The 144,179-nt window shown below is 38.2% G+C and overlaps 6 protein-coding genes across 8 annotated transcripts; 4 read left to right on the forward strand and 2 right to left on the reverse strand.

The window, feature by feature from the left end:
- Positions 1-16,956: 16,956 nt before the first annotated feature.
- On the forward strand, positions 16,957-37,449 carry top3b (DNA topoisomerase III beta). Its single transcript, XM_042489057.1, has 18 exons — positions 16,957-17,249; positions 23,157-23,288; positions 24,103-24,209; positions 24,319-24,393; positions 25,311-25,507; positions 26,069-26,225; positions 26,318-26,431; positions 27,353-27,443; positions 28,469-28,623; positions 28,784-28,889; positions 29,764-29,910; positions 29,988-30,161; positions 30,809-30,937; positions 31,218-31,367; positions 32,767-32,867; positions 35,166-35,367; positions 35,524-35,711; positions 37,033-37,449. Exons 1-18 carry the CDS (start codon positions 17,180-17,182, stop codon positions 37,312-37,314), a joined length of 2,577 nt encoding a protein of 858 aa, XP_042344991.1. The 5' UTR covers positions 16,957-17,179; the 3' UTR covers positions 37,315-37,449.
- On the reverse strand, positions 19,353-22,039 carry LOC121945054 (interleukin-17A-like). Its single transcript, XM_042489058.1, has 3 exons — positions 21,928-22,039; positions 20,626-20,801; positions 19,353-19,830 (listed from the first exon to the last, which is right to left on the reverse strand). The coding sequence occupies exons 1-3, from the start codon at positions 21,940-21,942 to the stop codon at positions 19,602-19,604; spliced, it is 420 nt and encodes a 139-aa protein (XP_042344992.1). The 5' UTR covers positions 21,943-22,039; the 3' UTR covers positions 19,353-19,601.
- Positions 37,450-38,136: 687 nt separating the features above from the next.
- ppm1f (protein phosphatase, Mg2+/Mn2+ dependent, 1F) lies at positions 38,137-49,837 on the forward strand. 2 transcript variants are annotated; one of them, XM_042488253.1, is made up of 8 exons: positions 38,137-38,214; positions 40,052-40,285; positions 43,898-44,028; positions 45,440-45,642; positions 45,775-45,963; positions 46,333-46,476; positions 46,820-46,913; positions 48,513-49,837. In XM_042488253.1, the coding sequence occupies exons 2-8, from the start codon at positions 40,122-40,124 to the stop codon at positions 48,902-48,904; spliced, it is 1,317 nt and encodes a 438-aa protein (XP_042344187.1). In that variant the 5' UTR covers positions 38,137-38,214; positions 40,052-40,121; the 3' UTR covers positions 48,905-49,837. The 2 variants fall into 2 exon arrangements, with proteins under 2 accessions (XP_042344187.1, XP_042344186.1); XM_042488252.1 differs by lacking the exon at positions 38,137-38,214 and adding an exon at positions 38,257-38,344.
- A 2,410-nt stretch (positions 49,838-52,247) lies between these two features.
- LOC121944908 (C-X-C motif chemokine 10-like) lies at positions 52,248-54,059 on the reverse strand. The gene is made up of 4 exons (XM_042488860.1): positions 53,941-54,059; positions 52,920-53,046; positions 52,743-52,823; positions 52,248-52,621 (listed from the first exon to the last, which is right to left on the reverse strand). The coding sequence occupies exons 1-4, from the start codon at positions 53,993-53,995 to the stop codon at positions 52,543-52,545; spliced, it is 342 nt and encodes a 113-aa protein (XP_042344794.1). The 5' UTR covers positions 53,996-54,059; the 3' UTR covers positions 52,248-52,542.
- Positions 54,060-62,652: 8,593 nt separating this feature from the next.
- On the forward strand, positions 62,653-64,461 carry LOC121944879 (C-X-C motif chemokine 10-like). Its single transcript, XM_042488822.1, has 4 exons — positions 62,653-62,771; positions 63,672-63,801; positions 63,902-63,979; positions 64,101-64,461. The coding sequence occupies exons 1-4, from the start codon at positions 62,717-62,719 to the stop codon at positions 64,177-64,179; spliced, it is 342 nt and encodes a 113-aa protein (XP_042344756.1). The 5' UTR covers positions 62,653-62,716; the 3' UTR covers positions 64,180-64,461.
- Positions 64,462-65,807: 1,346 nt separating this feature from the next.
- On the forward strand, positions 65,808-76,158 carry LOC121944543 (phosphatidylinositol 4-phosphate 5-kinase-like protein 1). Of its 2 annotated transcripts, XM_042488367.1 has the most exons (11): positions 65,808-65,827; positions 68,021-68,238; positions 71,092-71,288; positions 71,384-71,434; positions 71,612-71,766; positions 72,852-72,976; positions 73,098-73,132; positions 73,220-73,275; positions 73,364-73,476; positions 73,566-73,728; positions 75,216-76,158. In XM_042488367.1, the coding sequence occupies exons 3-11, from the start codon at positions 71,100-71,102 to the stop codon at positions 75,655-75,657; spliced, it is 1,329 nt and encodes a 442-aa protein (XP_042344301.1). In that variant the 5' UTR covers positions 65,808-65,827; positions 68,021-68,238; positions 71,092-71,099; the 3' UTR covers positions 75,658-76,158. The 2 variants fall into 2 exon arrangements, with proteins under 2 accessions (XP_042344301.1, XP_042344302.1); XM_042488368.1 differs by lacking the exon at positions 65,808-65,827 and having other exon boundaries at positions 67,913-68,238.
- Positions 76,159-144,179: the final 68,021 nt, after the last annotated feature.

A 144,179-nucleotide genomic window follows, 5' to 3' on the forward strand; every position in this document is an offset into this window, starting at 1 on the left:
TCGTTTTGTTATGGCTGTGCAGTGTGTGTGTGTTAGTGTGTGTGTGTGTAGCACAGCACAGGGCTCTTTTTTTTCGCTCTTCCAGTCGGCTTTTGAAAGCATAATTTGAGTGTGCAGGCTTGAAGAAGTCACGGTGTGGGTGGGAAAAATTGGGTAAGTTTCCTATTTGGGGCAGGTCGTAAGGGGGGGATGGGGCTCCTTGTGAGGAATGTGGAGGGCAGGGCCGCTCTGGGGGTTACTGCCTTTGCTCTCTCTCTCTCTGTGTGTGTGTGTGTGTGTGTGTGTGCACGCCTTGGAGCATTGGAGCCTGTAGCGTCATATTTAGCCACTGTTTTGCAAGCGACTGTGGAATTTGCTGTTTGTTGTGTGTCTTTAGGGTGAAAGTGTTGTAGTGAGGGTTGGAGCGGACAGTTTAACCTCCAGGAAGTGAGAGTGGACTGTCTTCTTTTTTTTTTTCCTTTTTTTGCAATAATGTATTTAGCTGCTGATTAAGGCTTACACCCAATCATGTAGCATGAAGATAGTGCTCTTTGTGGAAAAAAAAACAACAAAAAACAATAGAACTTCTGTCGAATTTTTCTGAAATAGAGCTGTGTTTTTGTACTACTGGTTTGTCTCATGATCAGTCAGTGGAGGTTCACATTTTTTATTTGAAGGATTAGATTAAACCCCCTTCTCCCTGTTTAATAATGGAAAAACAATCCATAAATCATAATAAACCGTGTTCAACTTCTACATAGACTAGGGAATTTAAATCCAAACATTACATGAATTAAGGCTTCTTGTGAATCAGTTTTTTTTTGTACATAGAAGGTCATAGTTTTCGCTTCTTTTTATTGAACGCTTACATTGGTAGTGCAGCCGTACTGTGGGCTCCATGCTGAAATAGCAGGCCCTGTTATTTCAACCACCGCTCCACATGTAAACAATCAAAGCCTGCATCAGGTGACTGGGGGATGTTATCAAATGGCTAAAAATGCTAAAAGTCTGGAGTGGATGGGATGGGAGTTTTGGATCAGCAGCGTGTAGAAGCTTGTCTCTGCCATTGTGCTGGCAGGCAAATTCCAGAGCAGACTGGGTCTATATGAAGTGTAGCCGATGGGGACGTTCCATGGAGGAGGGACTTAATGCTGCAGTTACAGCTCCCATTAACATGTCTCCTGAGTGATCGGCTGTAGCGACCCCATCATGCTCAGCAGTGTGTAGATCCAGGCTAAGTCCACCTGAACCGCATAGTGATCCTATTGCTCCAGAAGCCGTATATGAGAAACCTCGTGTTTGTGTAAATGCATCTGTACTGAGAAGTCAGTGTCACAGACCCTCTCGTATCCGTAGCTGTAGTGATGGCCACAAAGCTTTGCACAACATCCACATATATATTGCCTTTTCTAATAGAAATGGTGCTATATTCATGTCCTCCTCAAATATCACTAATGTAAAGAATTAACAAAGGTAGCACATGTTTGATAGGCCCAATTTGAAATTTTCAGTAAATGAAGGATAATTTGGTCATATGTTATTGTAAGGAATTTATAACTTAAGCATGATGTAAAATAGTGTGATTGCAGCTGATTTAAATTAGTGCTGAAACAACTAGGTAAATGCATTTCCTGCAGAAAATGCGTGTGAATGCTGAAAGCTGAACTGGATCTCAAAGCATAGCTGAAAATGCAGAAATATGGATTGTCTGAAAAATATAAAAACTCAAATTAGTACATTAGATATAGTATAGTATGTGTAGTATGAGATTTGTTCCCTTACACTTACATTGTAAACATTTGTTAAAAAAAGCTTAATATCCTCGAAAGTATAAAAGTTACAAAAAAAAATCAAAAATCCAAATGACAGCAGGGTTGTCCTCAAAGAGGGGAGCATTTTTTATGTCAGAAATAGTTCACAGCTGAACAATGTTCAGAAAAATAATTAAAAACAGAGCTAATATAGCAAGAATGTTTACGCTTTTGTCACAGAAAAGTATTGTCATACTTACTAGTATTTTTACAATCAATTAATTGTTCCAGTATTATTATTTTTAAAAATTTTCTGAGCATTTGTTTTTACAAACAATTAATTGATTAATCAGGAAAATAAGTGGTGGATTGATCAGTGACAAAAAATGTTCAGTCGCAGCTCTAATCTGTACACTATCTGGATGCAAGTGGCATAATGCTAAATATAAATACAGTGTGCACTATCCTGAGGCTGCCAGGGGCCTTACGTGGGCTTAAATCTATAACAGAGAATATTGTAAGTCTCACCTTCGGTACAGAATGTTGAGGTTGGTAAGTTGTCACAACTGTATTAGTTATTTAGTTTTGCACATCCATGATTACTCCATATAAATTCCATGAAGCAAGAGTCAATCCTGGTTACATAAAAAAAGGTAAAGTTTATGGTGTCAGGGGCTTAAGTGGTACATGTGCACAGAAACGTGTCATCGTATTGTTGGCTGAAGTGTTTATATTGCCATACTTATTTGCAAAAATTGTATTGTTTTCTAAATGAAGTGTATAGTGCTAGGATTTGATATAACGTTGCATTAAATTGGAGTTTATTATTGAATGGGTGTGTATGACAAATTAGAGTCACATTTCTAAAATTAGATTTTGTCAATCCTCTGTGACGCTAACTCGTAACGCAGGCCGTAAAGAGTCATTTTTCACCCCCGAAGTGAAATGTTTGTGTGGTTACGCAGCAGATCAAAGACATGTGCCGAGGCCCCTGACCATTCCTACCAGAGCAAAAAGGGGGAGGAAAAAAAGAAGAGTGGAATTTATCACATCTGTTGTCTCCTAAGTCTTGGTTTTAATGAGGGTCAGAGTGCAGCGTTTCTGCCACTGAAAATAATAGAGGCTCCTCAGAAGCTCTCTCTGTTTAATATGACCCAACTCTTTCCTCAGTCCTGATAAATGGAAACATGGGGCACCACAGACACTTAAAGATAATGTCCTGCAAAACAGAGACACATAGATGGTTAAATAAAACTATAGAACCAAAACTGTCTTAGTGAGTGCTACTAAATATGAAAAAAACATATATGATTTAAAATTTTAAGCATTTGCTCCTGAAACTCAAAGCCAGTGCTCTTATTGCAGTGAGCTATGCATATGGGGGCTGGGAAATTACTGAATGGCTTAACAGACCTGCTACAACTGTCAAAACTTTCAAACCTCCTCCAGTCTCATCTCACAGGAAATTGAACATTTTATGCATCCAGCAAAAACACAAAATAGATCTTTTCTTGCTATAGTAAATCAGGAACAAAACCAAAATCTACCCAAATAAATCACCCAACACACTCAACAAAAACTGAAAACATATGTGTGGCAGCATTTTTGATTAAATGAAAATATGAAAGCTGTAGGGTGGCCCATTTCAGTAAATTTCTGATGGATAATATTGCCCTTTGTAATTGGTGCTTGCATTTTTCAAACCTCTAAAAATTCTTAATTCCTAAAGCTGACCTGGAAGTCCAACAGTATTTGCTAAAAGTGATGATTTATTTATCAGGCTGCTTACTCCAACTCAGCTGATCACATGATGAGTCACATGTACACTCAGCCAATCAAAAACAAGGATTAACCACATATCTGTCATATTGATGATTTTAAAAAATCCTTATATATTCCCCAACTGTGTTATTCTGCAAAAATGTGGTTTTAATTGTTTTTTGAAGTTCATTATATTTGTATAAAATATTTACTATCCCCAATAATAATGTACGTGTAAAATAAGAACTGTCTATAGTTTTCTAGAGCATATCTCTATAATATGATAACAGATGAATTGAAAACTGGAAAAGGAAGGGTGTGTGGTGTGTATTCAGATAAAATGTAGTTCAGCGTAGCTCATGATGCTTTGTACAGTCCCTCTCAGAAGGAGCTCTCCTGTGTCTCTGTCCTGCAGCCATCACTCATCTACTCTCACCTGACGCAGGAGAGCTCTCTTTAAGCCTCAGAGCATTTTTAAGTAATAAAAACTGCTATAGATAATTACGTTTGCAAGTAGGAGTCAGGGAGATGGAATTTTGCTTTCAGCTTTCATTTCAGAAAAATTCAAAGTGAGTAGTAGGAGACGATTCTGTCAGAATACAGAGGTTGTTTATTGATATATATTTATACAGCCTTTCTGGATAGAGGATACAGCAGGTAGAGAAGAGCTGCAGCTAATGATTATTTTCCATTATTTTCTTGGTTAGTCAGTTAGTTGTTTGGTTTGTAAAATGTCAAGAAATGTTTTTAAAAAATGTGTTTTAGTGTTTCCTAAAGCCCAAAATGACCCCTTCAAACATCTAGTTTACTGGCCTAGAGGAAGAAAGAAACCAGAATAAATTCACATTTAAGAAGCTCGAATAAGACAATTTATACTTAAAAGAGATAGAGAAATAGATGGATTAATCGAATATCAAATTAGTTTGTAATTAATTTAATAGTTTACAACTAATGGATTAATTGTTGCAGTGCTAGTGAGGTGTAGTTTTGTGTTTCAGGGCGTTTCATTAGCTCCTAACCGCTGTTAAACGTGGGTATGAGTTGAATGACATTACTCTCACACTGTCGGTGTGAGACGGACAGTGACAACCACAGGTATGTATTACTGCCTCACCCCTCACCTTCATCCCTGTGGTCACACCTTGTTTTTGCCACTTGTCGTCTTGAGTCTGTCCCTCTTCATCAGTGGCATGCATTTCCAAAAAAACCCTCTCCCACTTTTTTCTGTTTTTTAGACAGTTGCAACTCTCAATTAGAGGGAAGTCAAAATGATATATATTTTGTCTCGTTTCTAAACTAACATATTGCTAAAAAAAATTAAGGCCGAATTCTAACAGTAATGTACCCTTTTTCTTAATTCAGTAAAACACTGTAAATTGTGATGCTTTTTTGCACTGTAAACCTCAAATTCTTCTTTATTGTATTGTAAAAAAACAAATGTAACAGTCATGCACTGTTGAAGTCATTTATGGTACTGACACGGTAAAATCATAGTAGGATGCTGACAGCTGTCAGTTGTTTACTGTGATTTTACATTTGAACATTTGTTACAGTGAGTGAGTTTGATTTGATATAATAAGGTGATATATCTCTTGATATATCTCTAATGATCTCTTCAAATGATTCCATTGGCTTGGTGTGTTACACTTTGGAAAATGTGGCATACTATTTAAGTGTCTAACCAACATCAGCATTAGATTGATGGCTCCTACAGAAGCACCATAGCAGCCAACGGTGAGTTGACCTCTCAACATTACGGCATCATAGCCACAGATCTAACTCCCTGTGTCACGATTGGAAAACGCTGGTGTCTCAGTCCTCTCCTGGTTGTTGTGGGTCTGCGGTTGTTTAACCCGTCCCTGTCCCTTCCCCTCTGCTAACCTGTGGCCTGACGCTGATGCTTCTCCCCGGTAAGACGGAGTCCGTCTCGTCTTCGTCCCCTTGCAGATGAGACCCTATCAATATTGCCTCTGCTTTCACGAGAGTTAACAGAGTAGTGCAATATTGCTTATAGGGTCTTGACTCTGAGGGATGGTCTTCGTCCTCTGGCGTGTTTAATGATGTCACACAGGCATTATTGTGCTCAGGCGGTGCTCCGGCTCCCTCCATGATATGATGTTCAGGTTCATGCTGCTGCTGGCTGCAGAGCTCACCGACGTTAAATATACTGTGTGATACAAGCTGTGTTCAACACTGATCTTTGCTATGAGTAGAGCTGTTTGAACTGTCTCAGGTTTAAGAGCTGTTTGTGTGCTTTACAGTGAAATGTTTAAGCTTTCACTCTCTCATTCAGCAAAGCAGCAGCATCTGTTGTGTCCTATTTAAGCCAGGCAGTGAGCAACTTGGTAGATGTTTCACAAATTTTAAGAAATTAGTGGCTTTAGAAAATGATCTTTAAAAAAACTGGTGAAAAAAAGGGAAAAGCCATCGAAGTATCACAATTACATATTTTAAATTATGATACAGAATTATTCTAAGTGTTCAAGCATTTTTCCAGCTCATTTTCTTATTGCTGTTTTTCAACTTTTTTATTTAAAAAAAAACAAAAACAAATTTCCAGGCCATTTTTAATTTTAACTGTTGGTTATTTCTTCTTATGTTGTTTATTGCCTTCTTTTTTGAAAAAAATCAAGATAATTTTCGGAAAGGGTTAATGTAAGAATGCCTACAAAAATACATCATGCTGGATATGAGGACAAATATATTTGATTATTTTTTTGTATGTGCATTTTCAAGAGGTTAATGGTTTAGTTCTGTTGATTTGTTCATTTGCGTTCTTGATGATGGCATGAAGAAAAATAGTTTAAATATACTCAAATCATACTTGAAACCACTGAGTGAACTCAGATTGTCACTTAAACTGTGCTAATGCTAGATTTCCTACAATACAACACATTTTAGAGTAACACTTAATTTGAACAGTCCACCTACAGATAGTTTAGAGTTATTTGTAACATTTCAGCAGCTTAGTAGTTGAGATTCAACAATTTAACTGTTTCACTTTGTCTGTTGATATTTATAGACAGTGTATGACAATTCACTACATATTCTCAGACTGATTTAGTTAAATTTGAACTATCCACTTAACCTGTGTTGCAACTGAGTGAACAGTTCAGGTTCAACTCATTTTTTTCTGACAATATGTGTGAATTGTCCCATATACTCTGAAGATTATCTTACACATCTACAGAATAGTTCAGTTGTTGAATCTCAACTAACAAGCTGTTGAAACATTACAAATAATCTATAAACTATCTGTAGGTGGAAATAATAAATAATAAAAAAAAGTGTAACCAAATGTACTTAAAGGATTGGTTCACCCAAAAAAATAATAATAATAATAATTTCTCCCTCACTTCAAACAGTATATGTTAGTGGGTGTGGACATCCATGGGTCGATGTTTCAGTTACACTTCTGCCTTTATCCCAGCAGTCTGAATACTGTGACGCTGTGTGAAAAACAACCATCACTTCCGAACAGACAGTGTATTTTATTTGCTGATATATGTGAAATTGGCAAACCTGTTTATTTCTGTTGCCATCTCAGCTATAACTGTAAAGACATATATGCTAGTTAAACACAGTGATCCGACATATCTGACATTTCTGCCGTGCTCCCGTAACATGTTCCGTCATGTACTGCCGTGGACATATATCAGCCACCTAAAAATTGATCTCAGTTTAAGCGTATACTATATATAAAGATTTTCTCACTTTACCCCACACAGTAACCATTTAGACCAGCAAATCCTGTTCAACATTATTCTTTTTGTCAGCGGAGTCTAGTGGCTTTGATATAATGTCCTGGTCAAAAGATCATCTGACATTATAATTTAGGCAGCTAAAAATGAACCAACCGAGGCAGCGCTTGGTCATTGCAGTTTGATTTTAATGAATGTGTGAAGGATTTTGATACTGGTAATGAACAGTGATTTGGTCTTTCCAAAGAAGGTGAATAGAATTAGGTGCTCACAAAATGACCTTTAAACTGTTTGACACCAGCACCTCTTTCCATTAGCAGTGTCTGTTTAACTTGATTGTAGCACATGCTGCAGACTCTTTATCGACACTATTTTTGAGTATAAAGTAGCTCTAATGTGAGCTGTATACACTGAGGACTGTCATCCAGAGGAGTAGGGATACTGTTTCTGAAAAAAAAAAAAAAAGTTTTTAAATGTCAATTTTCAGTCCTTGTAGTCCACTCAAATTTCAGAGACGGAAATTTCCAACCCTGGACAAATAAAAGCAAAGCTACCTGCGAAAACAATGTTTAATGTTCATTTGGGTGAACTGGCCCTTAAAGTACTGGGACAATAAATAAATCATAATGTAATGAATTGAATATTCAGCTTTATGTTTTCTTTAATATATGATTTAAAATGCTTTGATTGAAACTGAGACTAGCACCATGTATGACATGTAGCTGCTGTCACCAACACTCTGATATAACAGGTTAGAAAAGCTACAAACTGCCTTCTGATACTATCTTTTTCCAGTTTTGGAAGCAATGGTGTGTCAATATACTCTATACTATTTTACTGTTAATTACTTCTACAATGATGCATCTTTTTGACTGCCATCTAAAAATTGTTCAGTCCTCTCATGCTTGTTACCCAGAAATTTTTCAGCTCAGTCTGCTCTTACTGCAGTCATTACTCACACAAAAAACTGAATGTTTAAATTTAACATTATAACATTCATAACACCAAGTAGCCATAGAACAAAAACACAAATCCCCGTTATGTTCTGTTCATGTCAGAGTGCTGTTTCAGTTATTGTTTTCCTGAAAATTAGTCCACATGTAGGGCAGTGATTTGCACTATTGCAGTTTTCCTGAATTTACCAAACACAGAACTGAACAGAAACAGTGAAAAAAAAATCTTCATTGTGCAACATTTTTGCACTTTGTGGTGCGGGACAACAGCTCCAGAACGCTCTCTGCTTGACACTCTTTCCCTGTTGCACTACTGTGGGAGCTGCAGCAAGCAGTGCAATAATGAAAGGGCATCGGTCAGCTGGGCCAAGCCTCCTCCTCCTCCCTCACACCCCTCAACCTGCCCCACCCTTCCTCCGAGCCAGGCACCACAAACCCCTCACCCTTTTCTCTGCCTCTTATCCTCCTCCACCTTCCATCAGGATGAGTGCTTCAATAAAGACAGTGTTAAATAAAGAAGTGGTGTTTGTGTTTTATTCTGGCTGTGATGATATGGGATGTTGGGCTGGTGACCGTGAGAATGTGAAGCCCCCTTTAGGTCCGAAGCAGTAATCAGAGACCCCAGTGATAAATCTTTTGATCCCTGCCGAGGTTACAGTGGCAGTCAAAACATGAGGCTGACGAGAATGAGACAAGGAAATGAGTTACAAGCAAAGGGACACTTAAAATGTATGGATAAAAAAAAGAAAATGTGAACAAAAACAAAGCTGTAAGACCAATTTAAATATAGTCAGGTTTGCTTATAGAGCACATTTAAAGGCAACCAACATTGACCAAAGTACATTACAAAGAGATGAAATAAGTCAAAATGTAAAATCCGACAAGTTGATCTTACTTAAAATAATCTCTAAAACCGATGGCCTCAAAAAAGTAAAGTAAATATAACTATTAATATCAATTTGTGTTTCTTTTATATCTTATTGTTTACTTGAAAACAAGCTGTATTTACTTAATTTTGTGAAGCTGTTGCAAATAAAAAATGACAAGTGAAATGACTTTTTTCATTCTAAGTGTTAGCAACTTTAGTAAACCAAGTTAGTCTGACGAAACATGGTCATCACAAAGAGGACTTTGCCAGTGATGAAGCTAGGAGATCTGTGAGATCTGTTGTGTTAACATGTTTAATAAGATAAAAGAATAATTGACTTGTTTGCAACCAGCAGAATACAGATGTATAGCACAGTAAACTTGGTTTACTGAAGTTGCTAAAACTTAGATTGATTTAATTAAACTTGTCATTTTTAAGTTGCAACAACTTCACAAAGTTGAGTAAATATAACTAAATTTTAAGTCAACTTAACAACTAGGTATTAGGTCAACATGAATTAGGAATAATAGTTATATCTACTTACATGTTTCTGTGTCTTCGAGCTAGGATCATAAAAACACAGGAATGATTGAATAAAATCAGTCATTAAAAGAGAATGTAGAAATGAATAAAAGCACAATATCTTGAAAAAAATCATAACATGAAAACAGCATGGCATAATTATCTTGCCTTAAGGGACATTTAGCCAGATAGACTGTAAAAAATAAACTATTTGTCTGAACTTAAAAAAGTTAGTGTCAGGGCTGCCTTAAAAATTTAAGTTGACTGAATTTGAGAAGTCAAGTTGAGGTCACTATGTGACAATTCAACTCATCTCCTCAAATTCAGTGAACTTAAAAATGTAAGGTAGCCCAGACACTACCATTTTTAGTGAAAGCACAGACCTTTAGAGTTTTTGCTCTAGATATATGTCTCTGAGATGTGTTCCTCCACTTTAAACTAGTTTGTAGTTTCGATGATTCAGTTGCAACTTTTCTCTCTGGAGAAAGCCAGTGTCCCTGTTTTCATCACGATGATGCTGAAAATAATTCTAATGAAAAGTTTTGACAGTGTTCAGTGGATTAGCCCAAATGCTATGTTTCTGAGGTCATGAAAAACTGGTACTAGTCATGCAATTTCACAATTTTATTTTCCAGGTATGGAAAACTAATGGAATTAGAAAAAAACATGAAAATATTGGAAAAAGTAATGGAATGTTGTTGCGTGTAATAAAATGAATTGTTGTAGTACCCCTCTATGGAAAACCTTCCACATAAAGTATCAAACATAACCAACTATTAAAAAACTGGAAAAAAAGGTTGCGGTTTGGTTTTTAAATAATAATCATTGGAGTTAAGTATACCATGTAGTTCTGTTCATGTCATACATTGTATAAATTTATGGGTCCTTGAAAAAAACATGGAAAATGTTTTGAAATGTCCATGAAAATATGTGGGAGCCCTGAGAGTAATCTGAGTGGAGAGTCTTTAAATGTTCGACATTTGGGTCACCACTTACAATTTCGGTTAATCTCCACTGCATGCAAGTGGAAGCAGAAATTACAACGACACAAAATCAAAGCAGTTATCAGCTCAGTGACTTTGTTTTTGTTTAGGTGAAGTGAGTCTTCAAGGCAAAAATAAAGGTGTATAGAACACCTATAATAAAAATGTATAGAAAAACTTTCAAATCAAAACAGCCTGATATTGCCATTTCAGAGAGGTGTGTCTGTTGTCTTTTGAAAGGACGGAAAAATTATGTGTTACCTGTAACACCCAAAATATAATCCAAAAAGAAGCAGCAGAGCTGACTTCTTTTGCTACATCAGAGGCATGAAATGATCATTTCAACACTGTTGACTTTATGAGCAAACTAAAATGTTTCAGTGCAATGTTACAGCAAAAATCCTTTATTTGGTGGGTGTGTGGGGGGGGGGGGGGGGGGCACTGATAATAAGCCTATGAATAAGATCTATTTGTTTAGCATCTTCATAAGGCTGTCGACATCTTGATGGGAAATATCAGAGCCTCCATCCAAAGCAGGGCTGAGTATAAAACATCAAAACATTTTTTGGTATTAACAAAACCATGTCTGTAGCAGTAGAGAATAAAAAAAAGCCAGTCACCTTGAGTCAAATGTCTCACTGTTAGATGAGATAGATGGTGATTTAAATCTCCATTTTGCCCATTTTATTCTTATTTCCTGTTTAGCTGCATGTGTTTGCAAAATTTAGCATTTGACAATTTTTTTTTGTTACATGACAAAGAAACTTTTATATGCAAAAGAATCATGTTTATATTCCTTGAAGTAAGACAAAAAGTGTGTTTGATAGCAAATGAGACCAAAACATGTAATAAATAAATAAATAAATAAAAACATTGTCCCAGGTAGCATAAAATTGCATTAAACTGATGTTTTCCTTCCTGAAGCTCTCAGTGGCTATAAAGGCTTTTTAAGATCTAACTGATTTAAACACGATCTTAAATATGTTGGAAAACATAATTAATTCATAAATGATTTCATTTAAAACTACCGAAACCACCACGAGTCCATCCTAAATGTTCAATGTGAAAATCATTTTTAAAAAAGTGCTTAAAAGTGAATCACAGTAGATTATAATTCATTTTTGTTTCTGAATATACTTTTCTGTTCTTTATGACCCACCATTCTCCTTTATTTCTAGCTGCCATGTTTCATTTTTGGCCATCAAACATGAACTGAAGACTAAAGTGAACAGGTTCAGTGTGCAGCTGTAAAGGACTGTGAGCCTCAGTGAGCAGATTCAGTGGTTTGTTGTTACTTTACGTCTTCAGTCAGACGGTGAGACTGTGTGAAAAATAGACTTGGCGCTGTAAAAACATCAGAAACACAGGCAGCCTAATAGACCAACACAGCATTTCCTCCTCAGAGGTGGGTGGTCACATTTACATTTCCTCTGCTCTGCCTGCTGGGACTGAGGCAGCCGCCCCCACCCCCACCCCCAGGCTCCACCCCCACCCTCTACTACTAAATCCCCGTTAAAGGTCAGCAGCAGTGCACCTTTCACCACAGCAAAAAGGAGGGAAAAGTTCCTTTAGAGGGGGAAACGCACAGCAGTCAGTTAAAAGCAGAGATGATTTTTCGCTGCTTCTGAAGATGACTTTTTCCTCTATTACTCACATGACTTTCATTTTAGGTTGTAGGCTACTTTATGGATGTGATTAGATTAATGCAAATTTTTAAAAATGCAGCTTGAATGGAACTTTATGTTTGTATGTGACCAACGCCCTTTAAAACGTCTTGTTCTTAACTAAGAGCTGACAGTAACAGGGTTGAATTTGATCTCCCTGGCTTGAGAACATCTATGCTTTCAATTTTAATTTACACATTTTTTGGAGCATCACAAACATTTAACAACGGTCCCAATCAAAACTCAATAGTTTTAACTCTTAATGTCCACCTTATTGTTTGCATTTTTCACCTTGCAGCAAATACTTAATCTCTTTCATTTACCATTACATCTAAGAGTTTTAAATTAAGGGTTAGTTAGAATCCAAAGAGTTTTTTTTAGACAGTTCTCTCCTGATAATGAAACTGCATAAGCTTATTCACAAGAAAGAATATTGTCAGGTTTTCCTATGCTTAAGTAAGAGGCATCTGGATGAATAACATGTCATACATGCATATATATAAATTGCTTTTGATCTCATTAGGCTATCATGTAAGATAAAATATATTTTCCCTTTTTGCAGAACAAAGTGGGGTGAGTGCAAATAATTGTTGATAACAATAAGGTGCAACCCAATGTATATAAAATGCCAAAATTAGGTATGGAGCATAAAAATATACCCTTTACCCTATATAGAAGGGAATGTTCCCACAATACTGGCTAACGTTACCTATAAATTGTAATAATGTTTTAAAGAAAACATTAACATTAACATCTTAATTTTAATGTACAAAGAACCCTTGAAGGATGTTTATCATTTCAAATAATGTTCCTGTAAGACTAAATGCTGACTAAGATGTAATGTTAGAACTGCAACATTCTGAGGATGCTTTGGTGATGTTGAGAGGTTACAGTTCATAAATTGTTCTTTTATAAAACGTTGCCACAATGTTACATGAGAACAAAGAAAGAACGTTTCCAATGCAACATTTTTTTTAATGAAATGTTCCTCTAATGTGATTTAGAAAAAAAAAAACATTTGAGGTTTATAGAGAATGTTATCTTAACTTTAAGAAGAACATTCTTTGAACTAAAAGAAAAATTAAAACGTTACTGAAACATCGAACTGTACCATTCTCAGAACCATTTTAGAACCAAAAGTTGCCAGTTGGGTAAACATTGGATTTACGGAGTCATTTACCATTTTTGTCAAATATATGTAGGCTGTTTAACAGGGTGGAAGGTTAATTGGTGTTAATTTTGCATTAAATAACAATAAAAATAGAAACGAAAGATGATTTTTTTGTTAAAACATTAATTTCTGATCCGAAGACACAGCCAAAGCTCATCAGTTGTTTGTGACAGTGAAACGGACAGCCTAAATGTAGGTTTGCAGGGCACCTCTCGTGTCTGATGTGACGCAGAATCAAACACCACGCTGCCTGACACATCGTATCATGGTATTAAGCCCATGATCCGCATCCCTGCATGGGTATTGCAGCTCCTGTAAAGTAGAATTTCAATACAGACCCGCAGCGTGCAGATCCCCCCCATGACTCCCGCTGTCTCAGTATCCTTCAGTTCAGACACGCAGCTCGCAGAGGCAGCAGGAGGAGGAGATGCAGGAGACGCAGGATGCTGAGGAAAATGAAGCTGCTGCTACTGAGAGCAGAGATGATGGTGATGATGGTGAGAAACGTCCTCACCGCGACGCTGTCTGACATTTTTTATGCGATCTGTCGCCGCCTGCTGGACCAAACACAGAGCAGCACAGAGGTTATTCAGCCTCTGGAGCCTGGATCGACATCACTGCTGTACTCCTTTCACACACCTTTCACACGCGTTTAACCCTTAAACACCTGAGCAAAATGGTTCAAATACTTTGAAAAACATGATAAAAAGAGTAATGAGCAACTTGGTAAGAAATGTTCCACAAATTGCAAGAAATTAGTAGATTTAGACATTTTTTAAGACAGGGAGAAATGTCCAGAGGGGGAAATTAAATTGCTACTTTGTAATCACCATAATTACATAGTTTAAATTTTGTTACAGAAAACTATACTTTTAAGCATTTTTTCCAGGTCATTTCCTTTTGTTTGTTTGCTTTATTTGTTTTTTCTTTATGCTAATTTTCGGGTAATTTTCCTGTGCTTTTATTTTTTCATTATTAAGTTTTGCTGCTCTTTGCCCTCCTGTGTTTCTAAAAGAAAGATAGCCAATGTATCTGGTTTCACAGGGTTAATCACACTCAGTTTATCCTGTGGTTTAATTCAGTTCAATTTGATCTAAATTCAGCCTTCACTGGCACAGTTAATGATAGCTTTGATATAAAACAAATTTAAGTTTTGATCCCAAAGATAACGAAAGAGTTTGGGATCAAACTTTGAAAGCTTTGGGAGACTTGTAGAAAAAAATAGAAAGGTGTGTCTAGATTTTTTTTGTGTGGGGTGGCCCAATTCAGGCGCTGACTTATGCAGAAGGGGCATGAAGTAAGAGTGTATAGCTTTAACCCTTGATATTGCCCACACTTGGATCACTCTGTGCACAAAATGCGCTTTTTAAAATATAGCTTCAAAAAAATACTGCACATTAATATCATTTTTCCACTTTTATTGAATTACTGTTTTAACCCGCATTGACCCTAATCATAAATATCAAATTTTCATTAATTTCATAATTTTAACCCTTTAAATGACAGGTTTTTTTGCCATGATGCCACCATGTTTTAGATTAAACAAAAAAGAATTATTTTCAATATACAACATGCAAAGTAGATTTTTTTTAAAAATCAGAGCCTGGAATATGTCTGTGATTAGCAACAACATTGATTGTGACAGTGCACCTAATGGAAATAGCATGTATTTTCTCCATGTGCCACATATATTTTTTAAAAAAATGACATTAGGTGGAAAATAGTAAAAATTACAAATTCCAAGGCAAAAGCCCAGAATGACACAGAGAAACAGTGTATGTCTTTATGCTTTGATGGCTGTGGGATAAAAAAGGTCAATTTGAATGGGTTTCAATGGAGTGTATTTTGATCTTAACAGTCTGAATGTAACACTTTTGTTTCCACAGTGTATTTTAGACATATTGTAGGAGCTGAGTTAGAAATTCCGAGATTAAACAAAAATACAAAATCTTGCCAAAATGTATACATTTATAAATACACTATGTAGTATTATTCCTTTGTGTTGAAACTGGTCCTAAACACAACTTTAACAGAGTTTACAGTAACTTTAGTGGCAAAGACAAGCCTGCCCACACCCGTCAGCCTCACATAGGCTACATTTCTTTCCATTTATTCCGGCTCTCACCAGCTTGCCGTTGGTGACTGTTAATGATGAATCTCAGTCAACCATAGACTATATATAAACATTTATACAGTCTGTGGTCAGAACTGACTGCAAAACATCCCAGCTCAAGATCAGACATCATCCTGGTCAATTTCTCATGTATTTGCTGTCAGCTAAATAGAATCAAGTTTCTGGATGTTCAGAGGTTAAATACATCATTAAATGCCTTTATAAGTTATGAAAACAAAAGTAGAGGCTGAAAAGTAAATCTTCTGGTCTTTCTAAAAAAAAAAAGTTTGTTCAATGCTGGTGGAGTAAAAGAATGATGGAAGGAAGTTTGACTGTATAATTCCATGTCCTCTAGTGCCATCTTGTGGCCAAATTTAGGGACCGTCTGTAGTTACTCAGTACGACTTAAAAAGAAAACAGCTCAGTACATTAGGATTAATACATAAAATAAATAATTCAAAAAATGATATAAGAGTAATACAGTTATTATCATTATTATTCACATTGACATAATATGAATAAATACATGTAAATAAGGCAGGTCATCACATTCCTGTAGTCAGTGTAACAGTCCTCTACTAGATTTCTGTACACACATGGGCAGATGATGAGACAATGGGCCCCTGGGCACAGACAAAACAAAGGCCCCACCACCTCTTCTGCATGCTGTTGTGGTTGCTTTATGTTTCTTTGCAATTGTTTTATGTCTCTTAGAGGTCATTTTGTGCCTCTTGCTAGTTTCTTTGCATGCTTTTGTTGTTGTTTTCTGTCTCTTCAAAGTCAGTTTGTGTCTCTTTGCGGTATATTTGTGGCATATCGTGTCATTTAGTAGTACTTTTGTTGTCATTTTGTGTTTGAAGTCATCTCCTGGTTGTTTGGGGTATATTTGTTTTTATTTATGTGTGTGTGTGTGTGTGATTGTATATATATATATATATATGTGTGTATCCATATATATATATATATATATGTATCCATATATATGGAGGATTCAAGTAAAAATGTAAAAATGCAATACATGACTGATACAGACAACTAAACAGATGAGAAAATAAATAGGTAAATAAAAAAATACAAAGCAAGAAACCAAACCAAACAAAAATACAATAAACATACATAAACACATTACATTCAGACAGAGTATTCAGGGGAATTTGGAAAGTAGCATAATTTTCCAGACAAACCTAAGAAGAGCTTTCAATTCCAGGAGTAAAGGTACAAACTCAGGAGTTGATTTTGAGAATTTCTGTTTGTGAATGAAAAAATAAGCGTTTAAGATAAAACAGTTCAATAAATATTTAAGGGAACTGTGGTCTGGATTATCATATAATTACAGATAATATCCCGGAGGTACAGGCTCAGAGGCTGAGCTGAAGGGTTCAGAGCAGCGGTAACGTGATGGTCAGTCTATGGTTGGACTTGGGCTCCGTGGCGGCTGCCGTCATACGTCACACCCGGCACTTTTCGACACCGGAAGAAAATCATGTGTAAACTGTCATGGCTGCTGTCGTAGTTAGCATAGCTCGTTAGCCAGTGCTTTTAGCAACAATTATATTCTAAATTGTCATTTTGTCTTCGTCGTGCAGTGCTTGTTGCTAACAGTCGTTTATCAGGTGTGAGAGAACAGCAGTAACGTTGCGCTTTCATCGCATTTTACTGCTTGTGAACGGACTAACTGGAGGTTGCTAGTGGAGCTGTTAGCATTCATTCACAATGAGGACTGTGTTGATGGTAGCAGAGAAACCATCCTTGGCTCAGTCGATTGCCAAAATCCTCTCTAAAGGTGAGTAACAGTCTATTGCCATGGAATATATTTACTTTATAATTTTGTATGTAAGGACAGCCGCATGCTAATAGCAATACAGGAAAGTATTCCTTAATCATTTGGCTTTGTTGATGAATACAGTGCCATTATTGCTGTCTTTAACACTGGATGCTGTCTTACATGGCTTGGTAAAACAACTATTTGGTTTAATTAACCCTGTCACATTGATTGTTTCCCTGTGTGTAAGCGTACTCTGAATTATGACACTTAAAGATCCCATATTATGCTTATTTTCAGGCTCATTCTTTTATCATAGGTTTCTAATACAACATATTTTCATGCTTTAATATTCAGAAAACACAGTATATTACTTACACTGTCTGCCTAAATATACTTGTATCCACTCTCTGTCTGATACGCTCTGTTTAAAGGACTGTCTCTTTAAGCTCCACTCCCAAAAAGCCCAGTCCACTCTGATTGCTCAGTATTTCTGGGTTTTCCATATCTGCGCCAAGCTCCCAAGAACAGCGAGAGGCTTTGAACAAAGATACTCTGTAACAGTAGATACAGTACCTCATTACACGCTGCGCCAATGATACGATATGGTATTCACTTCCTGTCTCCTAAGTGGTAGTGGTCATCTCTTCCCCTCATACTCCCACCTCGTTTAGAAGTGTTAACTTTGTGTGGATGACTGAAATATGATTCAAAAGAAGACTACACTATATGCAGTACATGTTTGATGTTTGTTCCTCATTTTGCTGCTTGTTCTTATCTGCTAGCTTAATTTCTTTAAAAAAAACCCGTTAAAATCAACCAATGTCAGTTGTTGCCAAATCTTGTGAGAGTTTGCTGAGACATGTCCTGAACAAAGTTTATTGTCTCTTGATTTTTCCGTATGAAAAAATGCAATTTCGGAATGTTCAGGGTCCAATATTTACTTCAGTGACTATTGCACTAAGGTAATGATCATAATCTGTATTCTTGTTCACTTTTTTTACTGGAAGAAATAGACTCAGGGCCGTCACTAGTCTGTGAAACCTATGTGACACAGGTACAGGAAGTGAATCTATAGTTTGGCTGTCTTGCTTTATCAGCGGTCTCTGCTTTGAAGCAAATTTTACCTAGTGAAGTTAGCCGCTCGAGCACACTCGGCCACAGTTGGCTGTAGGTCTCTAGTGCTCATGCTTTATGGGCCCCATTATACAGAAGATGCGGGTGCGCTCATACAGAGGAAATAGAAAGTTTTTGCTTAATGTGCTACTGAGCAGCTTTCACAGGAATGAACAGGGGCCCACATCCCATTCATACATCCATGATCTGTGCTCTCTGCATCTCCGCACTGTTATTGCAGCCACACAAAAGACTAACGGCACTGTAGCAGCACTCTCTAACTTCATAGATAGATCTTTTCACTGGAATTGCACGGCAAGGCAACTGCTTGAGTTGTCCATGTTTACTTCCTGTCAGCTGTTGTCATTCACATACAGAGTAAAACATTCCAGCAGGATATGCAAGGGGACCCATTTAGCATGTTTATGTTTATATAAACTATATACTATATACGATACGCTACGCAGACTGTTTCTTGAAACATAGTTTGAAACAGTCTATATAGTATATTTGTGACATCACAAATTCATGGAAGTCCTAATGGCTCAAGTTGAGGCGTAGTTTATGATTTCAGACCATGTGCATTTCTTTGTGGATTGAGCTTTTTAATTTTTTTACTTTTGCAGTTTTTACCTACGTTATTATTGAAAAAGAAATACAATATAGGACCTTAACAAAAAACAGCGTGGAAGGTTTAGGGGGATTTAGCAGTGAGGGTTGCAGATTGTAACTAGCTGAGGATTCTCACGATTAGAATTTATTTTGTGTTGAGGTTTTCTTTTGTTGTTTTTGTTGTCTTTTTTAACTGTGAGCGGACCTTTCTGCAGAGGTCTCTTCTACTCAAAAGCAAACAGACTAGGTGATTAAACCGATTAAAACCTGTAAAATCCCCAAATAAGACAGTTTCACTTTACAAATCAGTTTTTCTCCCATGCTGTTTGGTTAACAGGCATGCATTGAATGCTGAGATTTTGAGTGTTTAATGGAAAACAATGACAGTGAGTGAAATGTTGTGTTTTATTTGTTATATTTGTTGTTTTAATGGCTAAATACACATCAGGCCAGGGACAGCGGTTGAATAGTAGCCTTTTGGCTAACACGGGCACATTTACAGTGATGTTGACTTAAGTGCATTGTCACTTAAAATGAATAAATAAATAAATAAATAAATAAATAAATGTATGTATGTCTCAGAAACCACCACTTTTAGCTCATGCACCATCTGATCTAAATGGACATTCGAGCAGTCAGCCCTGTTCAGGTGTGTCTGGAGATGGCACATATACAAGCTATAGTGATGAGCTCAAACTCCAGAGAGTAGCTGGCTGTGGGGAAGCAGCTGGGGTTTTTCCTGAGGACAGGCATCCTCAGGGACACGGGGATGCTCTCTAGACCAAAGGCAGTGTCCAGCCCCCTGCAGGAGTGGCTGGTGTGGCAGCTAGCCTCGTGGATGACCTGAGGCACCCGGTTCAAGTCGATGTTCTCTCTGGTGAGCGATCAGAGACAGGCTTTCAGTCAGTCATTGTAGTGTGTCAATATGGCAAGCAAGCAGTCACTATACAGCTGTGGCACTGTCCTTTACTAAAGTAGGGCCCTGTTTTATAATCTTTGTCAATTCTTCATTAAAACGACTAATTCAGTCATCCACTGTGTTGGATAATTCTGCACCGTGTGCCAAAAAATGTTCAGTCATACAAAGGGATCCCTTCAAAACGTATCTGTGTGTGAATATTAGTAGATATTTAGTAGATCAACAGAAAATTAATTGGCAACTTGATAGTCTAATAGTCGTTTTAGTAATTTTTTAAAAACAAAAAAGAAACAAAACATTTTCTGCCTCATGCTTCAGAAAAAAAGGCTGGAAAAAAGTTTCAAAAATACTCATTGCCAGAATGTAATTTTAACATATATTTAGTTTTGTCCATGCAACAATCCAAAACATAAGAAGAGCCAATTTCCAGTGATATGAAACAAGAGATATAGAACAGATTATGCCAAATGTCCACCTCTGAGGACCTTGGAGAACTAGTGAAAATAGTAAATTCTAAATTCCTGGTTTTCAAATATTAATATTTTAATTTCTTTTTTTTTCTGACTACAATTTGAAGTGATACAAAGAGTAAAGAATCAGCATTAAAACACATGTTAGAAGGTTAAACCAGTCCACGTTGGTGATTTTTAAGTATTCTGTTAAATTTGTCGCTTGGCTTTTTCAGAGATTAATCGAATAACCATTTCAGAACTTTAGTTGAGAATGTGTGATGCATATGTGTGTACTCACACGTAAGTCCAGGTTGCGATGCTGCGCTCGTTGATGCGGCTGGGCAGGTTGACCAGCTGGCTGTAGTAGTCCTGCAGGTTGTATGTGCAGAAGGACTCATCCACACACTGACTGCTGAGTGGCAAGGACAGACAGGAGTCGAGGGCCAGCAGGCACAGCAGAAAGACACGCACAAGCTGGATACAGAGAGGAAGCGGGGTTTTAATGTGCACTGATTTCTCTGTCTCAGTTACCTAAGGATGTCTTGTGTTTGTCTATTTGTCCTCACACAGAGCTGTCCAAATTTAAATATAGTAATAGGGCTGGGCAATATGGGCTGAAAATTGTTGTGGTACTTTAAGGCTATATCTCAATATTCAATATATATCTCAACATTTTCAAATCTCTTATTTTAATGATAATGACAAAATCAAACATTGCAATTCCCTCTCTGTTCATGTGACAATATATACATATATATTTTTTATCTTAACACTTGTTAGATAACAAATCCCTTGTCGGCCAAAATGGTGCATCTATCCAGGTGATTTTATGACCAAGAAGTGTGACAGTGTGCTAATAGACTTGTGTCTCTTTCAAGCTAAGTGAGCAATAGCTATAGGATGGAAAGATGTGAACAAACCAATTATAAAGCAATATATTAATTATATCTCAACATGTGTTGCTTTGGAAAAACTAACATATACTACAAAAGGAAAGATGGCAGTTTTTGAAAATAGAAAAGCTGGATTTTTTTTTTTTAGTTTTGTTTAGTTTTTGGCCTCCCTTTTTTTTATGGTATACTATATTTGCTGCCAAGACTAATTTTTTAGTTGTAACATCTGTTCTAATTGAAAAACCCCAACAAACTGTTGGATAGATTATCTGTAAAATCCCATGCTCCCACGACTTATTATCAAAGCCGTCATCAGTTCAAACTATAATTTTGGCCACTACTGCAAAAACAGGTTGAAATTCCATGTTTTGTACTAAAAAATGACTTGAATAACTTGATTTAAAAAAACAAACTCAGACTGCTGAAGGTTATTGTTAGCTTCTGCTAGACTTTACAATGCAACTCTGCACACAAGGACTGTGGAGTTTGTTCCCATGTCTTATTATCCTGCTACCATGTATCTCACTGCCAGTATGGATAGAAAGAACGAATACAGCTAGCCATATCTATTTCACTGTGCATATTGGTGTGTTAGTATTGTATGAAGGTAGACTTTGACGAGTTGATCCTTTAAAGACAGAACTAGTGTAAGTGTGACTATATGGTAGCTGCTACAAACACCATCATCATTAAGGCAGGTTTCTTACCTGGAGTTGTTCCATTGCTGAAGTTGATGACGGCAGACTGGCGTGATGGAGCGTCTGTTTCTTGTTGTGGTTGCTTTATTTTCTCGTTGTTTTTTTTGGTCTTCAATGTGTCCTTTGGAGACTTGGAGTTGATCTGTGACCTGACTCTGGACATGCCTCTATTTATATGTCCTGTTCTTGTCTGGATTGCTACCCTCCTCTCTTTGTGTGGGGGTCGTGTGTGTGGTAGTCAGGCGGGGGAAGACATGTTGGTGTGTGTCCATGTTCCGGTCATTAGCATTCAGCCTTGAGAGAATAATTTAATTCATAGATGACAGCGTGTAGCATTGAGTCGAGGTAACTAAGGCAGGAACATCATTCCCCACTCATGTACGTGAAAGGGGACACAGCTCGGAGGTCTCATAGCCTGCTTCACTCACCACCACTCCGACCTCAAGCTCCACGTCTTACGTCATTTTTTGGTCAAGTTTTTGAGTGCATTTTAAAAGTTCGACAAAATCAATCCACATTTTCTGAAGTATTAATCAATGCATCTTGTAGGAATGAATGTACAGTAAGAGATATTTGTTTGTATTCGAGATATTACCAGCCGATATGAGCCTTTCACAGACATATCGGAGCATATTGGCATCGGCGTATATTTTTTCCTATATGCATAGGAACATACAGTTCAGACGTGTATTTTATTTTTATATTCTTTTTTTTGAATGGTCAGTGAAGACTGATGCTGAGCACATACAGTATTGATATTTATTTTATTTTTATTTCTTTTTTTTTGTTTGTGTGTAATGTTAAATAAGTAAATTGTTAAATAAAAGTTGTTTGTTTAAGAAAACTTTTCTTAGTCATATCAGTGCTAAATCCGTGCACACTCCACATAGAAATGATCTTTTTTCATTCCAGTTCAAAAATTCACTATATTGGTCACCATATTGTTTATCGGTGAATTTTTCCACTATAAAATCGGTATTGGTATCTGTCTCAAAAATCGCATATCGTTCAGGCTCTAGTTTGTATAAAAGCAAATTGCATTTTAGTCAGAGGAAATTTAATTGTCTTGAATTGCTTTAAGAGAATAATATTTGCATTTGATAGAAGATAAGGGTGGCAGTTTTTTATAGTTATCATTTTTATTTTAATATAATGCCAAATATGTGGCCTTTAAACGGCTTCACCTTTGAATGACTGTTCTGAATGATTGCTACCCTCTCTGTTCTCTTTGGTCTTAGGAAACTGCACAAGTCGGAAGGGGCTCAATGGAGCATGCTCAGTGCACGACTACTCCGGCAGCTTCCAGGGCCAAACTGTACGATTCAAGATGACTTCTGTTTGTGGACATGTTATGAGTCTGGATTTCATTGGTGCGTATCGTCCATATTAGGTCCTGCTCACCCTGACTCACCTAACTTTCACCGGTGACATTTTCTTGCTGGGCTTAAGATGTAGTCGCATATTTTGTCTACTGCATTCACATACACACAGGAAGTAAAGAACAATAGAAAAATGCTGCATACTGCAGTTTAGTACAACATCTCAAATCACAGCTAACATACAGTTTTTTTTTAATTATTTTAGTCTTTCTTACAGAACAGTTGAATTTAGCCCTCTTCAACATCCAAACTCTCAATTTAAGGTTCTTATTATTTCTTACTAAAATAGTTTAACCTGAGCATATTAGCTTGAATTCTTTTTTTTTTTTTTTTTTTTAAAAACAAAGGAATAAAGCAATGAGCAATAATACCAGAAACTACCCCAAAATGAGCAAGAAATTAGTAAAAAAAAAAAGTAAATGTATCCCTAAAAATTAGCAATGAAAGAAGAAAGTTAGAAAATAAATAGAAAGTTATTTAATTCTGTAAAATGATTTTAAATATGTAATTATGATAATTATAAGTATATAATTATAATTATAATCATAAGTTTTTCATTGGTGGTCTCTGCACCCTAGACATTTTTCCTTAGCTTTTAAAAAAAAAACAAAAAAACCCCATCATTTTCTAAATGTACTAATTTCTTGCATTTGCCCTTTTTCTCATGTTTTTGAATAAAATTGCACCAATTTGCTCAGGGCTGTTTTATTTTTAAATACTTGAAAGGCATCTAAAAGCACTGCAAGAAAAGAGATGTCGCTCCAGGTTTCAAAGAGTTAAGAGCTTCGTCCCATTTTTCTTTCAGGGAAGTACAACAACTGGGACAAGGTGGACCCAGCAGAACTGTTCAGCAAAGCCCCAACAGAAAAAAAGGAGGCCAACCCCAAACTCAACATGGTCAAGTTCCTCCAGGCAAGTGATGTTGACCCTGTGATTGGTTTTCGCACGACATTGGTGGTCTCTGCATTGCCAGTGTGCCTTGTATCTTTGATGCTCACCCCAGTTTCTGATGTGCTGTCAGGTTGAAGCCAGAGGCTGTGACTATGTGGTTCTATGGTTGGACTGTGATAAAGAAGGCGAGAACATCTGTTTTGAGGTACGTAACGTCCCCTTTACATGTGCTATTAACATGAGATCTGCAGCTGGATTTGTTATTTGGATAATGGCATCCAATCCATTGGTCTTTATCCCTGGTATTCATAAAAATGTATTCTTGTTTTTGTGATGTGCCCTCATATCAGATCTTCATATTCAAATTTGAGTTTTGTGGGGTGGGGTTCTTAACAATGTGATCCTGCTATACAGATTGCATTTACATCTGCTGAGATCCAATCACAACGCAAGCTTGAAGACCTCCAAATGTTGTGTTTACAGCTTGTTGTTCCGCTAACCCAACAGGAAGCAAACTTCTCTTTTTAATCTTGTGTGACATTTTTACGGGTCCGTGAGCGCAGTGCAGGCAGAACTCTTCATGAGCTCTTTTTCCTCTCAGAACCACTTTGCGCAATTTGATTCAAAGGCTGGAAAATTGTTGAAATTTGTTGGTCTGGACATAACTCGCACAGGGATCATTTAAGTTTCAGTTTCAATGTGTCTGACATTCTGCTGCTCCACCTGTCCCCAGATTAGGCCCTGCGCTCCAACAGTTTGGTGCTATAAATAAACAAATGGTATATATTTTTCAACAGAGCTCCTAATGAATGGTCCAGCTCCAAAAATAGAAAATCTGGCAGCAGATGTTTTGATTATGGCAGGCTGCCAAATAAATGAATGTTTAGGAAAACCTGCAAAGAGAAGCTCGGATCACAACAAACACAGAGGGAGCATGACTGCATTCATGCTTAGGACGCCATTACTTGTATTTGCTGCTATATTAATGCTTTGATATTCAAATGCAGAACCTTTACGGTGACTAAGGTCTTAGATTGTATGGATAGCAGTAAATGTCTGAAAATGTAGTTATTTTTATTTTGATCTTTCTATGTTTCAGTCACTACTTCTCTTCCCTCCCAGGTACTGGATGCCATCCAGCCAGTGATGAACAAGGGAAATGGTCGGGAGCGGACCGTTTACCGTGCCAAATTCAGCTCCATCACTGACACTGACATCTGGAACGCCATGAATCGCCTGGGTGAGCCCAACCGCAATGAAGCTCTGTCAGTGGACGCACGACAGGAGCTGGATCTGCGCATCGGCTGTGCTTTCACCCGGTACGCTGCTCTCCACAGCCAGACATTGGCTCTACCACACAGTGCCACCTCGTACTTGATTTTCTGCAGATGTCTGTTTGTAACACCCACAATAAATGAATGCATCTATATAACTTGGATAACTCTTCAGATGTTGAACAGATCATCTGGAAGTTTTGAATCCACAATTCCTCTGTGAAATCATGGACTATCACCTCTCAGAAATCCTTCACATGTGGCCGCTCCCCCGTATAAAAGGCTTGCCTTTCTGTTATCGCTCGCATAACACCTATGTTGCCTTCGATTTGATATAATGATGGCTAGTGTGGTGACTGCAATAGAAATAAACCTGTTCATATTTTGAACATCCATCACCATGCTTCTTTGAATGTTATCGCCAGAGGAGGAGTCACAGAACATCACTCAATGGAAATGCAGTCATCTTACAATTGTGTTTTTTTGACATTTTGAAAATGGTGCTCAAGTTTTGCGCAAATCTGTAATGAAAACCCAGCTTGATCCAGCTTACCTTAGGTCATAATGAATGAAATCTAAGCCTGTCGTTTGTTGAAAAATTTTCAGGTTCCAGACTAAGTATTTCCAGGGTAAGTACGGCAACCTCGACTCCTCCTTGATCTCTTTCGGACCATGCCAGACCCCGACACTAGGCTTCTGTGTGGAGCGCCATGACAAGATCCAGTCCTTTAAACCAGAGACTTACTGGGTTCTCCAGGCAAAGGTAAATCCAATTTAAGTCCTGCTGACACAGAGGCAAGCATCGCTTCATATCCTGATATATATGTACTGAGAGACATGCTGTGTTTTGGTCAGGTGTTCAAAGGGAAGGACAGCCCACTGACGCTGGACTGGCACAGGGTGAGGGTCTTTGACAGGGAGGTGGGTCAGATGTTTGTCAACCTGGCCAAGACATCCAGGGAGGCCAAGGTAAGAGCAAATTCATTGTTTTATAATGATTTTATTTAATAGCAATGTGTCTGCAGCATGGTTGAACATATGGGAAATAGCTGGACTGATATAATGATAACAATATTTAAAATTTAGAAATTCCTGTAAATTTTTAAGATGTTGAAGCATTTAATGTTTGTCAGTGACCTAGGTAGGCCATGTCACATTTGAAATAATAATGTAAGTTCATGGCCACCAGCAGAAAGTGTAACCAGTACACAAGAGGCATTCACTGGAACATAAAGAAGCCTGCCTGATATATTTCCTCGATAAAAGAAACTGCTGTAGATTTGAGTTTGAGACGGGTTTGAGGTCTTAAAAAAAGTGTATCCATCAAATCTTTTGCCCAGCATAGAGCACTGACAAGTTCATTTTTACAGCTGAAGTAACAAATGTAACCTAATCAAAATAGACAATGACAATGATAAACAAATATGGGACAATATATCTTTGTGTCAAGTATCAATAACATTATTGGCTTCAAAAATCTAGTATTGGTAAGGCTATAATCCTGACTAAGGTTTAGGTCATGTTAATAGTATAGACTAGAATGTCTACATGGATTTAAATCAACTAGAGCCTGATTCACTCTGTGTATTCATATTTGCTTTGGGACAACTTCGATTTTGTTTTGCACTGCCTTGACCACGTGATACTCAGGTTTCATTTCTTAATGCATCTGAGCAAAAAAGTCTCTGGTCTGACTTTTCACCATCTCCACAGTTTTTATTTCTGTAATTAAGCAACTGGCAGCAAGTTAGATAATCTGCTTCCTGTTTACACTAGTATGTGCATGGTCCGTGAATGGACATTAAATATGCATTTTCAGGCATATTAGTATTGGCGGAGATGAATTCTGAAACCTCTTATATAGTGAATGTGATACATTTGTTAACACAGGTGGAGTCAGTGAGTAAGAAAGAGAAGGCGAAGCAGAGGCCCCAGGCCTTAAACACCGTGGAGATGCTGAGAGTGGCCAGCTCTGCTTTAGGTATGTTCACATCAACATGAGCAGCTTTTCATCATTCTTTATTCTCTAGGTAATGAAATCAATTAGAGTCAATATTTGGGATAAATCTGCTGTTTATTCACTTCTCATCAGCATTTTGTCTAAGAAATGTAATAAGAATAGTGAAACCTCCACCTCCTAGTTAATGAATTAACTTTTTTAATCACTTTAATCGCCGGCTTACATCCCTGTCTTTAAGACTCTGTACCAGGTTGACTTTTAAAGCTAGAGTGATGATACTGGTAGTGATGATAAGTCGTAGCCTGCATGTCCCAGTGTTGTGGTTATTCAGGAGATTACTGTTTTGTCATAGAGCTGAGGCTTAGATTGCCTCCAGTAACTGAAATTAATTCAGACAAGTAACCACTATCATGTTCACTTTCTGATGTTTATAACAAAACATTTTTTTTTGAAAATCAGCTCAGAATTAAGCAGGTTACAGTGGTGAAATCTGCATCATAGCAGATCTTGACCTCCCAAAATAGGGCGCAGATGCACATCAAACCATGAACTCTGTATCTAGGTTTTCATGTCTGTGGGTACCCATGAGTCTCCCCTTAACAGACTTGCCCACTTCATGCTAGTCTCATGCAGTTTTTGCTGACATTTGATTCAAGACAATTTGGAAATTATTGCTTTATCTTGTTAATATGCACTTCAAAACTGTTTTGTAATGTAAAATAATGGAATCGAAAACATCTGATTAAAAAATGTGATTAAATGCAATAACTAGCCTATAGAAATTATATAATAGAAATTCTGTAATTAATCGTGATTAAAAAAATTAGTTTGACAGCCCTAATTATGATATAAAAATTGGATGACTAGAATCTGAAAAGATTCAACTCAAATTCTGTAGGATAAAATCTAGTATGCAGTCCAGTATTCTGGCGGTCCAGCCTTCACCCTAATTCAGAATGAAACCCAGTAAGCTTCAGTTTAGTCCTCACAAAGCAAAAGAAGTGTAAGAAGAAGAGGATAAAATGTGACCCTCTCTGATGTCTCAGGCATGGGCCCGCAGCATACCATGCAGATCGCAGAGCGCCTGTACACACAGGGCTACATCAGCTACCCACGTACTGAGACCACCCACTACCCTGAGAACTTTGACCTGAAGGGAACACTGAAGCAGCAGACCAACAACCCCGTCTGGGCAGAGGAGGTGAGAACCATTGTAGGGCCAAAAATACACGAAAGGATGCATGCCCTTGATACATTTAAGGCCAGCACTGTACTGATACACAAACAGACTTTTTCTATTAATGCTCGGATATGGATACACATATATGTATGTTTTTAAAAATGTGTTGCTCCTCCATCAGGTGAAAGCTCTGCTTGCAGCTGGAATAAACCGACCCAGGAAAGGAACTGATGCTGGAGATCATCCACCGATCACTCCCATGCGTTCTGCCTCAGAAGGAGAACTGGGTGAGACATACAGCTCATTAGGCAATGGATAGTGAGGGCAAGATGTCAGCCATCAAAATAATTATTTTATCATAAATGATGATAAATGATGGACTGATGACAGACTAATAAGATTTTTTTTTTTTTTTTTTTTTTTTACTGTTTGGCCCTTTTTTTTTTTTTTTTTTTTTTTTTTTTTACATTGTATGTCCTCAAGTCCATCTCATTCTCTTGAATGCAAAATCTCAAGAACGCCTGGAAGGAATTTCTTCAATTTTGGTGCAAACGTCCAATAGGACTCAATGATAAACTGATTAGAATTTGATGGTGAAGATCAAGGTCACAGTGACTTTGCGTCCATCTCTCATTCTCATATATCTCATATCTCAAGAATTCCTAGGGGGAAGTTTTTCAGATTTGGCACAAATGTCCACATGGAGTCAATATGAAAATTATTCAAATCTGACATCTGTCTAACTCTCCCTCTCTACCACCACGCCCCCCCTCACTGTCTCTTTTCTCCTCGTTTTTACATGAATCTTATAAATGGCCTATATGAAGGATATCTGTTGTAGTGATGCTTTTTCAGGTGAAACCGCCAGGTGGTTATTCTAGTTTCTTGTTTATAGTTGAGCCGTAAATGACAGAGCATGTTTTTTCCATTGATTAGCAGAACACAATCCTTAGTCTAACTGATTAAAGTGATTTTTGTTTCAAAGGCTCGATTTACCATTCAAACTTGGCACCTCCCTCTTTGCTTGTACATACACTTCAAGCTACAGCAGTTCTGTTAAAACGTTTCACATACCTGTCTGACAGACAACAGCTCCATGTTGCTCTTCATCCTTCATATTCAGCCCCTTACCCTGGTTCTTCATCTTTTGCTGTTTCACAGGAAGCGACGGCTGGCGACTGTACGACTACATCACGCGTCATTTCATAGCCACTGTCAGTCAGGACTGCAAGTACCTACAGACCACCATAGACTTCAGCATTGGCACAGAGGCCTTCTCGTGTAGTGGCAAAACCCTGATATCACCAGGTAAAGCCGACTGGCCACACATTTAGCTCGCCAAGCAAGAATTCAGTTAAATCTGAAAATCCAAAATCTGTTTCCAGGTTACACAGATGTGATGCCGTGGCAGGGCATTCCTCTGGAGGAGGCCCTGCCAGTCTGTGAGCGTGGAGACTCTTTCACAGTGGACGAGATCAAGCTGGTAGAAAAGCAGACCGGCCCCCCGGACTACCTGACCGAGGCTGAGCTCATCACCCTCATGGAGAAACATGGCATCGGTAAACCTCCACACCTTAAGGATAACATAACAAACCTAAGCACTTCATGGTGAACATAAGAGCTGTTTATGTTATATCTGTTCACTCTGTACCATAGGGAAACACTTTTTGAGCGACGTGTCTCGGTGTGATCAGCCTCTAACGACCTACACTACATTTGCGTCGGAACCACTACAAGGCTCTAAAGCCGTGATCTGTGTGGTTTGGCTTGATAAAGCTCTGTAGTCTCATTTAGCCAAATTAGCAACTACCTTTTTTTAGACACATAAATGCTTCAAAATTCACGAGTTGGGTATCTACTGACATATTTTATGTCTTAGAACAAAACCTGAAATTCTTTTCAGCTTGTGTTAACAACAGACCTTTTTTAAGGCTCTTAACTAAATGTCCATTCAAAAAACCCATTGGCTTTGAGACAAGGGTACCGGAGGTGGTGAAATGCTAATGGTTTTCCAGGTTTGAGGGCTCATTTCTGGGTTTCTCTATTAGTACGAGTCAGTACTCACTGCTGGATCCTGGTCTTTATTAGGCACTACATTTTGAAGAGGACCTGCATGACAGCATTGATCTACTGAGTGCTGTTAATAATATAATATAATAATAATGAACAGTTTAATAGATGATGTCTCCTGACCGCCGACCTTCAGGTACTGATGCCAGCATCCCTGTCCACATCAACAACATCTGCCAGAGGAACTATGTGACTGTAGAGAATGGACGCAAGTTGAAGCCAACCAACCTAGGCATTGTCCTGGTACATGGCTACTACAAGACAGGTAATTTGCCTTCTATTATTTTACATCCTCTGACATGTACGTATATGAGATTTGAAGTTTTGCCAGTTTCTAGAACTTTGCTGAATCGTCTTTGGACACCATGTCTACTAATGCAGATAGTCCCATATAATCAACCCTTTAGGACATGGGACCAGACAGAATGGTCCACTTCATTAAAATGTAAGAGATACTATATCATCAGTGAGACGTGAAATTGTAAGTGGCTTTTATATGATGCTATGTAAATACCCATGATCGACTGTGTTTGTGTGCTTTGCAGATGCAGAGCTGGTGCTGCCCACCATACGTAGCGCTGTGGAGAAGCAGCTGAACCTTATCGCTCAGGGTAAAGCCAACTACCAACAAGTCCTGCAGCACACGCTGGATATCTTCAAGAGGAAGTTTCACTACTTTGTGGATTCCATCCCCAGTAAGTTCACAGCAGCCACTCGAAAAGGAACTCGGGTGTGGGCTCCTTTAAGGGACTGTATGCAAAAAAGGGCAACGTTCAGCATGTTTACATGATGATAGAAAAGGTCCAATTATTGTGTTAGTCTAACTAAACTGGGATTTTAAAATACAAGTAAACATGTTAGTCTGACTGAAATTGGACTAAATCAAATTTCTTGAAATCGGACTAACATACTCAATGCAATCGGAAGTCAAGCTTCATTGTAATGTTAACACCGCCTGGGCGTTCTGTTCATGCTCACTATCGCCACATCGGCTAGGAATAGAGACTGTGTGTTATTTGTGAGGGTGGAAGGGGTAATGCAAAAGTGGTCAGGCTTTTTTATTTTTTGTTATTTTTTGAATTAAGGATTGGGGAGGGACTTATGTTTTTAATTTTGGTTTAGGTGAGGGACATACAACTCCTCCGATAAATAAAGTATAGTCCCACAACACCGGCACGGAAGCTAAGTGATGCACTGCTGTGGACAGGGAAGCAGTAAAACATACTTTAGCCACCTAAAAAAATTATTATCAGTTTAAGTGTTCACTATATTTGAATATTTTCTCTTCTTTACACTACACAAAAACTGATGGAGGAAGCGATAGATCAGCAACTCTACCGTTCAGTGGAGTAAAATGACTGTTTTCCTCTATGGAGTCTGGTATTTTTGATATACCAGCTTCAAATCCCCATCGGTAAGGGCTGTCTTACAGCAAGGTAAAGTGGTAAAAATATTTTAAATATAGTGTACCCTTAAACTGATATTGGGGTTTTTTCGACAGCCTAAAACTAATCAATAAAGTTTGCTCAGCACCATTTCATTATATGTACATGATGATGATGGTTTTCTACCCCTAAGTTCTTGTAAATAATTAGTTATGATTGTGATTTGTTCTATATCATAGACTGTATAAATAATATGGGGCTGTAGCAACTCACTGAAATTGGGCATATCTCCACCTGTAGTGGTGGAGTCAGACATACTTCTGTCAATAAACTGATTCTCCCCTGGTGCTTGTATACTGGGACAAGGACAGTAGTCCAATTGAGCTATAACTGTAGTTAGACTTAACTGTGCCCGTAAACGTACTGATTGTGTAAATCCAAGTGGTGTTGGCTTTTTTAATATATAACAATGACTTAATTACCACTGAAATCAAAACTAAACACTTAATACAAGTTTAGATAACTGCACAGTCACTATAGGGGATTTAATTACCACAAGTAGAAGAACTTGGTTGCCACTCAACAAGAAGAGGAGGCAGGCCTCACCTGAACCCCTTATGAGCTAGACTGACTTTCAAATAAACATGTCACAGTTTGGTTCATTCCTACACAACTCCAGCTCACAGTATCTGTCTGTTGTGATTTACAGGTATGGATGAGTTGATGGAGGTCTCGTTTTCACCCATTGCTGCCACTGGGAAGCCACTGTCCCGCTGTGGAAAGTGTCATCGCTTCATGAAGTACATCCAGGTCAGCAGAAAAGTCAAAACTACTGTTATTATTTGAACAAAACGTGATTGTAAATGTGATTATCAGCAAGCAAGACCATAGAGGGTCTGTACATTTTGAAAGGGACAATGTTAGAGATTAAAAATGCATGTACCAGTCAGAACACAAGACACCTCTTTGAAGTTCTCTTGAAGACTGACAAGGCATAGTTGCTTTGTTAACTTATTATAAAGCATACATTACAGACAGAAACTAAATAAAACTCACCCACACCGTCTTGGTTACTCTTGTTAGTAATCTAGATAGTAAGACCACTGTTCCAACAATCACCAGTTCTAGTTTGGTCTAAATAAATCCTTGATTCACCAAGTCAGATACAAAAAAGTCATTATTCCACACAGTCTCTTTCTGCCTGCTGTCCGCTGGCTGTTTACAGTTTTATCTGTACAGATAAAATTGACTTGACTTTACATGTGTTGCATAGCCCGTCACCTCCTTATGGAGCTCTGTTCTTGTCTGTTGATCAGCTGAAAATGTGGGGTAAAAAGATGAGGGCTATCTTTAATATTTTGGATATAGATTAGGCTCACATACTGCTCTAAAGCCCGGTATACACTGTTGAGTTTTGGGCTGCCTCAGACGAGGGTTGACCATCATGACAGAAATGTGGCGATATCTTTGGTTGTGGCTCTAAAATGGTGATCCTGTGTCGCACAGTGAGAGAGGTTCAGAGATGGCTGATATCATGGTTATGCGATCAAAAACAACCCGGGATAAAATTCTGACGGTGTCAGAAATTTGGGATGACCATCTCACTGTCTGACTGCTACTAAGACCTACTAACCAACCAACAGAAATGCAGCAAGAAATGATGCACTGATCAGTGTGACTCTGCTAGTGTGTGCTAAATTCTAATAGATGCTAATAAATACTTAGAGCTCTAATTGCAAAATTTGCGTACTAAGTTGGCCTCTTTTCCTCAGGCATGACCTCGTTCACATTCTCCTTCTCCTCTTCACCTTAAGACTTTTTTTGACACACATAAATGCCACTATAGTGATTTATGCATGTAGGTCATAGCCCGCGATTCAGTTAGCTATGTCATCGTACAGTCTGCATACATCTAACTTGATGTCATACCCAAGTTTATTAGATGTATGTCGCAGAGGGTAGCTGCACTTAACTTATGAGATTGCTAAAATCTCACAGTCTACAGAAGGCTTAACAGGTTAAAAAGCAAGTTTTGGAATACAGCAATCTGCCAAGAAATTGATCAGTAACCTTGTTAACATCTTGCATATACATTGTCACAATCACATGCTTCTTTCATCCACCCTCAAACACTTTGTACAAGTTTTGCTATACGGTCTTGTTACAATAAAATTTTGGCATCATCAATGCACCAGTGATGTTCCTCTCTGGAGCACATGTCTGCCTGCTGAGCTCTGGCCTTCAAAAAATTCAGCTCAATAATAGAGCTTTAAATACTAAAAGCTGATGTGCTTCCTTTATTAGCATTTCCACCTGATGACTGAACCACTTTAAAAATCATGAATGAACCATGAGGCTGCAGATCTTTGAGTCGTCGTTTTTGTATTTGAAATATATGCGCAGTGGGTTATGTGTGACTGTTAAGTGGTGTACAAGGTAACCCTTATATGAAATCCTGTGGGATCTACGTCAGACGAGGGACTTGCGTGGTTAGATCGCTCCATGTGCACTGAGGACGGACATTCAGTGACTTTTGCAAAGTGTTATTTTTCAGTGTCATTGATGAAAGTTTGTATGAGGAATCAAACACCTGTAGCTTACATGTGAGCTCATGTCTTTTTTATGTCAGTGGTGACCTCTGACCTTCTCATGAAACTCACAGTGGTGAATGTGATTGCAGTCTTAAGTAATCGATAGAAAGGCACTGTGCTGAATGGTATCCAGTGGTTTCAAGGTAGCGGCAGCAGCATGAACATTTTATGTATTTGGATACAGTGGATGTATAGAGTATTAGACTGTATAATGTTTTTCTGTTCTGGTAGAACCATATTAAAACTGCTGCATATCACCCCCTCTCTCTCCCCCTTTCACTTATAATCTGTTCTATTGATCAAAGGCCAAAAGTCCAAAAAAAAAAACCCCAACCCAATCCAAGACCATAACTTCTGACTACAAGATGGACTACAAACATGCTAAATAGCAGCCTCCTTTTTCCTTTGATAAATGGACACAGAGGCAGTTCTGAGGCTGGTTCAGTAAAGGCATGAGGTTAGCCCTGTGGAAGTCAAAAGTCCTTCCATCCCATCTGATCCTGACGTGTATCTCCAGGCCAAACCCAGCAGGCTTCACTGCTCCCACTGTGACGAGACCTACAGTCTTCCCCAAAACGGAGCCATCAAGCTGTACAAGGAGCTCCGCTGTCCGCTGGATGACTTTGAGCTGGTGCTGTGGACCTCTGGGGCCCGGGGCAAGAGCTACCCGCTGTGTCCATACTGCTTTAGCAACCCGCCCTTCAGGGACATGAAGAAAGGTAGGACACAGCTCCTGTCCTGCTGAACTCTTGAGAGTTCTTATTTTTAAAGTCGCTTGATTAGCTTGAACTTGGGACTCTGACTGCAAACATGAAACCAGCCCTAAAAATAGGGAGTCAACATTCTGACCTGTTTTTTGTTTCTTCTTTTCCCAGGTATGGGATGCAATGAATGCACCCATCCATCCTGCCAGCACTCCCTCAACTCTTTGGGCATTGGACAGTGTGTGGAGTGTGATAGTGGGGTTTTGGTGCTTGATCCCACCTCTGGACCAAAATGGAGGATGGCCTGTAATAAATGCAACGTGGTGGTGCACTTCTTTGAACACGCACACAGAGTGCAGGTAAGAAAATGTCCAACATTTTGTCCTGTGCTAAGATAATATGGCACAATATCCAGGCTTGTCATGATAATTGTTATTGACTTATCACACAATATATGGCCTTGATCATTATGGTATTGCCCGGTGTGTTTACATGCATTTTTGTTTAAATAGGAATTTTCACCAACATTTTTGCCAACGTGCTTCCAGAATAAAAGCAGGGTTGTCCTGACCATTTTAAGACTCTGGCAGAGCCAAGCTTTGGGCTCCCTGTCCTTCCTCTTGGCCGTAGCAGAGAGTAAATTGTGAATATAAAATACGCCTAATTGAAACACATCAATTTTCTCTCATATATTGCAAAAAAGTTTTTACGCTCGCATGTTTTTGAAAACGACATATTTCACAAAACTGCAATGGAAACACTTCTTAGTCTTTTCTAGGTCACATGATGCTATGGCTATGTGCTTGTCAGTAGGAACTGGCTCCCTCATGATGCAGCAGGAGCTACAAGAGGTGTTATTGCATCACATGACTCTTCAAAAGTTGAGCAGATCATCCTGAAGTTTTGAAGCCACAATTCCTCTGTGAAATCGTGGACTATCACCTCCCAGAAATCCCTCACACATGGCCGCTCCTACATATAAGAGGCTTGCCTTTCCATTATGGCTCCATAATACGCCTACATCACCTTGGATCTGAAATAATGACGGCTAGTGTGGTGGCTGCAATAAAAACAAAGCTGCTACTGTTTTGAAAATCCATCACCATGCTTCTTGGAATGTTATCACCAGAGGAGGAGTCACAGAACATCACTCAGTGGAATCGCAGTCATCTCACAATTTAGTTTTATCAACATTTAGAAAGTATCGCTTAATCTTTGTGCAAATCTGTAATGGAAACCTGCCTTCAGGCGGGGAAATACAGTTTGGAGAGTTGGTGATCCACCGAGCTGGTCCATTTTCAGCAGGGGACGCATGTGGCTTATGCCGCCAAACAACCGTTGTGTCCTGGGCATCAGAAACGGACCAGTGCTTTTTTTTTGGGCTTGGGGTCTGTATTTTCTGTGATGATGACGAACAGGCCAGGTTTCAGGTTGTAATATTTTCGGCCCGTTGAGAACTCTTTTCCACATTCACAGTGCTAATAGGAACACTGACGTGATGCACAGTACTGTAAGCTGACCGATGAATGTCCTGTTGTACTTTAGCTGTTGCCTATACGCTCAGTAAAAGCTGGACTTCATAGTCACTCATTTTTTTTTCCTGAGTGTTTTATCGTTTCAGCTTTTACAGCCTCTTTTGATCCTATATGCATCCTCTCTGGTTCATCTTTCCTCACGTAGGTCGCTCAGGAGAGCTGCGATGCCTGCGATGCCTCTCTGGTCGCTGTGGACTTCAACAAGACTCGCACTCCACTTCCTGCCGGTGAGACCCAGCACACTGGATGTGTTTTCTGTGACCCGGTCTTCCAGGATCTGGTGGAGCTCAAACACGCCACCATGAGGCACGCCATGCACCGGGGCGGGGGTGCAAGACGAGGAGGACGGGGACGGGGCAGGGGACGCCGTGGCAATCCTAAAAAACCTAAAGACAAAATGGCTGCCTTGGCTGCTTACTTTGTATAGTGTCTGTGGATAGTGGGTCTGTTATTTTCTCGACACCAACTGTAGTATGAAGGTGTACTGTATATGTCAGTGAATGGACTTCACTTTTACGTGTGTATTTAATTACACTGAAGTAAAATATGGAATTGAAATGTCTTTGCTGTGTTTGTTCATTGTCACAAAAAGAGTTCATATAATGTTCATTTTGTCAATTTTAATCTGCTGCTTTCAGGGAAACATGATAGCAAATTGTCTAAATGGCAGTGCCACACTTTAGAAATGTCAATATTTTGAGCTTAGAATGTAAAAGGCATGCTGCTTAAGATGTAAACACAGGTGCAGTTAATATAGTAACATTAACTTGTATCATGTTATAGCATGACACAGTTGCTCAGTTTTTTCAAAGATACATGTATGTGTTATTGTGCATGTTTAGGAAGCATGTTAAATGTTTAGGTAGTTTGCAGGCTAACTTTTAACATGTTGACCCTTTAACACCTGGGTCGACATCAGTTTAGTTGTGCTGCAGTCAGACACCTCTCACAAGCATTGAAACTTGAGAAAATTAGTTTGATTTCTTTAAAAACGTGAGGGAAAAAAGCAATTTTTTTTTTTAAAGGTACCAACTATGGCTTTAATCACTGATTAAAAGAGCTTAAGCCAGTTCAAAGGCCTTTTTTGGTTTCCAAACATCTGTGTATGGCATTATCATCATTTTTATTTAATGTTTCAGGGGCCTATTTTATCTTGGCGTGTCCCTTTAAATCTACAGTGGAAGGAGGAGGGACGTGTGCAGCGTACAGGAAGGTGGTGTCCAATGGCGTGCTGACCCACACCGCAGATCTCATAACATTATTGATAGTGTACGCTGTGATTGTGCAATTACCAGCAGTCTTTTAGCCATCAGCTCTTCCAGCGCAGGTGTGTATGTGTGTGCTTTATCAATGAATCTTCTCTCTTTGTCTCGCCATAGGGCGTGTGTCTTTCTGCTGTCGGTCTGTCTGCAGGCCCACTATACTGTGGGACTGTTGCTGTTTTCAGTTAACTCAAGGTAAGGCGAAGAAGCTGCCCTGGGCTCGTAGGCAAGAGAACCATTGTTAACAGGTCCTGCATAATTTTATATAACCGACTGCATGCATACCAGTGAAAACACTGCAGCCAGAAAGATAACGGAACTTACAACACATAAATTCATGCGGGTTTTTTTTTTACGTGTTTTGTGAACGTAAAGTTCAAAATGACGCCAAACTTTTAAGTAGAGTAACGTTAGCGTAGGTTGCAGCTGTTAGCATTTGTAAGCTAGCTAACGTTGTGCCCGCAGCCTCGACAGCTCTGTGACAAGCCTCTCCCTGTGGTGTGGAAATGTTGTGGCACAATAGTTTGCAGAACAACTCCTACTTCGTTCTGTACATTTCTTTCACAAGAAATTTCTTTTCCGCAGTATTAACTCTTCACACGTAGACCTGCCGCCCAACATAACATAATGCTATCTTCGCGTAAGGTAACCGCTTCTAGTTTGAAGGATGATATAGATGCTCGCTGGCTATTGTGTTACTTAAAGGTGTGGAAGCCAATTTCTGCCGAGAATAGAAAAAATGATAAAAATTAATATGCTAGTCGATCAAATTTATGAGATAGACTTAAAAAAATAAAAATACACATACATTTTGACTTAGTCTCAAAAGCTTAAAATATATAAACTATTTGACCTACAAGTTAAAAAAAATAATTATGCTAATCAGGTTGATAGGCTTTTAGTTAAATGTATTAATGTGCTGCTATGACAGGTTAAAAAATACCAGTGTGGCTCAATAGTTTGCAGGACCCTTCATATGTTGTTCTTTTTATTTTCAAGAAATTTTGTTTCCACCTTATTAACTCTTCATATGTTAACCTGCTGCCCAACATTAACCAGTATTGTCTTAAAATAATGTAACTACCTAAAGTTTAAAAGATGATGGATACCCGTCAGCTATTGTGTCATTTAAATGTATGGAAGTCCATATCTGCTGAGAAAAGAAAACAAACAAACAAACATAGACAGAATCATAAATTTAAACATGCTAGTCAGTCAACAAAATAAAAAAAATAAATTGGGACTCATTAGTTTGACAGAACATTTGACGTAAAGTCAAAAGTTTAGATAGCATAAGTTACATCGGTAGATGTAGACTTACGTTTCCAAGTGTGCTGCTATGACAGGTTAAAACAATATAATAATTGTGATCATATAGTGAATGCTTCTTCCTCAGCTGACACCTGGACATTGTCAGACATTGATATTTGACTAAATTTAGGTTGCGACATCAGGTAACCAAATTTATATGTCAGAACAATGTCTGATGCCAACGTCAATTTGTTATAGAATTATGGCGACATTTGACGTTGATATTTTGTTGGTTTTAAATTGTGTTGATAAGTCATGAAAATCCAAAGTCTACCAAACATATAAGGCCAGCGTCATCTTGACATAGAATAACAACATCTGGTTGTAAGGTATGGAGAACAAAACCCAGCATTTGCAAAAAAAAACATTGTCAACATTGAAATTTGAAATATTGTCAACCATATTTGCATTCCAACCAAATTTTAATGTCAGTCAGATGTAAAAGTCCAACGTCTTTGTGACCCCTAACCTATGTCCGATGTTGTCTGGGACAGAGGTGGTACCAGCTAGGAATTAAAAGTTTCATCTGTGATGTTTATACCACACAGTGCCCAGAGTGAAATCTGAACCCTGCTTTCTCTGTCCTTTCAGTCTTCAGCTGTGACCTGTGAGAGCTGACCCCCTGTTCGTCTGACAGCTTACTGCAGCCAGAGTCAGCGGGATGGAGGGGGAAGACAGGTGCTTCCTTGGGAGGTTTGTGGAGGAGTTCCCGGCTGCTCTTTTGGAAGGCAGTCCACTGCCTGTCAGCCCTCTGAGCCGCAAAGTGTCAGTGGAGGAGCTGCATGGAGAGAGCCTGGAGCTGGGCCTGAGGCTGCTCGCTGCCAGGTACGACCGACCGGGAGGAAAGGGAACACAAGATGTTTTTTTTTTTTTTTTTTTAAATATTTGGTTGAATATTAAAGAGTTTGAATGTACCATACTCTAAATGTTCTTATTCCTACCGATTTAGGTCATTGCAATAATTATGGAATATCACTTGTGTCAATCTTACTTAATTGTAAAGAATAATTGTTACACATTATGTTATATCACATCATGAATTACCTTCATGGTGCTCTTCTCATTATGGCTCACACAGCTTCATAACATGTCGTGTAAAGTGAAATTAGTTAAAAAGTATGAAACAAATCAGTGTTTTTACATGCACGTCAGTTCATTTTTACCATAATGTGTGATATATATGTTAACTTTAACCCTTTGAAACCTATATTGACATGAGATTTCTTGATCCATGTCCAGACGCCTTTCAAGAACTTTGCAAGAAATGGCCCACAAATTGCAAGAAATTAGTAAAATGCAGCAAGAAAATTATGTTACATCATTATTCATTTAATGTCCATTTCCATGTGCAATTGGTGTAAATTTGTAAATTTTTTCAACTGAGTTTTAAGTCTTGTTCATACTATTTATATTGTACTTTTTGCTTTATTTATCTTTCACAAACCTTGCTTTGCTGCTGTAGTATTGCAAATTTCCCTGTTGTGGGACTAATAAGGGATTATCTTAATCCATCTTAAAAACTGTATGTGGAATAACAATGATTTAAACTTTAAAATGTCACAGAAAAGATATAATAAAACACATAAAATAAATTCATATATATTTTTCTATTTTCAGCACTTTTTAGTTTTTTGTTTATTACTTTTATTGCATTTTATATTTTTGTTTGCATATTTTCAGGTAATTTTCTTGTAACCTTTTTATGACTTTTTATGTTGCTCGTTGCCTTCTCACCATGTTTTTGAACAATATCAAACCAATTTGCTCAGGTTTCAAAGGGTTAATAAATACATTACTGAAATGCACAAAGAATAGCTCAACATGATGATAAGCTCACCTGCTCTGTGTTACATAAAATTATATTAGAATATATCTGATGGCCCGGCCCTACTCGTTGCTATTTTCACTATCCGCCCATCTTGTGCATGTGTGGCTGCATTCCTCAGATTCCTGACAGCTCTGCTCTTGCCCGGCTCATTCGCTCAGCACGGCTGGCTCTGCTGTCTGACTTCAGACTGCAGCGGTGGACAGAAAATTAGTTGCTGACACCCTGTATAAAAGTGAGACCAGAGCGTTCCAAACAAGAGAGCTGCAGCAGACACAACAAGAGAACTCCCCCCTCATATCATCCTCCCTTACTGTCACTAATCTGTTTTAACGATTTATGGTGTGTCAAATGTGTATTAACCTCTTAAACTCTGCTGGACCAATCACTGGCTCCTATGTTTGGGCTATGTGTTGCTCAAATCCATTGAAAATAATTGAAAATTCTATTGGATATTCATTTTCTGGTACAAAACATCTTGTTTACAATTTTGTAAAAACCCAAAGATACAAAGGCTACCCATTTACATCCAAACTGTCCTTCTTAACAAGTTATTTAGTCCCAAAATTTTATATTAACAAAATTGGTTTGTTGTAAAATCAACTGTAAAATAATTATATGTTTTGATAAATTTAACCTCTGAAACCATCGATTTTTCACAATAAATTTTAGGTTTTGTAATCATTTCAACAACATCTATGTGGACATCCAAATATTCCAGCTTTGGAAAGTTTGGGATCTCCAATAAAAGTTCACGTTTAAGAGTTTAAGAGGTAAATTTGACTTAACTCAGACAGGACAGGATTATTAGTCAAAGAGTCTCATTTATTCCTGTTTGTTTACAGGAAGTGGTGAAAGAGACGAGAAGAATTGAAACCTGAAAATATAGCGAGGGAGTGCCTAGTTTGTTTGTTTTTTTCCCTTTTGAGGCAAACAGTGATTTAATATCTTAATATCTTTAATATCTTACTCTGATAAACTTGCAGGACACTTAACATGATGTGACAGCATTAAATTGAGACTCTGACGCTTATCTCTGCCAGGCGTCGGCTGGGAGGGGATCGTGTGTTTGGTCATGTGTGTGAGAGTGTGTATCTGTCAATCTCACAAACTGCTCCACCAAACAAACTAAATCTTCTGAACAAGTCTGTTTATTGAGTAGTAATGTCATAAAATTGGCATTGTAAATCTTATCATTTTGTTTTTTGTCAGCAAAATTTGTGGTCAAAGTGAGTCACATGTCAAAATTTCCCCTAACCCTTCCCATACGACTGAAACCATATTTAGAGATTTACATGGTGGAAACACAATTTTAACTTCAAAAGATCACGTTAAAGACGACCTATTTCTTTAAAACTGCAACTTAACCCTTTGAAATCTGAGCAGTTTGGTCTTCTGTATGTGTGCATATTTAAAACTGTATAATCAAGGATTTGTAGTTGTTGCAGTGATTCACAAATGTTTAAAAACCTAAGGACTGTTTGATACTGTCTTTAATGGCTGAATTCTCACTCCTCTTAACCAGCTGGTAAGGGCTGTAATTTTTCTGGAAATCGGGTTGCCTAAAAAAAAAAAAAAAAAAAGCCTTAGCGTCTGTTGCGTGCTACATTTGGTCGTCATCATTGCTCAAAAAATGACGTCCATAAAAAAGTTTGGACTAACTTTCAACTGCAGCATCTGCAGATTCATTCCATACCTGATATGTTGTGATCCACAAAGGTTTGGCTATTGAATTAGTCCAAATTTTTGTTAACTGCAGGGAGGGAAACTATTACAAACCAGTATAGGCGGATATTTTATTAGTCCTGGAGTTTGGTCAGACACACATGCTGGAAAGTCATGTGAATATGTCTCACCCTTTTTGCTCTTATTAACTGCACAGTGCAAATGGTTTGAGGAAGTCTCCCCTTTCAGTTATTTTCTTTTAAAGCCAGATATGAGCAAACCTTCCAGCTCAACTGATCTAAAACATACTAATTAAAAACTGAGTGAGGCCTCTGTCTCTGAGTCATGGGCTGCTGTGTGCTGTGCTCTCTCAGAGGTATGCCCTGTCAGGAAGACTTCACATCCTGTCTGTACAAACCCCATTGTTCTGCCCACTTCCTGTTTCCTGAGCCCAGTCTCTTACAGAAGTGTAATCCTGCAGAAGGAGCTAGTGACAGATGACACAGTTAATCTCACCGTTTATTTAAAAGCTGCACTCAGTAAATGAGCACATATCGTGGTCCAAATTTGACCCGTTTGTGCTTGCTTCTGTATTTCTGTACTGAGGTGGATGGTGTGACACACTTGCAAAGTCTGATCAATGAATCAATGAATCAATCAGACTTTATTTATATAGCACTTATAAGCCCCCGCAGGCTGTTCCACATATGTGGACCATAGTAATAAAAAGATGCCTCACTGTGCGTTTCGGTTTTAACTTTTGGGACTGATGAGAGACAGTAATTATGCTTGTGTATTTTTGCTTATTCCTATTCCCTTTTTATGTATTTCTTTTAATGTCTTTTAAATCAGTGTTGTTATGATGTCTTGTTTGGGATTGCTGAATTTCCTCTCTGCACAACAAATGTACCTTAAAGAAACCTTGGTCCTTGTCTTTGTTGGTTCAGGGGTGCTCCTGCAGGCCTCAGTGCTCTCCTGTGCCAGGCAGCGCTTTCCCAACTGCTGCAGAACGACCTGTCACCTTTCCACAGCTCCCAGGAAGCTGAGGACAGCCAGGAAGAGGAGCAGCATGTAGTCTGTGAGTGTTTTACTTAATGCTCAGTTTGGAGGCTGTAGTCTGTGGTGCAGTTAAGTTATACTGCGTTATACTGAGATCTGTCTCTGATATTTAGACTGCCCTTATTGATAAAAATGGGAGCTTTATTGTTCCCCTCTTGCAAGTTGCCAACACAACGCTGTCATATTATCACCCTCGTAAGTTGATGTCGAACCAGTTACAAAACAGTCACCTATTTACACATCAAACAGACACAGCGAGGCTTCATCATTTATTTTGAGTCACCAGATCAAAAGAAGCCCAATATTCACTCTCTTTTAGCTCTGCTATAGGAGGAAATTATCTGTCTGTTTTACTTGTGGTAAATAAAAAGTATATTTATTTTGATATAGAGTCAGTCATTCTCTCCATATTGCACACTGTGTATTTAATGGCATCAAACTAACCCTGTGGGAAAAAGTGGGTTGGTCTCTAATTCATCCAAATTGGGAGAACGGCACATTCTGTGAAACAACGTGCGCACACTATTGATGACTTTTGATGAGCAAAAATGATTTGCCAAAACATGCTTTCTCCCTGGCAGAGTACCATCACCTCTATTTGTTGTTGGCAGTGAGATAATCAGGATTGTTTTTGTGTGTATGTGTGTGTGCGTGTGGTGGACTGTTATGCTGTCACTGGTTTTATAAAACCCAAAACCACAGTGAATCACTTAATTTTTGTTCTTGTAAACAAACAACGTGAGACAAAACAAAACCTAACATTTTGCTGCAATAACTACCTGAAAACTGACTGATTTCTGGTTGAAAACTTGGGTCTTATTTTGATACTTGGGTAGTATATTGGAACATGTTCCAGCAGGAATATGATCTGAAATCCGTGAGAAATAACAACATTGGTAACCAAGATAACATGTTTCCCGGGCATTAGCATGTAGCTACATCAGGTTACTTGTAGTCGACTGTGTGTAACATCACTTTGTCTTGTGAAAAATCACCAATAAAAACTTATGATCACAACTGGACATCTTTTCGCAGGAATATGATCTGAAATTAGATCTACGTTAGCATGTAGCTACATGTAGCAGTGAGGACTGCAAATTATAAACACTTGCAGTATTGTGCCTTGAGCAGTTGCCCAAATAAAGAAATTTGTCACAAGCTGAAATCAGCTTGTGACAAAGTAGAAAAAACTGCTGGAAACAGAATGGTCTGAAGCCTGAAGTGTGCTCACAGGGTTTACTTCTACATATGTGTACCTCATTATTACAAACTTTGGCCACATTTAATGTGAACATCCATCAATACATTGATAACAATATACATGATACAGAGCATCAGGTGAAATGTAATATTGCACTATATCAATAGCAAAAAGTAGTAATAACTAAAAGGTTTTCATTGATTTCTTGACGATTGTATCTTCCCGTCAGTGCTTCAGTCAGAGCCGGTCCAACGTCTCTTTCTCAACAAGCTGATAGAGGTGGCACTGGCGTGGCATCAGAACCTCCCCAAGCTCCGTCCCTCCCCCTCCCGGTTCCTCCGCTGCTCCATTCATGCCATCAAGAACACGAGGAGGAAGATGGAGGACAAACACGTGGTGCTGGCTGAGTTCAACCAGCTCTTTGGAATCCAGGTACGAGACGTTCACTGTAACAGCACTGCTGCTCACTGCTTTATGCTGGTGTTCCTGTCAAAACACCTTCAAATTAACAAGATGAAATGCTTTTTTTGGCATCTTTCTCTCTCTCTCTGTACCATGTTCCAGGACGGAGTGGATCGTGCCTACTACGCCGTGTTTGACGGCCATGGAGGGGTGGACGCTGCCACCTACGCTGCCGCTCACCTCCATGTTGCTCTGAGTAAACAGGAGATGCTGCTGAGTGACGCAGCCACAGCCTTTAAAAATGCCTTCAAGCACACTGATGATAGTTTCAAGAGCAAAGCCAAGCGAGAGGTACTGAGTTTTAAAATTACATTACAAACTTGATTTTACAAATGCTTTCAGATTGAACTTTATGTTATTCCATGTTTGAGACATTTTCCATCTTACTGTTTATTGTTGTGTCTGGCTTCAGCATCTGCAGTTCTCATTTTGAGTTTAGGTTCATTTAAACACAACTCTCACATTTTAAGACATGTGGCATCAAAAACTTGAATCACACCCAACCCACAAAGCTTCAAAATCAGCTCTGATAGGCCGGCTGCTGCTATTTGTTGCCATTTAGAACTGCGACCACTGGGGTTGTAATTATGGCTTCTGGGATCTGAGTGTTTTCTGCTTGTGTGTGTGTGTGTGTGTGTGTGTGTGTGTGTGTGTTGTTAGCGTCTGCGCAGTGGCACTACAGGCGTGACGGTGCTGATCCAGGGACAGGAGCTGACTGTGGCCTGGCTCGGAGACTCTCAAGCTATTTTGGTCAGAAAGGGACAAGCTGTTACTCTCATGGACCCCCATAAACCAGACAGAGAGGTGAATGTGCACACAGTCAATTCACAGGAATACAAGCAAATGTTTTTTTTCCAACATGCTGTATTTGAAACCGTTATTGTATCACATGGTTTCAGCTCAGTAACACCCCAAATTATGCTGGAGAGGAAGGGAAAATTAATTTTATGTCCTCCCAGGCTGTCTCTGCTTGCATAACAACCCCAGCTGAAATGTAGGGGTTTTCCAAAAACATGTTGCTGAATTAGACTGAGAAATGAGAAAAACATCCATCAGTTACCCTAACCCAATCAGAGAAATTAAAAATTTAGAAGGTGGTCAGATGGTGATGGCGGTCTCTTTTTTTTTCTTTTCCTTGACTGTCCAGGATGAGAAACAGAGAATTGAGGATCTTGGAGGCTGTATCACCTTCATGGGTTGCTGGCGCGTTAACGGCACTTATGCTGTGTCCAGAGCTATAGGTAAGTCCATCACAACCAGCAGCAGAGAAAAATGCATCTTTGTGGCATCCTTATTTTTATTCTGGGCTTAATAAAGTGAGCTCTTATACATTTGCCTATAATAACCTCAGCTACAGATTCAAAAGCCTTACATGTGAAACAGGCTTACATGTTTTTTCTTTTTATTGTAATTCTCTTCTATTCCTTTCTATCATAGGAGGTACAAAGGGAAAAAAAGATAAAGAAAAAATATAAAAATATCAAAAAAGTAGTATGAACAAATAAATAGGTGTTGGGGGGTAATTAAATAAATAAAAACAATACAATAAAATAAGGGTAGAAAATAAGTAGAGGGAAACAAAAAAAAAGTTGTGTAGATAAGGGCATTGGCTCAAAACATACACACATAGACAATCAGTGGCTACTAGTTTACACTACAGTGTGTTTCTGATATCTGTTCACACAAAGTCAGGTCTGATAAGTGAAACATACACTATAAATCTGTCCAGTTTTCAAAAAAGGTATCCTTCTGGGTTCAAATTGTATTTCATCTTTTCCATTGCATAAATACAGAATATTACATCAATCCATTCGTCAGCACTGGGTATTTCTTTTTTTAGCCATTTCTTAGTCCAAAAAGGAACCACAGAAACACACTTCCAAAAGAAATGGGGGTGATTTGCCTCTTTGTCTCTGTAGCATCAACAGTCTGTCTGATTTGAAGAAGATTTTTTTTCTGGGCAGGTACAGAAATAATGCATAACAGTCTTCCAACTAAATTCTCTCCGGGATGGCGAGCTTGTTGTTTTCCATTGTTGTAACGTTGTTTTTATAAGTATTTGTCATCATATTGTAACTACAAGTTATTATGAAATGTGTTTAAAGCAAATTAAATAATAAATCTTCTTAACATTTCTTTGTAATAAATAAAATAGACTGAAACTGATTTATGAAATAGATGTTTGTAGATATGTATGTTTTCGAGGAATAAACCTGAAATCCCCCTAACAGTTGCACTTAAATTTCCTGTAATGACAAATAAGTCAACATTAAAATAACTTAAATTAATTTTTCTAAAGATATGGACATCAAATTGAAATACCAAGCCAGCCAAAAATGGGATATTGGACTGTTATTTACTTCTCACATTTTCTCTGCAAACTCCTGGCTCCCTCTTGTGGATATTTAGTAAAACTACACTAATGTGTAGATGAAAGCTGGGACGCTACCTTCATATAACTATTGCCTAGATATCCCTCCCCGTTTGTTACCAGCCAGTTGCCATTGTGGCAAACAGATAAGGTCGCATTTCATCACCTACCAGCAGGAGCATTTCTTGGTCTAGTACGGTGCAATGCATTCTCGTATTTGTAGGTTTTACACCTCGGGCAGAACTGAATGTCACAGCACTTTTCTGCATTTTTCTCTGGTCATGTTGCATCAATTTGAAAAATAAATGCATCATTCTACTGCAGAGACGGTCTATTTTTATGTGAGGACCCTCTTTAAATCGGTTAAATCCTTCTTTATGAGCCTTCAGGTCTGGGTCTGAGTCAGTCTGAGGAGGTCATGCAGCATTTAGCTGAAGCTGCTAACCACAAGTCCACCTCCCTCTTCCAGGTGACTTTGACCAGAAGCCCTACGTGTCTGGAGACGCGGACTGCTCCACAACCCAGCTGTGTGGGGACGAGGACTACGTGCTGCTGGCCTGTGACGGCTTCTTTGATGCAGTCAAACCTTCAGAGGTCCCACAAATGGTCCTGGATGCCCTTCGGCAGTCTGGTGACCCAGAGGGCGGGGAAGACGCTCCTCTGGAACAGTCTGAGGAAGCTGTTGGACTGAGAGTGGCTCAACAGTTGGTAGGTGAAGCTAAGGCAGCGGGTTCTAGTGATAACATCACAGTGATGGTGGTGTTCCTGCGTCCACCGCAGCAGCTGCTGGATCAGGACTCCACCACAGGACCTGTACAAGCTACTCAGGACTCCACCTCCCAAGATGCACCACAGCAGTAAAGGAGGAGGTCTGGTGCCCAGACATCACTGTGCCAAGCTACTGCCTGACTCAGCATAACTCAGCTTTTTTTGTCTCCAGGAGCTGTCAGACATCCTGCAGACTGACAAACTTATTTGATGATAATGCCCGCGCCACACTGCCTGCGAGAACAGAGCTTCTGCATCGTCAAAGCTTTTTTTTTTTTTTTTAAAAAAAAGAACAATTGGCACCCATGTTAACAGGTTAGAGCGGCCACACTGTTGGCATGAGCAGCGCTGCTCAGCTGCAGCATATCTAGAGATTCAGGGTCTCATCTTTTTTTCCAGATGACATGCACAGTTTTTCTGCAAAAATAGAGTGAAAATGGTGATTTAATGGGACTTGTGGAAATGCAGTACTCACAGCAGCATGTAGCTCTGCAGCAGCGCCGCAGCAACAACGCTGCCTGTGTGAACACCAAAAGCATGGGAGCCGCAGCAGTTAACTGTGGTAATCCTCATGTGCTGCTCATGCATGCAGTGTGTCCCGGGTGTAACAGCAGGCTGCGGTCACGCTGTGTCACTGCTTTTGAGGAAAAGTGTTCATTTTAGATTCAGTAAGGTTTGTTGGATGATGCAGGGCCAGATGAGCCAGGTTCCCAGGGCAACAGTGAGCTGTGGGTCCTTAACATGTCTCCTGCTTCCAGCAACCAACCAGCATCTCATTAAACATTAACTTGTTTAAGTACATACACCATTTGAGCATTATATCAACTTTTTGTGTACATATGTGTGTGTGTATTCAAGTAATATCTCCCAGTAACTTCAACTGTGCCTTTACCAGTCATGACCGTGGACTGTATATATAGATGGACAACACATTTCCACTTTCCAGCACTGTGCAAAAATTTGGCCAAAATATCCTAGTTACAGCTACTGCCATCTTGTGCTGCTGCAACATGTTTTCATCCCAGCACGTCTCATGTTGCCGCTTTGCAGTCTGCATATTACGATCTGCTGTCTAGACGCCGCTACCATGATGTCAACACAAGCACATGGTGGGATTATGCTGCATACGGTAATGGTTAGGCAACAACAGCACATGGCAACCGACGCCGGGACGTCAACAAACGCACATGCTCTCGTAGACGAAAAAAGAAACATCATTTTAAACGGAAAGCAAACAGTGGACTCGCATGAAAGTTCGGGGTTTGTTGAACCCATCCACTGCCCCTTGCACTTCATTCGGATGCTTCGAATTTTGCAATCTTATGCCGAAAGTACTGTCAAAGCAGCAATATTTCACCAGTGCGGAATAAGAACGAGCTGGCTGATGAGGTCATTTGGAGCCAGAGTCTGCGCAGTAGCGATCTCCGCTGTATCGAGTTTCCCGCCCATAACCCCATTCAACCAATCACAAGCAGCGCTACTGAAGGGAAGCACACTGATTGGCACACACAGCTGGAAGTCATGACAACAAACACCCTTTTCATAGCATCAAATGACAAATTAAAAACACATTTATCAGAAAAAAAGGAACACTTGAACAAACAAGTTTATGACTTGTACTGCAGCCAGCCACCAGGGGGCAAGGGAGGTTTTGGCTTTACTTTGAGGGAGCAGTCACATCATGCATCTTCATATATAGTCTTTGGTCATGACTATGAATTGCCTCGGAAATTCCTCCTCTGTGCTGCAGTGGATACTTGAGCGATCTGTGAAGGAAACTGAATCCTTCTCGTAGCTAATTTCAATTTCTCTTAAAAAATGTCTTCAGAACTGATATCAGTTTGTTCTCTAATGCCAAGCAGTATAACTATTAAAAGTATTGTGCACTTTGCACCACGCAGGAAATGACTTTAATTAATTTAGTAAATTTTACAGGTGGCTTTGAGCTGTAATTTTGCCGGGATAGGGAAGTGATATAGTTTGTTTTGAATCTCTGGAATACAGGACCTGTTATTTCTGGGCTGAAATCACAGAGAGGCAACAGTATTGTGAGTGCTTTTGTTTTGACAAAGCTAACTGCATAAGCTTGGCATGCGGAGGTAAGGGAGCATTGATGTGGAACATGTTGCTTGATTTACTGGATCACAAACTTTAACAGTATTTCTGATATCTGTGTGTGTTTGTTTTTATGTCTTTGAAGGTATACTGTGGAGGAACTGTCTGTTACTGGTTATAAACACATGAGAACTTAACCCATCCTTTCTTCACTGCAGTATGTACACTGCAAGCTACTATTGTTGAAATGTTACATTTTGAATAATGCAAAAGTTGACACTTTAGCTACCTACACTGAATGCAGGCACCCACCTGTCCAACGGAAAAGAGGCCAACTCTGTGCTGCTTTTCATCCCCATCCGCTCCCTTAGAATCTACAAGTGGAGGTGACAGCTGTGATCCCATCCTCACCTGCGCTCTTATTGTTTTGGAGCTTCACACAGTGCCCAGAAAAACATCTCCACCACAGCAAAATAATGAAAGAATTAAATAATAAAGCAGCGATAAATACACCGCCACAGCCTTCTAGCTGGTAACAAGTGATGATCAAGAGGGATTCATTTTGTCTATACATTGCTTTTTAATAAAATCCTGCACAGTATACCTTTAACAGTTCTTAATCATGTCTTATTGAGAACATTAATACAGACCTTTCTGTTGTCATGATTTTAAGATGTAATATTCAGTGTTTGACAAGATGGTGTGCTGTTTTATATAATATTTAATATCAGCTGCTGATTAAAAGCAATGAGAATTTCAAAAAAGCAACAAGAATCTGTGTGTTACTATTTTAAATCAACATTAATAGACAAAAAAAAAATGTTTTTTTGCACTGGTTAAGTTTATGGAGTAAGTCTAGATAGATAACATCATAAAGTCTTACTTAAATTATGTGGGATTTTAAGTCTGACGGTGATAATGAGAAAGTTTGCTATGGTGGTTAGGCAAGCTTTAAAAGAATATTATTCATTTAAATTCATTTCTTCTTTCATTGAGTTATTTTTTTAACCAACATCAGTCCTAATCATAAATATCAAATATTAATTAAGTTTCAGAATTTTAACACTTAAATGCCAGTGTTTTGCCATGGCGCTGCTATGTTTTTAGTTTTTTTTTTGAATCGGTTTCAGTAGAGCATTTTTTTAAACCTTTTTCACCAGTTTGAATGTAACAATTTAATTTCCACAGTTTATTTTAGACTAATTAGAGGAGCTGAGCTGGAAATTCCAAGATTAAACAAAATACACAATCTTGCCAAAATGTATGCTATATGCATGAACACAGCTAAAATGATAAAAAAAAAAAAAAAAAAAGAACAATAAAAAGTGCATAAAATGCTCCAAACCGTTTCGTGGACAAACGAAACACAGAGCACAGAAAGTCCAATCAGCTGTTATTTATTTTCAGTATAAAAAAGAATTTACAGATAATTTATATACACATACATATATACAAAGCCTACATGAAGATAATTTAAATTCAGAGCACAGAAATAATTACTGGACATTGAGAACATTTGGATCATTTACATACAATTATTTACATGCCAGAGGCAAAGATAAAAAACAACTTCTTCTATTGTAGCAACGCTGTTTCAGTTCCTTTCTGTTGTCTTCAGTGCAGCAGTGGAGTCTTAAAGTTCGGTTACTGTGGAAGTCTCTTTGTGCTCCAAGTGTTCATTGACTTGAAGCCGCCATCATGGTCGTTGTTGTTGTTGTTGTTGTTGTCTTGCTGCCGGCTCCATTCTTCTCCTGCCTGAATCAAGACATGACACTGTTAGTAAAAAGCCACGGAGATCTCAAACATTCACTGCAGTGCTTTATATTGGAAACCTTGAACATGAACACTGTATTGTGTTTTTTTCAGCTGATCTTACTTGTCTTTGTTCTTCAGAATGAGTTGTCCAAATTGTGACTTTGGATTGACACATTTCTCCTTATCGGCTGTTGTTGTAATACTGTGAGAGCAGAGAGAGGCGTGTTAGAGAGAAGCTGAAGAAATGCACAAGAGGGACATGTTGGTGAAGGTGTCTTAATGTGGCTTAGTTACTCACATAATCTCTGTGTGTGGACAGAAGATACTCGGGGGGAGTACGAGCGGCTCTCCTTTGATCTGCCTTGAGTTGATCCTGCCCACAAAATCTTTGGAGCACTTGCACTTACTCGACGTGTCCTGTTGTCCTGTGGGAAGAAAAGACACAAACTTATTGACTGCTCATCATCTCTTATCTCTGTTGAGTTCATCACTACCCGCAACACCTTGCACCTTGCATCATTTGATCTATTATTAACATAAAAGTATTGATTATTCATTCGTTCATCATTAGTAACCGCATGTCCTAAACAGAGCGGCGGGGATGCTTGAGCCTGTCCTCGCTGACATTGGGAGAGAGGTGGTGTACACTCTCAACAGGTTGCCAGCATTTAAAATATTGATTAGTGTAGCTTTAAAGCATTAATCTATTTAATTCTATTCATTTAATTCTAATTCAGCTAAAAAACATTGTTAACCCTTTGTTGCCTGTTCAAATTGGTTTGATTTCCTTTAATAAAATGGGGAAAAGGCAACAAGCAGCTTAAAAAGACGTTAGACGTTGAGCAAAAAATTGACAAAACAGGTACAAGAAAATCACCTGAAAATAAGCCAAAAAAAGTTATATCTAAATATAAAATTAATGGAATTATAATTAAGTTTTCAAAGCATTGTTCCCTATTTCTTTGGATAATTTTCTAATAGGTCTCCCCTCTTTCTTTTTAAACTAAATTTTAAGGTAATTTTCTCGTCACCTTTTACTAATTTCTCTCAATTTGTTGGACATTTCTTGCCAAGTTGGTCACTGAAGTCGATCCAGGTTTCAAAGGGTTAACTGTAAACCAAAGTGTATATTTGTGTTGCAACAATACCATGCCGATCAAAAACAAAGCTGCATGTTTTTGTTGATTTTTTGGTTCACGTGTGCAAACTGCAGCATTTAGAGCTAAACTGTCCATATGACAGTGTAATAGAGAGGAAAGCTTATTAAGATGGAACACAAAGGACAAGACAATCAAAGAGCATTAAACTGTTCACAGTACCTTGTGCACAGAGGACAAGCAGGCTGATGAGAACGGTGATGACGACTGAATTCATAGCTGCTGGCTTTAAACAGGTTATGGCTTCACTTCACAGTCCTTAGTCAAGACTCGAGATGATGTGCTGCTCACAGGAGCGCTCTCTTTTATACTCTGGGAAACGGCCACACGGCTGCTGTGCAACATAACTCAGTGGTTTCACTTTCCAGTTTGACTTCCACTTTCTCTGTCTCTTCCCTTTTTCCTTCAACATGCCAGCTTCCAAGAAATCATACTAGTCTGCAGAATTGATTTTTTATAAAATTGAAAAAGAGTGTTTAAGGGTGTACATAGTTTTACATTTTAAAAAAATCACATGTATATTTGCTTTAACAATTCATTTGAAGTTACTATATGTCTTTAAATTGATTGACATATTCAAACACAATATATCACAATTTTATCATTGTACTACTTTTACATTGTACTATTTTATCCAGCACGTCTAGCTTTGCAACAACTTTGAGTTGGTAGTCCAACCGCACCACCAGAGTTGATGGCCTTGGAATTAGACACAATCATAAACTATCTTTCTCCAGAATGACATACTGCAGTTTTAAAAACACTGTGATGCTATACTTTTGCACTTTAAGCTTAATTAAAATTCTGAATGCAGTACCTCTATTTGTAACAGAGTATTTCTATGTGGAGGTACTTGTACTTTTACTTGAGTAAAAGATTTGAGTGCTTCTTCCGCCATTGCCAGTGTACCACAAACTATGTGGTACAAAACCACAAAAACCTGATAATTTCCACAGAAGCTGTGGTGCATTATTGTGGAACTACCAAAGAAAATAAAGAAAATATCAGGAACAGAAAAATTAATGCTGTAATTAATTTTTTACTTAAAATGGTGTCAGACTAAAACTAGAATTAGAACATTTTTCACTCTTCACCCACTTAGATTTATTTACCTACATATTTTCAGGTAAACAACCTACATGTATCTGGTATCTTGAACTTCTTTTCAATAGAGAAATCAAGTCATGAGTATTTAAACTGAAATGTGCATGTGTTTCTTAACTGTCACAGTTTGAGTTACACTTGTAACATGGCTAAAAACAACAAGCAAGGTAACTCATTAATATTTTTGTTGAGCAGCTGTTTTGATGTAGATTTCATACCAAACATGTAAAAGCGTTATTGAAACAAGCTGTGCTCACAAATCCAGGCAGTTACAAACATTTTTAACAATCGAGCCCCTGGTTTTACCCATGCTTTGGTGTTCTTTAAAGCATGCATGACACGAAAGAACTATTCTTTGTATAACGAACCTCTTTAAATGTTATTAAGGTTGTGGTTTGCATAACCCAAGATCACACAACATTAGCTACAGCTATTGCTAATTCAGTGTGTTTTCAGTTCATACAAGTTAATTGTTCAGTGTTTGGTTGGTATCAGATGGTCAGTTTGTCTAGTGAAATTCATTTTGTTTCAGTGGTTTAAGCCTGTTTTTTCACTAATGCTAAAAAGAGCATTAGTATTTTTACAATTGACCAGAAGTGTAGGGTTTTGAAGTCTGAGGAGCCTGACAAACAGGATGAACTCAGCAGCACTGAGGTAAAAAGCATGATAGAGATTAACCACATCAGTCCAGCAGAGATTTTCTATCCCAACTCACATTTTTAGTTGCCCTTTTACACTTACTCTGTCCTATCCTTTAAAGTCCAAAAAGCCCGTAAGAAACCTCAAATAAAAGCCAAACCTGACTAAAAACCCCTACTCACACCCCTCTCTCTCCTGACCTCTTGGTTCAGCCTAACGAGGTAACTGGCATCAGCTGGACTCCCATGGCTGCATTCTCATTTGTATTCCAAAACGCATACTAATTCTTTTTACTTTTAGTACTTACTGCAGCTGCCTAATATAGTATGTACTGTAACATGCAGTATGCACATTAAGGGGACTTATGAATTCATGTGACGTCGGTAAATTGTAGGTTCTGCGTTGGGAAGTCGTTTTTTCATATTTGTCGTGTGCTTTGAGGTTGTGAAGTGGGAACAACATGGAAGCTACAAAGAAGATGGGTTGCGTATTAATGCTAAAAGCATTTTAATAAGAGGTTGATAGCTGTTTCCAGTTTTTTTATTTTTTATATTGTTGTATTTTTTTAATATATTTAATATATTATATTTTTATATTTAATCTAGGTCACTTTACATGAACAGCAGTTTAACATTAATACTGTAATAACACTTAACATTTGATCAAAAATGGATATTTAATACATGAATTAATAAAAAGGTTTCTTACGATTGACCAAACATTGACTTTTGGCGCTATGTTTATGCATTTATGACATCAAGTCGGCAGCTCATGTTTTAAAATAATGTCGTTATTAATGTTAGTATACTCACCTGGCTGCTTTATACTGTAGTTCAAAGTTTGTTTGCTTGCTGCAGCGAATAGATGCATATACTGAAATGTACAACTACTAAAAGTAAATGATAGAAAATTATATATTTTTTACCATCAATTGTTGACACTGTTTTCATGCTTTCCAACATTTCTGCTGCCCTGAAATGTCACACAAACATCACAACTCGGGAACTCGGGTATCATTGCAATTTCCCGATTTCACTCTCATAATCACAACTTTGGAGGGCCGTTCATGTGCTCGGAATTCATAAATACAATATTTCCGAGGCAGCATAAGCCATGACTATGGCATATTTGCTGTCACCATCTTTGGTTTTTGGAGCCAGATGTAACCGTATTTGGAAGAGAGGGTGAGTGTAGGAGAATGACAGGGTCAAACATTCAGGGCTGTTTACGTATGTGTTGAACACATGAACATCTGTGGGTATAAAAGAACATGTCACAATCTGGAGAACCGAGGAAAAGGAAGAACTGTCAACTGATCTACACTGTTAGTAGGGCCGCTGTGAATAAAGAGATTCTCCATCTGATACCTGTGTCTCGACCATCTGAATCCTCTTTGAACCACCACTTTCCACCACAACATAATTGGTGACCCTGGTGTGATCGAGATTGGGTCCTGAGCTGTGAGGGAGGTCAGCACGTCCCGCACTGAGGTCGCTGAACAAAGCTGCAGCACAAGGTAGATTAAACTTAAACCTACATCAGTGCGCTCGTTGCAGGGGGTGACGGCTGAAGTCTCAGTATTCATGGATGCACTCGAAATAAATTGTTGATTTAAGAATATCTGGAAGCTAAACTTAAGTGCATATTGTTGAGGAGAGAGAGTGGTGGTTGATCTTATCAGAGGGACACAGGTCCCAGGTGAAAACCTGCATGTGCAGGTTCTGCCAGCAAATTCTGTAAAAGTGTGTTAGTACATACTGTGTTTGTTGTGTTTATTTATTTGTGAGAAGCATGGAAGGTGCTCTCGGACGGCTTGAGCAGCGTAGGTGTGACAGTTCAATTTTGGCTGATTGGGCATATCTGGGGCGGCACGGTGGTTAGCACTGTTGCCTTACAGCAAGAGGGTGTCTGGTTCGAAACCCGGTTGGAACAGGGTTCGCTCCGTGGGCGGGGGCCCTTCTGTGTGGAGTTTGCATGTTCTCCCCATGTCTGCGTGGGTTCTCTCCGGGGTCTCCAGCTTCCTCCCACAGTCCAAAGACATGCAGCTCAGGTTGATTGGTGTGACTGTGAGCGTGTATGGTTGTCTGTCTATATGTGTCAGCCCTGCGATAGTCTGGTGACCTGTCCAGGGTGTACCCCGCCTTTCGCCTTCCGATGACAGCTGGGATTGGCTCCAGCCCCCACCCCCAGGGCCAGAGCCCCCTACGATAACTGCAGGCTGAGGAACTACTATATGGAGAGCATACCGTGTGCCGTGCTGTAAATCGGTTGCCATGGTGAGGTCTTTTGGGTGGCAATACTCTTAACTGAGAAACCCAAACCCGACTGTACTTACTTAGTGATGAAAGTATACGTGGAAGAGAGTCACGCCTCATCCACTAATAAAATAATGAACCAGAACTATTAGAGACATTGCAGTGGTAGTACAAAAGTGCCTGGGCTGCAACATAAAAGTTCTGAAGTTCATCCGAATTAGTCAGATCCTCAGCCCTAGTTTGGGGTGACCTTTACGGTAAATATTCTAGAACAGTTATAATATCTGTTTATAAGTCATAGCTAAGAGTGAAGTCCAGACCTCAAAGAAGAACGGAGGAAAAGGAAGAATTGTCAACTGATCTACGCTGTTAGTAGGGCCGCTGTGAATAAAGAGATTCCCCATCTGATACCTGTGTCTCGACCATCTGAATCCTCTTTGGACCACCACTTTCCGCCACGACATTAGCATAATTCATTTATAGTTATTGTTAACTGTGATAATACAAAAGCAAATGCTGATTTCTGCTAAAAAACAAAACAAAAAAAAACAAAAAAAAAAAAACTGGCTTAAAACCATTAAAACAATATCTTCTTATAAGAAAACCTGAATATCCGACTTCTTCAACTTTAGTACAACTAAACGATTTATAATTCATTAAACTTTATAATTGAAGATGATTTTTCTGAGAAAAACATGTAAGTATCATGAATGTTTGTTTACCACAGAATTTATTTCCTACAGTAATCCAAAAATCTCAAGGTAAAATCCCATAGTTTTATTGAAGATGTAACTGTGGCGATGTTGATGTCTGGGTTGGGCTATAAAACAAAAAAAATTGAATCCCTGCACCAGTCTATGGTGATTGACTTGCTTCTGGAGCCAGCCTTGAGTAGCCATTCAGGGGCACATCAGAGTCAGCTTCATTTTTCAGTTTGCCACTCAAAACAAATACAGTAAATTGACATGTGTATTATTAAAGTGTCCTGTACTGCGTTATTGTAATGAGGAGGAGATTCTTGTTTTTTGTGTTCCTTTTTCTGGTATTTCATTTCCTGTACAAAATCCATTCAGGTGTCATTTTAAAACACATTGTACCTCGATGTTTATTACTGCCTTAAAGAGTCAAGATAGTCAAGATTACACTAGAAAGCGAGCCTATAACTTTTCTAAGCAGTGGCCACTGTAGCCACATGACACTTCAGTGACAATGCTAAGATTAACTCTAACTAATTTAACTCTGCGAACTGATGCAGTGCAGTAACTCTAATGCCTTAGCTTGTTGAACTGCACGAGGGTGCATTTCATTGTGAATCAACTTATTCATCCAAAAAGATTGTGCTATTTCTCCAGATGTAACAATCTCACAGTTTTTTCTTTTTCCAGGGCACCATGCAAGATTACATTATTTTCATTTTAAAATGATAGTCATTTCAAAGGGAAGACTGGCATTTTCAAGAAAATGTGCATCTCATTACTGGTCAGCCAAACGGTGAGTAACAATGAGTAAAAACTATGTGCAGCTGCTTTTCCTCCACAGCACCTTGGTTATTAAGTAGTTCCTAAGGAAAGAGCACTTTGGCAAATTGCTGCATTTTATTAACTACTTTATATTATACAGAATTAACTGTATGTGTAATGTTGTAATTCTGGAGTCATGTTCTACTTTCACTGGTAGCCTACTTCTGTCATGCAGTGTCGGCATGTGTTCCCTTTTCTGTATTCTTAGCATAGTCTCAAAACTTCCAGTGAAATGGGATGTGAGATTGAAATAAACGGACTGAGGGAAAGCCCCATTCCCAGTGTTTACCCTGAACCCACAAACCCTCACACTTCACCTGGAGAATGTCACTCATATTAACACATAGTGAGCGCCAAGAGACTTAAAAATGACCACAAAGGGACACAAAAAGACCACCAGACCACCAGTCAAGTCATCCTTTGCACAGTGGCAGATTCGTCACATGTTGTCAGCTGATTGACAGCTGACAGAAGCTGCAATGATGGATGGCACATCATTCAAGAGACTGATGATCAGTCAAATAGTAATAACAGGAAAATAAACTGTTTAAGTAAACAAAATAATTATAGCCTATATAGAATTGGAAATAACAATGATAGAGAAATGCATCTGAGGGCTAATTTAATGTATAATTTGTAAGAATTGACAATGTGTACTGTTATACCTTAAATGCTAAACATTATAAATTAACATCAGAGCTCTCTGGGTTGATCTTCTCTGGCGAGCTCAGTGAACGGCGATTTGTTTTATCATCTCTATGTGAATCCATTAATGGAAAAGAGGGTCACAGTTCAAGGCGTCAGTGTTATGTATACATGAACGGAATGTTGTAATTATGAGTGGGAAATTGGGAAATTTCGCAGATAGCTGAGTTGCTGAGTTGTGACCTTTGTGTGACGTTTCAGGGCAGCAAAAATGGTGGAAAGCATGGAAACAGTGTCAACAATTGATGGCAAAAAATGATATATTTGTATATTTTGTTCTTAGTAGGTATCATTTACTATTAGTAGTTGCACATTGTAGTGTATGCATCTATCAGCTGTAGCAACAAGCAATCTTTGAACTACAAAGCATGCCAGGCGAGAATACTAACATTGATAACATTATTTTATAACACGACTTGCCGACTTGACTTCATAAATGCATAAACAGGCAGGTAAAAGTCAGTGTTTCGTCAATGGTAAGAAACCTTTTTATTAATTCATGTATTAAATATCCATTTTTGATCAAATGTTAAGTGTATTACAGTATTAATGTTAAACTGCTGTTCATGTAAAGTGACCTAGATTAAATATAAAAATATAATATATTAAATATATTTAAAAAATACAACAATATATAAAAATAAAAAAACTGGAAACAGCTATCAACCTCTTATTAAAATGCTTTTAGCATTAATACGCAACCCATCTTCTTTGTAGCTTCCATGTTGTTCCCACTTCACAACCTCAAAGCACACGACAAATATGAAAAAAACGACTTCCCAACGCAGAACCTACAATTTACCGACGTCACATGAATTCATAAGTCCCCTTAATGTGCATACTGCATGTTACAGTACATACTATATTAGGCAGCTGCAGTAAGTACTAAAAGTAAAAAGAATTAGTATGCGTTTTGGAATACAAATGAGAATGCAGCCATGGGAGAGTCCAGCTGATGCCAGTTACCTCGTTAGGCTGAACCAAGAGGTCAGGAGAGAGAGGGGTGTGAGTAGGGGTTTTTAGTCAGGTTTGGCTTTTATTTGAGGTTTCTTACGGGCTTTTTGGACTTTAAAGGATAGGACAGAGTAAGTGTAAAAGGGCAACTAAAAATGCGAGTTGGGATAGAAAATCTCTGCTGGACTGATGTGGTTAATCTCTATCATGCTTTTTACCTCAGTGCTGCTGAGTTCATCCTGTTTGTCAGGCTCCTCAGACTTCAAAACCCTACACTTCTGGTCAATTGTAAAAATACTAATGCTCTTTTTAGCATTAGTGAAAAAACAGGCTTAAACCACTGAAACAAAATGAATTTCACTAGACAAACTGACCATCTGATACCAACCAAACACTGAACAATTAACTTGTATGAACTGAAAACACACTGAATTAGCAATAGCTGTAGCTAATGTTGTGTGATCTTGGTTATGCAAACCACAACCTTAATAACATTTAAAGAGGTTCGTTATACAAAGAATAGTTCTTTCGTGTCATGCATGCTTTAAAGAACACCAAAGCATGGGTAAAACCAGGGGCTTGATTGTTAAAAATGTTTGTAACTGCCTGGATTTGTGAGCACAGCTTGTTTCAATAACGCTTTTACATGTTTGGTATGAAATCTACATCAAAACAGCTGCTCAACAAAAATATTAATGAGTTACCTTGCTTGTTTTTTTTAGCCATGTTACAAGTGTAACTCAAACTGTGACAGTTAAGAAACACATGCACATTTCAGTTTAAATACTCATGACTTGATTTCTCTATTGAAAAGAAGTTCAAGATACCAGATACATGTAGGTTGTTTACCTGAAAATATGTAGGTAAATAAATCTAAGTGGGTGAAGAGTGAAAAATGTTCTAATTCTAGTTTTAGTCTGACACCATTTTAAGTCAAAAATTAATTACAGCATTAATTTTTCTGTTCCTGATATTTTCTTTATTTTCTTTGGTAGTTCCACAATAATGCACCACAGCTTCTGTGGAAATTATCAGGTTTTTGTGGTTTTGTACCACATAGTTTGTGGTACACTGGCAATGGCGGAAGAAGCACTCAAATCTTTTACTCAAGTAAAAGTACAAGTACCTCCACATAGAAATACTACTCTGTTACAAATAGAGGTATTGCATTCAGAATTTTAATTAAGCTTAAAGTGCAAAAGTATAGCATCACAGTGTTTTTAAAACTGCAGTATGTCATTCTGGAGAAAGATAGTTTATGATTGTGTCTAATTCCAAGGCCATCAACTCTGGTGGTGCGGTCGGACTACCAACTCAAAGTTGTTGCAAAGCTAGACGTGCTGGATAAAATAGTACAATGTAAAAGTAGTACAATGATAAAATTGTGATATATTGTGTTTGAATATGTCAATCAATTTAAAGACATATAGTAACTTCAAATGAATTGTTAAAGCAAATATACATGTGATTTTTTTAAAATGTAAAACTATGTACACCCTTAAACACTCTTTTTCAATTTTATAAAAAATCAATTCTGCAGACTAGTATGATTTCTTGGAAGCTGGCATGTTGAAGGAAAAAGGGAAGAGACAGAGAAAGTGGAAGTCAAACTGGAAAGTGAAACCACTGAGTTATGTTGCACAGCAGCCGTGTGGCCGTTTCCCAGAGTATAAAAGAGAGCGCTCCTGTGAGCAGCACATCATCTCGAGTCTTGACTAAGGACTGTGAAGTGAAGCCATAACCTGTTTAAAGCCAGCAGCTATGAATTCAGTCGTCATCACCGTTCTCATCAGCCTGCTTGTCCTCTGTGCACAAGGTACTGTGAACAGTTTAATGCTCTTTGATTGTCTTGTCCTTTGTGTTCCATCTTAATAAGCTTTCCTCTCTATTACACTGTCATATGGACAGTTTAGCTCTAAATGCTGCAGTTTGCACACGTGAACCAAAAAATCAACAAAAACATGCAGCTTTGTTTTTGATCGGCATGGTATTGTTGCAACACAAATATACACTTTGGTTTACAGTTAACCCTTTGAAACCTGGATCGACTTCAGTGACCAACTTGGCAAGAAATGTCCAACAAATTGAGAGAAATTAGTAAAAGGTGACGAGAAAATTACCTTAAAATTTAGTTTAAAAAGAAAGAGGGGAGACCTATTAGAAAATTATCCAAAGAAATAGGGAACAATGCTTTGAAAACTTAATTATAATTCCATTAATTTTATATTTAGATATAACTTTTTTTGGCTTATTTTCAGGTGATTTTCTTGTACCTGTTTTGTCAATTTTTTGCTCAACGTCTAACGTCTTTTTAAGCTGCTTGTTGCCTTTTCCCCATTTTATTAAAGGAAATCAAACCAATTTGAACAGGCAACAAAGGGTTAACAATGTTTTTTAGCTGAATTAGAATTAAATGAATAGAATTAAATAGATTAATGCTTTAAAGCTACACTAATCAATATTTTAAATGCTGGCAACCTGTTGAGAGTGTACACCACCTCTCTCCCAATGTCAGCGAGGACAGGCTCAAGCATCCCCCGCCGCTCTGTTTTAGGACATGCGGTTACTAATGATGAACGAATGAATGAATAATCAATACTTTTATGTTAATAATAGATCAAATGATGCAAGGTGCAAGGTGTTGCTGGTAGTGATGAACTCAACAGAGATAAGAGATGATGAGCAGTCAATAAGTTTGTGTCTTTTCTTCCCACAGGACAACAGGACACGCCGAGTAAGTGCAAGTGCTCCAAAGATTTTGTGGGCAGGATCAACTCAAGGCAGATCAAAGGAGAGCCGCTCGTACTCCCCCCGAGTATCTTCTGTCCACACACAGAGATTATTATGTGAGTAACTAAGCCACATTAAGACACCTTCACCAACATGTCCCTCTTGTGCATTTCTTCAGCTTCTCTCTAACACGCCTTCTCTCTGCTCTCACAGTATTACAACAACAGCCGATAAAGAGAAATGTGTCAATCCAAAGTCACAATTTGGACAACTCATTCTGAAGAACAAAGACAAGTAAGATCAGCTGAAAAAAACACAACACAGTGTTCATGTTCAAGGTTTCCAATATAAAGCACTGCAGTGAATGTTTGAGATCTCCGTGGCTTTTTACTAACAGTGTCATGTGTTGATTCAGGCAGGAGAAGAATGGAGCCGGCAGCAAGACAACAACAACAACAACAACAACGACCATGATGGCGGCTTCAAGTCAATGAACACTTGGAGCACAAAGAGACTTCCACAGTAACCGAACTTTAAGACTCCACTGCTGCACTGAAGACAACAGAAAGGAACTGAAACAGCGTTGCTACAATAGAAGAAGTTGTTTTTTATCTTTGCCTCTGGCATGTAAATAATTGTATGTAAATGATCCAAATGTTCTCAATGTCCAGTCTTCTGTTTCTGTCCCCTCAACTTAAATTATCTTCATATATGTATGTCATGTAAATAATATTTATATCCTTTTTAATACTTCAAATAAAACACACCTGACTTGACTTTCTGTGCTCTGAGTTTTGTTTTCTCCTCCTGAATGTTAACCCTTTTAAACCTGAGCAAATTGGCTTGATTTCTTTCAAAAACATAGGAAGAAGGCAATGAGCAAAGAAAGACGAATCATCCATAAAATGATTAGTTCTTCGTAACTTTTTTTGCCAAAAAATGGAGGAAAAGAAAATGATTATTTCTATGCAGTGGTAGCAGATGTGAAACACTGGAAAAGCATGATACACTGAACTACACTACATAATGTACACTGGAGTAAAACACCCCTTCACAAATTACAGACCTGTTTCTCTTCTCCCACAGTTTTCAAAAAAATTGTAAAAAGTTTTCAATAACAGACTGGACAGTTTCATAGAGAAGCATAACTTACTCTTTAACAATCAATATGGGTTCAGAAGTAACCGGGTAACATCACAAGCTTTAATTGAACTCACAGAAGAAATTACATATTCCATAGATAAAAAGAAATATACAGATGGGGTGTTCATTGATCTAAATAAGTAAATCATGAAATATTAATTAGTTAATTAGAGAAATATGGGATTAGGGGGGTGGCATTCGAGCAATTGAGAAGTTATTTAAAAAACAAGAAGCAATTTGTGAAGATGGGAGAATACCAGTCAAGATGCTTGGACATTGTGTGTGGCGTACCACAAGGGTCAGTGTTGGGCCCTAAATGATTCATTATCTACATCAATAACATATGTAAAATATCACAAATACTCAAAAACTAACCACTTAATTCATCTTATTTGCTGATGACCTAAACATAGTTGGATCAGATGAGAATTTACAGTAACTTTTGGATATTTGTAACAGGGTCAGTTATACACTAGCAATGTGTGTATTTTAAATGTATTATTGTCATAATTACACAAAAACTGTGTATGTGTAAGTTTGCTTTATTTATGTTTGGTTTTAGTTAATACCTGACCGTTTAATCTTCCGGGTCGGTAAGTGGAACCTTTGTTCCAGGTTGTACCCCTACGGGCACATTATGGTGTAACGCCGCCTTTATAAGTAGCGTTTTCGCGCCAATTTGCTTTCTTTTGTCACCGATCTCCGTGGGAGAGGTAAGCGAATCCGCAGTCCGAGGAAATGTCTTCCTTAACATGTGCTAATTACATTTTCAAGTTCACTGGCTAGCTTGAACACATTGCGAGACACTTACTTTGCACTGAAACATATGTTTGTGTTGTTTGATTCGTGTAGGGGCGTGTTTTGTGGGACCGGAGGATTTGTGTGTTTTACGCTGTTTCGTTTGTGGTAATTTGTGTTGTGCCCTTTTGTCACTCCGTGGGAGGAGGGGCGTGTTTTTGTGTGTAATTGGCCGGAGGACGTTTTACGCTGTTTCGTCAGGTATGTTATGTTCTTTTTTTTTTAAATTATTTAATCTATAATTTGTGTTGTGCCTCAACACAACGCAGAGTCAGACACGCCGGTCACACTTGGTGCAGTAACCACCGGTTACATATTATCACTCCAGAATTCAACAAAATTAAATACTGGTTTGACAAAAAAAAATCTATCACTAAACTTGAACAAGACAAAAATTCTGATATTTGGAAACAGTATAATAAATCATCAACTCGGGTACAAATAGACGGTGTTAATATAGAAAGAGTACACAAAACTAAATTCCTTGGGGTGATAATAGATGACAAAATTTGCTGAAGGTCTCACAATAAATACATCCGCATTAAATTATCTAGAAGCATTTATTTAATGGCCGAAGCAAGGCACTTTTTGGACAACAAATCACTCCACATTCTGTTCTGCTCACTGCTCTTACCTTACTTAAGTTACTGCACAGAGGTTTGTGGTAGAACATACAAAAGTTCACTAGAGCCATTATTCATGCTGCAAAAAGAGCCATCAGGATAATTAGATATATATATATATATATATATATATATATATATATATATATATATATATATATATATATATATATATATATATATATTTATATATATTATATTATATTATATAGAATAACATTGGTTATCTTGAACACACCAATCCATTATTTGTAAAGTCTAAAACAATACAATTTTATGACATAGTGGAATTCCAGACAGCACAATTTCTGTACAAAGTTTTGAGCAATTTATTACCAAGTCACTTACAGAACATATTTCATGAAAGAATTGGGGGGTATAATTTAAGGGGAATGTTACATTTTAAGAGTCGCAGCTATCAAACAACAATGAAAAGATTCTGTATAACAATTAATGGGTAAAACTTTGGAATAGACTGAATGTGGATCTGAAACAATGTCCAAACATCAACCAGTATTTAAAAGGTAAATGTAACATATGTGTATGTATTATTATTTACATGTATATTTATATGAATATATATGGATGTATCAATATTTATATCTGATATATCACTATGTAAATAGGTGTAGTTATAAGAATGTATATAGGTTATTGGTGTATGATTGTATTTATATTTATTGTCGTATAAGAATAGTTAATTGTATTTTGGTATTCAAATAGTTTTCTATGCATTATTTATTTATACATAATTGTATTATATACCTTGTATCTATTTTTTCAGTATGAATAGATACATTTGTTATAATATATGACAATATAAAATATGATATGTATTTATATTATATATGGATACATGAGTATATTTGTATTCATATCTGATATACTAATATATATTTTTAAGGATGTATCAAATTGTAAAAATATGTATATTTTATATCAATATATATATATAGGTTAAGAGGTGTGTAACTATATTGATATTCATATTAATTTTTGAATAGAAATTTATATTTTTACATTTACTTTTTGTGTAGAAAATACAAATGAATACATTAATTTTTTGCAAGAGAATCACACATAAATCAACATAAGTTAAAACAACAATTAAATTGGTAGTTTTTGTTTGATTTTGTATCTGCATATTTTGCTGACAGCAAGCATTTAACAAGAACACCTCAGTTTTTACAAAAGACAAAATGTGTCAAAGTCTTGGACCACAACTGTTCACTAAAAGTCTCTTACTCTCCGCTGACCTGATGCTTTTCTGCCATGATTTGCCATTAGTGCTGACACTATATGCATGCCTAGAACATTGGAGAAAGGGAGAATGAACTTATTTAGCAATTATTTACCATTATAAGTGTGAAAAATACATCCACACAACACCACTTGATGTGCTAAAAACAAGGTGCACATTCTTAGTATTGATACAGTCGATATATGCCTTGTAAAATGATTTTAGAACAAAACAAGTCACATTAGAAAGACGACTCCCCATTTATCTATTAATGTAGTATGATCGCATATTAACTGATGCATCGATACAATGGCTGTACTGTTACACCCCTAACATACAGATACAGACAGCTATATGGCAAGAAGAAAAAGTGCTTTGTATGTGTACTGGGGTTAAAAGGCAGATGTGCAGGCAGGAGATAAGACAGTTTGGAAATGTTATTGAGTGCTGTCATATCTGGGGTTTTTTCCTGATGAGAATTTGTTATTGTTTTTCTTTAACGTTTGTAACTTTGCTGGTTTCTCTCCTCAGGCCTGCAGTAAAGGAACGCCTACGCCACCACACACCTTTTCTTCTGCATGTGGCACACCCTGCAGAAGTTGCCTAACCTGCCTGGAATGCGGCATCAGTTAGAATAGGAGGGGCGGTTGGACTCAAATACACGACTCATTTCAGACACACTGTAAGAGGAGACAAATTGTATGAACCATATGCTGAGTTTTAGGTTATAGGCCAAGCGCAATTCCCAGGTAAGTGCTGCCGGATGTGTTTGATTTGATTCTTTCATTTCCATGTACAAACAAGACTGATCTTATCTTTCGTCTCGTTAGCTTATGGGCCTGCTCTTTTGTGTATCTCTTGGGTGTAACAGCTGTTATCTGTGCTTTTTAATATGCCCTCAGTGAGTGGATAGTTATCTTTAGCAGCTTAAAGTCTGGCTTCTTAAAAAATCAAATATATCTAATTTAGTCCATGTTGTTTGTTTGTACTTAAATGCATGGAATTCTAACATGTACACATTTGTGAATTGGTGTGTGTGTTGTGGGTGGGTGGGGTCAAACTGGTTTTAGGATTGATAGACAGGTTTTCTATGGCAATTCTGCATTAAGCACTGAGACACTGGTTGATGCTTCAATCGGGACACAGTAAGAGTACAAGGATACAAAATGAATGCAATTACAAGTACAGCGACAATGAGTACAAGCAAAGACAAGTACAAACAAAGACGAGGATGAACAAAGACGAGCCCTCAGGTCAGCCCAGACAGAGACAAGGCAGAAAGCGGACTGACTGTCACAGAACATAGAAAGCTGGCTGACACAGAACAGATGGAAATGCAGTGGTATATATACTTCTCACTGTGACACAAACGGTTACTATCCATTATTAACACGTCAGCTGTTGGAGTCCTTCGAGAGTTGTCTCTAAACTTACTGCTCAGTCATCCAAGGTCAGGGGCCTAAGGTCACCACTATTGTCCAGTACTGTCCACTATTTGCGTTATCTAAGACTTTGCCATAGATAGGTATGAGTTTACTGTAGGTCAATACAACTCATTATGAGCTACTTATAAACTATGAATAATCAGAAAAAAGGTATATGAATAGTTATATAATGTCATGTAAAAACTCATACTAACAAGGATGTAAGAATGACTGTGCCCTGATAATTTTATGGCTAAAATTGTACACAAATTTGATATTTTTTTTATGATAAGTTGGGGTGGGATATGGGGATAATAATGTTTGTAACATTTTGTAAACTGATGTTTTGTGCTTAATTTAGTCAAATTCTGTCATTAATTTATTTATTCCACCTACCTGCCTCAGGGACTATGGGCGGAAAATAGCAGCTTTGCTAAAAACCTGTTTTATGTAAGGTTAATGTTTTATTGTGTACTGCCCCTGTCTAAATAAAATTACTTACTGCATAGCTGCAGCATGCTACAGTGCTATACTAGATTCATCTTCGTTTGTTTGATGTGTAATTGAGTTCACTGTGCACGTTTTATTGGAGGCTCTCCTCCCCCCGAAATTATTCCACCAATTGTTTGTATGAAAGACTATATAAAATAATGGACATAGCAACGTTGGTTTGTGGACTTCTGTTTGAAGCCTTGAGTTTGGCATTTTGGCTGTTGCCATTTGTTTTTTTGGAGCCAGAAGTGGACATATTTGGAGGAGAGGGTGGAGATAACCCTAATGCTATCTGCTAGCTTGGTTAGCATAGTGAAATACAGCTATGGTTGAATATGATAATATTAATGCTTTCACTGCCAAAAAACAGGCTTATAACCATGAAAACCAAATACACTTAACAGAAAAAACAAATATCTGAGTTGTTAGAACAGGGATAGTTAACTTGCCTTGCCTGGAGGCAAAATGACAGGAGACCAGGGGCCAGTAAATAAGCTTATCAGTATATGTAACAAATTAATTAATTCATTTAATGAGTTTTTTTTCTTTGCTGTCCTCACTAATTTCTGCCAAGGGATCCAGGCACAGCAACCCACACAGGTCAGGTGTACCAGGGACGTTTCTAGGATTTAAGAGCACTCTAGTTCAGACCTTCAGTGGAGTGTTCAGGGGATCATTCAAACTCTATTTTGATGCTTTTTTGTGCACTCTCTAATTTACATTAAAAGTACAAAAAAAAAAAAAAAATCCTGAAGTGAATCAATTTATTTTCATTGTGATAAAGAATGTGGTTGCCAGGCCATCCAGCACCCTAAAACAGGGCAGATTTGACTCTTGGAACAGAAGCTGAGTATCACTGCCTTAGAAGGTCTTTCAGTACTACACCAATGTTGAACAAGACTTCTTTAGGCAATCAAAACAATTAATTAACTGAAAGTAAACTGAAATAGCTAAAGCTACACCTATACTCTGTGAATTTGGTGTTAGGCCATGGTTACGTTAACCAACAAAATTATCAGATGACAACCAACTGTCACTTAAAACAACCATGCATTTCATTAAATTAGCTACAGAGACCAAAACTGGCTCTTGTGCCAGGCTGTAAACATTTTTATTTCTGCTGTAAAGTTGGGCATTTTAACACAGAGGTCTATAGGAATTAACTCACATTTAGAGCCAGCCTCCAGTGGCCATTAGAGGAACTGCAGTTTTTGCTACCTCCGCATTCGCTTCAGTTTTCAGCCCCTGAGATTTCTACTTGGTTTATACAGGCAGTTTATCATGACCCATATTTATGTTTGGTGTTGGTGGCAACTTCTGCTGTATGATGGGAGCAAAGAAGGAAGTGAGGTGGTGTGGTGTAAGGCGCAACAAAGTACTTGTAGGGAGGTTGTGCGTGGATGGGTTAAACAGACACAGGTCTTTCATCCAGGAGGCCGCTGTTCTTGTCCCATAATAAACAGACACCTCCTCTCATTTTTCAGTCTTTTTTGTCTGTCATTTTTTCAGACATCTTTGATTCTTTTCATCCCCTCCTCCCCTTGTATCCCCCACTAAGATATGAGCAAAAGAAGCAAGAAACAGACACGAGGAGAGAGGATTTAAGACATATTAAGAAAGGACTATATATCTATTATACTATAGCTGAATGTCATTGTTTAACTTGTTAAACTGATGTCTGTCCAGTGTCACAGATGGAACCCAGAAAATCTGCTGGCACCTCAAGAACTGCCAGGCAAAGACGCTGGTGGCATCTGAGACAGAGATGGAGGATGATTGGGTTGTTTGAGATCAACCAGGAGCACGAGTTCTACTATCTGACATCCATGATAAAAGAAGGAATTCATGCTGCCATCCAGACCAATATGGACACAACAGGCCTGGTGAGGAATCCTTTAATTATGGCCCACTGGTTGGATTATAAAAATGAAATGCTTAAGACATAAATTGACTCATTAACACTTCACCTTTTGCACAGGACACGTTTTCAACTGATGATTTCAAGGCAGTGGAAACTCAAACCCACGAGGCAAGTGCTCATCTCCAAGTGAAAACATACTCGTTTATAACACAACTTTTTTAAAATTTAAATCTTGGTGTCAGATCTGGATAATTTGTCAGTTATTATCATAATCTATTTTGTTCTAAGAGTTTCTGTCAAGCAGCTTATAGTAAAACAAATAGTATCCCAATCCTTGCTTTCCAGGGGTTTGAGATGCAGACATTTGCAGCATCTGTGTTTGCAAAACTGAGGCGTGAACTGGACATCACAGAGGAGGAATATAAGGACTCCCTCTGCTCAGCCGGCTGCTACCTCCAGTTTGTCAGCAACTCCAAGAGCAAGGCAGATTTCTTTGTCACGTGAGTATGATGCTCTGTTCTAACACACACCCAAATATACTCACATAAATGTTTTGTAGCCCAGTATGGCGAGGAAGCTGGAAAGTAAAGACAAAAGCACTAAGAACACATTTTTTTCCATTTAATAAATAAGGACTGATATTTTGCATATGGACTCATTAACATGTGACAGCGCTTTGAAGTTTAGATGTATTATCTAGCCATTATCCAGGCCAGCAGCTGTAGCATCTCTGACTTTCATGTACGAGACCAGAGGTTGAATCTCGCGTTTTTTTACTGAATGTAACCATGTTGTTTTTACTATACAGGTGTATTAAAGAATTCTTAAAATGTTGGCATTAGGCTTGGGTGATATTGTAATTGTATGGTACACCAGGATATTTAGAAATCCCAAAAGTATATTTTTTTAATACTGTGATGTAATGCAGTGCACAGCATGCACCAGAGGTCAGTCTCATCTGTTGGAACAGGCAGTTAAGCTGAGAAACATGGCAACTGTGAGTGGTGGGGACTTGTAAGTATGTTACAGTACTAGTAAAAAAATAAAAATGTCTCCTTCCATGTTTTGGAGTATTGTCACATAGCCTATGGCTTTATCTTGAGATGACTTCTACCAACTACAAAACCACTTTATTAGTTACATGATTTTATTTAGCACATCATCTTTGTTCAGCCCGTAGCAACAAGAGTCACTGGGTTCTCTAGCAAGAAGGGTGCTTAGTTCCCATCTATTCATTATTCTATGGGCCATAACTATTGAAACTCAGCAATACTTGTCTAAGTAGGCAGTCTAAGTGCATATTGAACATAACACCGCATTGCAGGAATGACAATGCTGTATATGTTACAATGACCTATTAGCACTAGCTCAGTTTTTACATGTTTTAGTTTTTTAAAACTCAAATATCGTCATATACTGTACGATGTACTTCAGTCAAATGTCAGGATGGCATGGATGTTATTAAGTTATTTTACCTACTTGGACTTGAAAAGAAAAGCAAAAATAATCTGGGGTTTTGCAGAATTGTCCTGTTATTTGCGTCTGGTTCTTGTTCTTCTAATGACATGGTTGTTCTTGGTTTTAGGAATGACAAGAGATTCTTCCTAAAGACCCAGAGCAGGCATGAGATCCAGTTTCTCCTGTCCAATCTGCCGACATATGTGGACCACTTGGAGAAATTCCCTCATTCACTGATGGTGAGGTTTTTAGGTAAGGTTTCTAGGTACTGGCTTCAGTACCTTGTTGATCATAAATGAAAGAAAGAAACCTAGCAGCAGACAAAGAAATATCCCATGATTTAACAATATGCATCATTCTATTCACTTTCCAGGTGTCCACAGGATTGTTATTCCAAATGAAATAAAGGTATTTTATATGTATATAATAACCAGTTAGGCATTATTTCTTATCATACCAGTACTTACAATGTAGTGTTGTCTGTCTGCTTTCCAGAAGTACTTCATTGTGATGCAGAGTGTGTTTTACCCCGATGAGAGGATCAATATTAGGTACGGTATGTTTTCCTCATGATGTGTTGTATGGATTTCTGATATATGTTATGGGTGTATGAAAGCTGTGACTGCTTTGGTTGCATAGATATGACATTAAGGGCTGTGAAGTGGGAAGATGGACCAACCCTGATACAGGGGGCAAACGAATAATCAAAGTGCTGAAGGACAATAACTTCGAAGGGCAGCACATTGAATTAGGTAAGTGTCTGCTCCCCATACTTACTCACGCACATGCAGCAGGTGAGTTAAGAGCACATTAAATGGAAATGACTGTGTGGTTGCTGTAGGTCAAGAAAAAACGTGGTTTCTCCAACAAGTGCAAGCAGATGCTGAATACCTTCAAGGACTCAACGTGCTGGACTATAGTCTCCTGCTGGCCCATCAACCTCTGCACCGCGATGAGCAGGAAGGGAAACACTCTTTGGCAAACCTTGTTATTCGTACCACAAAGTAGGTTTTATGTGTCCTTTGGTCAAGTGCAAAACCAATTGCTGTGCAGTACAATGGGCCTCATGTAAGGAACGATGTACGTTGTCTAGTGCAATGAAAAAAGTTATTTATTTTTATATTTAGTTTATTTTTTTATTTTAGGAACATTTGAAAAATATATCAAGATTGTTTCGTCACATTTAAATAATATTTTAGAGTAATTATAATGACTGGATTATAACGTTTCAGGGCTAAAGAAATACCTGATGCATTGATCCCAGTTACTGTAATTTCAGTTACTGTGCGTCTCTCTGCTGACCAGTGCTGAAATATGACCAAGTACATTTACTCTAGTATTGTACTATGTTCAAATCTAAGAGTATTTTAATCGCAATCCACTTTTTTATTCCTACTCTTCTGCACTTCAGAGGGAAATATTACACTTTAGACAACTACTTAACAAATTAAGATTTTTGTGCACAAACCATATGAAAATATACAAAAGCATTTTTATACCTTTTATAATTGTGTAAGTAATTTTTTCTGCAATAAATATGTCATGGTTCCAGTTTCTCAAATGTACTATGATATAGTATATATAGAAAAATATATATGTACATGCTGCCTTTCCTTTAATTGTTTTTGATTTCTTAAATTTAAATCTTTTTGCATGCATACTAATAGAATGATTTACTGAGATGTCTTTCTTCAAGGATGGAGACACCGGTTGATGCTTCAAACAGGAAGCGTTTAATATGAGTGCTTGGGTTGATACAGAAACGAAAGAAACATGCAAATTGCTGTTCGACACAGAACAGGGAAAAGACAGTGTTATTTATACAATACCATGTCGCAGGTGGTTGGTATCATTTACTAACACGTCAGTCAATAGAGTCCTTTGAGAAATGAGGCATGTGTTTTTGTTCCTAAATTTACTGGCACTGTTCCATCTCAGGTATCCATGGTTCAACACAACTTGCAGGCCATATATAGATATGTGCTTACTCGAGGTAGATGCAGAGTTCTGAAATAGTTATGAAGGACGCATAATCATAAAAAACACATACGAACACATACTTTTACCTTTAATACTTCAATATGCTTCCCTGAAATCACGTTTACTTTAAGTTTTTTGAACAGTGGGCCTACATGAATTCTTACAGCCTTTTTTTCCCTTCATCATCCGTCTAGTCTTGGGCATGTGCCAGAGTCTTTGCACACAGCACAAAACCTGCACTTATATAGTGTTTAGGTGGCATTACCTGTGCTGATAAATGACTTATGGTCAGGTGGATTCAGCATTGAGCACACCTGGTCAGAGCAGATTTGGATGGTTAAGAACATTTGGTGCATCTGGAGAGGACTTCTCTTATTTTTTAAATTAAGAGAAAATATCAGAGAAGTTTTAAGGAATGTTAATGCATGAGGCCCAATTTGTCATGTTTTCTGTACAAGTTTGAACACCCGTCTAATTGTGTTTTGTGGATTCTTTTCTGTCTTCCCCATAGGTCTCTGGACTTCGATGACAGTCCCACAATGCCAGACCCCCCCACTGTTCCATTACTGAAAGAGACCATGGACGAGGAAGCACCAACTACTTCAGGCCATGGGTTAGGCCAGCCGCAGGCAGAGGCCGAGGGCACCAGTGAAGGAATCCCCCTCCAGGAGATAAAGTCCCCTAAAATAACCAGGACTGACTCAGAACTGCAGGAATTCCATGAGCATCATCGTAGGCTTCTGCCCAACTGCAAAAATGCCATTCATGTTGTAGATGGGCCAGAACGTCGCTACTTTGTCGGCATTATAGACATATTCACCGTCTATGGCTGGAAAAAGAAACTGGAGAACCTGTGGAAAAACCTCCGCTACCCAGGCAGGGCCTTTTCCACAGTCACCCCCTCCAAATATTCACGCAGATTCTGCAAGTGGATACAGGAGCACTCTCAGTAAGAAAATGCAGAACACATTCAACACTTATTTACAGTGCATCAATGTATAACCCCCAGTGTCCACAAGATGGGGCTGTGTTTTATTCTGGCTCTGGTGATTATGCATCTCGTGGACATCTGTGGTATAACTGTAACTGGTCAATGTGTGTCAAGTGTTAATGCTGATAATGACTGCCCTCATGTTTGTATAGATGCCTTCTGTACAATGTCAGAGTCAGCTTGTGGCATATAGTGTATATATATATATATATATGTACACATAATAACTATATATATATAATATATAAAAATAAATAAATGCTAGGGGTAATAGGTTTTTATGTGGGCTGGACTGAATTAATAAATAGACAAATCACTAAAACAAATACACAAAAACACTGATATGTGCAGGTTGTGAAGAAGCACTGCCCATATCATCACTCAACTGTCTTTCCCGTTGATATACAATTGTATGTTGTACAATGTGAAATACACATAAAAATAAAACTTTAATAACCTTTAAGCTTTCATGGATTTTTCTTGCTTGATTGCATTCTTTACAGTTTTATGTGACAGATTATAGCTCAGCAAGTCGATGAAATACCTTTAAAAGGACAATTCAACCCATGAAATGCAGTTTTACACCTGCCAAAAAAGTGATTTCAGCTCCTCTCTTGTGACTGAAAAATTATACATGCCTCAAAATGAAATGATTTCAGTAATGACAGGTTTATGGGACAGAGTATAGCTCACCCAGTCCTTTTGCTGCCTGAAACACCTTTCAAGATACTACACAACCAGTATCCACTTGCCTAAAAAAACCCAAAACATTTCAGCTCGTTTGTTGTGACTTAAAGGTTGTATTTGCCCTAAAGTTACTTGATTTCATTTCATAGGGTTGTGTTTGACAGATTATAATTTGCCTAGTCCTTTAACTAGTTGAAATACCCTTAAAGCAACAATACAAACCATAAAATGCAGTTTTAAACCTGTCAAAATTTGATTTCAGCTTCTATCTTGTGACAGAACAATATACAAATTGATTTGATTTTATTCATTAGGATTAGGCCTATTTGTTACAGATAATAGCTTACCCAGTCCTGTTGACCAGTTGAATTACCTTTAAAATGACAATACAACCCCTAAAATTCATTTTTACACCCACCAAAAAGTGATTTTAGCTGATTTTAGTCTTGTGACTGAAAGGTTTTCTATGCCCAAAAATGACTTGATTTAATACATGGTTTTATCTGCTAGATTATAGCTTGCCAAGTGAAAATGACAGATTGAACAGAAATAAATGTTTTAGCATTTCAGTGTTGAAAAAAAATATTATTGCATCAAAAGAAGCTTTTTGGATTCATTATAAGTGGGAAAAAATCATAAAGAAAATCCAAATGAACTATGTTTTTTGGAACTATTTTCAAGTTTCGATTTTTTTTCCCTGTAACATAATCTTAAACATATATAATCAAGAGAATTAAATATAGTCCCCTCATTCCCTTTTCACCTTTTACTGGCCATTTACTCTTTTTTTTTTTTTTAAACAATTTCTTGCCAAGTTGCTTATTTTGATTTTTGGCTGTTTTTGAGAGAAATCAAATCAGTTTTCACAGGTTTTTTGACACAGCTCAAGGAATTTGATGTCGATCCGCGATTTAAGGGGTTAATGATGAGGCTGCTTCTAATTGTTGTTTAATTAGCATAAATTAAAATAGCACCTAATGGAAAAGAAGTTGAATGAGCTAGGCCAGATCCAATTCTTTTTTCTTATTCTTTTTTTTTTTTTTTTTTTTTCAATTTTCCCTTTTCACATATTTGTGTGACTTTGGGAAAAAATGCATTTGTTCAAAACTAATCAAGCGGGTCAAAAAACTGCACCAGGTGAGACTAATTTAAACAATAAGGTCAAGTGAGAGAGGAAGGATAAAACAGAAGTTATCTACACAAAATAAAAGCATTAACATCATGCTGGTAACGCCTTAATTTGTCTTTTTATGTTTAAATGTCAGCGTGTACGTATACGTTTTTCAGTAGTTGACATATTTGGCTCCTTCGCACTTATCCAAAGTCTTACACTAAATATCGGCTTTATAGCACGGCTTTTGATACGAAAGTCTTGACCGGAAGTTCCTGTTTGAAGTCTTGCTAGCTTGACTCGCGACCGCAAGAGAGGTGGTCAGTTAATTATCTGATGACGGAGAAGTGAGAGTGAAATTGTCCACGAACAGTAATGAAATATTTACTAGAAAAAATATTTTGACGAGGTAATTTTAATGTTTGTCGGACGGTTTCGAGAAAGAGCAATAACGAGACCATGTTTTCACTCGGTAAAGTGCAGTTTTTGTTAGTGTATTTTGACATGACATTACTCGGATTTGCTGTGGACCTGATGCATTTACACGGAGACACATGGAGTTTTCAGCTAACGGGTAAGATACACCCTCACTGAATAATTATAGAACACAATAGCTTATGTAAATTCAAATTTTACAGAAATAAAGTTCGTGATAGCCACTGAAACGCTATAATTAAACAATAGGCCTATTTATAACATAATACTTAATTTCCGCCATATTTAACTTATAACAGTAGTAGCATTTGGAAAAGGGAGTGTCATGTTGGCAAAATGAGCCAACAGGTCACATTATAAATTGATTTCTTTTTTGTCTTTATTTGTTTTATTTCCCTTTTTTCTTTTCTTTTTTTTTCCCAATTTTTCTTTATTTTTCATTTGAGCTTTTTTAATATACTGATCCTTGCGAATCCGCTGAAACTTTTATCACGAAGGTACATAATTGCACATGCATCCCTTAATTGTCAGAGTGGTAGTACCAGGTTTTTCCACTGAGAGTAGCTGTTGCAGCGCTATACACAATCTGCAACTGTTGCAACCTGCCATGAAAGTTAATTTAATGTGTTTGAGACTAGTGGTCATATTGCTGCAGCTCTATGAACAGTCAGTGAACCAGTTTTCTCCCTGCCACCCCCCGATGCTGAAATCACACCCACAGCACACATTTGTGTATATATGTTGAGAATAAGTATTCCCTTAACCCTTTGAAACCTGACTGACAACTCCTCTTGTGCAGCATTCAGGCGCCCTTCACGTACATAAACCTGAGCAAACTGGGTTGATTTTTTTAAAAAAAAAAATGGCAATGAGCATGTTGACAAGAAATGACCCCCCAAAATAAGAAATAACTTGGTAAAAAGTTGAATGACCTGGAAAAGAGAGAGAAAATTGTAAAAAACAAAAAAAAAAAAGGAAAACCTAAAGAGAACATATATATTTATTATAATTTATATATTTAACATGTTACAGAAAAAAACATTTAGATATTATTTAGCACTTTATAGGTCATTTTCTGTTTTGTTTTTATTTTTTACCTGTTCTTTTTTTTTCTTACCTTTTTCTGTGCTAATTTTCAGGAAATTTTCTTGTAAATTTTACAGATTTCTTGCTAATTTTGGGTCTTTTTTCACAATGTTGCTGATTGCCATCTTCTTATGTTCTTAAAAGAAATCAGGTCAATTTGCTTAGGTTTCAAATGGTTAATGCTTAACAACACTGGTGTTCTGAGCTCTGAGCTGTCCTCGAAATCGAGCTCAGTCTGAACCTTCAACCAGCACAAATTCTGAAAGCTGCAGCTATCTTTCATCTGTCATCTATCTTTCTTTCCTGTCATAATCACAGGACCATGTCTCAATTCAGATGGCTTAAAAAAATCAATTTGGCTGCCATGGCATTTTGAGAAATTCAATTTAGTCTGATTTGAGTTAAACATGTTAACATGTATTTCAAAAATTCAGTTTTAGTCGCCCCAACACAATAATTTGACTTTTTCTAACGTCATGTTAACATATTGAGTTTCTGTGATAATGAAATCATATTATAAGCCTTATTAAGCAGCCAAAGGTCCTAAACTCTAGCCAAAAACATATAGTAACAATAATGAATATTATTTTTCTGATACTACATGCACTTTTGTTCCTGGTAATGTTGGTTATTGTACTGTTGTGTAGTACTTTTGGCACTACGGCCCAGCTGTATACAGTTGGATATGAGTACAGTATTCCTCTGAAGGTTATTAAAGATTGAACAGTGGTATCTCTCTGGAGGGAATTCCTTCCTTGGAAGTGTGACAGTCAGTCTGGTGTTAGCAGCTCTGTTGTATCTGATGTAATGTTTGAACAGCACAGTGGGTAGAAAGTTGATCTGTGAGCTCTGTGTTCTCTCATGTCACATCAAAGTGCCTGCTGTCCAGCTCACTGACAGCCAGTGCAGGGCACCCATCCAAGTCTGCACTGAGTGTTGACGAGTAGACGACCAGTAATTAATGTCACTCACCTTTCATAGTTGAGCCAGTAATGGAGGGAGCAGCTCTGTATATGTCTGCCAGCTGGTTGTGTGTTCGGACAAATCAGTCACTAGTAAAAAGTGCTAAAAAAAGCTAAGATGAGACGGATTGAAGGGAAACTACACTGCATTTATTCTCAGTTAGACAGAATTTATTGCTTGAAGTACTGCTTATACATTTTGTGTAAGGATTCAAATGTTGCAGTGTATTACAAGTTGCAAGATGTGGGGAACTTGAGCAATGTGACGAATGTTCTCTGGTACAGTGGTTTGGCAGTCTGGAGACAACTGATTGTCCTGGTATTGATTCCCTTGGAAAACAGACTTGTTATCTTCTTCAGCTTGATTATGTTAAAGCGCTTCCAACAAAGCAGATGAAAAGCTGATCATCACTGTCCAACTGCTTTCCAATCTTGGAAATTATCTTGGAAACTAATTTTTATTTTAGCTGTGGGTTCGAGTCCAGCCCTTTGCTGCATGTCGACCCCTATCTCTCTAGCCCTCTCACACTCAAACTGTTCTGTCCATTAAAGGCGATAAAAGCCCCCCAAAATAATTTTTTTTAAAAAGATGGCTTGGTGTCGAGTGTTAGCCCTTGCTGCTTTGTTAGCTTGTGCTAACCGGGTAGCAATTGAACTGACCTTAAGGAGTGCTGCGTCAACCTGTGAAATGTAAATGACAGCATCAAAAAGATGTCTGATTTTTCTCATGCTCACTTTCAGTTTATTGTTTAATAGCCTAGTTGAGGTGTGGTTGTTCAGTAGATGAATTTCAGGTTTTCCTTGTTTTCTGTTGTTGGGTAATGTACATTCCTATTCTAATGTTCTGTTTAATTGCGCATACTTGAGTACTCAGTAATGATTTATTACCAGTACTCAGATATGTAAGTGACTTGTATACCCATCTCTAGCACCAGTATAATGGCAATGGAAAAGGATAACTTCCCATCTCAACTGAATATGAATATGATTAGGGATCCAGTGAAATGAGCACTAAGATAGTAAACTAAACCCATTCAGTGCATTTAATGTCTACCATATTATTTTGGGTTTTAATGAGACAAACATTTTTGAAATGCAAAAGGCATTATATCCATCAGCACAAATTTAGCGTGTTTAAAAGCTATATTACCTTCTTCTGGGTTTTAAAATGCATAAGACAAGCAAAACAAAAGAAAAAACAAATTGCCTTTTAAAAAAGAAGGTGTATACAACCAAAAACTAAGGCATAAACATTGTCTTTAAGTTGTGCAATATAACTTTCAGAACCACAATTTTCGGGCCTATATTAGTTACGCTGATGGGGTAGAGAACAGCATAACTTCTACAGCTGCCAACAGCCCATCACCATTCCCAGTTAGAGAATGGAAAGCAAAGCAAGGCAGTTGAGCTGGGGCACCAGGCTCTCAAATCACTAAATCCGCCCCTGATAGGTGGAAGAGAGGTCTATCACTGCGCTGTGCTGTCTGTCACATGGATGTATTATAGGGAAATCGGTTTGTCAGTCTGCTCTGATGGATCTGTTGATCAGCTGTGAGATCAGTCAGGTGTGTTATTTGTTTTTATTAGGCCTACTTTTTTTTTGAATGTGCGAGAATGTGTAGGCTATCCAGGCACATTTCATAAAAACAAAACAATAACATAACTATTTTTGTGCATTTTCAGTATTAACTCTCTAACCAGATGCTGTTGGATGTTCCGTCAGATTTCCCTCTTTCATATATATATTGGGGCAGACGTGACCCCTGGTCCCCCGAGGAGATTATGCGCCCAGTAAAGGGCTCTTAGTCAGGAGAAATGTGATGCCAAGAGGACATCGGGAGAGGGCAGGGAAAACAGGAGTCTCCTAAAGGGAAAACATACCGTGTATTTTTAAGGCCCGTTTCACACAGCGCGTGTCAGGAGCGCAAATGTCAGCCTTGCCGAGCAGCAGCGTGTTTCATGCTTGTGGTGTTCACACATGCAGCGTTGTTGCAACAAATGAACAAATGAATCCACCTAGACACTGTCAGAGGGCTTTTGTTTTGAAAGGGAATCAGGGAAGTTGGAGTAAAACAGCTGTCTTTGAATTTCCTCATCTCTGTGACAGAGAGGGACTGTCCCTGCTTTCCAAAACCCATACTACCATACTATTTAGGATGCCAGAAAAAGATTTAGTATGTCTCAGTATGAAGTATGTAAACTGCAGTATGCCAGAAATACCAGGATGTCCTACTACATCCGGCTGCATTTTGCAGTATGCAAGCCAGCATTCTTTTCTGACTAATCTTACCCACAATCCTGTGTGCAGCTGCAGATTCCTCACATCTTGACAGCTGGTTGACAACTGACAGAAGCCCAAGTGACTGATGACCAGTCACATAGTAACAATAGCAATATATATTTTTTAAATGAACAAAAAAAATCATGCAGATAACCACCAACAAAAATAAATCAAAGTAATAATGAAAGAGAAATGCATATGTAGTCTAAAGAAATGAATATATAATGTTAGAATCCACATTGTATGCAATTATAACAAACAAGTTAAACATTGTTAAGAAACAATAGCAGAGCTGTCTGGGTTAACCTTCGTCTCTGTTGAGTTTGGCGAATGCTGATTTGTTTTATCTCCATGGTAACAGAGAAAGAGGTTCAAAGTTCAGGGTGCAGTATTATCAGTGTTTCCTCTACACTCATTTAGGAGTGGCGGCCTGCCACTCCTAAATCCTACCCGCCGCTCCTTCAAATGTCGTTTTTTTTTTTTTTTTAAAATTGCAAATACACCACTGCCGCATCACAGCACAGTCCTGCACTGCGTTGGGTGTCGCGAGTGCTGAGGCAGATAACTATCTTGCTCCGTATCTACTCTTTGGGGTAGATACCACCGCCCCCTCCCACCCCCCAACAGAACTAACTGGTGCCGACGTTAATTAGCTACTCGCATCCAGGCATCAGGTCGGAGAGTCAGAGGAGTGTTGGCTTGAAAATAGCGTGCAACTTACCGGAGAAAAGGTAGACTTATTAGCTTAAGAAAACTTATAATAGATTTTATTAGTTAAATAAACATTCGCAAAATATTGATGGCCAGCTAAGGTTACGTAGCATAAGTTAATTGGGCCCGGTGCCAACCCAACTCAACGTGAGTAAACTAATTGATAGCATTAAGCGATATACACGCCATGATGTAACTGCTGACTGCATTTTCAGATGAGCTTGTTCAAATATTTTTCAAAGAAGAGAAAGACACCTGATGAGGATGGCGCTAGTCAGGTATCATTAGCCAGCCTTTTTACTGACTCAAATTATGATGGTTAGGTAAAAAATTATGTTCACACTTGTAATCAAATGTGACGTGAGTGTAAATTATCTAACGTTAATGTTTTATGTAATCGTATAAGACAAGTAACAGACAGGGAGGAGCAGTGGAACAAAGTGAAGGAGAGCAGAGTACAGGAGGGGGAGTGCCGAGTGAAGGAGCAGGAGAGCAAAGTGATGGTGCAGGAGAGAGAGATGAGAGGAGAGGAGAAAAACATAAAGGGAAACACAGGCTATCAGGCTGGGACCCTAAATGGGTTGAAAAAAATAAATAAAAAAATTGTTTCTATTTGTAGGTGAAGACTGACTTGAGAAACAGGCTGCAGGGGGATCACCTTGCAGCATGTATGCTGCTGAGCATCAACGGGCCACCTCTTGGGGAATTTCCGTACAACAGAGCCTTAGAGCTGTTCTACAAAAAACCAAGAAAAGTCCATTGTTCTGAGCCTGGGTGCAAACTTTGCCACTGATTACAGCCCCATCAAGAAATTATTATTTATTGTTTTTATTATTTTATTGTTGAATTTTTGTTATTATTTTTTATTTTTACATTCAGCCTTTAAAAAGCGTCATTTGTTTACGCCGCCACGGCTCTCCCCAGAGAGCCTGCCCCCGCTGCTGAAAAAAATCCTAGAGGAAACACTGATTATGAATAAGTAGTATGTCCTGATTGTATGCATACTGCATGCAACAGTGCATACTTTCCAAGGGCAGCCATAGTACCTACTAAAAGTAAAAAGAAAAAGTATGCAATTCGGAATGCACCCTCTTAAACTGCAGTAAAAAGTGGCATAGAGTCAATATGTTGATCAAAACACCATATTCACTGTCTATTTCTGCTGCCAAATGTGCGTGACACACATAAAAAATCGGCGAGCCACCGTTTCTCTAGATGCACTGCAGCCGACAAGCAGCTGAGATGCTCCTGACAAGCGCTGCTCAGGCACGCAGTGTGCATGCTCCAATTTGATAACATGGGCCCGAAACTAAAAAAAACAACACCCTTGCCGCTGCTCTGCTCTCCTGGCGTGCGCTGTGTGAAACAGGCCTGACATTGTAGGAGAAACACTGTGGCACTCATTTTGATTTATGCTAAATGCTATTGTTGACGTTAACTTACCTTATGTTGGATTTTTTCTGCTCTCAGTTAAGATGCTGGAGCAGGAATAGAACAGAAATAAACCATCCGTGTTAAAAACACAGCGCACTGTGTGGTCCCCTGGATTAAACGAAGCCTCGAGGCAAATAATTTTGCCTTGATGATTTTTATTAATGGAATTATTCAATTTACTCAAGTAATCGTTTTAGCCCGAGTATGGATAAACCATACACGAGTACGGATGAGGACAGCAGGAATCGTATCTTATCATTTGTTCCTCATGAGACTTTGAGAGGGGGGTGTATGATGAATGTCTACAGTGATTCTCGTGGAATTCAACTAGTTTTTAGTGACAAAACAACTAACCCACATCACAATGCTTCGGCGCTGCAACTACTCTTGCTCACACGCAGACCAAACTGAGATCAAATGGAAAAATTAAGCAGCGCTGATCAATTAAATACCAATTTCTTTGTAACCACGTGTCCTATTTTTCACCTCAAATGTTTTTATAAACATGTTTTAGCTACTGTTTAACTGTGATTCTAGACTGATTGTTGCCAGTCAGCTGGCGCATTGTTTCCTGTGGAAAAAACAGCCAAGGTTGCATTACGTCAGAAATGGGAGTGTTTATTGGTCTGGTGCAGCACAGTGCATTGTGGTCATTGTAGATATTCTGCCTCTTCAACAAGCAAATGCCACAGCCCTTTCTGTTGTAAATGGTCTCTGGTAGCACCAATTTAAAAAACATTTGTGTCTTCCTAGTGCATAGACAGCCTTAATTTGTAAAAAGACAGAAATATTTCTTGATCTGATAAAAGTAGGTTTTAACTGTACTTTGAAGGTACTTGATCACAGAGCTTTACTTGAAGCTTACTCTGACAGCCAGCCTTGTGTGAGAAGTTCTTTGTTTTGTGCAGTCTTAATATAAACCGCCCTGACTTGAATTCTATCACTGTGACTTTGTTTTCGGTCTCCACCCTGACGTCAGTAAATCGGCTTTCTAAATATGGGATGGGAACTGCTTGACTTAAAGCTGTTGTGTCTTTTCAGTGAAGGCCCACAGGCCAAGGTTTGGAGACATCCAACAACAACAGAGGGCTAAACCGAGGTGCTGAATGGGGCTTTAAGTTGACAGAGATCTCTTGTGTTTAATAATACCAGATGACTGAGGCTTGGCACTAACTGCTCCTCAGAAAACATTAACATCCTAATAAGGCTACCTCCGATGGAGAAGTTTATACAGCGCACTTGATGAGGACAGAAATGATAACTAACTTGTCACCAACTTCTTGCTGTTTTATTATAAAAACAAAATGTCACTTATTGCAGGTGAACCTGATTCACCTATGACCTCTGAAATATTAACCTACATTGCCATGTAAAAAAGAAAATGTCCTCATATTTGGATGGTTAATGGGGTTGATTGTATTTGGGTGGATAGCTTTAATGACAGTGACTTTAAAGGACTGTGGTACATAGCCTGTTAATAGAGGCACATTGATTATATCTAGTTGTCAATTAAAATAAAACTTCCTAAGTAGCCTAGCCTAGTGTGCACATTTGGACATGCGGCTAGGACACACATTAAAAAAAAAAAGTAGGCCTAATGAAAACAAATAACACACCTGACAGATCACACAGCTGATTGATAGATCCATCGGAGCAGACTGACAGACCTCTCATCCTGCTGCTTTTGTTTTTATCAGGGGCGGATTTAGTGATTTGAGGGCCTGGTGCCCCAGCCTAACTGCCTTGCTTTGATTTCACCCATTCTCTAACTGGGAATGGTGATGGGCTGTTGGCAGCTGTAGAAGAAGTTATGCTGTTCTCTACCCCATCAGTGTAACTAATATAGACTAGTGCAGGTGATGTAGAATTGGAGGAAATTTGTTTTCAAGTTCTTTTTTTCTGGGGAAATATATATATATATACACACACACACACACACACACACACACACACACACACACACAAACATATATATATATATATATATATATATATATATATATATATATATATATATATATATATTAATAACATTAAAAAATAAAATAAAAGTTAAAAGAAGAAGTGGAAAGAAGACTGTAAAGGCTTAGATTATGCCTGAAACTTGAAAACTTCTTTTTTTTAAAGGCTTTTTTAGTGGTTTCCTGGGTTTAGTTTTAAGGTCTTTTGAGATCTTACTCACTTCACAGAGACTTTTGCAATGTTACCAATATAAATATAGATTTCTCTAAAGGAAAGGTCAATTATAGTTGCTCATTCATTATAAGGGATATTAGTATGTTTTATTTTCGCCTCTGTATATTACAATTACCATTTAATGAAGCAAACGTAATTAAATAAAAACATTTCAGCATGCATATCCGATTACTTGATTAATCGAAAGAATAACTTGTAGATTACTCAATTACTAAAATAATTGATAGCTGCAGCCCTACAGCCACAGTTAGGAAGCTTTCAGTGGCCCTGGGGGTCACTCCGTCAGTAACAAAGGCTGAAGTCCAGGAATTACTATGTTGCTAAAGTGTTAGCGGAAATCCCACATCCTCCATACAAATTACAGTGCAGAGGGAAGCATGCATCTGCCGCTAGCTCCACCACCTAGCATCACTGAGTTAGCTAATATTACAGCTTTGTTGAGGAGGATGAATTTATTAATTTGTCTGGTAAAACATATGCTAGGCTGGTGGATTTTTTAATCTACCGGCCATCTTGGCATGCATAGAGTTATTTTGGATCCTGGTCAGAGGTATGTGTGGGGTGCAACTGGTGTAGTCATTATTTTTGTGTGTATACACTGTTAGCCTACACTCTTCATTCAGGTAAATAATCTACATGTTAGCTCAGGAATGGAGCTGGATGCAGGGACTTAGGTCCCTTGGTCTTTATATACAGTCTATGGAAGTGATACACAAAGTTTCTCTTCCTTTCCTCTGGGTCAGACCCCTGTCCCATGTTAATCTCACTGACTTTGGAGAACTTGAGCAGAAACATGATTATGCAAAGCACTGAGTCTACAGTGTACTACATATATTAAAATATGTGCTAAAATGGGTAATTTAGAAGTTTAGCAGATTCTTGAAAGTATTCCTGTGTTACTGCAGTATGTAACAATGGTTGTTTGTCACTGCAGAGTTCTGTAGAGTCATATCGGATGTTTCAGGCTAGTGCTGTAGAAGTGTTGGGTTACTGTAACTTTGGGTCACCCCTTCATGTCTCAATATTATTCTTCTGGGAGAGGAAATGAGGAAATATTTTCGGGTCAATCTTAACCAGGCAGGGAATGTGGAGAATTTGGAAGTGAATGCTCTTGTACCTGATTGTGGGCCATTAGGTTAAAGGCCATTAACCTGAGTGAATGGTGGTGAGTGCTAAATCATCCATAGTATTATATCCAAGTGTTGCTAACATTTCAGGACTCTGTGTTTGGGCAGGAGCTCCCATTAATGCAGTATTTCAAAATCTTTGAATTATATGTAATCCATATTGCAGTACAACGGCCCTTTAAGACGTGACATCTATTTTGGCAAAAAATGCATCAGGATGTTGATGTTCCTGTTCATACCACTGATACTTTGATGCTACATGTTCTTTGACTGTAAAGTGAAGTTACTAAACACAGCTCTGTAATTCACCCCCATCACAAATATCATTACTATTTACTATTTCCTTCAAAAAAGACATTCGTGTGTGTAATATGTGTTTTCCATGAGCACTGATGAGTCACAGCAGGTGGGTTTGCATTAAGGATTTGCACAAAACTTAAGTGATATTTTCGAAATGGTAATAAAACCCAATTGTGAGATGACTGTGATTTTCTTGGACTTCTCCTGAGGTGACGTAGGCGTGTTATGTGAGCGATAATGGGAAGGCAAGCCCCTTGTATGTGGTAGCGGCTACATATAAGGGATTTCTGGGATTTGATATTCTACAATTTCACAGAGGAATTGTGGATTCAAAACCTTTGGATGATCCGCTCACCTTTTGAAGAGTTATGTGAAACAATAACAGCTCTTGGCAGTGCTTGCTGCATCATGCTGCATCATTTTTTAATGTTCTTTCTCTCCATATACACTTCTCTTAGTGGTGTAGGAAGTCTACTAGGTAGATGGTTGGGTGACAGAGGATGAAGTAGGTATACTCTTCTATATATTCCAATGGCTTTTTGACATACACATGGTTATACTGTCAATGGACAGAAAAAAAGTCCTCTGACTGACTTTCACTCGAACATTACACATTGTTCAGACTGAAGACTCATTTAAACTTTTTTTCTAGGCACAGTTTTGGAGCTCCGCTTGGACCAGTTTGCTTTGTGTCCTAACCTCTTGCTCCCCATGTTTCCTCTCTATATTCTGCTGTCACTATCCAAATTAAAGGAGCTGTAATGAAATTAAACTGCATTGCTTTCATACGTGGGAGGCTTAAATACACAATTGGTAATGTTCCCCTCTGATAGCTGGCAAACATGTTGTACAGTTACAAATATGTAACAGTGTTTGCTGCAATCCCGACCAAGCTGCCCTAGATGAATCAAGGTTAAACAAAAGAGAAACATTGAGGACAGAGAGGTATAACTCCATGTGGTCAGTCTGAACATCTACTAACACAGGAGTTCTGTATTTAAGTGCACTGCAGTGTCGCTGTCTGGCAGCTCCAGATGCACTGCAGCCATGAAACTGTCAGAGTTTGGCTGGGCTCCTGGGACAGACTTAAGCCCAAATTTACCTCTCATCTTCTCTAAACACATGGAGTCAAGATGCCAGTTTCTCTGGCCCTACCTGCACACTTCAAGTCAATCTGTCTGCTTTGAAAGATAACACATTTCCATCTGTGTTTCTGTCTCCTCTCTCACTAACTGGACATATGTTAATTGATTAAGTATTTATTAGCAAATTACAAGTTGGACATACTGTCAGTATTAGTGATTGTATGTCAAGTATGATTATGCTGCAGCGTACTTGGATACTCTTCTTTTGATCACATTAAAATTGAATACATTGACTTTAGTAACTCCACTCTTGAGAACCACTGGTTTTAGTCCAAGGTCATTTTAGTCACAGAATGCAAACTCCACAACAAAAAAGTGTATGGTATAACTAGGGATGGGATCAAAACCTGGTCCTATTAACAGCCAGTCTTCATCATCATTCACTCACAGCAGCAGTGGTAAGCACATTCAAACTTTATATCAAGTCCCATCAATTAAAAAAAGTAATCCAATGTTGAAATCTGAGTTAAGAGCTAAGAGTTAGTGGCAGTATAAGAGCTCGTTAGCTAAATTAATAAGGTAGCATAAGATTTCATTGGGATGTGTTAAAGGTCATCTCTGTAAAATGACTATTAGGCAAAGATAAATAAAACATCATCATGATGTGTTCAAATGTAGCATCAAGAAAAAGAAAATTTAGTTTTTTTGCAAGAAATAATACAGTTGTTTGGGGGAGAGAAATTTGTACTCCCAGCAATATACAAGAAACAGTCATTTTTTAGGCAATAAAAGCAAAACCAGTTCTGTTAAAAATGTATTGCCGCCTTGTCTTGCATGGACCTGTTAAACCACCAGGCGCTGAACAAGTTTGATGAGAAAAATCTGACAAACTGGACACTATAGAAGTTTACTCTGAGGTCAGCAATGTCATGTAAGACATAACATTACTAACATTAAATATCTTTTGAAATTCATGTGTGAGATTTACTTTACACACACACACACACACACACACACACACACACACACACACACACACACACACATATATATTTGGGTAGAAGCTAATTATTGTGCTGCTCCGGTGCATTTGTGTCCCTTACAGACTCTTGGTGATTCCGCTTTTAACTGCAGTATCTTTTTGGAGACTTGGTAAAATAAAAATATATTAAATAGAATAATAAATAATAAATAATAATGATAAATTCAACACGCAAAGTCTTACATGATTTAGCCATTACATGGATTAGCCATCCATGATGCTTTGGGTGGTGTCTCTCGAGGAATCAGAGGCCTTATTCCTGACAGTGTGGGAACTCTTGTCTCCAACGCACTGCGCAATGACCTAATGATCGAGTGTCTTGTATTTGACTTAAAATGTTCCTTCAGTCACCTAAAACTACCCAAGTGTTAACTGTCCAAATCCCTGTTGATCATTTTTCTTTGCTTTTTAACATCATGATACATATTTTATCATGGAATCTTTATCGTGGTAATATCCCACTGTGAGTTTTCTTATCATTTTATCCCTTCTCTTTACACTTTTTCCTCCGTTTACTCAACCTCATGCTTTATAAAATATAGATGCAGCTGTGTAGGGGAATGGACCTCGTTGTTCTTGGCAGACCTTTCAACGCATCATATCAGAGTCCAGTCATGTGTGACTGGAGTCTTGGTGGTGGAGGAAGGATGAAAAGACTAATGTGTTGAATGATGAACTTGGTGTACAGGCAGACAGGTGACAAGCTAATCTTTCGTCACACATACTCTGAAAAGGAAAAAAAGACACTTGAAACTTGAATCTTGGTGATGGAAGTGTGGAATGTGACTGCAGTTTGTGAATCTGAAAATCCTGCTAGCTGATATTATACTCTATGTAAGACATCATCATCATCATCGTCACTGTCACAATCAACACCACCACAAACACACTGTTTGAAAACATACTGAGACACACCTCTGGTATCATGACAGTAAACTGACAGTGACTGACTGACTGGATGTGTGTTTTCCCATTTGTTATTTTGATGTGCTAATGTAATTACGCCTATCCTATTATCTGAAGAGCATTTGGATAAGAAGAGAGAACAGAAGGGGTCGACAGATCATCCGCCTGGCTGATTATTGCGGCTGATATTTGGCATTTTGCCGATTATCTGTATGAGCGTTTCAATTTAATGATCCCTAGCAAAATTAAATAACTAAAAAGTGCAAAGGAAGTGTCATTGGAGGACTTTATTTGTAAAACCTTAAGGAGCTATTTTTATTTAAATTTTCATTTGACTTTATAAAACATGTTGCTAGGAACTGCTGTTTTTGATGTTGAAAGTTTCAGTTTTGATTACACATTTGCTTAAGGCATTTTAACAAAATTTTGTGCTGGACCTTGTTATATTCCAAATTCTAAATATTGAAAGCAAGATTTTCATTTTTATTGTAAATGCATATCACTTTATCGGTCTCATTAACTACTAATTATCTGTATTGTATTTGCCCTGAAAAAACAACATTACGACCCCTAATGTGCAGACTGACTGTCACTACAATATTATACTGATATTCTAGCGTAAGCATACAATACCCTCACAATGAGTAGCAAAAATACATTACAAATACATTGTATTGCACTGCTGAAAAGCCTGGATGCTGAAATTTGGCACTGGCATAGTTGAAAGTCAAACAGCCTTCAAATACTTCGAGCTGACAAAAAGCTGGAAGCAAAACTGTATACTGTCAAGGCTTTGAGTTGAAATTGATTACCTGAAAAGAAAGATGAAATGCTTTGTATTACTATCAGACAGATACACTGCATTGCTAAACATTTTTGAACAAAAGAATGGCTCTAAAGAGCTGATAGCTGAAATGTGTTGCTTGAAAAGAAAGGGGCTGAACAATAATGCATAGAACGATAATGAAATAAGTTTCAAAGTTTAAAGTCTGGTTCAAGTTTGGAGTTCTACTTCTTCACCTGTCAGCTAAAAAGCTAAGCTAGCTAAAAGCTAAGTAGATTGAAAATTGCAAGGAGATTGAATAATAATAAAGAGAAAATGCAAGAACAAAGGTGTGAATGCTGAATGATGAGTTATATGTTGCTGGCAACAATTTGTGGCGTCCAGGGTTAGAGACGGCCACACACTTTGTGCATGCAGTTATATGCTGTTAATGCTGCTGACTGGTTTACTGTTGAACTGTGGAATCCCTCAACACTGGTGATTCATGGGTTTTCTTCATTCATGGCTTGTGCAATATTGCTGAGCTTCTGCTCATTCAGTGAGAAATGAATGAAGGCTGTTGAGACTTCATCACCGCCCCGACTGTGGGTATTTTATTTCACTGCCACACAACTGCATTGGCTCTTCAGAGCGGCATGTAACAAAAGTTCAAGGGTCAGGAGTCTGAGGATGAACTAATGGTGAGGCTACTGAGGCATTTTAGCTAGTATAACAAAATTATTTGCACCTAAACATATTCACAGTAATATCAATATCCATCTCAGCATTATTTTTTACCCCAAAATATATTGAAGATATTTTAATTATTACTGAATGTGTGGAACTCTAGGAGCTTGTTCAAAATGCAGCAGTAAGTCTCTTTACTGGTACCTAGAACAGAGACCATATTTCCCCACTACTGCCTCTTTCCATTGTTAACCAGTCAATATTCTACATCCAGTTCCTCAGCACCATTCTGCATTCCCATTTATAATCCATAGGTTACTGAGCATTTCCATTGCTGCACCCAGACTGTGAAACATTTTGCCCCTTACTGACAGGTAATAATAATAATGATAATAGCTATAATAGTAATAATAATAATGATAATAACCATCATCCTCTTCCCAATCTATTGACACTTTAGAGATCCAAAGATCCAGCTTTATACAATTGCATTTGAGCTCCTTGATTATTTACATGGTTTTAAAATTAATTTTGACCTCTTAACTGTCTATTTGTTTTTGTTTTAATTACTGAAATTATGTTTTAAATTTGTCTGCAAAGCATTTAATTGACACTGTTTTTTAATTTGCTCTACATCACACGTCTCTGATGTTGTAATCAGTATTCGGCCATTTTAAATTGAGAAAAATAGCCTCTGTGCTGCTGTTGCTGTCATCATGTGCATCATGCTGTATGCACCAGAGAAAGCAAGGAAGAGAGTTGTCTGCGGAGATAGAAAGAAAATAATAGACTAGCATGGTAAAGGTAAAGACTATAGGACCATCTTCATAGGCGCAATGTTCTTGTGACAACAGTTGCAAATATTATCAAGAACTGAAGCCAACATCTCTGGGTGCGGCAGCAAAAGGAAAATCAACCCCAGATTGAACAGAAAGATAGTGCGAATGGTAGTAAAAGAACCAAGGAGAACTGCCAAGTGTTTGTCACTTTTTGAGCTAAAGTGGGTGAATGGAAGACACTGCAGAAGGACTTCATTTTTGAAAGAGAAACAAAAAAGAGAAACTGGAATTTGTTAAAATGCTCATTGATTGAATGTCCTTTGGACAGACGAGTCGAAAGAAGAAATTAACGCCAAATACACAGTGAAACACGGAGAAGACATGGCTGTGTTTTGGGGCTGCTGTGTTGGCACAGTGGGCCTTGAATCTGTGCAGGGTACAATGACATCTGAAACAAGACACTCTGAGGCATGGGTCCTCCCAACGGGATAATGACCCAGAACACACAGCTTAAAGCACCCAATGGATAAGAATCAAACGTTGGACGTTGTCTGAGTCCTGCTCTGAATCCTATGGAACATCTGTGGTAAAGCTGAAACTTGCAGTCTGGAGGAGGAGCCAGTCAAACCTGAGACAGCTGGAGATGTTCGCTCAGGAAGATTGGGCCAAACTACATGTTACCAACTACAGAAAATGTTTGATGACAGTAACTGCCTCAAACAGTGCAACAAAATTTTAGGTCAAAGGTCCCGTCATTTTGTCCTTGTCATTTTCATTAAATTACATATTATCTTTCTGTTGAAGAAAAAATCAAAAGCAAAGTCTGATTTCTATTAAATATGGAAAAAAAAACCAATGGTGGATGCTAATTACATTTGTCACTTTAAAGTTATTTCAGGGAAAACTGTGCCTTTGTTTTTTATGGAGAGTTGCCACGAAATTTGAGCACATCTGTACAAAATGAGGAATTGAGAAACAGTAAACTGAGGAAAATACAGTAAGTATGTGCTTGGTCAGTCATCATTGTTAAACTGTGTGGGAAATGTTAAATAGCACATTTTGTTAAATTGTCAAAATGGGTATTTTTCTGGTTTTGTATCTACGTTATGAGATATTCCAGTTGTTGTGGAGATGTATCAATCTAGACCAAAGCATTAGACTGACCAACATTGGCATCCCTTCAGCCACGCTGCTGATTTGGTTTAAAGCAGACAGTTTATGTGTTCACTTTTTAATGTTGACTTTTGCATTATTGATTTTGCATATTTCTCATCTTGCACACATGTTCATCTGAAGAAAAGATCAAGCTTAATGGACCTTTCTAACAGGACACAATGACAGGAAATACTGTTTCTGACAACCTGAAAAATAGAAGTTTGGGCTTTTCATCTTTAGTCTCTGGTTTGGTCTTCACCGACTCATGACAAAATTCTCCATCTTTAGCTTGTTAAAAGCTCAGGTTACCCGTTACCAACTGACTGTGTTGTTTTGGTTTGTCAACAGAAGAAGTGGATTTGTTGCAGCACTTCTCCCAGACAGTGGTCAACACCACCAATGTGTCCCTATCAGTGGACAGTCTGATGTGTCCAACTCTCCAAATCGGCCTTTATGCCAGCCTAATGATGGCCACGCAGCAGGCGTTTGGACCAAGGTATTTCAATCTTTTCTTTGCTTCATGTGTTTCCACAGATAAATATTGATATGAAAGCAAATGAATTATTTGCTTTCTTCCTGAGAGTTGGATAATTAGATAGATATAACCCTCATGTCTGTGAGAAGTACAGGGCTGGAGTTTAAGATGTGGTTAGTCACATTAATTTGGCATAAGGACTGGAAATAGGGCAAAATGTTTTCACGGTCAATTCCCGAAAAAGATATGAAATTAGAAAAAGTGATATGCAGGCCTGTAAATAGTTTGGAATTAACAAAATGTTTTGGAAAAGCATTAAAATATATAATAAAAAATCTGTGAAGATCCCAAAATATGTCTAATGTTAAACAAAATATGTTACTTGTTTTGATCATTTAAAATCCAACTCTGCACTTTGACCATTGACATGATACCAGTATCACATGATACACATTAGTGAATGCAGCTAGTTGCAGAGAGAATGCAGAGAGAATGTCTAATGAGCAAGTAAAGTTAGCGAGCGCGAGCAGTTTACCAATGCATGGCTTTTGATGACAAATATAAAACACGGATCAAGAGGCAGATCTGAGCCATATTTTCACGAGAAACCAATCCATTTGAATCCAGTGATTTGCCTACCTATTTTAAACTACTTAAATAAATTTATGGAAATAGGGTCAAATATTATGGACAAGTTTTGAAAAAAGTTATGAAAATTCATTGATAAAAATGATTGGAAACCCTGTATTATTATGTATATTGAAATGTTAAGGCTCAAAAGTATTTTCTTTTTGTAGACAAATTAATTTATTGATTAATTGGTAATTTTTTTGCAAACCAAGTAATTGTTTAAGAAACTTTTCAAGCTGATACTTTATTCAGATGTGACAATTTGCATCTTTTTCTTGTCTTACTTTATTGTAAGTAGAATGTCTTGGACTGCAGGTTAAGCAAAAGAAGCAATCTCATGATGTTACTTTGGACTCTTAGACATTTATGATTTTTTATACACCAAATGGCGAATTGATTACTCAAGAAATTAATTTGCAGATAAACTAATAATGAAAATAATTATTAGTTTCAGCCTTAAGATGTTTGTAGGTGGATGCTGAACAGAGCCAAGCTAACTGATTCCCCCTGCTTCCAATCCTTATGCTAAGCTAGGACAACTACATCCTGACTCCAGCTCTTTACTGAACACACAAAGAGATATTAATAGATAGAGAGATTAATTTCTAAATTTTGAATGATCCCTTCATAAGACAGGCCTACTTTTAGATTCAAGATCACACAAACATTGTATAAAGCAACAGTGTTTGTTTATTAAGTTTTTTTCTAAAATTTTTTCCCATAACTTTACATCTTGAAACGTGTACATATTTATTTATTTATTTATTTAAAAGGATCCCCATTAGCTGATGCCAAAGACACCAGCCAATCTTCCTTGGGTCCAAAATTAAGTACATCATAATCATATCATGTACACAGGCAAGTGTGTGATGTACATTACATTAATGCAATGCATGTCAGGTTGTAGAAGTTCACTGAAGTATCAATAGTGATACACATTCAATAACATTCACATAATTAGTCTCATGATCAGTCCATGAACTAACTACAAAGGCCATCACCAGACAACAAGAACAAGCTGTGACCAACGCTGGACCATTGATCAGCTGCTGAAGTAATTCAATCATAAATGACGTCTAAATAAGGATTCACTATTGGACTGGCATATGTAGGGGGCCAGCTATTCCAATTCTTCTTTTTTTAAAGATTTTTTTTTTTTTGCATTTTTTCATTTTTTGCATTTATTAGATAGGACAGAGTGATAGCGTGAAAGGGGAGAGAGAGGGGATGACATGCAGCAAAGGGCTGCATGCTGGAATTGAACCCACTGCCACTGCAGCAAGGACACTGCCTTCATATATGGGGTGCCTGCTTTATCCACTAAGCCACTGGACGCCCCAGCTATTCCAATTCTTGATGGCAGAATAAATGACTGTCCTTTTCAAAGCATTAGAGTTTGGGCAAGTTAACTTGATTTGGCCATCACTTGCTGTTCTTGTCTGTGAAAGTGGCTAAGTTTGGTAATTTGACTGTGAAAAAAAGGTTTTGAGGAATAATTGCTATAACTTGAAAAAACTTTGTCTGATTGTGTGTCTTTCCTTTAGGTTTTCAGATGAATTTAGCATGCTGATGAAGTTGCGCAGCTCTCAGACGGAGGAGAGCAGTGTGGTGACTCTGTTAAACTCCCAGCATCACATCCATCTGCAGCTTCGCCTCGGCCCACAGTCCCTCACCTTCATCTCCACCCAGCACAGAGAATACGAGTAAATCTTACCACCAGCTAAACTCTGATTTCTGTTCTGTACTATGACTAACTGCAGCATGTGCACACTGCCTGAGTAAATAGAGATACATAGCTAAAAGTAGGTGCTTGGTTAGCCATGGATTCTAGTTTGAAGAGAGTCCCAGTTTGCCTAGAATGAGTGGTTTATCTCATTAGGGCCAACTTTAATATTACACACACACACATATTGCTCTGCGCACAGTATGCACTTTTTAAAATCAAGCTTTAAAAAATATTATCCATTTATATTCTTTCCTACTGTCATTGAGTTTATTTTTTAGCCAGCATCAGTCCTAATCATAAATATCAAATATTCATTACATTTTTGTCATGATGCCACTGTGTTTACTACATGCTAAGTAGATTTTTTCCTGATTATCACAGACTGGGACATGACAATAATTAGAAGTAGCCTTGATTGTGACTGTGCACCTAGTGCAAATGGCACATATTTTTTTTCCATATGCCAAATATGGTAAGGTGGAAAAGGTGGAAAATAGTAAAAATGACAAATTCCAAGTCAAAAGCCCAGAATGATATCGAGAATTAATATAATGCATGCTTTTATGCTTTGATGGCTATGTGATCAAAAATTGCAGTTTGAATGGGTTTCAATTATGCTTTTTGCTATTAACAGTATGAATGTAACAAATATGTTTACACTGTATATTTTTTACTTATTGTTGGAGCTGAGCTGGAAATTCCAAGATTAAACAAAAATATACAATCTTGAAAAAATTTGATATATGCATGAACACAGTGAACATGATCAAAAAATGAAGAATGGAAAGTGCGTAGGGTTAATGAAGTCAAGAATTAGACAGCTTTAACTGAAAGCAACATTCTGATATCAAACAATTGACTTGTTTGTTGCTCTGTTACTGTATAATCACTGTGTTGACATTTTCCTAGATCTTAGCATTTATGATCCTCTCTGACTTCATCTACCCTCTCTCAATTAAATCCAGGTTCACAGTGGGGCCTCTGTGGGATGGTGAGTGGCACCAGGTATCACTGGGTGTGTCCCAGCTCTGGCTGGAGGTTTATGTGGACTGTTCTCTGGTGGAGAGGGTGAACTGGGCCTATCCTTGGCAGGGCATCTCCACTGATGGCGTGCTGATGATCGGAGGCAGCCTGGAGGGCTTTGAGACGCCATTTGAAGTATGGAAATATACATGCTCAATGTAACAACACTGCATTTTGAAGTGTTTGCTTAGTACTTATTGATAGTTGTGCAGAAGAATTGATTTCTCACAGTTCTCCTCTGCCTCTTGGTGGCAGTAGAACAAGCTTGATTGTGTTTTCTGTTCTCCTCACATAGAGACACAGTTGTTAACTTTTATAAACTCCATCCACACAGATGCACATAAGATAGATAGCCTGCTAAGATGTAAAATGATAAGTTTGTTACCCAGCCATCGTGTTGGAAACAGTTGAGACAAAACAAAAAACCACCAACCACCCAGATAAACCTTCTCATTATACAGCCCCTTCAAAACAAATTAAAACATTTAACTGAAAACATTTGAGGTGAGAAAAAGGAATTTCAGGAACAGAATCTTTATATTTGATCAGTGCTGCCTACTTTGATAGTTTGACTGCAGTTCACGAGCAGTGATTGACAGATTGACAGGAGCTAATTATGACAAAATTTCACACAAATGTCTAATTATTATACCACTTTGACACTGTGCTGATTGTAGAGATCTGTGCTGCTGTGGGAAAGATGTGTGTGAAGCGTCCATGTTTTCACAGACATGGATGTAAACTGTAAGAGCTTCTTGACTGGTGCACAGAGGCATATGACTGTGAGGTAATTCTAGTTTTTACAGATTATCTGTCTCATTTACTACTGTGTGAATGTTGTGATAGTTTAAGCAAATATGACAAAGTGTTTTTAAAAAAACTGTTTTAAAATAAAAATGACCAACTACAGCTTCAAGATGAATTCCAGGGTTCAAAAGTTTAATGGCACTGTTGGTTTGCAGTCAGAAACACACTGCTACTACCACATACATTTCCTGTACGGTTGTCTTGGTGTTTCATGACCGCTGTGAGACTGGCAGTAAAAGGCTCTGCAATAAGTCATTTTATTTAAAATAGCTGTGAATGAGTGCTGCTTAAATTCAGAGCAGGCAACCTGAGTGCTGTGTCCTGAATGAGAATTCAATTATAATATCTATTGAAGTTAATGTCACGGGGAAAGCATGGAAAGATTTCAGCCGCTGTGATTTTGCACAGGCATTGATATAGTCCTCAGCTGGCCCTCTTGACCTTGTCTCAAGTGTCATGTAGAGAGATGTCCATGGAAGACTGAAGTTGAGGCTTTGTGTCCCCATGGTTTACATGTGGATAGCCTGTGACCTTTTCTTTCTATTGTTCTCTTCAGGGTGCTGTGAAACAAATGACCTTTGTGATGGGGGATCCAGACGCTGCCAGAGACCACTGTACTCTCCATCAGCCTGTCTGCAACCCACCAACCTCCAATGCACTCTGGGTAGGAGAATTTTAGGAGTTAATTCATAACAGTTAAATCCTTTTTTTAATGTATTTCTCACAATTCAAGTGGAATACCTATTTGATATCAACGCAAACTATTCCAAATACCTAAAGTGGTCATTCAGCCACAACCACTTACACACTGGCATTCTGTGAAAAATGACCCAACACAAAAACAAACTGTAAATTCAAGGAAACACTTTCTTTTTGTTCACTTAAATGTATTTATTTCACTGAATGTTTTATGAGTTCATGCAAAGAGCTAACCAGTAGAGGAGGAAATCAAATGACACTTTTCACAGTACATACAGTCAAAAATGATCAAATGGCATTTTTAAATTGACCTATAAAAGCTTTCAAAGCATCCAACAAAATTATTACAGATATTAAAATATCTGTAAATCCATTTTAGAGTTACAGAATGTTTTATTTTGGTGTTTTTGAATTGTTTTGGTGAGGTGGATTAAGAATTTTATAATAATCCAAACAGTATAATTAGATTGTGCATCACAGTTTAACACCGTCACTAACAGTCATTATGTTATTGTCTACCTTTGTAGAGTGTCTCCAAATTCAGTAGTTTTTAACCAATTAGAGCAGACCTATATACATTTTTCAGAGATTTTGAACAGGTAAAGTAGCCTGCCCTCTCCCTTCCTTAGCATTAAAGGGAAACTCCAATTACATACAACCTGGGTCTTAATTCTATAGTTTTGCCCATCATTTCTTCAATTAACAACATACTTGTAAATTATTAAATCATAAATTACTGAGAACATGGCATCAATTCTGACTGGTTGAAAGACATGAGCAGTCAAACAATCAGACTAGTTGTGAGCGAACCCCCAGGTTAGCCCAAATAATTTGGAAGAGAAAAATAAAGATTTACTCTGCAGGACTGCTGGTTACTGTTTTTAAACACTCTCGCCATTGAAAGTGAAAGTAAAAGCCAACCCCAGATTCCGTCTGGTTTGGTGTTTTGCCTCACTGTATTTGCATTTTATTCGGTGCTGTGTCTCTTGGATGCCTGCTGCTTCCAGTCTGGCACCTGGTGGCTAACTTATTCTAGCCCCGACCTCACCTGAGCGCTGTGGGGATACATGCCCATAAACATCCTGAACACAGAAAATAAGAAGAAAGTGGCTTGAGAAATCCTTTCCAGATTCTCCCCAACATATGACATTTGACTAATACAAAACTTAAAAAAAATGAATACACCTCCACACACTTCTTGTGGGTCACACGTTTTAAAGGGATAATTCCTGTATGAGTTCTACATTGGTTTTTAGGAAATCCTGCACTGTAAAAAGAAATATTTGCTTCAACTTAAAAAAGTTAGTGTCCAGACTGACTTTAGTTTCTAAGTTGACTGAATTTGAAAAGACATGTTAAAGCATTGCAAATTACCTCAACATATATTCTCAATTTAAGTCATCTTGAAATTTTAAGGCAGACAAGTAAAATTAAAAAAAAATCTTTCTACAGTGTGCACAGTGTGAAGACAACAGAAAAAAAATGGTAACCCAAATGATCTCTTCCTCTTAAATTTGACCAACTGTAGGTGCACACAGGTTCGTTTACTTTAGGTAAATGATTTAGATATTGGGACTGTTGGCTTCTTCCAACCTGTCTGATCATCTTACTGCTCGTTTGCAGCACCGTCAGACTTTCTTTTATCACTAGGTGGGTTTCCATTACAGATTTGCGCGAACCTAAAGAGATATTTTCGAAATGCTGATAAAACACAATTGTGAGATGACTAAGTTTCCATTGAGTGATGTTCTGTGACCTCTCCTCTGGCGATAACACTTCAAGAAGCATAGTGATGGATGTTGAAAACATTAGCAGGTTTATTAATATTGCAGCCACCACACTAACCATTATTTGCAATCGGATGTGATGCAGGCGTGTTATAAGAGTGATAATGGAAAGGCAAACCCCCTACATGGGAACGGCCACATTCTGGGAGCTGATAGTCCATGATTTCACTGAGAAATTGTGGATTCAAAACTTTGAAGAGTTATGCGACGCAATAACACCTTTTGTAGCTCCTGCTGCAGCATGAGGGAGCCAGTTTCTACTGACAAGCACATAGCCATAGCATCATGTGACCTAGAAAAGACAAAGTGTTTCTGTTGCAGTTTTGTGAAATATGGCTTTTTTAAATCGCCTGAAATACCACCTCATGCTAGTGTAAAAACTTTTTTGCAATAAATGGGAGTTTTTTCTAAATGGAAGTGTTTTCATTTGGTGTAGTTTATTTTTGCAATTTCAATTTTCTCAATTTGAGGGTTAATGGAAACCCACCTACTGTTATGCACAATAACAAAAATTACAGCAGAGTGCCTGATGACAAATCAGGTGTATGTGACTTCAGTAGTACCAGACCTTGAATTTAGTCCAGGAGGGTGCTGCTTGAATCTATTGTTTGTCTTAAGATAACAGCTGCTCAAGCACACACACTTTTATTTACCACATATCAGTGACATTTTATTCAACAAAGCCAAATGCTGAGACTTTCATTCACATTCATGCTTTTTCCTCTCTTTGCTCATTTAGAACATGCATTCTGGCAGCAGGCCCCAGGACTCATCTAACGGTGCAAAAGGATCTACAGATAAGGAGTCCATACATCTGGTGAGTCCACAGTAAGGAACTCAGCACTGCTGACAAGTTGATGATGGAATGGACTGTTTTCATTCACTTTGTAAAGACACTGATTTAGGTTTAAATCCTGGAATCCTGTGGGAGTGATGGTTCATGTGGGGAAAGTGGTGCTGTGTTTGCCGTCATCATGTGCTCCTACAGTGCATCTATTAAGCTTCTGCATAATGATCTTAACACAGTGAGGGCATAGAAGTGAGGAGTGACTAATAGAGCAAACAGCGAATGAATGGCCTCAAATGTGTTCTGGGGAATTAATTATAACAAAAGTTAAACACATTTTATTGATTTCTAGTTTGTCCAACAGCTCTGACCTTATTTTTCCTAATGAGAGAGGGCAGTATTTCATTATGAGCATGGAGACAAGGCTTGTATCGCTACATCACAGCGGCTTGTCGTGTGTGTGTGTGTGTGTGTGTGTGTGTGTGTGTGTGTGTGTGTGTGCACGTGCAGAGACTGAAGGATGTGTTGGCTCTGATAAACAGCCCCTTGGGGAGGATTAAGGTTTGGCCCTGTGTTCATTCATTACCCCCTCTTCTAGCTGCATCCTCAGTGCTGCCACTATCCACCCTTGAATGATATTCGCCAACTTTCCACACTCAACAGAGGATGTACTTTTCAGGGTGGTGAGAGCCTAAAGGTTAGTGGTTCAGATGGCGGTGTGGGTTGGGAAAATCAGCCTGGAGAAAGTGGATGATTAAAGATCTGCTTGCACGGATCTATTTTTTGCCTTCACTACATCTCATACTTCCTTTAAAACATGCTTCATCTAAAGGAGAGTATTCTTGAATTTTGAAATAATGGCAGTGGTAATAATTGGGGAAAAAGGGGGTTCTCCACAGTGTACAAATATACATCCTCGTTAAACTGGGGCCAACAGTCAAGTTTGCCAAGTTTGCAGCAGGCCGCAAGACCCAGCATTGTTCAGATGTTCTGCTTGGTGCAGCTTGTGGACCTTGGAGGGTCTTGACACTGTGGGATGACTCCGAGCCCTGCTCCTCCTCTGTCTCACCAGGTGCAGTGCTGCGCATTGGCTCTGCACGTTGCTCCATTTGCTTTTTTGCTCTTTTTCTTTTTGTTGCATTTTTGGTCTGGTGGACTCTCTGACCTTTAAGGCTGTTGCAACCCTTCCTACAATAATTTTGCTTTTTAGTAGTTAACATTAGTCAAGATATATATTGTGTATCCCAATATAGCCTTGAAATACTGCAATATTATTTTAAAGCCATATCGTCCAGCCCTTTACCCATGTATATTGCTTTTCAACTGAAAAAAATTGGTTTGGGGGTTTAATAACTAACTAATAAGACCCCCAGCCACCCCCCACATTGCAAATGCAGGCAAACGTTTCACTATGGACTAGAGCAATATTTGAATAAGTTACTCCTCATTTTGTTTGCATTTCTTATTCTACAAGCACATAGACCAGTACGCAAAAACACTAGTGTGACATAACAGACCTTACTGCTGACTGAAGAGGCCAGTTATTTAGAAATGTTGTGCATACAAGTCATGCTGTTACACTGATTGACAGTTGGTGGCACTAACATGCAATAAACAGTAAAAACGTGAACTGGCTAATCTTTAGCCACATACACAGTTAAGAAAATGTATAATTATATTGTAGTAAAATAAAATACATAGAACTGTGCGCCAATTTCTTCTATTTACAGTAAATGTTAGTATTTATTATATACATTTTCTTTGAGTCAGTTTTATATCCGTTAGTACAGCGACACGTTCTTGAACTTTGTGATGTGCTGGGTGGAGAGGCAGAATACACTTTTAGCTATGAGGTCAGAGTGGCTCCATTCACTCCGATTCAAGGCAAATCTGTGTCAGACATCAGCCCTCCAGATGTAGCATTTTACAGCCATGAGCTGTTTCATATCCAACTCGCCTTTGAGTGAGCGTTATTAATTACAGATTGTGTCTCACACGTCTTTGATCAGAACTCTTTCATTCACATTGTCCAAGCTCCTTTTGTCTGCCTCTAAGTCGGCGACAGCTGTGGCCAAAGCCATTAGGTGTTGGGTTTCTCTGTCTGCCTGTCTGTCTGTCCATCCTATTTTTGTGAACGCCTGGAAGGAATTTCCTCAAATTTGGCACAAATGTCCACTTAGACTCAGGGAAGAACTAAATAGATTTTGGTGGTCACTGTGACCTCACAAAACATGTTTTTAGCCGTAATGCAATAATTTATACACTAATGAAAAAATTTCACACAATGAAATTAAGTAATGACATTTTATGTCCGAAAGATCAAAGGTCATCTTTACTGTGATATCATAATGTTTTCTGGACATCATTCAATTACATAATTCAGGAATAGAAAAGGAGACATTTGGTCAGATACTGAATTGGTGACTCTCATCTTGAAACTGTGCTGATTGTATAGATCTTTCAGCCTTACTCACTTAAAACTCTTCAAATATGTCTGCTTTGTCAGTGCTTTTGGCGAATAAGCGTGATGGTGTCAGATGAAAACAAGCTCAGACAATATCTGTGATGTGATTGCATGCGCATGAAAAACTGGAAGACAGTAACCATGAAATATAAGGAGTGCGAGCACGCTTATATGGCGAGTGGAAGGGGAGGTGGATGAGTCCCACAAACAAATGACTTTTGTGCAGGAGTTCCGAATTCACTTCCTGTGTGGATGTGGTTTTTTTCTACACCTTACCATGTGCTTCTTTTGCTTCAACCTAACCTTCCTGACTTTGTTACCTAATCCTAACCATCGTTAGAACCTGGTGGTCACGTTGGTTGCTATGTGCTGTTGTGTCAACATAAGGACCGGGCTGTGTCATCCCATCATGTGCATTAGTTGACAACATGATAGCATCCTGGAGCGTAAACAGCTGACGCAGAAGGATACCTGCTGACAATGTGGCACCACGTGACGAGTATTTTAAGCGAAAACATTATATTTTCCTCACCAGTACCAAGTGGTTTTTGTGTCAAAATCTAACCACAAGTTAACCACAGTGTTGAAATGTAAAGTTTCGAGGTATTTGCTACATTAAAATGAACAAATGTAATGTGTCCATGGTTTGCAAAATTGTGCAAACATGTATTCTGGTGAGTGGGTTGTGGTCCGTAGTGAGGAATCTTTGCTATGACATTTTGTACAGAGATATGGTCCCCATGCGATAAATTAGAATGACTTTTCACGTATCTGACTTTTCATGTGTCATTCTCACCATTCTCACCATTTTGAACATGGTGTATCATAAAACTTCAATTAATAGCTTGGGCTATTATTTGCTTAAATCACTAAACTCAACAGACTTATATTTGGGACAGGCATCTATATGGGATGGGCTTTTATTTCCTTTGACACAAAACTTGCTCAGCAAAGATGGAAATGCAATCAAATTATTTTTTTTTTAACCTTTTTAGACATAGGGAAATTGGCTTTATTTTATTTAAATACATCGGAATAAGGTAATGAGCAACAAAGGAAGAATTTAAATGTCAGAAATGTCAAAAAATCGTTGAATAGTACAAGAAAATTACCTGAAAATTTGCCAAAAAATTACAATGTAACAAAAATAAGAGAGAAAGTAAAAAAAAAAAAAAAAAATACAAAGCAGGATTTCTCTTGTTTCCTATGCAGTATAATACCATCTTCTTTGGTGCTCATGGTTTCAGTAAAATTAAATGAATGATTGAATTTTAGAGGATCTTACCAAGCTAACCATGTGTGTACCATGTCCATATTTATAATAAAATCATATTAAACACATACATATTGTATTCATGATCTAAGCAGCTAACTAAGATTATCTTCAGCAGGTAGCAAAAAAAACCAACAGTTTTTTACATCCACAGAACTTTTATAAAAATGAACTGCATGGTAATCAGTATGAGCTTCTAATTGAGACAGGCCTTTATTTGTCAGATTGAGTCGCCATATCCAGTGGGTAAAAGGGAATGGTGTTTATGCATATGGTGTTCATGCTTTCAAAGTTTTTGCTCAGCTTGTAAGTTTAGTATCATTCACTAATGAAAGTCGTCAGTATTTTTGACATAGTGAGGGCAAATGAAGTTTTTATATAAACTTCACTATTGCAAACAACAAAAGTTTAAAAAAAAAGTGTATTGGTATTGATGTCTTTTTAAAATTGCCATCAGTCACTGCACAGTAGGAATGAGATGAGGGTTACATTTTATACTACACAGAAACAGTCATCATTCAGAGTGAATCATGAAGACCTCTGTTGTGAAGGTAGTCCAAGAAATGCCAAGCAGAAAGATAAAAAACCCAAAACAAATATAGTGCATATCAGCATATGTACAGAGGTATGAGGTACCATATCCCAGATGTCTGTGCTCTCTTCAATTGGCAGTGCCTATTTATCATCTCAGACCTCAGTCCAGTTAGATCTCAGATCCTACTCTGTGGCCTGTAATTAGGTGAAACCAGCTTCAGCTGAATACCAAGTGTGTGAGAAAAGAAACACTGTGACCACGTTTCCAATACATATATGTAAGCAGCGGTTGAGCCTGCGCTCTTTTCACACTGGACGTAAACCTTCCCTGAGATCATGTCCGAGGCCTGTGTTGTAATAGAAACCAGATGTTATACGTATTGGACTTAGCAATGCTGGTGTTGACAGAGTTCTCCTATAGAGCTAGTGGCTCTGTCATGATTAGACTGTGTATATTTGTGATGAGACTTAAAGACGTTTATTTGTTGAGGGACTTCAACGCAATATAAAGCCTCCATTTAATGTGGTGGAACTTGCTGAAAGCATACAGTACGACTTCAGTAAGGCTTACATCTGGGAAATCAGGGAGGGAGTGGAGAGGGATGAGAAAAATTACTTTGAGTAAAGGATGGAGTCTTTTCTCCAGTGTTACTTGGAAGGCTGAGAGCAAGTGAAATAGTACTTTGCACAGGGTTCAATGAGATCATTAAAAGGTCTTGAAAGGGAGTGAATTCATTTAGCTAATTCAATCTTTAATCAGTGTTCGTACATACATTTGTCCATACCTGTGTACATATGGACGTACATCTGGCCTATTCTTGTGAATGAGATATCTCCAAAATGCCTTGAAGGATTTTTTTTAAATTTAGCACAAACGTCCACTTGGACTCAAGGATGAACTTATTTGATTTTGGTGGTCAAAGGTCAAGATCACTGTGACCTTGTATTTCTCTTTCTTGTGAACACAATATCTCAAGAATACCATAACGGAATTACTTAAAATTTGGCACAAACGTTTGAGCAGACTTAAAGATAAACTGATTAAATCTTGATGGTCAAAAGTCAGAGTCACAGTGACCTCACATTTGTTTTACTCCCATGAAGGCGATATCTTATGAATACCTTGAGGGAGGTTCCTCAAATTTGGCAAAAACATTCACTTGAACTCAAGAATGAGCTTAGTAGAACCTGGTGGTCAAAGGTCAAGGTCACAGTGAACTAATACAACATGTATTTGGCCATAACTCAAGGACCCTCAAAAACCACCTTGAAACAGTACAGAGATTGTAGAGATCCTCTGTGTGTGAAGCATCGATGTGTTCACAGACATGGATATAAAGTGTAAGTGCAACTTCACTGGTGCGTGGAGGAATACAACAGTGTGGTGGTGTATCTGCTTTTTCTTTTTTTTCCTCTACTTTAGCTATTATAAATCTGGTTGTTAAATTTCATTCTGATTGGCATTCAAAAGACTTAAAAAGTCGTAAACCTTTAAGCTGCAGAGGCCTGTTTCACACTAAATTGACCATTTTTTTTCAGTAACACCAACCTCACTCACACATACATTTTATTGTCAACCATAACAAAACATTGTCACAGATAGTGACATTTCATCTTGTGCAACATTCAGGTAAAATAAGAAAGAAAAACACCACCAACTGGTAAAGGAAAAGAGCTGTTTTATTTCCAAGGAGAGGGTGATATATGTGAATGTGCAACCCGATCGGAAGAAAAAATGTTTGTATTGTACATTTCTGCAAACCTCTGATATGTTACATTTGTACACAACAACAACATTAAACGTCATTCTGCGCCTCTGGTTGCCTGTCCTCTCCCGCTTCAGTTGCTCCAAAACCTCCAACAGAGTTCAGCAGACAGTATTCTCAGTCATTCAGCAAATGATCCCAGACAGGCCGGCGTGTCCTTGGTGTGTGTCTGGCAGTCATCGAAGGTCCAGCATGGTGCTGCGTTTAAAGGGAGAGTATGATTAAACAACCAACTGTGCCAATCATCTCACTTGGCACTGCTCTCTCTAGCCATCTCCAGACTCTCTCTCTCCTATGACTGAATGCCAGCCATGCCCAAACCCCCAAAAACTTCCTACTTCAAATAACAGATTGTGCCAAACTCAACACCTGAACAGTTTTCATGCTACCAAGTCATTCCACTTTTCATCACCAGTGAATGCAGGATAATCCAAGTAACAGTATCTGAGCTCATCTGATCAAACTGAAAGTCCATGTCATTGTAAACATATGCTCCTCCTATTAATGTCCAAAAACCTATAACAATGCTGAAATTGAGCTTTTCTTGCACCTAAATGTCTAGCAGGGGTCAATGGTGCCAGCATGATTGGCCCAAATGGCTCTGATTGGTTCAGTGTTCAGGGTTTGTCCACTCTGGGCAACTGTAGAACCAACATGGCAGACTCTATGGAAGAGGACCTGCTCTGTATGTTTCTAATAATGGCTTATTTTAAAGCAACGAAAACACACAGAATTTAGGTCTCAAGAGATTATACACTTAAGAAAACATAGTTATCAGAATTATATTCAAAGAGGTGTCATAAACAGAGAGCCCGATTTGCAGCAGATATTCAGGTTTTATTATAATGCTGCTTCTCCAATTCTTAGAAACTGTTTTTATTAATGTTCAACTGAAGCTGCTACACCACAATAAGTGGGGTTGAATTTTTTATTGTCAATTTTGGTGAACTAGTTTTACTATAATGCTGTAATGAGGGGAATTGTGACTGATTTTTACTTGAATTAACTGGGAATGCTAAGGTCAGATATAACACAACTTTGAAGTGGAATTGTTATTGTATTACTCATTATGACAATGCTGCGTTAAGTGGAATTGAGAGCAATTTCTAAAGACATTTTAACTTGTTTAATTTGTTATTTAATAAAAATAAGAAACGACAACAAAACAAATGTTGCACCAAGTGGTGTTATGATAAGAGCCATATAAAATTATTTTTAGTTTGTGTCCATTGTAAACATAAAATAAAAAAAAAACAGACAAACTTAGGAACTGTTTGGATTCAGACATTTGTTCTTGTATTGCATTGCAAAGCTATTGAACTGTCAAGCATATTCACTGGATTGATAATGACTTTAAAGTATTTGATGTGTACATTGTGCAGCTGTATTGTCCAGGTTAATACAAGTATCTCAGGACTTGGTATCTGCAGAAACTCAATATCAGATGACCTGGACTATTATATTCCATTTCTGCTGATATATCCTCCCTAATCTTACTCACTGAACTTTGAATCAGATCATAGTCTGCGGTACACAATACTGTCATGAACTCATTTGGGGGCAATTCAAGAGTAGGATGTGCAGAATTAAGACTAAACCTGTTGTATAAAAATATAAATACAATGTGAGTTTGCGCATTGTGGTCAGACACTTGTGTTTTTACAGCTCCGTGCTGGCAATAGCCACGGCTGGAGGCATTAAGTTTACAGGTTGTCCATCTGTTCGTCTGTCCCATTCTCGTGAACCCAATATCACAAGAACACTTTGAAGGCATTTCTTTAAATTTGGCACATACTGTGTGTTCACTTGGACTCAACGATGACCTGATTAGATTTGGTGGTCAAAGGTCACTTTGACCTCACAAAACATGTTTCTGGCCATAATTTAAAAAAATCATATACAATTATGTAAAAACTTCTCACATTTTTCAAATAGGATAAAATGATGTGATGACATTTATATCTAAAATGTCAAAGGTCAGCTTTACTGTAACATCATGAGGTTCTGCCAGAGCACTTTTCTGGTCGTTACTCAACATCATAAATCAAGAAAAGAATGGGAGACATTTGGTGAATACATACTGAATTGGTGACACTAATCTTGGATGCCCACCTTGATTTTAGGCCTGTTCGATTATGGCAAAAATCATTATCATGATTATTTTGGTCAATATTCAAATCACGATTATTTATCACCATCACTCATTGACTTTGTGGTTGTCCTTTTCTCCATTTATTTTTTATTATTTAGTCATAGGCCACTTTGTTTTTAAACTTAAGTTGTTTAAAAAGATTTGCATGTTACCATGTTGTACCCCCATGTCTTGCATCTTTCATTTTATTCTTTTTTTCTGCACATTGGATGCTTCGTATTCAAAGTGTTCTCACACAACAGAATTTGTTCTGCCTTATTTGCTCACCAAACGCTGTTGCTCCTCTTCTTCTTCTTCTCACTGGTAGTATCGACTGCAAGTGTTGAACTCAGGCTGAGCGAAGATGGGGCGAAAATGTGCATGTGTGTGGCATTCAGGCCACAAGACAAAAAAGGGTACACTTGCAAAAAAAAGAATGTGGAAAAATAATTGTTTTTTCTGGATTACATTGTTTTTGTTATTGTTGGGGGCTGAAATTAAAATTGAAATCAAAATTTGATTAATTGCAAAGCCCTAGCTGACTGCAAAGATCTTCTGTGCAGCCGCTGAGAATATGTCTGTGAAGCATGTGCAACTTGAATGGTATGCAGAGGCAAAGAACTGCAAGGTGGTGATTTTAGGTCTTCATATTTGTTTCATGCATCACAATGACTTTAATGTTGTTGATAATGCATGTATTTAATGTTTTTGACATTTCATATGACATGACAGCAATTTACGTATCCAGCCGACAAGATGTATTTTTTTATGTGTGTATGTATGTTTTTATTAACAGATGCTCAAATTACAGTGCAGCTCCAAAAAATGTGTCAGGTTTCCATTCATGCATTCGAAAATATTATTTTTAAAAGAAAGTAAAAGTACAAAGATACTTAATACTCAAAAAAAAAGAGAAGAAGTGAAACAAAAAAGAAGAAACAAGAAATTAACTATAAGGATGCTATTCCATAAATATACTATATACAGAGAGACTGCACTAATACTAAGAGGTATTTAATGTACGTGTATAAACTCACGAATGGGACAGAAATGATCAGAGTTGGGAAAGAAAAACAATAAGTTGTACAGCATCAACTCCCCCACCCTTGAATGTTTCTCCATTTTCTGTCATTTATATGAATATGAGAGACTGTTTAACAAAACCAACATAAAAGTTGAAGGAATTTCATTTTTTCACATTTTTGGAGTGCCTGAATTTCCTTCCTGCTTATCCAGTTGGTTCCCGTTTCCCATGAGCACTTGACACAAGTTTTTCTACCTACATTTGATTATAGCCCTCTAGAGCAACCAGTCATCTCTCTCTTTTTCTTGGTCCAGGCAGAGTTGCATCACTGAGGTCAGTTAAAGACACACAGAATGTTAATTAAAGGACCCCAAATTTTCTGAAAGGTTAATGAGTACACTCTTGTATTAGAAATCTTGGTATGGTGGTATTCTGTCCAAGCTCCCTCTCATTCTGTCCACCTTTTGATCCTGCAGCGGGTTACGGATGATTTGATTTTAACATACATGGAAAGATCCCGGTGAGGAAAGATGTTTTAAAATACTTTTACTTATAGAGCTAAGAGTGTGGGATGAGGCTTTGATGTGACAGCAGCAGGGTTTCTCCTTTGTGCAGGAGATAAGCATCCACCCATCTAAGGGAATACTTTGGTGTATAGTAGCAGTGTGTGTGACAGCGGAGTCCTGGGTGTGTCTCTGTTGGCTCTATGAGGGACCTTTGGAGGAGGGGAAAAGCCTGCAGCTCCTGCTCTGACAGGACCAGACTGCATATGGGCTCTGGACTCGACTTGACTCTTGCACAGCTGCAGTGAGTGAGGACATGCTGTAGACATGTGGATTGTGTTAACCTGCGTGCTGGGCTGCCTTTGGCTGCTGGACCCTCTCCACATGGGGCTGACTGTGGATGGGCAACAGACAGATATGGTATGTACCGTGAGGGAGGGGTCAGAATGTCAGTGTTAACAGATCAGAAAGGGGTGCTGGTTGAGCTAGTATGAATGAGTCTGGAAGTGACATTCAGTGAACATACAGCATCTTTCCTTTGACATGTGTTTCCTAGGTTTCATGCTCTGATCGTTGCACTGGATCAGATGTATATAAAATGACATTCTTGTACTTGACATGTGGGAGTTAATTTAGCCATTTTGTAACGGTTCTTTGATGCTCTAGCCAGTAGTAAGCACCCTTTATTCATTGAGCCCTGAATAAATCGATCCATATGAAGCACGTCGCTCTCCGCCAGCACATATGTGCAATTGCTTTTCTTTGTCTCTGATCATATGTTCTCTGATGTTCTTAAACAGCATGCACAGAGCAAGAGCATGTTAGCTAAAGTGGAAACTTGTTGCCGGAAATTCTCGGTCCAAGCAAAACAACAATGTGAGGGCAACTCGTAGACCTCAGATGCTGCTCTAGAGCCTCTTGGCCTCTCTGCCGACCTCTCTTTGTGCTGTGTACACACATCTTCTTTCACAGCCCTCCTCCTGCAAAATCCTCAACATGGTGTTTCCGTAAAACCACCCTGCTCGTTATGTATAGCCCCAGATAATGGGATTTGTTTGCCCAGCTGGTTCAGCAGAGAACATTTCCTCACCCAAAGATATAGGACTTGATTTATTGTTGCTCATACCGCCTACAAGCTTTATCTTAATTTCAACTTTTCTGTATATGCTCCACTCATCACTATCAGTCAGTGTATGGCTGTCAGGTGAAGAATCTTTGGTTCATTAGACTGGATTTTTCTTCTTTTTTTTTTTTTCAGTTTTTACAATTGGACAAATGTCTTACTTGCAAGTTACTTACCTGATTACTGAAACCATGATTTACCAGAATGTGTCAATGCTACCAGTTTATCATTAAGACAAGTTGGGATTTGCAGTTGCTGTCACACCTGTAGTTCAGTTCATTCAGTCCAGACCATGGAGTGTTTATAAAGATGGACGATGCATCCCCACCTACAGCTACTTTGCAAAAGTAAAGCTAAAATATCTCATATATCGCCCCTGTCATTTTGTGCTATAGCCAGAGTCCGCACAGTAGCAATCTATGCTGTGATGGAGTTCACGCCCAAACACCTGTCCGACCAATTGCAAGCAAAGTGCTAATTGCTTTAGTTGCACAGTCAATGGGTGAGAGTTTGCAGGCCTGCACAACGTATTTTTTGTACCTTGTTACATGTACCGGTGCATGTAGAGCTAAGAATCATGTGCACAGTTTAACCCTTTTAAACCTTTGAATATTGGCCTAATTTCTTTCAAAAACATGGGAAGAAGGCAATGAGCAACTTAGGAAGAAATTAGTAGAGTACAAGAAAATTACCTGGAAGTAAGAAAAAAAAGACGAAAAGAAACATGCAAACAGATAAAAAAAAAAACAACTAAAAAAAGTTAGAATTTTTAAATTAGAATTTTTCTGTAAAATAATTTTGAATATATATGATAATAAGAAATACAAATCTCTGGAATTTTCCCTGTTTTATTTTCCTTAAGCTATAGGTTTTTTTTTTTTTTTTTTTTTTTTAATATTTTCCTAAATTTGCTAATTTCTTGCCAAGTTGCTCATTGTCTTTTTTCCCATGTTTTTGAAGGAAATCAAGCCAGTTTGCTGTGTTCAAAGATTTAAATACTTTTAGAAGGCATTTGGCTGCAAGAAAAGTCATGCCAAGCCAAAAGGGTTCAATTTCACATGCACTGCTGTGGTTATGCTATTTCAAGCCTTGTCATATGAACTGACAGGTAACGTTGTCACTGGAAAGTTTTGGTGACATTGCACCATAGAATCAATATGTTTTAGTCACTTTATAATAAGGAACTGCGAAAATATAGGGAGAAGGATAGCACACACACAGGTGGTTTTTAGTCTTGTTGCTTGGCCACACCAGAGTTAGACTGACAACTTTCACATCAGCATAAATGAACCAAACAAACAAGCATGCACACCAGAGTTTGTTTAAAGAACACTAAAGGGTACTTCAGTGATTTAGTATTCTAGTTACATAAAGTTTGGGGGTCTTGAAAGAAACAAATTTAACAATGAATGATAAAACCCAATGAAGCAAAGACCAATATATCCTGATATTTAGCTCCTGTTATGGGTCAAATTCCTGGAAAGCTGGATCCTACATTTCCCGTAATGCAATGACTGCATTTCAATGTGCTTTTAGTAGTACCTTTTATCAGACCCTCCCTACCAGGTAAATGCCCACATGTTTGAAACTCCACAGCTCCTATTTGTAACACAGTCTTTATGGCACTTAAAGGACCACTGTGTCAGATTTAGGGGACAAATTGGAAATATAATATTAATAACTAGGTTTTATTGGTGTATCATTGCCTAAAACTAAGACTTGTTACGTTTTTGTGCCTGAGAATGAGGTGTTTTTACACAGAAACATTTTGTTGAGTTGCCTCTTTGCAAAATGCTTTGTGTAATTTAAGTGAAAAGTAATGTAAGGCAGTAATGTGCTAGCATTTACAATGTAAAAAATAACAGTGTTGTCATCTTAGTTTATGTTAGTTCAGACTACACCCTTCATTTTATTTCCTGTAAAAGTATAGGTGCTACTTATAGACCTTGGCTATACTACGGTTACATCCGTAAATCTAATCTGACGCTCTTCACTAAAATGACAAAGCTGTTGTTCAAAGAAACAGAGTGCTCTGTTTCTACATGAAACGAACGGTGTAGTTAATCACACATTCACTCCATTTGGCGCTCTGCTGCTGAGTCCACCCGGACAGAGTCCCAGAATACACTCTGAATGCTGCCCCGGATAACCAAACAGTACATTCTAATGGCGCTCAGAATTAACAAAGGGTTTAGAGTATGACAGAGTACAGGTTTCTGAATTCACCCTATGTTGTAGTTATAGGTGTTAGAAGCTAATACGCAATGCATTCTGGCACATGTAGGCACTGCCGGCATGGCTTTGCATGACACAGCATGGCTCAGCTTTCTTGGTCAATATGGCACACACAAAGGAATTTATTTCTTCAATTGACAACATTTATGATCAACACTGATTGGACATCTACATAAAAGTTGCCAAATGTTCCCTTTAAATATATGTCACCATTAGGGCTGTCAGTGTTACTGCGTTAATTGCAATGAGATTAAGGTCTGATGCATTTTTTTTTATTATTATTTTCATCGTGTGCTGTGCTTTTGGATAGCTTATTTTACTTTGAAGATTTCTCAAATAGTTCAGTTGACAAGTCAAAAGCAAAATGCTCCTGCAAAGAAAAAACGACTAGTGTCTCTCAGAATTGCTGCTGCTGTAGGTCAGTGGAGCCAGCTTTGCCCTCACATCAGTGTGTAATGTAAAGTCTGTTTGAAATGCAGTTTTGGGACATTTTGAAAGTTTACACCATACACTAATGGTGCTGTGAGCAACTACCAGGTGTATAAGTTGTGAATAATTTCCTGTCACTGAACTGCAAACATAGAGCATGGCTGTGTTAAAAGAGATTTAGACACTATTTTGTATTTTAATTTCCGGATTTGTTTGTGGGATCTGTGGCGAAACCCGGGGTGTATTTTTTTTCAGTGGTTAAAACTGGGCTGGGATTGCACTGCATTGGGGTGTCAGGAAAACAATAAATGGACTTGGTGGACTGAACTCTTGAGGTTGTGGGACAGTTTTTTTACACTAGTACAGTAGCAGTACTGATTTGAAATAAATAAAGCTAAAAGTTAAGATCTTAAAGTCTATTTCTTTGCATTTATTTGATTAGCAGTCAAGACACACTGGTAAGAATTACTTTACCTTGCTAATATGGACTTAACATGTTTTGAAAGGCAAAATAATGTAATTTTAAACATGCTATATAAACTGTGATTAATCAGGATTAACTATGGAAATGTTCAAAAATTAATTGTTTGACAGACCTAGTAAGGATGTCTTCGAAATCTACTAAACACAAAAAAATCCTTCTTTCTATGTTTCTTTGACACCTGGCCAGTTGAGGAAGCATAGCATGCACACACACACACACACACACACACACACACACACACACACACACACACACACACACACACATTCTGCTGGTAACCCTTTCATCTTGCCAGCTGAAGGACTTTGGAAAGAAGCTGATATAAATAAATTCCCCAGCTTGCTTTCAGGTCTCTAGGTCTTTCTGTGAGGCTTAATATGTAGCCTTATGTTTACTTCATCAAATGGAATGTTTATCAAACAAATCAAATGCAAAATAAAAAAAATTAACTGTATTTGACCAATTTAGCAGTTGTGTTTCATTTCGCTTGTGTGCTTCTACCCTGTTTTTGCCCATCTCGTCTGACATGTGGTTTAAAAGTTGGCAGGCTATATCCTGTGCTACTTTATCAATCCCAAATTTAAATTCCCAATCAACTGTGACTGTTCTCAAATATCCAGTTTATACAAAAAACAAACTAAAGGTATATATTCAACTCAAGTAAACAGAAATTCATTCAATTTATAATCCATCGTGTTAAAAGCTTCTACGCATGTCCCTGGGTATTTTCATGCTTGTAGATACACAATGGTGGGCTGGTAGTAGTGAGGTGGTTGTCTTAAAATGGAGGGGTTAAGAGTCCAAACTCTGCTTTTGCCTTCGTGCACCTGGTCAGAATTTTGCATTTTCCAGGGTGAGTTTTGACACTTTTCACTTAGTAGCACAGTTTTATTACTCGACATGGGATGCATTCCAGATCTTGAATGGAATTTAAGAATTCAGTATAAATGTCAGGGTTTCCTAAACAAATAGACCACAGCTAGATTTTTTTTTTTAAGCTGAACCATTCATAAGTGCTGTTGGAATATATCTAATGTTCAGTTATTCATTGCATCACACTAACCGCACTCTGGGCACAGATGGAGCAGCCAAAAGTCAGGCGCATTGAAAATGAAACTTAACCATTAATTCTGCTGGGTCTAAAACTTTGAATTCACTCGGAGCAGCTGCTCCTCTCATCCATTGATTTGGACAACTCTGAACGGATCGAAACGGATGCTGAGGAAAAAAAGAAGTTGTGAAGAGTTCTGCCTGCGCAGTGTTCACAGACCAGCAAAAAACCCCTCAGAACTTACAGATGTAACACTGAATTATACATAGAGACACACTTGCAATAAAAAGAAAGAAAAAATTTATCTAAAAAAAAAAAAATCAAAGAAAATTAAGAATTCAGCTTCTTGTTAAGTAAGAAACAAGCATCCAGTTGCTTAAAAATCAGCATGGACCTCGATTGTGTCTGGTTGTGGCTTTCTAGTTTTTTAAGTGTTGTTTTATATTTTTTATTGTTAGTTTATTGTTATTCCTTGCATATGGAAACCTACTTTGCAGTAAATCGGATTCTGATGTCACTCTGAAATATTTAAAGAGACACTGTTTTTAGTTTTGGACGTTTGGTATCGCCACATCTTCGGTGTGGTTATAATCTCTATGCTACAGTTGGTTTAGGATTCAATTTGACAGTGGTCCCAGTCTGTCAGAGTGATAGTGATGACCAGCGTGGGGAAGATTACCTGGACAAATAGGCTCAGGTGCAGAGCGATCAAGTGTCTGCTGGCTGGCAGAGCTGCAGCAACAATGGCAGCTTGTCCAGGATAAAGGAGCTTTGTCTGATGCTGAATAAGGGGAATTTGTGCCCGCACTACCTCTGTATTCTGCCTCCTCTTCATGCCACTCAGCTGCACATCACTCTTTTCTTTCTTTGTTCAGGTGGGCTTTGAAGTCTGTCAGCTACAGATTTGTATTAGTGACCTGCTTCGAAAGTATACGTATTTCAGGTTTTGATTTTAAATGGCAATCACATCAATCACATAAGCATAAATCGTATGTTCAAACTTCCTCTTTTTGCATCACGGAGTAGCCAAAATGGAGTTCTTCATCTGGAGGACATGAATGTGCTCATTAAATTTCAGTGCATTCTGTCCATTGCGCTACATCTTTTTTGTGTAAAAGTGAACATTATTGGCCAAAATATGATGTGACAGGAAAGTGGCTCACCAAGAACATACGTTATCAGAATCAGAAACACTTTTGATCCCCAGGGGTAAGTTATGGTTCCTTATAGTTGCTCTGATGCCAGCATAGAGAATTATAGCAAGTAGAAATAAGTACCAGCACAAGTATGTAAAATATCAAATAGAAATACAGTAATAGTAAACAATGAGCACTAGTATGTAAACATTTCAAAATAAAAGCATGTAAAATATGCTGAGTATGTGAAGAGTGCAAAAATATGAATGAAAAGAAATACACTAATAGACAATTATCACTGGTATGTGAATATTTAAACTATAATATCGATAATGCAAGCCTATAATATGGGTAATAACTCTCTGGGGACTATAAATATCCTCACATTTTTCACATTTTTGGAGTGCCTGAATTTCCTTCCTGTTTATCCTGTTGATTCCTGTTTTTCATAAGCACCTGACACAAATTTTGAAAACATTTGATCATAGCCTCCAGAGCAACCAGTCATCTCTCTCTTTTGCCTGTTCCACCAGTAGAGACGGGAGACTGAGCTCTGGCGGTGTGTGCTGTGCACTACGAACAATAAGTTTAACAGAGAGAGGAGTGCTTGTAGTTATAATGGTATTGAGAAACATACTTCCCGGATGTATAAATACCCTGGTATACCGTAATACTGTGATACTGCCTAAGCCTACTGCCTACTACTGCATGTGATTATCAGATAACCCCCCTTTAGCTTTCTAATTTTCAGAGTTACACCTGTAACGCTGTGGAAGACACAACTGTGTGATTGCAACTTTTTTTCTGTCTCTCCTCTCAGGATGACCTTTTAGAGAGAGACCCTGCAGACTCCAGCCATCAAGAAGCAGCTGCCCAAAGTCATGGCTTTGTTCTTGTTGATGAACCTCACATCATGTTGGCTGCAAACAGTGACAACAGAAGAGCTCATGACAGTGAATCCTCTCCAAGCGTCCAAACGATAGATGGAAATATCATCCAAAAAAGTGCAGCAGACACAGCCTTGCCTGTTCAATCTGATGTAACCTTGCCTGATGCACTGACACACATGCAGAAATCTCAAAATGTTAGTTCACTGATGGACGAGAACATGATTCCATCAGTGATGTCAAAAGGACACCGGCAAACAAACATCCATTACCCCCTTTTGAGAAACAGTAAGGACGCACAGCAGTCCAGTCGTTTGCACATGGAGTCATGGACACCTGTAGATGCTGATGGAACAGGGAACATCATCTATGGATCTGACCACAGAATCTACCGAATCCACAAAGGTCCTTCTGGTCCAATCGGACCACAGGGAAGAGGAGTAAGTATCTTTTTAGGATGAACACAGTTACGTTGTTTGCCAGCATGCTAACACTGCCAGGATGTTCCAGTGTATAACTCCTAATCCTCAGATGGTTGTTTTTATGCAGATGCAGTGTTACCTTTTTTCTAAACTCTTGAGAGGCTCCACACATCACTTTGGGGCCCTCTCTTTAAGGAAACCTCCATGTTCACTTGAGAAAATCTCCAGCACAGATATAGCTTTTGTCTCTGCTGGTCCCAAAATATAAGCAGCGGTACAAACTGTTTCTTTTTTCAATGCAGCAAGTTTCCGCAGAGTGGCTTATGTAATATCCCAAATTACCTCTCTTTGATGGGCGAGTATTTTGGCTGTAAGTGGAGGTTATGGTTACTCTGTACAAACAGTGTGGTTGCATCAGCCCACGTGAAATTGACTCATACTGGTTTTTATTCAACTTTTTAAATTGCAGGGTAGGGAGATTGCTTTTAAAGCATATTGCATTAATAAGGTCTTAGAGGGATCACAGTGACCCTTTCTCTGTAGGATCATCATGCTACGCATGATGCCAGACAGCAGGCCTACCAGTTGTTGCCAATAAGATGTACACATGTAGTAAAGATAGCTCAATGCCTTGTTGTTGTTGCAGGGATGTGCTGGGAGAGAAGGCTACAATGGCTTTAAAGGTGACAAGGTAAGATTTGTATGTCTTTAAAGTTATCAGAAAGAAACTGTAATCAGATGAGAAGACACTCACACTAATCCTGAGGGTTGCTTAGTTTTTTTTCCACAGGGTTATTTAATATTAACTCCATAAACCTGCATCATAGAGAAGGACTTTATTTTACTCCAATGTTTACATTGCAACAGGACCTCATAGTATATCTGTATTGATGACAAATGGCTACAAACAGGATGGTGGCCCAGTGTACTATGTGTTTGTGAGGCTATTAAGTTGAATGAACAAATAAATGAAACCTTTATTGCCCCTAAGGGAATTTGTCCTACACTGAGAGCATCAAAACACTAACGACAAAAGACATCAGCATCCATACTGTACAGCACATAATAACATAAAACAAATAATTAAAACATCATTAACACATCGCATGATTACATGAACGTAATGTTCAATAAAGTGCATGGTGCTGAGTTCATGCTGTATTATCAGAGCCTATTAAGCAGCTGAAAGCTCTGTGGTATAAACAATAAATGCCTCATTTTGTCCTCATGCTGGGCACCCTGTACCTATGCCCTGAGGTTAAGAGTTAATACTCAGACCAAAGGCAGGGTGCAGTGGGTCTGCTATGATCTTGTGTGCTAGATTCAGTGTGCACTGGTCTGTCAGGTAAGAAATGCTGCTCATTTGTTCCCTAGTTATCTTGATATCTAATTTAACAACCTTATCCAGTTCTTATTTTGCACAGACAATGCTTCCCTCAAACACTGAATACAAAAGGTTAACACACCTTCAATGAAGCTTTTGTTAAACATTGTCAGCATGGTGCTGTCTACATTAAAACTTTTAATTTTACTTAAGACATAGAAATGCTGTTGAGCCTTTGCAAATCTTGTGTTAGTTATGGCGTTCCATGTCAGTTTGTCTTACAGTAATTGTGCCCATCAGTTTTAACCCTTTGAAACCTGGAGCAGCATCACTTTTCTTGTGATACATTCTGATGCCTTTTACAAGTATTTAAACCTCTGAACCCCGAGCATACTGGTGTAATTTCTTTCAAAAACATGGGGGAAAAGATACTGAGCAACTTGATATGAAATGTTCCACAAACTGCAAGAAATTAGTGGATTTAGAAAATGATTTTAAAAAGCCCTTTTTCCAAACCATTCACTTTTTTGCTTTTTGTTTAAATATATTTTATATAATTAAAAATATATATTTTTTTGTTTTTGTTTTATTTTTTCCCCTTATTTTCAGGTAATTCTCTTGAACTTTTAACTTACATGTACACTGGAGCTATGTGCAGACTTCAGGGGATGTGTGGGCCACAGACCTATATTTTGGTGCACTCTTTTTGCACACAAAAAAATCTGCTTTGTAACAACAAAGGTTTGTAACTGCTGTGAAAGAATGAAAGAACTTATATCTGTTATTCAAGCTGCAATTCCTCCTTCAACCAGTGTGTGTGTTGCAATGTCAGAGTGCCGCAGTCCACGTTTTCACTCATTGACTCCACTCGCAGAAGAAGAAGCAAGTCAACGTTATTTGTGACTTTTATTTTTATACAAAACAGGCACAGGCAATGAGTGAAAGAGACAAAGGGCTTCGTCAGTCAGATTGGGCAACCCATCTAGGGGAAAAAAGGATGTAAATGGACAGACAGACAGAGGGTAGGAGTTTTCTTCATTTCATGCAGGGATTTTTGGCATATTTTTTGGTAATTTTTTCTTTCGTTGATCATTGCCTTCTTCCTAGGTTATTGACAGAAATCTGGCTCCTACTTAAACTCCTTGTGCTTTTAATGACATTTGCTATTTGCAATCTACCATAGCTCATAGAAATCACTCAGTCGGTGCAGAGGAGTCTTGAACACAGCTGTCAATCATGTCAATTGCTGCTCATGAACTCTGGTCAAACTAGGCAGCGCTGATGAAATATGAGTCAATGCCTATTTCTTACCAGCAGTGTTTTCAGAACCATGTTTAAGTGTACTGTTTAGTTGTAAAATAAGAAAATTTGTGCTTGACTGTTTCAAACATGCCAGTCGGTCACAAACAATCTTTAGTTTACGTCTGAACAGTACACTAGAATGTTTCTGAAAACTTTTAAGGTGAGAAATAGGTAATGCAGGAACCAAATCTTGATTGATATTTGATCAGCGATGCCCAGTTTGACATTTTGACCACAGTTCACGCCCTGTGATTGACATGAGTGACAGCTGCGTTAGAGACTTCTCAGCTCTAATTGGTTATTTTTGTTGTCTTTTAATAAGGCCATTAGGAGCACTACAGGAAGAAGGTAGAAGAACAGACTGACTTTCTTCCAGCACTCATGCTGACCCAGACATATGTTCCCATGCCATATGTCTAGCATAATAATCTCTATCACTCATACAGATATCTTGGGAGAACTCTGCTGTCATTTCTCATGATAAGCAGGTGGATTAATAGTAGTCAAGCTTTTAAATCCTGCTGAAATCCTGTATCTCCTCTCAAAAAGTCATGCAGTTCATCTCCTTTGCTTTAACACCATAAACAAACTGTAGCACAGGTTGTTTGATCTGAAAACACTTTTCAAAAGGTGTCATTTCAGTTGTTGCATCAGCACAATTTAGAATAACACATTTTAAAACTAAACAAGGAAATAAGCAATTATTTTGAGTAATCCCAAAACAACAGTTTTGCTCACTGGTAATTAACTGAATCATGGATCTCTTTGGCACAGAGAAGTATGATATATCAGCTGTTGGATACGAACACAATATTTAGCAAGATTAGTTTGTTTGTTCAGATCTTACCATGGAATGAGTTTACAGTAAGTCTGGTGATACTTAATTCTTTTCTTCCTTTTAAAAACGTGCACGAGAGATGATGCACAGATTGTAATCATAATTGGTAGTTTTGGAAACAATAGAAATAAAAATTCTAAATAAAAAAGATTTTAACTGACCTTAACACAATAGTTCTAAAATCCTTTTCTGTCTTGCTTTATTAAGAATCTGAAAAAATTGTCATGCTGCCCCCAACCCCACATTTTTTAAAATCAATTATTAAGAATAATTGTTTCAGCACTGAACAAAAAGAACCCGGTTTGTATCCATACAGCATTTGAGGGAGGACTTATCGAGCAAAGGTCAGCATGAAAGTGTCAGCCAAGTCTTGTTTGTATATTTTCCCAACATAAATCCTATTTTTCAACTTTATTTTTCCCCTGGTCATCCACACCCCACCTGCAAACTCCCACAGTTTGAGAATCTCTGTTTTAACAGAATAACAGTTAAGATAGGTCCTATTTTCATTCATTGCTCCCTGGAATAATGAAGGTAGTTCACACTTTGAAACCTGGGAGTTTTATTGGCCTACAGGAAGGTTAAAAAACAAAACAAAAGAAAAGCTTTAAAATTTGAATTATTCTGTAAAATCATTTTAAACATATACAGTATGTATGGCAATTAAAAGTATAGTTCAGACAGATCATATATGAGAGGACCAACAATGCTTTTGTGGGTCATTGGGTTTTCATTTGGTTTAACCAAGGACCTTTGGGTTATTATAAATAGTAACTGTGCTTTAACTTTGAAAGGTTGATATATAGCAGCCCCTCAATCTTTTCTTCTTTAGGGCTCTCAAGGTCCACCAGGCCTGGAGGGGAGGAGAGGGGCTCCAGGGCTTCCAGGACCTCCAGGACTGCCCACTCTATACCTATGGAGGAACTCTGAGGAGGACTGGGCAGCTTTTAGGGTGAGTCTGGATGCAAACACCCATACTGCAATCTAGCTGGAACTACACTCAACCCTTAAGGATTTGGACCACGCTCTAGCACCACCAGTACAGAGTGTTCATCATCTTTTTAGTTCATTTGTTCTCTTGAGGTTGTCTCAGACCAATGTCCTCCATGTCCTTGCCACTCTTTGTCTATTCCAGACCGGTAATGTCACCCTGTCTTAATACCACACTATTCCCAAGCCACTTTCTATGACTGGGAAAAGCATGTTAGTTACTATAGTGACTATAAACATGAGAATGCCAGTGCCACAGTGGCAGCAGTCGATAAACTGGTCTCAGGTATAATACTTCAACAGCTAACATCCCCATAAAAAGGTTTATGTTTTAAAATCAGCCTCAGTAATGAGACATTTAAAAAAAAAGCTAGAATTACTGCCTTGCGGTTGTATGCCTCTGCCAACCAATCACATTGTAGTTTACATACATGTCTGTCCAGACTCATATGTAGCCATGACAGTGGACTGCTCAAAATATGGATGTTGCTGCAAAGAAGCTACAAATTCTAAAACATGGATGCTTCACACACATCTTTAACCCAGCAGAACAGAAGATCTATACAATCAGCACAGAGTCATGATGAACACCAGAGGTTAGTGTCACCAGTTCAGCATCTGAACAAATGTCCCCTGCTTTGCTCTTTGCTTTTAGTCTTGAATAATGGCCAGACAACACAGCACAGTGAAGCTGACCTTTGACCTTTTGAATATTAGCTGTAATCACTGTCATTTTTTTTTCCTTTTAGACATTTGTGTGCAATTTTGGCAGAATTAACATATGAGTTCTTGAATTATAGCCAAAACATGAGACTGGAACACATATGATGTCACAGTGACCTTGACCTTTGACCTTTACCGCCAAAATTTATTCAGTTCATAACCGAGCCCAAGTGGACGTTTGTGACAAATTTGAGGAAATTCCCTCAAGGTGGTCTCTAGATAACATGTTCATAAGGATGGGATGGATGGACGGACAACATAATGAAAAAGAATCATAAAAACTAGATCCACTCTTGAATGTAAACAGATCATCCAAGTTTTTATGTTTATCGCAACCTATATATAGCATTGGTGAAAACCTTGTCTCCAGATTGTTACGTTTTCAGTAACTGAGGGGAAAAAAAGCCAGCTTCATTTTCATACTTCCAACATTCGTAATCATCAAGGAAACCCTTTATATAATTAACTGACCACTTGGGCTATTTTGGAATTCAAAATCAGTAGTCATCACCTCTATTGGTTATGATAACGTGGTATTCAGTAAAAACTTCGTTTAGATCTGGGAACGAGGTAAGATCACTTTGGCAATGTTTGATAGGGTAATAAAAGCACAAACAGTCAGATAATTAGTGTGTCCAGATTTCTATACCCCTTTATTCAGAGGTAAACCGAAGAACCCAAAATATTGGTCATAAACTGTGTGTGCACAACTATGGTACATGAGATGGGTCAAAGTTGAACCAGTAATTTGTTATTCATAACACTAAATCTCAATGCCCAAACTATATATGTAAGATCTAAAATGTAATAAACCAGATTTATCTTTATTTTTGTGAAAATGTGAGAATCAAATGAGTCATACAGTGTTTGTGCTGTGATTATATATATATATGTATATGTATTTCATGTAGGGCTGAGTAATCCTCTCCTGGTGTGTCCACAGTGTATTTAGATGGCCGCAGCTCTCTCTGTGCTCTCACAGACTGTAATGAGAGCGAAGTATCTGCCAAGCGTTAGAGCTGGAGCCCATCCAGATCTCATGCCTGGGTCAGGCCCTGTGCTTTGCTTTTGACCAGCTCTGTGAGCTGGGTCGAGCTGCGTGTGAAAGGCCTCAGTGTTGACGCTCCTTCAGAGCACACTGAAGGCTCTGACTGCTCCGTCCACAGAGACACAGCAAGACTTAAGGGAGGTCCAGGTCCTCTGCCAGTCTGAGCTTCACCTTGACAGGGTTGGCTAGCTTCCACTCATACCCCCGCTGCAGCGCCATGGCCAAGACAAATATGACCTGGAGCAGCAGCGCTGGGTGGTGTAATTAACCAGAAGGACTCCTGTGTGCTTGAGTTTACGGCATATCTCTTGACTCCTAAAGTTCAACTGTGTGCCGCATCGCTTAACAATCATCAGAGCGCTACATGACACACCACATGGAGCTCTCAGCACTTTGTCACACGCTCATGTCTTTTGACTGCTACAAGTGTTACATGACATGAGGGGTGAGAGCCAAGTTAACCAACAGTGCTCCCGCAGTTGTGTTCTCACTCAGCTGTCCTGTTTGAATGGCTGTGCTTTGAGTGCGTTTACCCTGCCCAGCATTCTGGCTTATGTGAGAACTTGTTGAAACAAGAAATAATTTTATCCATCTTGTTAGCTCAAATCAAATGACATGGCAGATAAAAAGAACATCTCATCTCACATTGGAAAGTGGAGACAATAGCTGCACCATAATTGGTATAATTTCAGTACTGTTGAAAATACAGACGCTCCTCTTTATTTTAAACTGATAGGGATATACTGTATTGAGGTGATGTATTGTTGGATTGGTAAAAAAGAAAAAATGCCTCTGCCCCTGTTTGGGAGTATTGACACATATAACTTTATCTTAAGGTGACTTCTTTCAGCCACGTGATTTTCCTTAACACAACCTCTCTGTTCAGCCCACTGATGTGTTGGTATCTGCCGAGGCAACAACTATCATTGGGTTCTGCAGCAAGAATCTATACAAGAGGGGTGCTTATTTTCTTATCTGTCCATTATTCTATGGCCATAGAGCAAGAATTGTCATATTAAGCTAATTACATATTAGACACACAGCATCATAAACAATATAATGTCATGCATGCTACAGTTGCTTCTGTTGCCAGCAGCCCAGCATTTACATTTTTATGCCTTCACACCAGCAACGGTCATGGCAAGAGGCATTATGTCTCAAGTTGTGCCTCCATCCCATTGTTGTGAATGCAATATCTCAAAAACACCGTGAGGGAATTTGGCACAAATTTTCACTCGAACTCGAACATGAATCGATGAGATTTTTATGCTCAGAGGTCAAGGTTACTGTGACCTTGCATCTGTCTCACTCTCTTGATTGCAATATCTCAAGAAAATCTTGAGGGAAGAAGTCAAATGGGCTGCTGATGTAAAGATGTGAAGCAAATTACTGCCTGATTAATCAAACACCAGACAGATCTCCCCAAAAACTATATAATTTTGCCCTTACCTATTTATGTATTTTCTATAGCTGTTTATCAGTCTGGATAGTTTTGATGTGAGTTGCCAAGTGTTGAAGAAATCATCTGTAGAGATGTCTGACTTCTCTCAAATATAATGGAACTAACTAGTACTTGGCTTATGGTTTTCACGACCCCAGAAGAAATGAATTTCAAAAACTCAATGGCAATGTCTCCTTCCAGAAATCATGACCCAGTTACTCAAGATGATCCACAGACATGATTGTGGGCACTGTCATGCAGGAACTAACCACCAACCAACTGCATTAACATGCAGAAGGAAGCGTGCATTGACTCATGGAGAAGACGCTGGTGCTCGCAACAGAGCGAGATGTAAACATTAATGTCGCGCTCATCGACTGAGCTAACCTTAGCTAGCTCAGTGGTGCTAGGTATGGTTGCATAGACGCATGCTTCCGTCTGCACAGTGATATGCAGGAAATAAAGAAAGAAAAAAAATCCTCCATGAAACTGCTCACCACAAGGTCGGTCAATTACCCCGAGTAAACAGGTCATAATTTCTGCTTCTATAAGGCCGACATCTCTGACAACTCACACCAAAACTCTCTACAATGACGAATAGCAATACAGGTAAAAGAAAAGCTATCTGTTTTTGATTTGGTAGTGATCTGTCCCTTTAGTTGTAATGATGATAACGATGATGATGGTAATCACAACTGATCAGTCTACTAAAGGACTAAAGCACTGTGCAGTGCACTTGAGTGCAGCTTTGACACACTTACACTGTCCAGTGTATGTACGCTTTCTTGCAGTGACAGTGGATTTATTCTTGACATGATTTTAATGTTTAAGGGGGAGTGATCCAAAGCTTCTGCCACCCAGTTGCCCTATAAAGTTGGATTTCGGACTCATAAAGTTAGAAAGACATCTCTTGATGAGCTGAGGGTCACATTTGGTGTCCGGTAAAGCTTTGGTACATTGCTGTTCACACAGTGATTGCAACAATGAATCCAACACATTGTCTGACACTCCCAGTCCTTCACACACACAGGCAGCTGTTTGAACCAGGCACTGATGGTGGATCCAGAGATGCCAGAGCCATCTGACTGGGGGATGGACAAAGTGAAAACAGCTGGGTGGCAGGAGCTTTGGATCACTCTCCAAAACTGTGTCAAGAATTGATCCGCTGTCATTGCAAGAAAGGGTACATTAGACGGTGCAAGTGTGTCAAAGCTCCGCTCAAGGGCACTGCACAGTGCTTTAGTCCTGGACTGTTCGATTGTGATCATCATCATCATCATCAATGACCTGAGTGATTACAATAAGTCAATAAGTCAATTCAAATAGACTAGCATCAGGGGTCTGTTCTGTTAACTCTTGGGTATTATTATCCGTATAGTGCAAAGTTTCACAATACTACATTTGTCCAATCCAGTGTCCAAACTAAAATCAATGTATTAGCAAAAGAATGTCCAAAACATGTGTTTAACATATTTTGACCTTGATGTTGACCTAAATGCTTTTTCTTGAATTCTGGTGATCTCAAAAGTATCACCAAATAAACGGACATCTCCAATTTAGCTGGAAATGACATCTCAGTTGTTTTTCTACACTGTTTGGTTCTAAAATTAAACAAATTTGAACATCAGATGGCGAGGATTAGCAACCATCTTGGATTTGACCTCTCATGGTCCCCAGAGGTCAAATCTGACTTCCCTCCACATCTGAAAATAAACATTATGGTATGCCCTAACTATGTTAGAAATGTCATGCTTTTCTCAAAAAGTTCACAATTATTGTTATTATCCATTGCACTATGAAGGTCTTTGGTTCTTGGGGAACTCCCCTGTGGGCTGTTCCCTTCAGGGAGTCCCCAGAACTGGTCATCCAAAAACACCTATTGACTAGATTTGTACTACCTTGATTATTTTAGCTTTAATTATTAACTTTTATTTATATTTATTGTGTTATGGTTCAATACCAATCAAATGTATAATTTTCAGTTCTAACTGTGACTGCTTCTTTTTCTTCAGAGATCACCCTTCTATCAAATGCTCAGAGCTGGATGGCCAGTGAGTAGCTCGGCTTTTAGATTTAATCTGACACACTCAATCAGAGAAAGTAACTGACTTACATTTCCCTTATTCTTAAGGTGAAGCCTGGCCCGCCTGGACCCATGGGTGAGATGGGCAAACCTGGCCCTCCAGTGAGTTTAACATCCATTGTGGCTGCATAAGTGATTTTGCATGATGAAGTTTTTTCATTCTTTAGTTCATTCTTTCACCTTTTTCACTGTCCTATTTTTCTTTTCCAATTTTGACCTGCATTTATCTTGTTATTGTTGTATGATGACTATATAAAAAGTATTTTTAAGGTTGGTATTAAATTGCACTCATTATTAAGGGTATTCCTGGAGATTCTGGGGACAGAGGACTGCCAGGACAGAGAGGAGACATGGTAAATGTTGACAATGAAAACCCTTTCCCTGACATCAGTTGCTGCATCATACAGTACCTGGTGACCTAATATGATGTGATTGTACATATGTCCTAGGGTTACCCTGGGCCAAAGGGCGCCCCCGGCAAGACAGGGAGGTTGGGCAGGAATGGCAGTCAAGGTGTGGATGGACTTCGTGGACCACCAGGACTACCCGGGCTGCTGGTGAGAACTTCCAGTACTTACACTTTAAGAATTTGTCACTCATTAGTTTGCTTGATTCAGTGCCATTTATGGTTGTTCTATCCCATCAGGGTCCACGAGGTTTTAAAGGAGAAGGGGCTGCACCAGGGGAGAAAGGTGATCAGGTGTGTGTTTGAGTAAGGCCTGTTTCACACAGCATGCATCAGCAGAGCATGACGACAGCCTTGATGAACTGCAGCGTGTTTCAAGCTTGTGGTGTTCACACACACAGTGTTGTTGCAATGTCACTGCTGCATCGCTGCCTGCTGCTATTAGTTCTGTATTTCCACATTTATGAGCACAAATTCCAACCATTTATGAAGTTGTGCAAGCTCCTGCACTGCGGACAACACGGCCCTGCAAATATTTCAAAATAAAATGCCCTGTGTCAACAACTGATGGGATTCTGTCCACACAGTGATGCCAGAGGGCTTTTATTTTGAAACAGAAGCAGGGAAGTTTCAGGGACAGACAACAGACAAGACAAGACAACAGATGTCTTTGTATTTCCTGATCTAGAGAGAGATTTTTTAAAACTGCAGTCAAATGTGGTATAGAGTCAATATAATCATCAAAACACCATTTTCACTGTCTTTTTGTGATGACAAACGCACGTGGCAGGATTAAAAAATTGGCAAGCCACCGTTTCTCTAGTTGTGCCATGGCTGTCACTCTGCTAAGACGCGTGTGACAAATGTTGCTTAGGTGGGCATTGTGGATGCTTTTACTTGTTAACATGGGTGCCGGGAAAAAAATACAACACATTTGGAGCTCTGCCTGCTGCGTTTATGGACCTTCAAAAACATCTGCATTTAGAGAGAGGACACAGGATGATACAAAGGGACACACATCCATTTAAAAGATGCCAAAAAATAAGTACATAAGTACAATGTCCTAACTGTGCAGGTTAATCAGTCAAACTCTAGGACACCAAATCAAGAATTTTGTAATAGTGGCAGCATCCAGTCTGACATAGTAACATTCACTTCAGTTTCAGTGCTTTATTTCCACTTTCTCCTTATAATGGTGGAAGCATCTGTTCCAATTTGATAGTCATAATTAGATAGATTAAAGACTTGTGTCCTACAAACAAAGTGATGAGGTGATTCTCTCTTCCCTCCTTCAAAAACTGCCATCATCACCATCAGTGGCTGGTTAGTTAGCTTGATTATTTCGCCATGCGCTTTGGCTAATGTCACACAGTGGAGAAAGAGAGACCTGAAAAAGGTGGCACTTGTCTGATGACAGCCCTGATCTTTCCTACCTGTTTCCTACCCTGTAACAAGAGCAGTAAATGAAGCATTGGGTTGTTTTTACACATGGAACATCTAGCTAATTATCTAGCTTGCTAATTCCACCATTCTATCATATTACCCTGGTAACAGAAAAAGAGGAATAAAGTAATACAACAGGACTGTCAATGCCTATTCATTCCGAAAGAACAACAGCCAGTGGGAAAAAAACACTTACATCCTCACTTATTCTGTCCAATGGTGTATCTGCATCACTCACTCACTCAAGAGCAGACATTGTTTCACATTGCTGGACTAACCAATTTGTTCTTTGTAAACCATTATGATTAAATGTAAAATTGCATGTTAATTTTTATATTAGTTACTGTAGTACTGACTACAGTGTGTGTTGAGTTGGTGGGAATGAAAAGCATTAATGTTAGTTAATTCAGGAAATGAAAGGAAATGAACTGATTTATGGCACACTGTTGCACTGATGCATCAAGTGTTTTCAAGTCAGAAGGATCAAGTCAGAGGGAAAGCATGAGTCACTGATGTTAAAGTCCAAGACAAGTATTATGTTTATGGTTTGTCCATACATCCTATGCCCATTTCTCGTGAACGCAATATCTCAGGAATGCATGAATTTGCATAAATATCCATTTGGACTCAAGGATGCATTGATTGGATTTTGGCGGTCAAAGGTCAAAGTCACGGTGAACTTGCACCTCTTTCATTCACGTAAAGGCACTAACAGAAGAACGCCTTTAGGGAATTTCTTCAAATTTAGGACAAATGTCCGCTTGGAATTAAGGATGTACTGATTAGATTTTGGTGGTCAAAAGCTTAGTTCAGTTGGGGCGCCTGGTGGCTCAGTGGATAGAGCAGGCGCCCCATGTACAGAGGCTGTGTCCTTGCTGCAGGGTTCGATTGCTAAATGTTGCCCCCTCTTTCTCTCTCTCCCCCTTTCACGCTTAAGAAGTGTCCTATCAATAAAAGGCAAAAATGCCCCCAAAAAGTTATTAAAAAAAAAGCCTAGTTCAGTTGTTCCCAACTTGTGGCTCGCAGTCCAAAAGTGGGTCACAGGTCCATTCTGAATGGACAGCAAGTGACTTGTTTGCAAAACACAGACTTGATTTTGAAGTGCAGTGACTTGCAATGTATTTATTTTTCTGTGTTCTAAGAAAATAAACTTTGTGCTAAACAAACATTTATGATACTTACCTGTTTTGTTCAGCAAGATAATCCTCACAAGTGAACACCACTACACTACAGTTGTGTCGCCACCACCACAAGTCTGTAAAGCCGTGTTTGGCGCGGTTTGGTGTGATGACATTCTGTAGTCTCATTCAGCCAAATGTTAACAACCATCTTTGTAATGATATAAAGCTTTAAATTTACCGAGTGGGCTGTTGACTGATGTATTTTATGTCATAGTAAACAAAGCGTGATATTCTCTTCAGCTTGTGTTAACCACAGACCTTATTTAAGGCTTCTAAACAAAAAGAACATTCAAAAAACCCATTGACTTTGAGACTGGAGGTGACTGGAAACAGGTTTTAGGACTCATTACAGTGGTTCTCTGTAGAGCACAGTATACTATATTGGACTATGAATAAATAATCATTTCAGACACAGCTGCATGTACTACTTGCATGCACTGATTCTAGGTTAAAGGTCAACAACTGCACTGGAGTTTATTATGTTTGCTCATGATATTAATATTTCAGAGCTTAGATTAGCCCTGGTTTATATGAGTCCATTTGTGACTAATATTTGTATCAAGGTTTTCAAAGTTTTATTTTCTCTGTGTCTCTGTGGACTGCAGGGTTTCACTGGTGAGCCTGGACCAAGTGGAGACAGAGGGAGGGCTGGGGAAAAGGTAAAAACATAAAACATTGATTTATATGAATATCTTCCTCTTCTGCTGTGATCCTTTGTTCATTTTGAGGAGCTGCACATGTCACAAAGTTTGACTACACCACCATCTAGTGGTTAGAGAAAACCTCTGAACCTCAACCAAAGCTGCAGGATTTCGAGCTATTTCTGCCAGTGTTACTGCTGTTTTCACAATTACTTCGACTAGTTTTAATTCTACTTCTACTCTACTATTGTGTGCATGTCATTTTTTTAAACCCTTATTTTATTCAACATTTTTCAAGTGCACAAAACATAACATTGCACTACATGACCGTTTATGCAAAAATAAAAAAATAACAAAAAAAATTTATTGTGTGTGCCAATCTGATTCATATCTGATGTTCCCAATTGAGACAGTTGTCCACATATTTTATGCATGTAAGTCCAAATAATTTTGAAGTCCCAGAGATTCCCATGGTTTCTTCCATTTCTGCAGAAACAAATAAGTCCCTCTGTAAATATAATGTCCTTTTCTTTCCAGAATCACAACCACAGAGATCAAATATATCTACATAGAAAGTGTGCGGCACTTCTTCTGCCACTAGACGGCAATACCTGTGACCAATCACACCTGAAGCACTTTTTGCTCTTACTAAGGGTTTTTTCCTTAAGTCTAAATTCTTGCTTGTGTTGTATGTCGCTTTGGATAAAAGCAGCTGCTAAATAAATAAATAAATGTGGTTAATGTGGTTTCACCTTTTCAATATATCGCCATCTTAGAATTTTAAGTTTCTATCTGCGTTCTAAGCGGTTTTGAGATATTGAGCTTCAAAGATTTTCATCAGTCTAAATAGTAATAATGATATGAACCTTTTTTTTTTTAAATAAAAAGTCAAAATATGCATATAATTTAGAAAAAAACCCCACCTCATGTAAGGTTTATAAATTGTCATAGAATACGAATCTATGAATAACTCAATTTTGACAAACATGTCAGAAAGAACCTTACGGTGACGATATATTGATGACATGTAACCTGAAATATCAGGGACTCTTGATTACCTCTGTTTGTGTGCCTTCCAGGGATATAAAGGGGAACCAGGAGACGACGGACCTGCTGGCCTTCCTGTAAGAGTGAAAACTGGTTGAAAGTATTTAAAGCAGCGTTGCACTGATTTTACACAGTTTTCTTGTCATGGGAATTTTTTACTCCGCCTGAAACAATGTCCTCTGTGTCTTTGAAGGAGCTTTTTCAAATCTGAGAAAAAAATCCCTCATAATGTCATGTCTGACGTACTTGGTATATGATTACTGAAAAGAGTCTTATCAATCATAGACAATGAGCAGTGTCCTCTGCAAGAAACAGTGCCAGCACAGAAAAGCACTTTTAAGAAAGAATCATTACTATGCTCTGCAGTAAGGAACACCTCAGGAAGACTTCAATTCCCCTCATTTGGCACATAACTCGGCTAATTTGCACAGAAATGGTGTTCCATTGTATAGATGCACTTTATCCTGCGGGTCTTTTTATTCTTGACTTTTCCACTGTTGTCCCTCTGCCCTTTGATTTTTAATTTATATTCAGGTTGTAGTCCTTCAGTGTTTTTCTAGGCTTATGTTTGTTTTTTTTTCATCTCTTTGTTGTTTTTATTTGTTGTTTTTGACTGCTTGGCCCTTCATTTTCCTTTGCGACTGATGAAGTCTAATGTAATCTAATTTTATCTAATCTAATCTAATCTAATCTACTGTGTTATCAAGCAACATTTTGTAATAGCCAATACAATGGTTTTTGTTGGTCTGGTAGGTGTTTTTTTGTGTTTGACCTACAGTCCAAAACTTAGAGATGTATAGCTTTTATATGAAGTATGAAGAATATTATATGAAACATAGAAAAGAAGCAATAAATCCTCACAAAGCTGTGTAAATCAGTAGTGTAAATGAGTACATGATGAATTTATTGGGTAAGACAGTGATATAAATCAGTTTGACTTGATGTACAAATGAATACACTTTGTGTCTCTCAGGGTCCTTTAGGTAAAAGAGGCATTCAGGGGCCTCCTGGACCTGCAGGGCCACAGGTAGGACATCTATTTTACTGTATTGCTCTGACTGTGTCTTTATCCCTCTCACTGAAATGCCTCACTGTGTGCATTGATCTTTTTTAACCAGGGAGACCCTGGACATGAAGGAGAGAAGGGTCCTCCAGGACCAGCGGTGAGTAATGCAATAATTATCTAGTCACCTCACTGTGATTAAAAGAGCTACCTGCTGCTAGTGAAGAGATAACAAACACTGATGTTTAGATAATATGTTTTAGGGTGCGCCCGGGGCCACAGGTGGTTTGGGACCATCTGGACTGAATGGGTCTGAGGTGAGTTAATCCAAGGAGGCTTCGTCATGTTCCTTAAAATCATTTAAGTTACGTCAGCAAGGTGAAATACAAGTACAGGTGCATCTACAAAAATTAGAATATTGTGAAAAAGTCCAATATTTTCCATCAGTTATTTAAGAAAGTGAAAAGTGAATACATTCACATGTTTCAAGCATTTTTCAGTTTTAATAATAATCATGGCCTACAGCTAGAAAAATGTAATAAATATATTTAAAAAACAAACAAACATGTGACCCAAAAATACAGTCAAGCTAAAAGCTGCTACCAAAGCAACCCGGGCTTCAGTAACACCTCAGCAGTGCCACAGGTTCATCTCCTCCGTGCCACATTGATGCAGTAATTCGTATTAAAGGAGCACCAACCAAGTATTGAGTATATCAATGAATGTACTTTTCAGAAGTTGGACATTTCTTTAAATTAAATAAATTCCTGAATAATTTTAGGAAATATTCCAATCATTTGAGATACTGGATTTCTGATTTTCATGAGCCATAATTATCGAAATTAAAACAAAAAGGGCTTGAAATATTTCAATTTCCCTGTAATGAATATACAATATATGAAAGTTTACCCTTTTCCATGATATTCTATTTTTTTGCGGTGCACTTGTATATCGTTTACCGTGATTTTCTTTCTCTTGCACAGGGGGATCAAGGTCCAACTGGTCTACGAGGTCGTAAAGGCCCTCCAGTATGTTTCCACTTCACCCATTAATCTTTACATACAGTGGTGATAGAGACCTATGGGAGGAGAATCAATGCATGGGTGTAATCATTTAATCATACTGCATCTCTAACAGGGGCTGTCAGGATTAGCAGGAGAGACAGGCTCACTTGGACCTCGAGGGACTCAGGTAAATTCAATCAGGGAACAGCATTTTTGTCCCATTTTAGTCAAAGTTTACTATCTTGGATGGATGGACTGATAAATAGATATAGTGTGAAAGGTGCAAATACACATGTGAAATTTGGACCATTCAAACCTTAAACTACAGATAATAGCAGCTGTAATCCATGACTTGAAAAGAATGTGGGGTGGGGACATAAAGTGGGGGACAATGCTCCCTTGTCGTCTTCAAACTTTCAGCCTTCATTATGACCTCAACTACACCCCTGTATAGATTTGTGAATGCATCTTAGAGGGTTGTGATGCTTTTACGGTACAAAATCTGTCAACAGACAGACAAAAAGAAATAAACAGGGCAAAATACACAAAACAGCATGTATGGTTGTTCTTGCAACGTAAGGTGTCACAAGGACCACATTTTGCCATATTGACACGGACACACAAAGACTCAAATGGCAAAAACAATACCAGCTGACGCAAAGTTGTTGTGGCTGGTAAATATTTCACGCCTTTCATACATTATGAGTTTAATTTATCTTTTAAGTCTCATTCACACTTTTTGAAAATATTCAATATGGAAGTGAATGAGGGTAACCTTTAAATCCATTAATCCTGCTCATTTATACACTAATGTAGAAACTTAATTTAAGTTATGGTGGAGACACTTGGAACTATATCACATTAAGTCAACTTTTTCATATCTTTCTTTAAGTATGGGGAAACAGAAATTGCTGTCTCTAGCTATAATTTATTGATTTGTCTTTCTCAGGGTCAGCGGGGCAGTGATGGCCCTCCTGGTCCAAAGGGGGAAATGGTAAGTTTTTATGCAGTTATCTGTAAAGTTGTGTCTGGTCAGTGTCCTCATTTATCTCATACTGCTACAGAGACTGCTTTTCTCTCTGACAGGGCAACATGGGACCTGTGGGACCAAAAGGATTACCTGGCATTGAAGGGCCCATGGTAAATAATATGAATTTATTGTCTCTAATGCTGGATTGCTATTTTTAGTGACCAAACCATACATCCTACACACAGTATACTGCGCAAATACACCTTGTGTGAAAAACTTGGATGTGATGTGCAACTAAAAAATGTCTGCATAACTTGTTGCTAGACCTTATGGATTTAAGTCACTAAAATGGGACTTGAGTTAGGCTTAACTGCTGTAACTTGCTTGAAACTTGACACCCTGAATACCAGACTTGACTCAAGACTAGCAATGAACATCTGTTTCTCAAGTTCTGATGTGAATAAATAAAGTAAAATGGTCTATTTATGACTAAAGATCATAATCTTGAATATGTAATTTTTAGACCTGTGCTTTGACTGGACTTGGTCTCAAAAGTAAAATGTTCAAATGGCATGTAGTTTTAGCAGTCAGCATTCAGAGACCTGATTGACCAGCTTTACTTGCAAGTTTTTTTTTTTTAACAAGTTTTGGGCCTGTCTCAACTGACTTATGCTATCTTGAAACTTGACATGGTGAGAGACTTCACTTGGGTTTGTCAGCTGACTTGAATCTTTACTTGAGACTAACTTTGACAAGACTCAAAACTTGACTTTGACTTATCTTGATTGACCTGAGGCAACTTGAGACTTGCTGTGACAATACTTGAGACTTAACTTGATATTGTCTTAAATTGACTTAAGACATGACTTGAGTGTCCCTCTTATCTGATTTTTGACGACTTGAGATTTGCTTTGGAAATTCTGAGATCTTACATGCCGTTATCTTGATGAATTTTTGACTCAACCCAAAATACATGCACACACTGAAAGTGCCGTATGATAAGGTCACTCCCACATCACTCCCATCTGACTCAGCAATCCTTTGTTTAAAACACAGCAACCTACCTCTACTTTCTTTCACTCAGCTACCAGCTACTGTAACCCCTCTGTATTCAAAAAGTGACTCTGCTTAAGGTCTCATGATAGCAAACACTTTGGAAACAATGGGCCACATGCAACAACGTTCTCTTAAATTTTCTGGTGAGAGAAAATATGAGAGAAGTCAACTCCAGATGTACAGAACGTTCTTAACCATTCAAATCTGCTCTGACAAGGTGAGCTCAGTGCTGAATCCCTCTTGATCATAAGTTACCTGTTAGCACAGGTAATGCCCCCTAAACACTATATAAGGGCAGGTTTTGTGCCGTGTGCAAAGACTCTGACACATGAACAAGATAGCTGTAAGAAGAAGAACTTCTGCTGAGTGAAATTGATGTGCAGGGCTGTTTTATAAACTTAAAGTAAATGTCACTTAATGGAAATGTAATAAAGTATTAAATGTAAAAGTACACATGTAAAAAAAGTTTAAATAAATTTAAGAATTCAATGTAATCAAAATAATTAAAAGAAAAAGCAGCAAGTCCTCATGTATACAGTGTATATAATAAGCTGGAATCGTGAAATGGTTTTTGCATGAAAATGGCTTACAAGATGAAAGAAATAGTTGCCAAATAATTTTCTAATTAACTGACTAATTGTTTTAGCTATATACTAATCTATTCTTTCATGTTTTTGGTTTGTGAGCAAAACTCTTTATTTGTAAAGTAGATAGAAAGTACAGTTTTTCCCTCTGAATTGTAATGGGGCGGAAGAAGAAAGTGGCTTGAGATTTAAATACTCAAGTAATGTAATGTAAAAGTAACCTCAGAGTTGTACTGAAGTGCAGTACTTAAGTAAATGTACTCAGGAAAATTACACCACTGGTCAGCAGAGGGATGCACAGTTACTAAAGGCACAGTGATTGGGAGCAGTGCACAAAGTATAGTAGTATCATTTCATAATCCTGCCATTATCATAACTCTAAAACTTCAACTAAATTTTCAGTATTTTTTCAAATGTTCCTCAAATGTAAAACGTTTTCCTTGTGTTGGACAACAATTTGCAGCCTGTGAAAATGAGATGTCTTTCTCTTATCTTGGTCAGAGTGCTCGCGACCAATTTTACTTAAGAGACGACCTAAAACACTGGTGAATCCCAAAAATCCCTGGGTACTAACAAAATAAGAACAAATCCTGGATACGAGCAAAAATAAGAGAAAATTTGTTCATATATTGTTTTTTGCATGAGGCCCAGTATTTTTGAATAGTTTATGTTTGTTTTCCGTATTTAACAAGGAAAGTAGCCCAATTTGAATTCCAACAGCAGAAAATTGTGGGTAAGCTACGATGATGCCAGATATAGCACGTGTATATCATATTTGCATAGCTCAAATGCAAGCGCGTCCATATATTAATATTTCCCTCTGCTTTGTTTGACCTTTTAGGGATTACATGGAGATCTTGGTCCAAGAGGATTTCCAGGTGGCACAGTAAGCAGCAAAGTCTTCTGTTTTCCGTTAAATGTCAACATTAACATTTAGGATTGAGGTCAGTTAATATCGCTCAAGGAGGTTATTATGCTCCATTTGAGCAGCATGATGTGACCAATAGTAGTCATGCGTCTTGGCTTTGCAAAAAGACTGATCAAAACATGCAGTGCAAGTTAACACACCTTACAAGATTAATTAAAAACTTACAATGCCTGGCTAGATGTACACATTTAGTGGCCATAGAGCGACACAATCAACTAAACTGGGTTGTGCTTCAGGCCACCTGCAGAATGTAACTTCAGTATTCACTGTTTTTAATGCTCTGGTTCAACCAGTGAAAAGCAGTAGAGCTTACTAGCTGATAGCTTTTCAATCGTCCTCACTAACTAGTCACTAATTATATTTACCGTAGAGTGCCCCAGGAACGAGTCCTAAAACATGGAAATGAGTTAGCATTTTAGCATCTTAGGTTCCCTCGTCTCAGAGTCACTGGGTTTTTTTGGATGGGTTTTTGGTTTGATGCCTTAAATAAGGTCTGTGTTTGACACAGAGAGACTTTCATGTTTTGTTATACAACATAAAGTATGTTACTAAATACCCAACTGTGAACTTTGAAGCTTTCATGTGTCTTAAAAAAGCAATTGCTGACAAATGACTAAATAAGGCTACAGAACATCATCACGCCTTTGTGATTGTAGTGTAGGTTGCTTATGGCCTAACATTGGCTTTCTGGTGATTATAGTTAGGCTTAAAAAAATCAGGAATATGTTGTTTATTTATGAAGATTTTCTTGCTGAACAAAACGTGTAAGTATCATCAACGTTGGTTTGGCACAGAGCTTATTTTCTGCAATAATCCAGAATCCATTGGATTATTGTAGTACTAGTCCCCTAAGCTTTCTGATGAGGGAACCAGAGCAGTGCTAACTTCCACATCGGCCTACAGAGAAATGTCATCCCCCAGACCAGAGCGTCACAGAGCGTAACAGAAGAAAAAATATTAAAAGGAAAAATGTCATGTCATGTTTGTTCAGGGCTTCAGAGGACTGGACGGTGAGAAAGGAGGCGCTGGACCCAAAGGAGACAGAGTAAGAGGAAGACATTGTTGTGATGATTCTTGTATCACCACTACACTATTTTGACCTAATCCAAAAATTACAAATCATACTGAATTTAATAGAGGAAGGCTGATATTTATAAAGCTATGTGAAACCTTTAAAAACATCAGTAAATATTTTCTTGGTACAATTACAGTAAACTAAGGAGATAGCGTGTAGCCTTTGTCTTATGCCAGTTATATTGCTAGCACCAATGTTTCCCTATTTTATAAACTGCATGTCCCCCAAATCCCATACAAAACCAATTTAAGGACTAAAAAACCTAACAACTGCTCTCTCAGGGCCCACCAGGTGCTGTGGGGATCCAGGGGCGTCAGGGAGAAAGGGGGGAACGTGGAACCTCAGGTCCTCCAGGGGAGAGAGGTCAACCTGGGCCCCAAGGGAAACAGGTGCAGATCCAAATATCAGATATCTCTGGTGTTTTAGTCCCAACATCTGCTAATAGTATTAGTTTGTCAATAGATGATTAACTTGTTAAACTAAATGTCAAAAAATGTCTTGACCCCATGAAACCTGTTTAAGTAGCTGTGCTGAATTTCTTATTTTGTGATGATATTTTGTACAGCTTTTTCTTATATCAATTTACCAATTAACATTGTGAGATGTGCTTGTATGGCTTTCCATTTAAAATACGCAAAACATTGCTTACAATATTTAACTCAAGAGCCACTTGCTGGATATGTTTACGGCTTTTATCCACATCTCTGTATCCACATCCCCCATTATCTGAGATGTAGTGAAAGTCTTTAGCAAAGCCTTCTCTTTCTCCAAACTACTATTTCTTGGGTCCAGTTAACCTTTAAGCTTAATTGCGGGACTAGTCTAATTCAAAAAGATAAATACTAAATCGTGGTAACACCAGAGAGTGACCATAAGAAACTTAAAATATCCGTCTGTTCATCTGTCTGGCATTAAAATAACTTGAACACTAAAGATCCATGATTAAAGGCTAAATTGTATCTCTGTTGCCTTATTTTTGCATGTAGCTATAATGAAGACCTTTTATACATTGACAGTGTGGTGGAAGAGCGTGTTATGTTCCATAATTCTAATGAGTTCCTCTGTCATGTCTCCTCAGGGTGAAGATGGGGAGGCTGGTGTTGGTGGAGTGGTTGGGAAACAGGGGCCAAAGGTCAGAGGCCTTTCAGGCTGTCTGCTAGTAAAGCTAAGAAACTAGAGCCAGATCTATCACATCTTATATCTACAAACACATTTCTTACATTATTGCACTCAGCAAAGTCTGACTGAGCTTTTGAACTAAGTGATGATGACAAATGACCACTGCTTCTGCTCCTGTGTGTACCAGTACTACTTCTACTGGTAAAGATTTGCCTCTGTTACTGCCATTACTAAAAAAAATGCCCTGAGAGGCAAGGTGAAAGAAGAACTTTTTGCAGGTAATGTTGGCCCAAACAACAAAGTTTTTCTCCTATGTTGCAATTCATATCATCTACATAGGAGATAAACTTTTAGGCTTAATTAGTCTGTTTTGAGAGTAAAAAAGCTATGCATGGTACAAAGGGCATTCACAGATCAGCCAAATGTAGCATAAACAAAAGGTTTTACCTTCTTAGTTAACAAAATACAAATTCCCACTGTTAAACATAATGGAACTGTGCAGCTGTGCTGGAAGGATTTTATAGACTGAGTCACAGTGTTTATTTACAATAATTTTTGGCCAAAAAAACCCTTGCATCACGTACAAAAAATCTATCTAGTTTTTAGCGACTTTGCAAAAAGTCACACCAAAAAAAACCCCCAAAAAACTCAGTACCAGTTTAAGTGCACTATACACTATAAACTATATTTAAACTCTCTGCACCGCTTTACCCTGGCATCAGACAGCCTTTTCTGACGGGGAATTAAAGCCATTATATCAAAGCCTCCAGACTCCATTGCCAAAAACAGTCATTTTACTTTGCAGAACACTGGAGTTGCTGGTCTACCACAGCCTCAATCGGTTAGTGTGTAAGGTAAGGTGGAGAAAATATTAAAAATAGACTGATACTGATTTTTTTAGGGTACTAAAATATGTTTTGCTGCGGCTCTGTCCACAGCAGCACACATTGCTTAGCTTCTGTGCCACCAGATTTGGCATATTAAAGTTCATGTTGAAGCAAAACTGTACATAATATATACATAGCAAAAAAATGTCAGATGGTTTGGACCACAGTGTTTTGCATATCTCTGCAATTGAAATCATTTGCCAGTTGTTAACCCGGAAGTGATTATTGTTGTTAATATAACATCACGATGATTTGGTCTATTTCATATGAACGAGTACTGCCAGCTTGCAACATACCATATGCGCATGTATGCAGTCTACTCTGCGCGTGACTGAGCAAGAGAAATATCATTTAGCTGCTAATTGCTCTGCTATGTTCACCAGGTAGTCTCTAACTGTGCCTGCTTGCTGTTTAGTGCTGAGCAGGTAGACGGAGGGTTGATCAGAGGTTTGTCACAGATAACAACTGGCGGCTGCTGCGGACAGTAAAGTTGCAGGCCATCAAAATTGTGATCTGAAAGAAGCTATCAACTGGAGGAACTGCTGATTTGGTTTGATTATTCTCTGTGGGTTCATTACTACAGGTGACATCTTACAGTTAGTCATTTGATCCATTTTAATACAAAATATTAATCAGTGCAACATAAAAGTATGAATATATAAATAAGCTTGAAATCATAGTGAGTAAGATTTAAGGTCAGCAATTATGTTTTCAGGTCCATCTTTCCCATTCTTTTGAATGCCTTATCTCAAGAGCAGCTCAAGGGAATTTCTTCAATTTTTCACTTGGACTCAACAGTGAACTGATTAGATTTTGGTGGTCAAAGGTCACTGTGACCTCATCTGTGTCATTCTTGTGAGCGCACTGTCTCAAGAACACCTTGGAGGATTTTTTTTTCAAATTTGTGCAGATAGCCACCTTGAATCAGAAATTAACTGATTAGAATTTGGTTTTCAAAGGTCAAAGTTGCTTTGACCTTACAAAGCATTTTTTTTGTTATAATTGAAGAAATCATATAATGATCATGACAAAATTTTACCAAAATGTCCAGAAGCATATAATTATGAAGTTCTGACATTTATTATCAAAAGGCCGAAGGTCAACTTCACTATGACATCAAAATGTTCTGAGAAAACACTATTCTGGCCATTATTCAACATTGTCATATCTTAGGCACAGAAGAGGAGATACGTGGACAGATACTGAATTGGTGACACTATTCTTGAAACTGTACTGACTATAGAGATC

This window comes from Plectropomus leopardus, chromosome 6 (assembly GCF_008729295.1).
Source record: "Plectropomus leopardus isolate mb chromosome 6, YSFRI_Pleo_2.0, whole genome shotgun sequence".
Taxonomy (NCBI): domain Eukaryota; kingdom Metazoa; phylum Chordata; class Actinopteri; order Perciformes; family Serranidae; genus Plectropomus; species Plectropomus leopardus.

Bases quoted from the DNA above. Each gene is read 5' to 3' on its own strand.
- LOC121945054 (XM_042489058.1), bottom strand. The intron at 19,831-20,625 runs GTGAGTACACAC...ATCGCTCACCAG, and splicing joins ATCGCAACCTGGACTTACGT to AGAGAACATCGACTTGAACC.
- top3b (XM_042489057.1), top strand. From the start codon at position 17,180: ATGAGGACTGTGTTGATGGTAGCAGAGAAACCATCCTTGGCTCAGTCG. The intron at 27,444-28,468 runs GTATGTTCACAT...CTGATGTCTCAG, and splicing joins AGTGGCCAGCTCTGCTTTAG to GCATGGGCCCGCAGCATACC. The intron at 29,911-29,987 runs GTAAAGCCGACT...ATCTGTTTCCAG, and splicing joins CAAAACCCTGATATCACCAG to GTTACACAGATGTGATGCCG.
- LOC121944879 (XM_042488822.1), top strand. From the start codon at position 62,717: ATGAATTCAGTCGTCATCACCGTTCTCATCAGCCTGCTTGTCCTCTGT. The intron at 63,802-63,901 runs GTGAGTAACTAA...CTCTCACAGTAT, and splicing joins CCACACACAGAGATTATTAT to TACAACAACAGCCGATAAAG. The intron at 63,980-64,100 runs GTAAGATCAGCT...GTGTTGATTCAG, and splicing joins ATTCTGAAGAACAAAGACAA to GCAGGAGAAGAATGGAGCCG.
- ppm1f (XM_042488253.1), top strand. From the start codon at position 40,122: ATGGAGGGGGAAGACAGGTGCTTCCTTGGGAGGTTTGTGGAGGAGTTC. The intron at 40,286-43,897 runs GTACGACCGACC...TTGTTGGTTCAG, and splicing joins CTGAGGCTGCTCGCTGCCAG to GGGTGCTCCTGCAGGCCTCA. The intron at 44,029-45,439 runs GTGAGTGTTTTA...TCTTCCCGTCAG, and splicing joins AGAGGAGCAGCATGTAGTCT to TGCTTCAGTCAGAGCCGGTC.
- LOC121944543 (XM_042488367.1), top strand. From the start codon at position 71,100: ATGGAACCCAGAAAATCTGCTGGCACCTCAAGAACTGCCAGGCAAAGA. The intron at 71,767-72,851 runs GTGAGTATGATG...TCTTGGTTTTAG, and splicing joins AAGGCAGATTTCTTTGTCAC to GAATGACAAGAGATTCTTCC. The intron at 73,729-75,215 runs GTAGGTTTTATG...TCTTCCCCATAG, and splicing joins CTTGTTATTCGTACCACAAA to GTCTCTGGACTTCGATGACA.
- LOC121944908 (XM_042488860.1), bottom strand. From the start codon at position 53,995: ATGAATTCAGTCGTCATCACCGTTCTCATCAGCCTGCTTGTCCTCTGT. The intron at 52,824-52,919 runs GTGAGTAACTAA...CTGCTCTCACAG, and splicing joins TGTCCACACACAGAGATTAT to TATTACAACAACAGCCGATA. The intron at 52,622-52,742 runs GTAAGATCAGCT...GTCTTGATTCAG, and splicing joins ATTCTGAAGAACAAAGACAA to GCAGGAGAAGAATGGAGCCG.